At 47.6% G+C, this 142,786-nt stretch overlaps 22 non-coding genes across 22 annotated transcripts; 9 read left to right on the top strand and 13 right to left on the bottom strand.

Annotated features, from left to right (window-relative positions):
* Positions 1–10,131: 10,131 nt before the first annotated feature.
* On the bottom strand, positions 10,132–10,213 carry TRNAS-GCU. Its single transcript has one exon. It is a non-coding gene; the product is annotated as a tRNA-Ser (tRNA).
* Positions 10,214–19,733: 9,520 nt separating this feature from the next.
* Positions 19,734–19,805, top strand: TRNAA-AGC. Its single transcript has one exon. It is a non-coding gene; the product is annotated as a tRNA-Ala (tRNA).
* An 8,926-nt stretch (positions 19,806–28,731) lies between these two features.
* Positions 28,732–28,803, bottom strand: TRNAA-UGC. Its single transcript has one exon. It is a non-coding gene; the product is annotated as a tRNA-Ala (tRNA).
* Positions 28,804–32,919: 4,116 nt separating this feature from the next.
* Positions 32,920–32,991, top strand: TRNAA-UGC. The gene has a single exon. It is a non-coding gene; the product is annotated as a tRNA-Ala (tRNA).
* Positions 32,992–44,530: 11,539 nt separating this feature from the next.
* Positions 44,531–44,604, bottom strand: TRNAT-CGU. Its single transcript has one exon. It is a non-coding gene; the product is annotated as a tRNA-Thr (tRNA).
* An 8,212-nt stretch (positions 44,605–52,816) lies between these two features.
* TRNAA-AGC lies at positions 52,817–52,888 on the bottom strand. Its single transcript has one exon. It is a non-coding gene; the product is annotated as a tRNA-Ala (tRNA).
* Positions 52,889–62,874: 9,986 nt separating this feature from the next.
* TRNAA-CGC lies at positions 62,875–62,946 on the bottom strand. Its single transcript has one exon. It is a non-coding gene; the product is annotated as a tRNA-Ala (tRNA).
* Positions 62,947–83,182: 20,236 nt separating this feature from the next.
* On the bottom strand, positions 83,183–83,255 carry TRNAK-UUU. The gene has a single exon. It is a non-coding gene; the product is annotated as a tRNA-Lys (tRNA).
* Positions 83,256–87,692: 4,437 nt separating this feature from the next.
* TRNAA-CGC lies at positions 87,693–87,764 on the bottom strand. The gene has a single exon. It is a non-coding gene; the product is annotated as a tRNA-Ala (tRNA).
* Positions 87,765–94,312: 6,548 nt separating this feature from the next.
* TRNAA-AGC lies at positions 94,313–94,384 on the top strand. The gene has a single exon. It is a non-coding gene; the product is annotated as a tRNA-Ala (tRNA).
* A 438-nt stretch (positions 94,385–94,822) lies between these two features.
* Positions 94,823–94,894, bottom strand: TRNAA-AGC. The gene has a single exon. It is a non-coding gene; the product is annotated as a tRNA-Ala (tRNA).
* A 1,431-nt stretch (positions 94,895–96,325) lies between these two features.
* Positions 96,326–96,397, top strand: TRNAA-AGC. Its single transcript has one exon. It is a non-coding gene; the product is annotated as a tRNA-Ala (tRNA).
* Positions 96,398–105,885: 9,488 nt separating this feature from the next.
* Positions 105,886–105,958, top strand: TRNAF-GAA. Its single transcript has one exon. It is a non-coding gene; the product is annotated as a tRNA-Phe (tRNA).
* A 521-nt stretch (positions 105,959–106,479) lies between these two features.
* On the bottom strand, positions 106,480–106,552 carry TRNAF-GAA. The gene has a single exon. It is a non-coding gene; the product is annotated as a tRNA-Phe (tRNA).
* A 1,125-nt stretch (positions 106,553–107,677) lies between these two features.
* Positions 107,678–107,751, top strand: TRNAT-AGU. Its single transcript has one exon. It is a non-coding gene; the product is annotated as a tRNA-Thr (tRNA).
* A 1,260-nt stretch (positions 107,752–109,011) lies between these two features.
* TRNAF-GAA lies at positions 109,012–109,084 on the bottom strand. Its single transcript has one exon. It is a non-coding gene; the product is annotated as a tRNA-Phe (tRNA).
* Positions 109,085–111,266: 2,182 nt separating this feature from the next.
* TRNAA-UGC lies at positions 111,267–111,338 on the top strand. The gene has a single exon. It is a non-coding gene; the product is annotated as a tRNA-Ala (tRNA).
* A 2,536-nt stretch (positions 111,339–113,874) lies between these two features.
* On the top strand, positions 113,875–113,946 carry TRNAA-CGC. The gene has a single exon. It is a non-coding gene; the product is annotated as a tRNA-Ala (tRNA).
* Positions 113,947–117,045: 3,099 nt separating this feature from the next.
* TRNAA-AGC lies at positions 117,046–117,117 on the bottom strand. The gene has a single exon. It is a non-coding gene; the product is annotated as a tRNA-Ala (tRNA).
* A 14,578-nt stretch (positions 117,118–131,695) lies between these two features.
* Positions 131,696–131,768, bottom strand: TRNAR-CCG. The gene has a single exon. It is a non-coding gene; the product is annotated as a tRNA-Arg (tRNA).
* Positions 131,769–134,355: 2,587 nt separating this feature from the next.
* Positions 134,356–134,428, top strand: TRNAK-UUU. The gene has a single exon. It is a non-coding gene; the product is annotated as a tRNA-Lys (tRNA).
* Positions 134,429–138,623: 4,195 nt separating this feature from the next.
* TRNAA-UGC lies at positions 138,624–138,695 on the bottom strand. Its single transcript has one exon. It is a non-coding gene; the product is annotated as a tRNA-Ala (tRNA).
* Between the last annotated feature and the right edge of the window lie 4,091 nt (positions 138,696–142,786).

The raw sequence follows: 142,786 nt of genomic DNA, 5'->3' as shown, positions 1-142,786 counted from the left end.
TTCTTTCCACCTCCTTGATGCTAGTATGATGAGGCCTCCCCCAAAGCGTCTGCTCTCTTCTGAAATGGCCTGAGTTCTCCCCTGTCTGGAAAGCCTGCACCTGCAGCCCTTCCTCCAACCAGCACGACCTCTGGCCCGTGGTTCTCTCAGCCATGCAGCACTGACATCCGCACCAAACCCAACTCGGTACCACAAGCAGACTTCCAGCTGTCCTCCTGGAACTTTAGGAAGTGACAGTAGCAGAAGGAAGAAATACGGCTTAAATACTGAAAGAGAATCTAATGATATAATTATTATGGTCATATTCGACATCAAGGACCCATTTGTCTTCACTCAAATCCATGAATTCAGACTTTATTCCAATCCTCTAAATTAAGGCAATGGAAAAGGCCTTGGTGGAGGAATGTCTGCACTCAAGGGACCCAAGCCTGGGGAGGCGGCCATGGACCAGGTGCCATAGGGAGGCAGAACCAGCCCAACATGAACGGGGCTGGGAGGGCACACACATACTTCTGCTGGTTCCCCCACATGCTCCGTGGCTCTCCTGTGCCTTTATGAAGCTGGGGGACTCTCTGAGGGTGTTGACAAGGACTCCCTCCTCCACCAAACAAGTAAGGCTCTTCTGAGCCTTCTTCTGAGCAAGGCTCTGTCCTTGGCCTGTCAAGCCCAGTGTAATAAGGAACCCCATTGGGTCCAGTTTGGGCGAGAGTCTGCTAAGCCAGTTTAGGTGGGAAACCCCTACCCTTGATATCAAATCAAGTCCCTTCTACTTCACTAAATATTTAATCGAGGGTTTTTTTGTGTATGTTTTTGGTTTTGTTTTTTAGCAAGTTTCCATCCAGTGGCTCTCTTTCCCTGCCCATTGGCTGTACATCCCTAGCTGCCCCAGTTGTATTCCAAGTTGAGTTCAAGCTCTGTCTTGTATTGCAATAGTCTTAACGTAAGCCTCTTTAACTCTATGTGCTACAATTTTTCTTTGATGGTTCCTTCAAAGAACTTACAGACACATCCTGGGAAAATGTCTTTTCCAGAGAAGAGACCTAACTCAGAATTTGAGGAGGCAATCAGCTAGGTACAGAAGGTGTACCCAGAGTAGAGTGAAGGAATTAATGGTAGCCTATTATCTGAGGATATGAAAACAGCTTTCACAATCTGTACAAAATAGGAGAGATGTGGCTGGGAAGACTGAAGACAGGAGGAGCTTTCCTGGGCTGACAATTTACCGAAATAGAATTCTGGGTGGTTAGATGTAACATGTGGATACCTAAGCCAGGTACAAGGCTTTAAGGTCAACAGAAGAAACACCTGAATGCTTATTAAATCACAGATTTGAAAGCAGAGTCCCTGAGGTCATAATTTAATAGCTCAAGAGTGAGGCCCAGAATTCTTCATTCACAACAAGCACTTGAAGCTGCCCAGAGATCATACTTCCAATCTTCAAATATTGCTCTCAGCTCAAAAGCAAAACAAAACAAAAAACAAACAAGAAAACAAAGTTCAGATAAATTAAAAACAATTCTATATATATATTTTTTATAAATGTAAGAGGTATTCTGTTGGAAATGGAAGTTATATTGTACTGTAATTTCACTTCACCCACTAAATGAACAGAGAACTGAGCCAACATCAGAATTTCCGGGAAAAGCCTCTGGAGGTAAGATCCTGTCTGTCTGTCTGTCTGTCTGTCTGGTTGTGGAGCTCCAGAGAGATGGCCCACTGGGGAGAAACTGGACACAGTATTGCTCCCCAGGGCTGGAGTGGATGCGGGGACACCCCATCTCCACTGGTGGATCACGAGGGGGTTAGAGTCCCCCTAGGCAGTCACCAGGGGTTAGAGTCCCCCGCCGTTTCAGGGGTTCAAGCCCCCTGCCATTCCAGGGGGTTAGAGTCCCCCTAAGAGGTCACAGGGCATTCATGGACCCCCAAGGCAGCCAGGGGGTTCGAGTCCCCCTAGGCGGTCAGGTGCCTTGTTTTTGTTGTCAGTTGTGCTGTTTGTTAAATGTATGGGAATTTTGTCTGTTGTGCTGGTTGTTAAGTTTATGGGGATTTTTGGAAGAGGCATCCCTTACCGCCGCCTGGAGGACAGGGTCCTCACCTGTGAGGAGAGCCCGCTGCCGTTGCAATCGATTCTCCCTTAACTTCCTTTCAGTTCTGTCTTCGCAGTGCTTCCTGCACCACGGCTCCTTCTCTGTCAAGGAGCAAGAAGAGCAGCCCCTGGACCCAACACCCCCCCCCACTCCAGAACTTCCCACCCGTGTCTCAGGTAAACATTCAAAGTGAAGTGGGCCCAGGTGGAACATAAATCAGTATTTAAACTAAGTTAAGTTTGTTGGTTTAATTAAGATAGACATGTCTTTAAAGTTACAGTAGTAAATGTGAAGCTTTTATTCTGTCAAGGTTTATTGAAGGTCAGATAACCTCATGTTATTTGTTAAAATCTGTTAGCAAAAGATGACTGACATAATGGTTAATTATTTGTCTCAAAGTTTTAATGGGTAATTCTTAAAGTACATTTCAAAGTCTTTAGTAACCTGAAAGTTTAAAGTTTTGGATGACAAATGGAATTAAATTATGAACATCTAGGTCTTAACCAAATGGGATAAAATGCTAAAGCATTGAGTACTTGATATAGGTTTGTGCCTTTGACTTCTTACTGCAAAGAAACTAAGAATAAACATGTTTTATGCTTAACTGTTTCATAATTTGCCTTCTAAAGAATTCTGTTGTAACAGTTCACAATTGGTTTATATTTAGTCTTCACTGGAGATTAAGATGTTTCTAAGAGTACAAAATTCTTTTAACTGTAAGGCTGATGGAAATGAGAAAAGCAACCCTGGATGCAGGAAAATAGGAGATATGTAAGAAAGATTTAGGGAATGAGAACACATTTTGTTGAAGGTAAGAGAAGGTAATTTTGTCCTAAATGAGATGGTTGTTTGGAAGGAAATGACTTGGGACAAAACCTGAACGCAAAAGCAAGTTGTGGAAGGTTCGTGAGGGGAATCTTCAGAAAGGAATTTTAGGTATGGTCAGGACGGACTAAGATTAACTGTACACACAAAAAAAGAATGAGTAGTTTTGTCTTAAAATGAAAATATCTGGTTGCACCAGAACATAAAAGGAGATAAACTTGAGGGTATGAAGTAAGTCATAGAAGGCTTGGGGAAAGTGACTTATATTTGCCTTGGTTTATAAGTTTGAAAGGATACAATGAAATGTGTTGAAAATTTGACCATATTAGATCAGTTTTGGTGAATTTATTCACAAGAGGAGAAAAAAGACTAATGAATCTTTTCCTGTAAAATGTTTCTGTTCAAATGAGGCATAGTGTTTAAGAAAGAAAGACTAAAGCCCTGTGTCACGGCAAATCTATATTGATGATCCACTCGAGTACAAAGCTTTCCTGGATTAATTAATCTGCTGTTAAAAAGAAAATGTAAATACTTTTGTTTTTGCCTACCCAGTTTCTATGTTTTGTTTTATTCTCTTAGAAAATAAGTTTTGTCATAAAGGAGATTCATATAAAGAACTTTCAGGACAAATACAGGTATTTAATAAGTTAAAAATCCTGGGACTGAAATGGGTAAAAATTTCCAGGAGTAAAAGCTGCATTCAAACTAAACCAGAATTAGTAACATGGAACTAAACGAACTAAAAGATGATAATGTTGTGTCTCTTGATGTTTTGCCTCATTTTAAACAATTACTGGTTCTCTAATGTTTGTTCTTCCAAACTAGGAAAACTTTTTCTTAAGTTATCTGTAACTTAGAGGAATGGAAAAATATTCATTTGTAAACAAATCAAAACATTCAACTTTTCTCTCTATCTGAACCCTCTAAAACTCAAAAGGTCTCAGTAAGTATTCTTTCCTCCAAGGCAATCAGTCATTTGCATAAGTTCAATAAGAATCTGTTCTCCTTGTAACAGGACACTATAGAAACACGGGTTATTTTACCAAGGCTTTGACTGGGATGTCATATTTTAAAAAGACTCAGATATGACCAGACAGTTTAAAGGAACTAAGGTTGACTTTATAAAAGCTGGAGTCGTAAAGCCCCTTGGAACTGTTGGCCTGATACCTTGCTTACAGAGTTCCCAGCAGCCTCACCAGGTGAGTAAAGAATGTCACTTCCTGGCAGGTACTTTGGGGACCTCAGGAAGAGGAATTCACCCAAATTGACAGATATTGCAGGCATGTCTGATGGCAAGTACTTGGCTTGGCTTTTGGCCTGGAGAGGCTACTAAAAAGTTCAACCTAGAGATTACTTAAGAAAATTCCAGCAAAACAGAGTCTCAAAAACCTATATGATCACTCATTGTTCTTGCTGAGCTTATGTAAATAATTAGGCCAAGTTTATTAAAACTGGAACTGTTTTTCAAATAAATTGGTCCTGATTTGGCTATCTCTGAAAATGAGGGTTATTTTGGAGAAAAATTATGTTCAGTAACACACCTTTATGGATGTTAAATTCTAAATTTTATTGTCTCTAAATGTTTTTTTACCTAAGCTAGACTACTTGAGATAAACTTCAGAGAAGTTGCACCACAGCTTGTTTAGACGATCTTACTTTTGCCAGTCAGTCAGCCCCAGATATAAGGAGGAAACTTCAAAAAAACTGAAGGATATAAAAGGAAGACTCTAACTGAGTTACTGGGAATAGTAGAAATAGCCGCTGAGGACTACGGGTCATGCTTGCGGGGAACAAGAGCTCTTACAGACTCTGCAGGGAAAGGGGTGTCAGGTGTCAGCAAAGAAAGCACAGCTTTGTCAGAGCCACGCCACTTATTTAGGCTTTGATCTCCATGTGGAAATTCTTGGGACAGTGGACTACTGCAGGCTGTGGATACCACGGTTCGCAGAGATTACCTGACCTCTCTACGAACTGACTAAGGGAGGACTCACTATGGTAGAATGGACAGCTGAGGCAGAAGGAGCATTTCGGGAATTACAAACAGCCTTACTGTGTGCCCCAGCATTGGTCATCCCAGATGTTACCAAGCCCGTCCACTTGTATGTGGACAAAAAGACAAAGGTGACTGAAGGAGTTTTGACTCAGACTCTGGGGCCTTGGCAAAGGCCCGTAACCTATCTTAGCAAGAAACTAGATCCAGCAGCGGCTGGGTTCCCCCCTTGCCTCTGCATAATTGCTGCCACGGCCCTCCTGGTCAAGGATGCAAGTATATTTACAGAAATGGACTAAATTAGATTATAAAGGGGATTGGGCTAAGACTAAAACAGGGAAGTTAATTCTTCCTCAAAGACTAGAAGAAATTAGTAAGCCAAATAGATCAGGGCACTCATTTGGGGACACGCAAACTTGAAGAGCTTATGGGCAAGCAGTCCCAGGTTTCTAAATTAGAGCGTTTGGCTCAGGATGTGGTTGATAAATGTGCTCAATGTCAGGTGGTAAATGCGGGAGGAACTAAAATGGAAAGAGGGAAAAGAAAAAGAGGTAAGGAACCAGGAATTCTTTTTGGGAAATAGATTTTACAGAGATGAAACCGGGAAAATATGGACACAAGTATATGTTAGTTTTTGTGGATTCCTTTTCAGGCTGGGTAGAGGCTTTTTCCACCAAACATAAAAAGACAGAAGTGGTAGCCAAAAGCTATCGCTGTCCAGCAGCGATAATAACGACTCTCCATCCGGTTGGGTTTCAAAAAAGCGGGCTTTTATTTCATATCGCCATCGCCTATATAGGGGAGCTGAGCCAATCAGCATAGACAGCGATATGCATCCACCAATCTTAAGCTTGTTACCAAGTACCCACAGCATAGCAATAGTTCAACAGCCAATAGGTAGTACTTCCTGTTTACGGTCACTCTAGACACACCTTCTGGCAAATCGCCAGGTGCCATTTTGCAAAGCTCTGCGGTTGACAGATCTCCGGGCCCCTGGAGCATCCACCCTCGACAGTTCCCCCTTTTTGTTTTATGGTAGAAGGAAAGACTTAGCAGGGGTCGTGCCTGTCTTAGGTTGTCGCAAGGCCAAGAATATCCTTACCCGTCATTGGATCATGATGCTTATAGGATCATGTCCTGTCTTAAGTTGGTCTATTCCACCTACGATCTTACCCATCTGTCTTTGACTACCGATCCAGCATACTGAGCCATACCCGGGGCGACTGTCTGGACTCAATGGATAACAGAGCTTGTTTGATGACAATGGTGTCTCTTTTACGAATGCACCATAAGCAACACACCACAGGGAATATCAGCAATCCATCCATGGATATGAACCCAAACCATTGCTTCCCCCATTCTACAACATTTTTCATAAAGGCAACAAATTGATTGATGACAATGGTGTCTCTTTTATGAATCCTCATCATGGGGCAAAAGCACCATAAGCAACACACCACAGCAAATATCAGCAATCCACCCATGGATATGAACCCAAACCACTGCTTCCCCCATCCTACAACATTTTTTATAAAGGCAACAAATTGAGATACTGAAGCTACTTCTACCTTACTGGCATTAACGTTAACAATATTAGCACGAAGCTGTATTGTCAGATTCTCGAATCTGGCATTCCAGTAGCCTGTAAGCATCTTGGATAGTTTCCTGGAATAATTAGGTACTCGAGTGAGGTTATCATATGCAACTGGAGTAATGCAGAATCCAGTATCTGAGCGAAGGCATCCTATAGTCAGTAGTTGTATTACAATGTCCATTTGTTCTTGTAGCAAGTCAATCCGCTGATTAGCAAAAGGAATACCCACACCGAGATGACCATTAATTTTACTCTGGGTTTGTAGAGCTTCTGCGGTATTCGTAGACAGTTGATTAATCTCCTTGGCTGCAGGAATAGCAACGGCAAGTGCAGTAGCAGCGATGGCAGCAGCGGAGGCGGCAACAGCTGTCACCACGGCAGCGGTGATACCAAAGTCTCTTCTATGTCTCAGCAAAACTGGAAGGTCTCCCTCTGGGACAGAGACGGGCATAGGCAAAAACACTGGAATACGCATTATCATAGCAAATGAAAAGCCTGTAGCATTCCAACATTGTGTAAGGAAGCAAGTGTTCAACGTACAGTTCAACTTATTAGAAATGGTTGTACTGTTACTGACAAGAAACATAAAAGGAGGCGAATACAAACAGGAGTACAACAAGTTTGCACTTCAACACTCGTTTCAAACGTTTGGGAAAGGTTGTGCTTTTAAGAGGAGTTACATAATAAATTAGTAGTTAAGAGTGCGGGGTAAGTAGCAGCTGGATAACTTTTGACAATTGACCCTGTAAATCACCTGTGCCTTGTATGGTTTTCCACGCCGTAGCGTCAGCAGTAGCAGTTTGCAAATACACTGCAGGTGGAAAATTGATCTGATTTTGATTTCCCAAAAACTGTCCTGTACCAGTCAGCATTTCTAAATTCCAAGCTCCATTCCCAGCTCCCGCACCACAGCGAGCAGCCCCCGCATAGCCATCCTGATCTGCCATCCTCCACAGAAGATATTGCCCTCCAGACAAGCAAGCTCGCGCCAGACCACTCCAGTCCAAAGGCGCCAGGCCTTGCCCCGCGACCCCACGGCGCGCAAGAACGCCTGAGCAGCCCCCATTCCCAAAGGAGCTCCACCCGCCTCCAGCAACTCCCGCAGACCTCCGAGACCTCCGAACCCACAGTATATCAGAAATAAATAGTCAAGAAGCAAAGAAAAGACTAGTCTGCTATCGTCACTAAAACAGTGAGCTTTCTGAAGATCGTCACTAACACCAGTGAGCTTACGTTGCAATCGTCATTATAATCAGCGAACTTTCCTAAACTTCTCTGGCCAGAATTTTCTTCTAAACAAATTCGTCACTAACTTCAGTGCACTGTTAGAAACGGAGAAAGGGGGGTTCCCCGAACGGGCCACCATTTATCGCCGTCCAGCAGCGATAATAACAACCCTCAGTCCGGTTGGGTTTCAAAAAAGTGGGCTGCTTTTATTGCATATGGCCATCGCCTATATAGGGGAGCTGAGCCAATCAGCATAGACAGCGATATGCATCCACCAATCTTAAGCTTGTTACCAAGTGCCCACAGCATAGCAATAGTTCAACAGCCAATAGGTAGTACTTCCTGTTTACGATGGGTCACTCTAGACACACCTTCTGGCAAATCGCCAGGTGCCATTTTGCAAAGCTCTGCGGTTGACGGATCTCCGGGCCCCTGGAGCATCCACCCTCGACAAAAAGCTACTAAACAATAATTCCTAGGTTTGGATTACCTCTCATGATCAGGTCAGACAACGGCCCTGCATTTGTGAGTTCAGTCTCACAAACACTGGCCAAGGCCTTGGGCACTAACTGAAAACTACACTGTGCCTACTGGTCTCAAAACTCCAGATAAGTAAAAAAAAAATAAAATAAATAAACCAGACTCTTAAAGAGACCTTGACAAAGTTAATTATGGAGACTGGCAATGGATGGATAAATCTCCTTTTCAGGCTTCTCATTCTTACAGCCTTATTAATTTTAATATGTTGTTTTGTTCAATGTTTCTCTACTCGGTGCTAAGACTTCATTACTGCAATGACTTCATGACGACAGATGATCCTTACCACGCACAGAGACACTTCTTCACTGTAGCGTTGGATTCAGCTGCCTCCATCTTTTGTAACTCCCCTACGAACTCCTCAACTGATCAATGTTGACCCAAATAGGTAGGGACAACTCTATGCCCCTACTCATCAGGAAGAAATTACAGAAGATGAGACCTTCCACCTTCAACTACCTTAAAGATTTAAGGGTCAAAATTGTTCAGGGGAAAATAATAAGGGAACAAAAGACTGGCTGAAAAGTCAAAGATTTGACTAATCTCCAAAGAAAAGGGGGGAATGTAAGGACCTATTTAGCCAGAGCGACTCCATCTTGGTTAAAAGCCATTTTTTTGTTTGTGCAGTAAAACTTAAACTGACCCTTCCCCCCTCCCTGCAGAGGAACTTACTTAGAAGCAAGTCTGGGAAACCAGTAAAATATGGTCATCCAGTTCCTAATAACAGAGCCCAGAATACAAGGACAAGTCGGGCCAGGTGGAGACATCCAATCAGTAAGAAACACACATATTTTTTCCTAACCACCAAAGACTATAAACTTGAGCACCAATTCTTTCTTTTCTTTTCTTTTCTTTTTTTTTAAGCACCAATTCTGACCAGAGTAATAGGTTGGGTCAAACAACTACTATAGGGTAAATTGTAATTCAATTGGCCACCTAGTGTGACCTAACATGACTACAATCTCATTGGCCACCCATGTGTGGCCAGGCTTTTGCTCTATAAAAGGTCGTCTAAGATGGGGAGGGGTTGCCCTCTTTGGAGGCGGCCCTGACTGGTCAGTCAGTCAATTCTTGAGTCTGTAGCTGGAGGTGGTCGCTCTCCTGGGAGAAGGCCCTGGCGGGTCAGTCTGACTTCTAATGCTTAGCACAGAATAGAGCTTTGCATAACTTTCACCTTGTCTCAGTCTTGGTCCCCTGGCCAGTCTGATTTCTAATACTTATCATAAAGTAAAGCTTTAAATAACTTTCACTTTGTCTCAGTCTCCTTACGTTTAATAACGGACCTAACAAGAACCGAAAGTTGGCAACATACCATATTGGGGAGTGAGGGCAGGAGGACTTCAGTCACTTTGGGTGGGGAGTGTAGACGAATAAAATTCCCCTGGTGGGAAATTTGGCACTATGTTTAAATATTTCAAACGCATATATCCTGGGACGCAGCAAACTCATTTCTAAAACTGTATGTTACAGTTTTACAGATGAACACTTTGAAAATTACATGCTGAGAGGAAGGGAACACTTTAAATTAACAAACATGAGGGAAATCGCAGTACAGTTAAAACCCGGGTGAAAATATTGTGCAAACTACAATCTAAACAATTTATTTACCAACATCTGGGGATGATTTTATCATTTAAGTTAGGCAATGTTTTTCTGTATCCCTCAATTAACTATTCAACTGCTTCTTCAAAAGACCTGAAGACTCCCGGGGGTGAGTATAAACAGGTTTCCTGCCCTCAAGAAGGTTCTCCTCTCAGGACCAGGGTCGGGCCCTTCTGCTGCTGGACTCCTGCTGCCAACAGCTGAGGATGGGGAGCGGGGAGCCGGATACCGAGGCAGGGGGCTCACCACAGAGTCCGAGGAAAACCTCACGACGAGGGTGGGATTCGAACCCACGCGTGCAGAGCACAATGGATTAGCAGTCCATCGCCTTCACCACTCGGCCACCTCGTCGGGTGTGGTGCTCGCGCGGTCAGACTCTTCACCCCGCAGTCGGAGCAGCGATGATCCGCGAAGCGTCTCCTCGGACCTCCCGCTGACTCGACCCTCACGCCCGCCCCCCAGGCAGGCATTTTCGGGTCCCTGCAGGACGACGCATCCTGGACGGACGAGTACACCCAGCAGGCTCGGGGGGGGGGGGGGTCCTGCGCGCGCACCTGCTGGCCGCCCCTGCGCCCCGAGCGCCCGGGACCCCCATGCGCCCGCCGCTCCCGGGAAAGGCAGGGACCCCCTGGATTGGCCCCTGGAACGCGTCCGACTGCTGGGCCGCGCCCCCCGTCCCTCCTGTTCGCTGCGGCGTGGCGCTTCCCGCGACTCCGGAGAGCCTGGCCGGAACGAGAGCGGAGCGCAAGCGCCCGGACGAGACGGCGTAGGCGCCGGAGGAACCTGGGGTCTCAGCGGGGCCGCCTCCACCCTGGGGACTGCCCCGTGCGGAGCCCCAGGGCGCGGGGGCCGGCGGGGGCCGGCGGGTCGGGGGTCCATCCCGCTCACCGGGGCGCTTGGGACCGGCCACCTCGCCAGCTCCGCCTCCAGCCCTCCCCGCCGGCGTGATGTTGACTCCCCGGCGGAAGCCGAACTTAACAACTTCGGTAAACCCAGGATCGAGGGCCCTTCACTGACAGGCTTCTGTGCTTTTCTACAGTTAGTGCAGGATTCTGGAGACAAACGGAAAGACAAGAGATTCTTACCTGCCAAGATGCTTTTTCCTTCCTAGGAAACCTCTGCCCCTATTCCCAGCTTTGGCACGGCACACCCTCTTCCGTCCCTGACATGTTCCTTTACTGAATTTTCAAAAACTCACCGCCAGCACAAACTACCCATCATGGGAAACTCCCCTCAATCCATGGGCTAGAGGACGAAAGATTTATCCATTTAGTGAAAATTTAGTCATTTAGTCAAAAATCCATATTACCAGTTATGGTTTTCCTTAAGCCTTGAGTTGGGACGCCCATTTTGTTCAAATCACTTACATTCACTTATGTGTCCCTCTCCACAGGTCCAAGGAAACCTCATTTCTACCGGTGACTTCAGAACTACTTCTCAATACAAATTCTGAGTCGGAAATTTCCCTGTTAGATTAACAGGATTTTTTTTTTTTTTAACTGTTTTCCCTCCAGTGCTCCCCGGAGAGCAGGGATATTTCATTATTCATCACATGACAGGCAACAGGTAGTCAGTAATAGGCGCACAAGTTACTCCTGAGTGAATGAATGCAACAATTCTGTATTTTAATAGAACTACTAAACACCGAAAAGCAAGGTACACAGAGAGACTCTTTTTAATTATTTCAGTTTGTTGGGCTCATAAGCAACACTGCAGGGCTGTTGTGAGGACTGAATGAAAGTGCAAAGTGCTTTAAAATACCTGACGCTTGGAATCACCATTGACTGACAAAGCTTTGCATTATCATTATTATCCCTAAGAAAAGAGAACCAGCAGAGGGGAAAAAATGAACCAGTAATATGTGCAGGCAACCCACAGAAGTAGGAAAAAAATCAGACAATAAACGTCTTAAAAGAAGCTTCACTTCATGTATATTTAAACATATGCTAATTAAAATAGTAATAAATTTTCCCTTCCATCAGATTGACAAATATTTCTAAAATTAATAATAACAAATCTGGGCCAGATGTTGGAAAGCCTGATTTGAAATACTGTGGTGGTGATGTAAATGGGCAGAAACACATTAAAAGATAATTAATTAAGTCCTATTAAAATTTAAAGACTTACATTCTTATTCCCTTCCTAAAACCCAACTATCCAGTGGGGGTGGGAGGGATGCAAGTTCGAGTGTAGTACGTACAGTCTTGTTATTATTATCATTTTAAACACCTATGAAGGTAGGTCCATAAAGAGTTTTAGGTAATATCAGTTTCATGAAGGCTCAAATTCAGACTTTTCTTGATCCCTCCAAAGTACATTATACATACAATTATCATATATTTATTTGGTGTTAACAGAGTTCATCTTTCAGTATAATTATTTCAAATATATCCCAATGTTTAGAATCTTCATATTGTATTTATTTCGATGTGCTGTAAGACTAAAAAAAGTGGAAATTGCCCTGGGCCTTTTACAACCTGTGAAAAACCATGATGGGCACTGACATCAAAAATATCTGCAAGAAATGACATATCAGATAAAGGGCTAGCATCCAAGATCTATAAAGAACTTAATCAAACTCAACATCCAAAGAACAAATGATCCAGCCAAGACATGAGTGGAAGACATGAACAGACATTTCTGCAAAGAAGACATCTAAATGGCCAACAGACACATGAAAAAATGTTCAACATCACTCAGCATCAGGGAAATACAAATCAAAACCAAAGTGAGATCCCACCTCACACCAGTCAGAATGGCTAAAATGAACAAGTCAGGAAATCACAGATGTTAGCAAAGATGCAGAGAAAGGGGAACCCCCTACACTGTTGGTGGGAATGCAAGTTGGTGCAGCCACTCTGGAAAAGAGCATGGAAAAAGTTGAAAATAGAGCTACCCTACGACCCAGCAATCACACTGCTGGGTATTTACCCTAAAGATACAAACGTAGGGATCTGAAGGGGCATGTGCACCCCAATGTTCATAGCAGCAATGTCCACAACAGAGGAACTGTGGAAACTTAAACTTGGCTTGATGTCTACTGACAGATGAACAGATAAAGATGTGGTATATAAAATGGAATATTACTCGGCCATCAGAAAAGATGAATACTTACCATTACAGCCATGTGGATGGAACTGGAGGGGATTATGCTAAGCAAAATAAGTCAATCAGAGAAAGACAATTACCATATGATCTCACTCATATGTGGAATTTAAGAAACAATATGAGGATCAAAGGGGAAGGGAAGGAAAAATAAAATAAGATGAAAACAGAGGGAGGCAAACCCTCAGAGACTCTTATTCCCAGGAAACAAACTGAAGGTTGCGGTGATGGGGGGTAACCAGGTGACAGGCGACAGGCATTAAGGAGGGCACGTGATGCAATGATACTGAGCACTGGGTCTTATATATAACTGATGAATCACTGAACTCTATTTCTGAAACTAATACACTATAATTAATAGAATTTAGACAAAAAACAAAAATCTGCAAGAAGTACATCATTTAGAAGTCATTTTATTTTTTTTAAACTGAATTTCTTTTTTTTTTTGTAAGATTTTATTTATTTATTTGACAGAGAGAGATCACAAGTAGGCAGAGAGGCAGGCAGAGAGAGAGGAGGAAGCAGGCTCCCTGCTGAGCAGAGAGCCCGATGTGGGGCTCGATTCCAGGACCCTGGGATCATGACCTGAGCCAAAGGCATAGGCTTTAACCCACTGAGCCACCCAGGTGCCCCTAGAAGTCATTTTAGTAATTAACCTATCATTTACCTTATCTTTGTAAAGATATCCAATAAAAGATTAAGAAAAGTTACCATTTGTAGAATATTTACAGATAAAAATGCAAAAGAAGTGTTTGAAAAATCATCATTTTACAACTGTTAGGGCACAGTGAATGCAGGCAGTAGTAATCAGGGGTTGAGAAACTGCTAGACAGAAGGCAAAGGGGCAGAGTAGCTGATACTATCTGAACCCAGGGAACAATCTTAGCCTAATTAGAAGTGGAAAAACCCAAGTTATATACCACCTGCTGTGATGCTACAGGAAATAAATAGTGAAACTTTTTTTTTTTTAAGATTTTGTTTATTTATTTGAGAGAGAGCGAGCATGGGAGGGCGGCGGGGGGGGGGGCAGGAGGAGAAGCAGACCCCCCGCTGAGCAGGGAGCAGGACACTGAGATCATGACCTGAGCCCAGGACTCCTGGTCATGACTCAAGCCAAGTTTGGCTGACTAGGCCACCCAGGCACCCCTTACACAGTGAAACTTATAATACATTGTAGCCTGGAACAACTGAATGTGAATCCAACAAAATTTCCATGCCTAATGGCCAGTTTACAAGAGATACAGAGAATAAGAAAACACATTAAGTGATACCACAGGGAAAACATCAACCAAACTTAGGACATAAGAAATTCTACAGGACAGATCACTGAGTTACATAAACAAGCAAATGGTATTAAAAAAAAAAAAAAAAAGGTACTGTTACACGGTGAGAATTTTAAGAGATTTTATCAAACAAAAGCAATGTGTGGACCTTGTTTGGGTTATGAATCAAACAAATCAACTATAAAAAAGCATTTTTACAAAACTGAGAAAACTGAACTTGGACTGGATATCAGTATTAAGAATTTTAGTTAAGGGCGCCTGCTGGCTCAGCTGGTTAAGTGTCAGACTCTTAATTTTGGCTCAGGTCATGATCTCAGGGTTGTGAGATCGAGCTCCACGTTGGGCTCTGAGCTGGGTCTGGTGTCTGCCTGACATTCTCTCTCCCTCTGCCTCTCCCCACACCTCTGTACAAGAAACATTAGGGGATAAATTTAGTTAATTAGAATTAGAATTAGAATTGTGGTTAAATTTTTTAGATGTGATAAAGTTATTGAAATTATTTTTAATGTCTTTATCTATTAGAGGTATATACTGAGATATTTAAAGATCAAACTGCATGATGCTTGAAAATCGCTTGAAATACCTCAGAAAATAAGGAGGGAATGAATGAAATAAGAGAAGCCTGTGTTAATCATTGCTGAACCAGGCTGAGGCGGACGTGGACACTCATTATACTATTCTAACTTTATGCCAGTTTGAATGTTTTAATAACCCAAGTTAAAAGATTTTGTTTGATGCAGGTCTCTTAGTTGTAAACTCCTAGTTTTTTTTTTTTTTAAAAAAGATCTTATTTCTTTACTTGACAGACCGAGATCCCAAATAGGCAGAGAAGCAGGCAAAGAGAGAGGAGGGAGCAGGCTCCCTGCTGAGCAGAAAACCCGATGTGGGGCTCGATCCCAGGACCCCAGGACCATGACCTGAGTGGAAGGCAGAGGCTTTAACCCACTGAGCCACCCAGGCACCCCTCTAGTTTTTATTTGTAAACAGTGGTCAGGGCACCTGGTAGCTCCGTTGCTTTAGCATAAACTCTTGATTTAGGCTCAGGTTGTGTTCTCAGGATTGTGAGATCAAGCCCCGCATGCCCTGGCTCTGTTTGCTCAGAGTGGCGTCTGCTTGGGGTTCTCTCCCTTCCCCTGCTCCCTCTCTTAAATAAATCAATCTTTATATGCAAACGGTGGTAAAAAAGCTCCCATTCTTAAAAGCTTAGTTTGATGAGTACACAACTCTAGATTGACAATGACTTTATTTCAATACTTCTAACATAGATTTTCTTTTTCCTAGATGGTATCATGGAATTAAGGTTGTTAACATTCTAACTGTTCCTCCTTTGCAGGAGACCTGTCCGTGTTCTCTGATTTCAGACCTCCTCTTTCAGTAGGAGGTGTGAAGTTATAGTTGTTCACTTGACCTTCCTTGTGATGCACTGTGCTTTCTGAATCTTTTATGCATGAAAATTCCTCTCCAGTTCTGGGAAATTCTCAGCTATTATGTTTTCAAATATTACCTCACCTACATTTTTCTTTTATTCCTGGTTGTAATTATTATATACTTCAGAATTTATTACCTGAGCCTACATCTCTACTGTGTTCTTTTATCTACCTTCTGTGGCTCTGTTATAAACTACCCCGAAACTCAGGGGTTTAAAACAACACCCACTTATTATTTTCTCACAGTTCTATGAGGTGGCAATGTAGGGAGAGCTCCAGTGGGCTATATCATCCCTTCTCTTTGTGGGGTCAGCTGGACTAATTTCTATGTGGCCAAGGGGCAGGTCAGCCAGAGACTGTTCTTGGATGGCCTCAAGAACATATCCGACAGGAACGGTTTCTGGGAGTTGATAGATTTCCTTCATGTGATCTTTCTAGCAGGATGGTCCAGCCTTTTTTTTTTTTTTTTTTTTTTTAACAATGATAGCTGTCTTCCAGGAAAGTGAGGGTTGGTATGACAAGGTTTCTCTAGATCAGGCCTGGAAGTGGCACAACATCACAACTCCACTGGTCAGAGCAGCTCAGAGTCAAGGTTTAGAGGAGTCAGTTAGACTCCACCCCCTGATGGGAGGAGGTGCAAATGACCCGTGGTCAGTTTCATCTGTCACAGCTTGCTTCGCATGTTCCACGTTAACTACTTTTGTTGTATTCTGGATCAGCGTTTTGGCTTTATCTCTCAGTGTAGTAATTCTTTCTTTGGTTGCAGCTAATATGCTGTTTAATCTTACCTATTAGAAATTTTTCATTTCAATTATTATTATCTTTATTTCTAAGTTCTAAATTTTATATCATTCTATTCATTCTTCTTGCATACTCTGTATCCTTAATTTATTGATACATATCCCACATAGCTATTCTTTGTCTTGTATCTTAAAATTTCAACATCTGCAGTTGTTTAGGTCTATATATGTCACGTTTTTTATCTTCTAAACTATAGGCATAATGGTTTATCTTCCTGCGTGTGTGGTCATCCTTATTGTTGAGCTGGTTATATGATCTTAATACGAATGAATCTTGCAGGCGCAACCTGGGGAAGTCTTCTGTCAAAGGGGATATGTTTCTACTTCTTCCTGAACTGGAGACAAAGCTGACTCTGAGCCGCCTGTGTCCCACTACAGTGGGACAGAATGGGACTGAAACAAGTGTCAGGCTCTGCTCTTCCACCTCCCCACTCTTATGATATGAAAACATTCATCCCTACAGTGGTGTCGGCACCTGGCTTCATGATTCCCTGCTCCTGGACTGACCTAGATGAGTTTCCTGTACTGCTTGCTCCCAGCCTCTCTGACTCCCAGGCCCTCTGGGCAGGGCTCCCACATCTCACCCTTGCATCACTAATTGTCCTGACCTGGGTTCCAGGTGCCCCTGAATTACTGTAGAGCCAGGTAATATTTATTGGTTTTGAGTGACCCCCTAGAGAATTCCCCAACTCTTTGTGAGACTAGAAAAGTCACAAAGGGGGTATATTCAAGGACTAATGGTTGGGAAGTAGGACCTTCTACAAAGTCGTAAATGGTGAAGATAAAAAAAAAAGAACCAAAAGGCACAAATCACTGAAAATGGACAGTCCTGTCACAAAAAGTGATGGTTTTCAATCCATAAAGATGCCACGGATGAAATTCATGGACATGTAACAGACTGGAAGGAGATTTTCGCAACAACTAAGACTGACCAGAAATCAATATATACTAAATAAAAAGACCCCTTGCAAAAGAGGAATTAAAAAACAAAAATTTAAAAATACCAACAGAGGGGCATCTGGCTGGCTCAGTTGGTAGAGCACCTGACTTTTGATCTCAGGGTTGTTAAGTTCGAGGCTCACGTTGGCTGCAGAGATTGCTTAAAAAAAAAAAAAAAATCTTATGAAAAAAATGAAATACCATCAGAAAAAGAGGCAACACAAAAGAAAAAGAGGACAAGGAAATAAATAATTCAGAAAAGTAATGCCTAAATGACTTCCAGTATTAAGAGATGTTGAACCTCACTAGAAATCAGAGGAAGGCAAATCACGAAGAATCCCGGCTAGGGAGGAATGGCGCGGATCATGAAGGTTATGGCAGGTGTTGTTAAATATGCTGGGGATGGAAACTTCTGTGTGCTTCTGGCAGGAGAGAAGTCAGCACAGCTGTCCTCCAACGCCACCTTGCACAACGCACTGCGATCAAGCACCCCATGTCTGCTGGAACAGACCCAAGGGCCCCAAACTCTGGGTGGCTGACAGCAACACACATTCTCTTCCACTGTCAGAGGTGTTTGCGGGCCGCACTCCTCGCAGAGGCTGCAGGGGAGACTCTGTTTGCTTCCATTTTCCGGCTGTTAGAGCTGCACTGTCTTCATTTCTCCTTTGCCTTCCCCTCATGGAAGGACAGGGTGACTACCTTCAGGGCCCATCCGGACGGCCCAGGATGGCTTTCCCCGTGCAGAGCCCTACCACCACCACATCCGCCCTCTCTCCGCCTGCGGTAACAGTCCCAGCTGAGACCTGAAGGCCTTCAAGGGCCATGTGGTCAAGTTTACCACCGGCATGTGTATTTTTGGACCCTGTGTGTATCTCCCAGCGAAATTCTCCGGCAAATCTTCAGAGGAAGCTTAAAGATGCTTTCGGCAAACAGGCACAACATCTAATTTCAAGCCTTAACTGTGCTCTTTACCCCTCTTCTTTCTTCGTCTCTGCTCTTTTCATTGTAAAGACGATGAACGAGAGAGTTCTCCCGCTAAACTCCAGAGTATTTGGGCGTGGTGCCGTCACCCATCCGCGGGAGGCCGTCTCCGGATGGAGCTTTACAACACCAGCTGCCTTGTACTGCCGTGGGAAAGGCATGGCCTGAATCTACCACTCAAAACTACAGGCAGACCCAAAGTGGAAAACGTTCTACTGGGGGAGGAGGGGGGCTGTGGGAATGTTCCAGATTAAAGAAAACTAAAAAGACAGGCCAACTAAATGCAATGCCTGACCCCAGACTAGACGCTGTACCAGAGGGGAAATCGGGTCAGATGGTCAAACGGGCGGGCGGACTGTAGTGGAAACAGGGCTACTGGGTCAGAGTCAAACTAGCCAAGTTTGTGAGCGACTCAGGGCGGGGGGGGGGGGGGCCTGCAACTTAATCTCAAAGGAGAGATAGAGGAAGCAAACGTTGAAGAAAGGGAATACTATTAACAATAGCTAAAACTGGGTAAAAGGCAGACAGGTATTTTTATGCTATTTTTATTTTTTTCAGCTTTCTAATAAGTTTGAAGGTGTTTCAGGGAATGCACGGGAGGCTCCAGAGAAATCAAGGGCTGGGAATTTGGGCTGGACCGCGCCAACTCTCTAAAATAGAAGCTTTACCCCCAAACCATCCAAGGAACCAAAGATTCTTCGTGGCTCCGGGGGTCCCCGCGGGCTGGTCGTGAGCAGCCGGAGCCAGGGCACCCCGGCCCGCTCACCTGACACCGAAGCAACATTGCCACGCACCCCCCACGAGCCCCGCAGAGCGGGGGCCGCCAGGGCTTTGCGGACGGGGACACCTGTCGCCCCGGCTCGGGTTCCCAGCTTGTCCTTGCGATCGGTGCAGGACATCGCGAGCCTGCGGGACGCCCCCTGCCACCAGCATCGAGTGTTCAGGGGCTGTTTCCGGCTGCCGGAAACCGAGATGGTGGGAGGGTCCTGGGGAGGGGCGCGGAGGGCCCGGAGCCAACACCCCCCACCCTCCCGCCTCCGCCGCACCGCCCCCTGCTGCGCGCCCCGCCTCGCCTGCGCCGCGCCGCGCCGCCCCCTGCTGCGGCCTCCCCCGGCTCCTCGGCCGCAGGCGGCACAGGTGGCTGCAGAGCGCGAGACCGCGCGGGCTCCGCCGCCTCCTCCCGCGGAACCCCGCCGGGGCGTTTCGGACGCCGCACGCGGCCGGCCCGCACGTGAGATGTCTGCGCCCCCGTTTTCTCCGCGTCTTCTTTAAGACTTTCGGAGGCGAAAAGTGATAATAAATCACGAAAGGAATCCGCAGCACCGCGCCCGCAGTCGGGGGTGTAGCTCAGTGGTAGAGCGCGTGCTTAGCATGTACGAGGTCCCGGGTTCAATCCCCGGCACCTCCACCAGTTTTGGGGGAATGCGCCTGGGATCGGGGCGCGTCTGCCCCGCTAACCCGCCGCCTGCTCTCCTTCCGTTTTCTACCCGCCCGGGGTGCGGCAGTGACACCGACTTCCTACTGAGAACAAAGGTCCTGGGCCCTGCGCACCAGGAACGCGCAGAGCCTCGGTCTCATCCGCTTTCTTTGGAATTCTGCAAAGTTCTTGGGACAAAGAACACACTGGAGGTGGAACAGCATAAAAAGATGGTTTTTTTTTTTTTTTTTTCCCTTCTGAACTTGCAAACTACTTTACCCTTTTTTGTGTCACCAGACACGGACCCAGGGGGGCCCAGTTCCAGCTGCGGGCTTTCCAAGGCACGTGAGGGGCCATGAAGAGCTGTCGGTCCGAGCCTAGACGGGGTGACGCAGACCGAATGAAGGCTGGTTGGTGGCAGGGGCCCAGGACGCCTGCCTCTCTGCGGACACGGTGTGGGACCAAGCAGCTAAATATTTCTTAAGTCAAAATAAATGACGCGTCAGGCTCATTTTAGAAATGACTAGAGAGGAAACTTATCACTGCCCCCAAACCAAGGAGCATCCCACAAGTAACACCTGCGTATCCTAGCCGATGCATAATCAAAGCCGATGTGCTAGTCTGAAGTATGAGTTGAATACACACCTTGGGAGAGGGAGCCCTCAGTTTTAAATTTGTTAACTTCTAGGGATTATTTGGTATTCTGGAAGATAATTCTATGTAATATATATTATTAGGAGACTTTTATATTCTGTACTACCTATTTAAGTTTCTTTAAAGTATTTTGTGTCAAACATTAAAAAATTTTTTATGACAAGACAAGGATGTCTATTATCTTCACTACTATTTAATGCTGTGATGGAGGTATTTCTTTTTCTCCTTCCTTCCTTCCTTCCTTCCTTCCTTTCTTCTTCTTCTTCTTCTTCTTCTTCTTCTTCTTCTTCTTCTTCTTCTTTTTTTTTAAAGAGAGAGAGAGGTGAGGAGAAGAGCCAAGGGACAGGGAGAGAGAGACTTAAGCACGCTCCACACCCAGTGCTGAGCCAAATGTGGGGTCCATGCCTGTCTCAATCTCATGACCCCGAGATCATGACCTAAACTGAAAACAATAGTCCGGCCGTTAACCAAATGAGCCACCCAGGTAGGTGCCACTCTGATGGAGGTATTAACCAAGGCATTCAGATATGAAGAAACAGAGGGTTAAGTATCGGATAGTAAGTGATAAAGCTATCTCTATATAGCTTGGTAGGATTATACGTCTGGAAATTGCCCTTCAAAGTGGAAAAGCTACTAGAGCACCTACTTGTAAAACCAACACAGACTCACACGTAATAGTCTATATCTAACCTTTGGAGGCTTTCGGATAGCATCTCATTATTTTGAAAGTTGACCAATGAAGGAAATGAATCAAGTATTTATCCTATATGAATAATATGGATTTTTTAAAAAAGATTTTATTGATTTATTTGACAGGGAGAGATAGTGGGGGGCGGGCGGGACAGAGGGAGAAGGAGAAATATATCCCTTCTGAGCAGGAAGCTGGACGGGGTGCTTGATCCCGGAACCCTAGGACCACAACCCAAGCTGAAGGCTGACGCCTAACTGACTGGGCCACCCAGGCACCCCTGGGATGTTTTTTAAGATAAACATGCTGTTGATAAGGGAAAGATTTTCTCCATAGAAGAATCACAGCTGATAAATGCAGGAGGAATGATTAAAATTAGAATCAACATTTTACAACAGATCTAATGCATCCAGGTCACAATCATCAATGGCTGCTACAGCCCTGAGGAGAAATCAGACAGAATCCTAGAATGGACAGAATCGCTGACATCCCCTAAAAGCAACAACTGATTCCATGGCACTAAAACTGAGAGGACTACACATCCTGTGTGTCTGGGTGCAGTGAAACAGAACATTCCCAACCCCACCAACAAAATACTTGAGTTAAGAAATTAATGGTTTAGGGGTGCCTGGTTCGCTCAGTGAGTTAAGACGCTGCCTTCGGCTCAGGTCATGATCTCAGGGTCCTGGGATTGAGCCCTGCATCGGGCTCTCTGCTCAGCGGGGAGCCTGCTTCCTCCTCTTTCTGCCTGCCTCTCTGCCTGCTTGTGATCTCTCTCTGTCAAATAAATAAATAAAATCTTAAAAAAAAAAAAAAGAATCTGTTTAATAACACAGGCAATCGGCCAGATCCAGAATGTGAAAAAATTCTCCTGGGCCAACTGACCCTCAGAAGGTAAGTGACATGGCAGCGGTAGGGGTGGGGAGAAGGAGACAGATATGATACAGATGAAATGACATACAAGGAGATTAAATGCAACACATTTGGATCTGGACTCAAACAAAATAATTGGAAAATGAAACAACTGAACATGGACTGAGCATTAAACGACATTAAGAAGTTTCTTTAATTTTGCTGGTTGTGATATTATTATGGTAATGTTTTTAAAAGTTTATAACTATTAGTTATTCATGTGAAAATATTTATGGTTGAAGTTAATACAATATTTGAAATTTTATTTGTTTTCCAGGGGGCACCAAAAATAGAACCTGAAAGTTGGTAAAAATTGAACAAGAACAACGAAGTGATCGTTAAATGCTCAGTGTGTGACTGAAGGAAGCTATATTCATTAGAGTATAAGCTCTATTTTAAAATGTCTGAATCTGGGTGGCTCAGTGGGTTAAGCCTCTGCCTTTGGCTCAGGTCATGATCCCAGGGTCCTAGGATCATGACTAGGATCGAGCCCCACATTGGGCTCTCTGCTCAGCAGGGAGTCTGCTTCCTCCCCCCTGCCCTGCCGTGATCTCTGTCTGTCAAATAAATAATTTTTTTAAAAAAATGTCTGAAACAGAGTAGCCTGACTGGCTCAGTTGGTGGAGAATGGGACTTGTGGTCTTGGGATTGTGAGTTCAAGCCCTCACACTGGGCATAGAGATTATTTAAAAAAAAAAAAAAATTGTAAAAATAAAATAAAATGTCCAAAACAGAAGGTTAAAAATGTTTTCATTCAATATTTATCTTACTGACTTTATATTACATATTTAAATATATTTTTAATTTAATTTTCATTTTTCTCCAAGAAATGGGTAGAAGACATAACACACATTTCTGCAAAGAAGACATCCAAATGGCCAACAGACACATGAAAAAGTGTTCACATCACTCGGCATCAGGGAAATACAAATCAAAACCACAATGAGATCCCACCTCACACCAATCAGAATGGCTAAAATTAACCAGTCAGGAAACGAGAGGTGTTGGCCAGGATATGAAGAAAGGGGAACCCTCCTACACTACAGGTGGGAATGCAAGCTGGTGCAGCCACTCTGGAAACAGTACAAAGGTTCCTTAAGAAGTTGAAAATAGAGCTACCCTACAAGCCAGTAATTGCACTACTGGGTATTTACCCCAAAGATACAAATGTAGTGAAAAGAAGTGGCACATGCACCCCAATGTTCATAGCAGCAATAGCCAAATGTGGCAGGAGCGAAGATGTCCCTTGAAGAAGATGTGGACCATATATACAATGCAGTATTCCTCAGCCATCAGAAAGGGTGAATACCTACCGTCTGTATTGATGTGGATGGAACTAGATGATACATGCTGAGTGAACTAAGTCAATCAGAGGAAGACAATTATCATACAGTTTCACTCATTTGTGGAATATAAGAAATATCATAGAGGACCATAAGGGAAGAGAGGGAAAAATGAAACAAGGTGAAACCAGAGAGGGGGAAAATTTATACGACTCTTAGTCATAGGAAAGAAACTGAGGGTTGCTAGAGGGGAGAGTGTAGGGGATGGGGCAACAGGGTGACAGGCATTAAGGAGGGCACGTGATGGGTGAGCGCTGGCTGTTGTGTAAGACTGATGAGCCACAGACCTGTAACAAATAATACATTGTATGTTAATTAAAATTTTTTTTAAAAAGTAAAAAAAGGAAATGTCCAAAACAGGAAGTTTAAAAGGTTTACATTTAATATTTGTTATTTATATTATATATTTAAATGTATTTTAAATTTAACTTTCATTTTTCTCAAAGAATGGCTTCTGTTTCTTGAAAATCATTGCAGTGGATAGTTTTTTAATTAGGCATAATGGACAAATAAAATTTTAATGTATTTAAAATGGGGGCACCTGGGTGGCTCGGTCAGTTGAGGAGCCCACTCTTGATTTTGACTCAGCTCATGACCTCAGGGTCGTGAGTTCAGGTTCCAGGCTCTGTAGGGAATCTGCTTGAGAGTCTGTCCTTCTCCCTCTGCCCTTACCCCACTCTCTCTCAAATAAGTAAATCATAAAAAAAAAAAAAACGTACAATGTGGTGATATATGTATAATGTAAATCGAAAAGTACAATGAGCTATCACGTCACACCTGGTAGGATGGCTATTATTTAAAAAAAAAAGATAACAAGTGTTGGTGAGGGTGTAGAGAGATTAGAACCCTCGCATACTGTTCGTGAGAATGTAAAATGGTGCAGCAGCTACACAAAACAGTATGGATGCGTCTCAGAAAAAGTAAAAATAAAACTCCGAAATGATCCAGCAATCCCACTTATGGCCGTATATATATCCAAAAGAACTGAAAACAGGATTTTGAAAAGACATCTGATGGTCAAGATACGGAAACAACCGAAGCATCCATCGACAGATGAACAGATAAAGAAACTCTGGCATATACACAAAAATATTATCCAGCCTTTAAAAATGTTGCCAGTTGTGACAGCAGGGATGGACCCGGAAGACGCTGTGCGAAATGAAATAAGCCAGCCAGAAGGATGATTACTGCATAATCCCACTCTGGCCAACAGTCAGACTCGTGGAAGCAGAGAATGTGATGGGGATCACCAGCACCCGCGGCGGGGAGGAAACAGAGAGCCGGGCTGGCTGAGGGTAAAGTTTCAGTTATGCAAGACAAACATGACAGAAATCTGCCTCCAGTTAGCAAGAAGGTATTGCACACTTCCGAGCTTAAGTGGGTAGGTCTCTCTCTGTCACATACACTCAAAAAGCAAAAGGACACAAGGAAACTTCGGGAGGTAGTGCATATGTTGTAACCTTGTTTGTGGTGACGGTATAATGAGGATTTGCTTATGTCCAAACTCATCAAACCATACCCATTGGGTATGTGTAGTTCTTTGTATATCAAGTATACCTCAGTACAGGTGTCCAATCTGAGTAATGCCAAGTGTTCACAGGCTTATTATTGTTTGCAGCTGTTCTCTGAATATTCTAGAAATTATCTCATTTTTAATAAAATCTTAATTATTGAAGTAACTTCTCATCTGTGTGGTGTAGTTTGATGGTCGGAGGGATGAAAGACAGAGATTCCAGTTCCAGACTGAACACCTGAGACCCGGAGCCCTGAAGGCAGGACATCAGTGTCCCAGCTCGGACATTCAATGTTGAAGGCAGAAGACCAGTGTCCCAGCTCCCACAGACAGGCAGAGAGGAGGTGATCCCAACCTTCTGCCTTTTTGTTCTATTCTGGCCTTCAACAGATTGGACGATACCCACGCCTATCAGGGAGGGCTCTCTGCGTTACTCAGTCTACCAATTCAAACAGTAGTCTCCTCTGGAAACAGCCACAGACATACCCAAAGATAATGTTTAATCAGACACGTGGACACTGATGGCCAGTGAAGCTGTCAGAAAGGTTAATCATCACATCACAGTCATTGATGTGTTAATTTTCCCAATATATCCTTTGTTTCTAAGGTATCCTAAATCTCCAACAATCCTTAGTTTCCTTATAACTAAAGAATGCAATTACAATAAATATTCCATTCTGATGCATTATAATTTATCTATCACTTCTTTTAACCTCCTGAACTGTGCTTGTTGAGTCTTGTGTGTGGACACGATCTGATCATGAAATAATGGTGGTGGCACACGTGATGACGGTGGCAGCGAATTTACTGTGTACTGAACAGTACACAGGGAAGAAAGAGGTTTGGGATTGCTGTTATTAAAACTGGGTCATGTTCACAATTATTCTGAAAAACAAACAAACACACAAATAAATAAATAAATAAATACCAGCCATTAAAACATACAGTGACTCCTGTGCCTACTGGAAGGGCAACCAGAGGGGCGCTAACATGATACAACTAACTGTACCTTTTTTTTTTAAGATTTTATTTATTTATTTGACAGGGAGAGACAGTAAGAGAGGGAACACAAGAAGGGGGAGTGGGAGTGGGAGAGGGAGAAGTAGGCTTCCCGAGGAGCAGGGAGCCCTATGCGGGGCTCCATCCCAGGCCCCTGGGATCGTGACCTGAGCCTAAGGCAGATGCTTAACCCACTGAGCCACCCAGATGCCCCACTATCTGTACTTCTACTTCAGAGTTGCCAAGAGCACAAAGCCAAAACCCTTGTTTTGTTTACAGAATTCAGGTCAGGGGGTGCCTGGGTGACTCAGTGGGTTAAAGCCTCTGCCTTCGGCTTGGGTCATGATCCTGGGGTCCTGGGATCGAGCCCCCATTGGGCTCTCTGCTCGGTGGGGAGCCTGCTTCCTCCTCTCTCTCTCTCTCTGCGTCTCTGCCTACTTGTGATCTCTGTCTGTCAAATGAATAAATAAAATCTTAAAAAAAAAGAATTCAGGTCAATGGAAAAAGGAACACTGGGTTCCTGTCCAATTTGGGTCCTCTAAGATGATGCCTTCACTCCAAGACCAACCACATCCCCTTGATAGGTATTACTGAATCTTCTGATGTTGACCAAAAATGCCACCAAAATGTTATCTTTCTATAGCTTCTTAGAGATAAACTCTGCCAGGAAGTGGGAAGGAAGCCTGAAAGTGAAAACTAGCAGGGGCATGACAAGGAGAAGGAAAACACACAGAGGAGCACGTAGACGTTTTGCTGGGCCTTGTCCCTTGGTGGGGGAGACAGAAGGTAGAGACAAGAGGGATAGAACCAGGAACCCATCCGTGCACATTTTAAACTCTCCAACCTATTATATCCTCTCAACTATGCCTGTTCTCTCTCCAATCTTTGGTCAAAGAAAAAATAGTTTTAACCTGATTTGCATAGCTCCTTGTTCAAGGTTGTGTCTTATTCAGTAAGCAGTTGAAAATTTGGCTTACAACAGGTTGTATGCATGATGGCCAAAAAATGTAGCATATTGGTAAAAGACCAGCATAAAAAGAAAACAGTTTTTGTAAAGATTTTATTTGTTTGACCAAATGAGAGAGAGAGAGACAGACAGACAGACAGTAAGGTCGCACAAGCAGGGGGAGTGGGGGAGGGGAAGCAAGCTCCTCACTGCACAAGGAACCCTGGGACCATGACCCAAGCTTATTAAGGCAGATGCTCAACCGCCTGAGCCACCCAGGGGCCTGCCTCAAAAAGAAAACATATGTTAAAGTAAGTTTCTCAGACAATTCTTGATATAAAGTTCAAAGTCTAACTATTAAAAGAGGATGATCCAAATAGGCAAGAAAAGAGGGTAGGCTCGTCTTCATTGGTACGGCAGATAGTTTTTTTTTTTTTTAAGATTTTATTTATTTGAGAGAGAGTGAGCATGAGTGGGGGAAGTAGGGTTGGGGAGAGGGAGACGGAAAAGGGTCTTGATCCCACAACACTGAGGTCATGACCTGAGCTGAAGGCAAATGCCTAACCAGCGGAGCCACCCGGTGCCTAGTACTGCAGAGAATTCTCTTTCGGGTCAGGAGTCATCACCTTCGGTCACCTGATGTCTGTCTCTATGTAAACTCCATTCAGGGATTTATTTTAGAGGAAGGTTTTATAAACATTTTGCTCATCTGTGATGAGACTTAAAGATGTTGTAAAGTATCTTTTTATGATTCTATTTTTTAATTTTTAATTTAAATTTAGTTTATTAACAGGATGTATTATCGGCTTCAGAGCCAGAGGTCAATGATTCATCAGTCCCATATAACACGCCTGCTCACTACATCACGTGCCCTCCTTAACGCACATCACCCAATTACCCCCACCCGCCGGCAGCCCTCAGTTTGTTTCCTATGATTAAGAGTCTCTTGCAGTTTGTGTCTCTCTCTGGTTTCATTTTGTTTTATTTTTTCCTCTCTTCCCCATGATCCTGTTTTGTTTCTTAAATTCCATATGCGTGAGATCATAGGATAATTGTCTTTCTCTGATTGACTGATTTCACCCAGCATAATCGCCTGGAGTTCCATCCATGTGGCTGCAAATGGCCAGAGTTCATTTGGACAGCTGAGTAGTACTCCATGCTCTAAAGTATTTACATGATTGTGATATATGAGCTTTATAATCTCAATTAAGTGGAGGAATTTGGCAATATTCAAACTTCCCAGTAATGTACTACACCTAACTTTGTCCCCAATGGCTTATTTCTTTAAGTACTGTAGGGACCCAGGGCAGTCTGTTCCACAATGGCATGGTAATTGTCTTGAATGGAAGCTACTCTGGAAACAGCAGATGCAAGGACATGACACCCCCCTCTGCCCCCCCCCCCCAAAGCAGGAAACGAATCTCCCCTATTCAAGGGACCCTCCTTGTGGTAAGAAGGAAAAGACATCCTTATCACCAGAGATAGGAAATTTAAAATTGAGACAGCTGTAGAAATAAAGCTTGTTACTTTATTACTAGATCTACCTCAGCCCAAATTCCACTTAAAATCTCTTATTAATTAAAGTTCCCAAGCCTCTGTCTTCTTCATCCTGTCAAGTCCTCACAAATCTATTTTCTTTGTTCAAAATAGGTCTCGGCTTCATTATTAGTGCCCTGTGCACAGGTAATAAAGCTCCCTTAGCTAGCCCTGTTAATCTGTCTCAAGTCAATTTAATTCTGAGCCCAGTAAGAACTTTGGCTGGAGGAAAATTCTTCTTTGTCGGTAACTTTAATAATTGAAGAAGGGCCTGCTAAGGGTTAAATAAGATATAAACCAGGACTCCTATTCCGGGTTTAGGAAAGTGGAGACGCCGGGGATCGAACCCGGGACCTCATACATGCAAAGCATGCGCTCTACCACTGAGCTACATCCCCACGAGGAAGTTGCTCCTTTTCCCCCTCAATTGTCGACCAGGGGTTCTGCCTTACCCGTGAGGCCTGCGCCTGGGCTTCGGCGGGTTTCTTCAATCCGCATGCACAGGAGGACGGTCAGTCAGCCGACTGAACAAATGCATACGAATTACACCTCCCCCTTCAACGTCGTTTAGCGCAGTTTCTATTTGCAGATTTATGCTGCTGGATCGCATTTGCTTCATTCTCGACTGGGCCGATTTTAGAGCGCGGAGGCAGCGCCTGCGTCCCGCCTCGCCCCAGCCCGCGCCGGCAGCGCAGAGCCGGCCGCAGCAGCCGCTCCGGAGAGAGCAGGGAGGGTCCGCTGGCTCCGCTAAGACCGCGCGGGGAATCTTGCAACGAGGGCTGTGGGGCAGCCGGGCTGAGAAACACATTAGCAGCTTCAACGCGTGCCTCGCTCTGCCTCAGTTTCTCGCCTTCCCTCCGGCTGGAGTCCGTGGCCTCGCCGGCTTTCCCTCCCCGCGGAGGCCGCTCCTCCGGCTGGGACGAGCCAGGCTCTGCTGCCCGGCCGGCGGCGCCCCGCGCCCCGGAAGCCCTGCGCGCCCGCAGAAATGCCCAGCGCAGCGACAGCACCCTGCGCGTCCCGAAGACTCCCCGGGCCCTGCCGTGTCGGGAGAGGGTCCGGACCGCAGACTCCCAACAGGACAACAAAAGGCCAACGCTAAGGGGAGGCACTTGGGACCGAGTCCGGGAGACACGAAACTAAACATAATGCCTACAAAATAGGCAACAAAGCCACTGGTTTCATCCTCCCGGCGACTGGCGAAGGTGGACGTCTCACCGAAAGCCCCCCTGTGAGCGGGGGCGAGCACACCCGGATCAAGGGGCGCAAACCCCCCATCACCCTACTCGCTGCCGCGTGAGGTCGGTGCAAGCGCACAGCGGCCCCGCGCTCTCGCGACAGCAGTCCCCGCGAGGCTCCAGGTCCCTGCCGGGGGCACGGGCCCACTCACCTCCTGCCGCCTGCCCCGCCGCGCGAAACCGTCCCGACGGAGGGGAGCCCCGCGGGCCTGACCCGGCGCGCCAGCCCCAGGCGATGGCCGAAGGACGCGCTGGTCACCTAGTGGTCCCGGTGACCCCGAGGACATCGGTCGCCGTCTACCGCGAAGGCCTGTGTGTTGCGGAGTGAACGTGCCGGGTCCCGCGGTGGCCCAGTGGGCAGTCGCCGCAGGGCAGCAAGCTAGCAAGCAGACGGGCAGACTCGCGTGGGGTGTGCGCTCCTGAGCCGGCGGGGTGCGCTCCGCGGGGAGGGTGGGCCCCGGCCAGGCCACGGCTGCCACTTCGCCCTCGCCCCAGTTCCCTCCTCTCTCTCCGGTCGGGGCAGAGCACACATTACAGACACCTAGGAGTGAAGGAGACTCCGGTCCCCGTGTAGTCGCTTTTCTCCGGCGATGCGAAGGGCACCTGCGGACACGGGGTGTGCCTTGGGAGTGCACTCTTTCGTCTGTGCAGCCACCGCCTCCCTCCCTGGTTCTCCTCCTCCTCAGTCCCCGTCCCCGCCTGGTCCCTGCACCAAGTCGCCGGCCAGTCTGCACGGAGGTGTCCAGGGGTCGCGGGCTCGAGGTCTCTGGGCTCAGGTGTGGGGCAGCGGCTGGGCTTGGGAAGTGTTGCGAGCACTCGCCCAACCAGCGAGGTTTGGGCTGGCGTTTGAGCGCGGGACTCCTCGCCGCCACTCGGCCGGGAGGATCCCTCTGCAGCCCCAGGGCTGAGGCCGCCTCTTGGGGCCGTGCGTCTGCGGAGGTGCCAAACGTTCTCCCCGCGCCTTCGTCCGTGGGGTCCCTCTGATCCCGAGCCAACTGCCGCGCGTGGCCCCTCCCCTTGCACCTGCCAGTGGGAGTCCTCACCTGGTTCGTTCTGGGGCACAGGCTTGTCTCTGAGACGCCGCCTGCACAGCTAGGGATGCCTCCTTTCCTACTCAGATCGCTGCATTCGTTCCCAAACTAAAATCTCCTGACGGTGGTGCGAGCGGCCGAGGCGGCGAGCGTCGCCGCCGCTGTCTGGGGTCCCTGTCTGTGTCTGCAGAGGAAACCCGCTTGCCGGGAAGCCCGGAGCTGAGGAGCGGTTCGCGCGTACCTGCGGCTCCCGAGACCCCGGGACGCCCCCGGCACCGCTCCCCTTACGCAGTTGCGTCGGTGACATTTTAGGCGTCGCGAAGGCCGGATGCTGGAGCAGAAGCCGGGGACACCGGCCGCCGCCTGTAGGCGGGCGGCGGGCGCGCGTAAGGCCCGCAACGACCCGCGCAGGGCTGCGGCGCAGGGAGCCAGCGGGGCCGCACGCGCTCGGGAAGCTCTCCCGGGCAAAACGAGCGCCGCGGGGGCAGTTCTCAGGGGTGGGGCGGGCGCTTCGGCGGCCCGGGGTGAGGAACGAGCCTCTGCCGCGATCCCCCAACCCGCCAAATCACCAAATTCTTTTTTTTTCCTATTATTTTTTAATGATTTTATTTATTTATTTGAGAGAGAGAGAGAGAGAGAATGAGAGGACAGAGGTCAGTGGGAGGAGAGACTGCTCGGCAGGGAGTCTGATGCGGGACTCGATCCCAGGACTCATGACTTGAGCCGAAGGCAGTCGCTCAACCCACTGAGCCACCCAGGCGCCCCAAATTCTTAAGAGAATCCACCTGCGGGGTCTGAGCCGCGCGGGGTCTAGGAGCCGCTGGACGCTCGGCCCACGGACACACCGTCCAACTAGTCTTTGCTGCCCTGAATCCCGTTCGTGACGGGGCTCGGGGTTGCAACTGTTGCCCACGAACGACGAATTTTTTGTGATTTTGTTTCCAGACCTCCGTAGACCTGGGCCGCTGTGCGAGCTGCCGCTAGGGCCGGATGGTTGCGGAGTGAAGTCCTAGCCCGGCGGCCCCTCCTCCCTCCCCACCTCGCGCCCCCAGCGCACGGGGTCCTCGGCACGTCCAGCTGTGTCCAGCGGCAGGATCCGAAGCTGCAGATGTGCTTTATTTCGGGGATTTGCTCTTCTTAATCTGTTTTTACTCATCTTTATCTTCCTCTTCTAATGGCTCGTGGATAGAACATCTAATGTTCAAGGGCGTTTGGATATCGAGAGCTGTATCTGCTGCTGTTCCCGCGTTCGTGTACGATTAAGTTTTTAAAACTAACTTTCTAAATATCCATATCCTATTCTCACAGTATACTAAAAAATTAAACTCAAAAATTAGATTTCCCTCACGCACTTAAATATCTAGAAAAATTCAGACGTAATCTGTTAAATGATTTTATCTTTAATCACTGGAAACACCTTAGTCTCGTACTATCGTTAGAAAATGATGTAGTCATGTGCTGGCCTACACCAGCCATTCCTGAGTCTTACTTCCGCAGCACGGCTGGTCCTATGGGAACACAGATGGCTGGACCCCACGTCCCAGTTCCCGACTCACCACCACGGTGGGGCCTGAGAATCTGTATTTTTAGCAGGCTCCCAGGTGATGCTGATGCTGGGTGGACCAAAGACCACACTTGGAGAACCAATGCCTGAGGCTAAAACCTGTTTCTAAACTGTAAAAACCTGGATTTATATCTGAACCTTCAGCATTTTTCTTACACTTGTTATTCCACAGGATACAGGTTTACTACCCAGTCTAGGGAGTGGGCTCTTCCTTCTTCCGCCAGGCTGAGACTGTGGACAAGGCCATGCCTGGAATCCGAGTCAGAATGCATCTTGCAAGGCGAGTCCCGCCTGTCCCCTACTCCGCTGGAGTGACTCCTGCTTACCCCTGGATTTTGTGCTACACATGGTTCCTTTTTTCCAGGGCTTCGCTGTGGCCACCCACGGGTCTATTTTTTCTGATGCTGGCCTGTCGGAGAGGCTGCTGATCTTAATGCCTTATATGCATGGTAGTTGCTAGGATAAAGTCCAGTTCTCCCCCCTGCTTGGTCTGAGGTGGGCCTGGGCTTATTTCAAACGACTCTAAAGCCTTTAGTGATATTGGTTTACAATCACCTTCTTTCTGACATTCAAGACCTATAAAATCCACATTATTCTTGACATCAAAGTATAGCAAAATATATTTTAGGGAAAAGTTGATGTGTATTCCTAAAATTTTTTTTACCACATAATCCCTGCAGCTCTGGGGGTGTAGCTCAGCAGCAGAGCACATGCTTTGCATGTATGAGGCCCCAGGTTCAATCCCTGGCATCTCCAGGCTGTTGCTGTCTACTGTGTGCCTTTTTGAAATGCTGCTTCTTGAACCAGATGTACTTGGTTTTTAGCACTTTTGTTATTTCTAAGCAATTTAAACTTTAAACAAGTAAATGAGATTTCATTCCAGTTATAAAGTCAAATATGCTGCTGAAAAAAAAACAACACACTGTGCTTCCCCTGCCAGGGGTACTCAGACTGGTGCTCTACCCCTCCCTTGGAGGAGAGTTAAGAGAGATTAGGCAGAGACCCTGGACTGGTTTGTTTCTACTCCTGCAACTTCGCCTTTTCAACCATTCTGTGACCATGGTCACAAGTGCTTCTACATTATTTTTTAAATATTTTAAAATACTTTTTCTCATTCCTTCTATTTTAGAAGATCTCATATTTGGAGTCAATGGCTGAACAGAAAGTGCCCTGCTGGCATAAATGGTAAGAGCGTGACTAATCCCTAATTAGTTGGCTGCTGGAAGCTAGAGTGAGGCTGGGAGAAATTGTCTTCAGGTATGAGAGGGAAGAGGGTGCTGGCTAGACATCTAGGCAGAGAGGGAGGGGGTTACTAGCTTCTCCTTGGTTCTTTTTGTGAACTACACAAAACTGCTCTTATCAGTTGTCCTCAGGGACACAAGCTAAGCAAGTGTTCTCTAAAAACATAGGCTGAGAAAGTTTGTTCTTGGAAATCATATCGTAGGAACAGAGTACCAGTTACCTGAGTGATGTGGCTCAAGTGACCAAGGCTTTGAAAAACTTGGCTATGATCTGACACAGAATCTCAGACTCGACTTCCAGCCACTTTCCAGAGTTACAGTAAGGACTCAGGAACATCTTTTAAAATTGCTCAAAACTCTGTAGTTTTAAGAAAATGTGATGCCACCAATTTACTCACAGTCCACTTTGCGTTGATTCTACAAAACGCTGCTTCAATTAAACTGAATCAAGTTATATTAAATCAAAAAGTTAAACTTCATGCTCCCCCCACCCCCAAATTCTGGAACAACTCTGCCCCTTACTTTGTTTGGTCAAAGTCTATACTTCTACTTGCATTTCCCCCCTTGCCTGAGCAAAGATGAAATTCATCTTTTATGTGTTAAGATTGAGCAATGTTAATTTTTTAATACAGAAGCTAAAAATAGGTACTTTGAGGTTAAGTAACAGAAATTGGTCTCTCATTAAAATTGAAAGGAAAGTTCTGGAACGCTAGGGATTATGCTCGGTGAAATAAGCCAAAGAGAAAGACAATTATCATGTGGCTTCACTCATCTGTTAAACACAGAAGACCACAGGGGAAGAGAAGGGAAAATGAAAGGGGAGAAATCAGAGGGCAGACAACCTTTAGAGCCTATGCACTGGGGGAAACAAACAGGGTTTCAGAGGGGAGGTGGGTGAGGGATGGGGTAGCTGGGTGATGGGTATTCAGGAGGGCATGTGTGATGAGCACTGGGTGTTATATACAACTAATGAATCACTGAACACTACATCAAAAATTAACGATGTACTGTATGGTGACTAGCATAATAAACTAAATAATAAGGTTCCTGAACTTTCCATAGAGAAATCCTACTAAAGACACACACACACACACACACACACACACACCAAAAAACCCTACATAAACAAAAAAAAAAAATGATTCACTTGCCTGGATCAAGTTTAAGTGAACCTTGTGAGAAACTGATAAGCCAGGGATAACTCAAATTTTAAGTATATTTACATACGCTAAGTATGATGAAAATTGTTGTTAAACCTAAGTAAGAAAATTGTATAAATCAATTTCTAAAGGAAACCAATTCGAAAACAAGCAAATTTATTCTTTATATACCCAACAACTGGGACAAAGGTAGAACTTGAATAAGGCAGCCTTGACTGATGACTACGCGAACCCACGAGGACATCCATAACGGGGTGTGTGTGCCAGACAGTGCTTCCATCTAAAATGAACTGCAAGTGCCATTTCTTTTAACAATATTTTGAAGAGATGTTAATATCTTGTCTGAAACCCTCATTAACCAATGAGCACTTGTTTTGAATTCAGACAAATTAAATTAATAAGTTTGTATCTCTAGTTAAAGACAGATGGAAGGAAGGAAGGAAGAAGTCTCAAACCTCAGGTGCACAGACGTTCTTTCTCTGAGTCTGTCAGGCTCCCTGCTCTGCAGCAGGAGTTCTATAGCCAGTGTTTGACTCTATCTTGCCCACCATGAACTACAAGGAACACATTAGTCCCCCTCTTGGGTTTCTCCACTGCTCTTACAGAACAATCACACTCAACACTTCTGACACCAGGTGTGGGTGGGGGTTTCCCCGTATGAAGTAATTCTGTGACACCAGTGGATGTCCTACAATTTAGCTCAATTCTGACACTACCTGGAGATAGTGTTAGATTCCACAAGGGCTCAGTCCCATGAGGCTGTCTCCTATGCAGAAGCCAGGTGCAAAAAATATGGGTCCCCAGGCTATAACCACAGCTTGTCTGACCTGGCTACAAAAGCACAGGTTTCCATGCCATCCTGATTATTAGCTCACAGAACTCAGGGAAACACACTGACCAGTTTAAGGTATGATAAAGGACAAAGATGAACAGCCACATGAGATACACAGGGAGAACCCTGAGCATGGGAGCTTCTGTCCCCATAGAGTTTGGGTGTCGCCCTCCAAGTGGATGTGTTCATCAGCCTGGAAATGCCCAAACCCCATATTTTGAGGATTTTATGGAGGCCTCCTCATGTAGGTATGATTATTAACTCAACTTCCAGCCCCTCTGTCCTGTCTGGAGAATGGGAGGTGGGAGGCAGGGCTGCAGAAAATCCCGAGCTTCTAATCTAAGTTTAGTCTTTCTGGTGACAAGGTCCCATCCACGAGCCATCCAGAGCCCCCTCATTAGACCAAAAGATGCTCCTAGTGCTCTTATTACTTAAAAATTTATAAGGGGGTAGTGTCTGGGTGGATCAGTCAGTTAAGCATCCAACTCGTTTTCAGCTGAAGTCATCATGATTTTAGGGTCATGGAATCAAGCCCTGCGTTGGGCTCTGCATTCACACTAACTTTCTAAAACAAACAAATCTTTAGGGGAGAAAAAGGATAAAAGAAACAAAATATTTTTTAAGGGTTTTAGGAACTCTGTGCCAGGAATAGGGATGAGGATTAAATATATATTTCTTATGATTCACAATATCACAGAAACTCCAAGTGATGTTCCATTCCGTCACTGACGCTTTCTTAAGCTGTGCACTGAAACATAACTCTACCTTTCTGGTTTGCTAATATTTTACTGGAATTTTTGGACATTTTAGCTCAAATCCCTATTGGAAGGGTAAATAAGACAGCAAATGAACAAATGAAAAAAACTTGAAGAAAATTCCACATGTGCTTAATCCTTGTTATGGGCTAAATTGTGTCCCTCCAAAATGCAAATGTTGAAGTCCTAACCTCCAGTACTTCAGAGTATGACTGTCCTTAGAAATAGGCTCGTTAAAGATGTAATTAGGTTAAAGTTAGCTCATGAGGGTGGGCCTTAATCCAATGTAACTGGTGTCCTTATAAGAGATGACCACACAGACACCCTAAGGAAAGACCATAGGCAGACCGCGGAAGAGGCTGGCCATCCACGAGCCAAGGAGCCAAACCGTAGCAATGACCCAGCCCAGACCTGACTGCAGACTACAGAGCTCAAGAGTTGTGGTGAGAAAACACATTTCTGCTGTTTCAGCCATCCCTTCTGGGGGACTTTGTTATGGCAGCCCAAGAAAGCTGATGCAATTTTAGACCCTATCCAGGAGGCAATTTTCTCTTGATTTGACAGACAGACATGGAGCAAGAGAGGAAACACAAGCAGAGGGAGAAGGGGAAGCGGGCTCCCTGCTCAGCAAGCATGTGGGGCTCGAGCCCCCAGGAAGCAATTTCTAAAAAATAACCCATGTTATTGTTACCTCTCTCTTCACATGCCAGGGTAAGAGTTTACATTTCTTGGACATGTATGGGAGTCGCACCAGTTCCCACTTTCTTCTGGCTGACATTCTGCACTGAGGGCTTGGAAAGCTGCAAGCGTGTTTCCCAGAACCCCTTTTACCTAAGGCTCTTGATACAAAGGGTATTCAAACATTTACTAAACACACTGCTAATAGATTTACAAAACAGGGTATTATCCTGCGGATGCTGGCAATTCCCTGTTGGAGTAGCAAGACTATGGCCATCAGCTTTCTGCAGCAGCTCCGGGTCAGCACTCCCCGGCCCAGACAGCCGGATGCAAGAGGACTCCCGGCTGCTGGGAAAGAGACGAGAAGGCAGGGGGGTCCACGCTCAGAGACCTACACCAGCAGCTCTTCTTTGCTCCTGCTTTTACTGGTCCTTCCCGAGAGTCACAGATCCTCATCACTTTCTCAAGCGAGGATGTGGGATAAGGGGTCTTATTGGACTAGGAGGATCTGCTTACAGGAAACACCATACGCTGATCAGCCAGTTCTAAGAGCTCTGCTGAGCACAGCCTCGGGGCAATGCGAGGGCAGCTGTTCCGGCTAAGAAGGCTCCCGAGGGCAACTCCGCGCAGCATTCCAAAGCCCCCCCTCCTCGGAAACCTTCCCCCGCCCCCAGCGGCCTCCCCCGTTACTTTTTAGCGAGCCAGGTATTGTGGCGGAGCTTAACGCTCTGCATTAACCCCAGCATGCCCGTGTGGCCGGCTCCCTCTGTAAATAGGAGGGAGTTGGAGAAAGCAGTCTGCCAAGCTCACCCTCGCGTCCCCCAGACTACAGGGACGGGGCGCGCCGGGCACCCCGCAGCGGCACTGCCAAACCCCCTTGCAGATCGCTTGTCGCACCGTATGTTTTAGATCCGGGACAGCGCGAACACGGGCCGACAGACACTGTCTGGAGTTGGAGTTACACTTGAAGGTCTGGGTTAAAGTCTGTTTCTCAATCACTTCTGACTTCCTACTAACCCACTGACTGTTTTTATATCCTTCCCGCTTAAATATTCCAAGCGCTTCCTGTTTCCTACACGGAACTCAGAATTGTGCTTCAGATTAAGAAACACCAAAATAAATGCTGACAGTAATGAGTTTAACCTACTGAATACAAAAACAACCAATCAATGAGTCCATACAAAGAAACCAGTCATGGGGCGCCTGGGTGGCTCAGTGGGTTAAGCGTCTGCCTTCCAGTCACGTCGTGGTGTCCAGCCCGGCATCAGGCTCCCTGTTCAGCGGAGAACCTACTTCCCCCTCTCCCTCTGCCTGCTGCTCTGCCTACTTGTGCTCTCTCTATCTCTGACAAATCGATAAATAAAATCTTTAAAACAAACAAACAAAAAAGAAACAAGTGAACGAAGAAGAAAGATATTCTTCTTATAATAAAAAGTCAAATGATAAATGTAGAAAGAATGATATTTAGAAAATCACCACTTGGAAATCACTAAATTAATAATTGATTTAAGCAAGGATCATCAATGAATGGTGAATAGGTAAATGTTGAATGAGAAGAGGATATTTACATAGTCTCAAGGTATCTCCTCACAAGATACTTATTAACTACAATAATAATAAAGGAATTATGAAGAAACCTGGCAGACATCATCATAAGCAAATGATCAAAATTAACATCATCAGTAATGGGACAACTGACATTGTATGTCTACTGAGATGATGCACTGAAAAAGCACAGTGACAGTTGTTTTGTATTCCCACCCAAAATACATAGCCTGAATTAACTGTGAGTAGATAGCAGACTAAGCCAAATTATGGAATATTTTACAAAATAACTGGTCTGTACTCTTCAAAAATGCCAATGTCATAAAAAGAAAGCCCATGGATGCAAGGAGATGAAAGAGAATGACAGTTGAATTCAGCACACAGTCAAAGATTTTCTTTTGCTAAAAAGGCACTGTAGGCAGAAGAGAGAACTCTGACATAGACCCTCACCTCTATGGTTAACTAATCTTCAACAAAGCAGAAAAGAATGTCCAATGGAAAAAAGTCTCTTCAACAAATGGTGTTGGGAAAATTGGACAGCCACATGCAGGAAAGAGAAACTGGACCATTTCCTTACACCGCACACGAAAAGAGACTCAAAATGGATATAGGACCTCAATGCGAGAAAGGAATCCATCAAAATCCTTGAGGAGAACACAGGCAGCAACCTCTTCTACCTCAGCCGCAGCAGCTTTTTCCTGGAAACATCGCCAAAGGCAAGGGAAGCAAAGGCAAAAATGAACTACTGGGACTTCACCAGGATCAAAAGCTCTTGCACAGCAAAGGAAAGTAAAAAAAAAAAAAAAAAAAAAAAAGAGAGAGAGAGAGAGAGAGAGAAAACAGATTGGGAGAAGATATTTGCAAATAACATATCAGATAAAGCTCTAGTACCCCAAATCTGTAAAGAACTTATCAAACTCAACATCCAAAGAACAAAAAATCCAATCAAGAAATGCGCAGAAGACATGAACAGACAATTCTGCAAAGAAGACATCCAGATGGCCAACAGACACATGAAAAATTGCTCCACATCACTCGGCATCAGGGAAATACAAAGCAAAACCACGATGAGATACCACCTCACACCAGTCAGAATGGCTAAAATTAACAAGTCAGGAAATGACAGATGCTGGCGAGGCTGCAGAGAAAGGGGAACCATCCTATGCTGTTGGTGGGAATGCAAGATGGTGCAGCCACTCTGGAAAACAGTATGGAGGTTCCTCAAAAAGTTGAAAACAGAGCTACCCTATGACCCAGCAATCAAACTACTGGGTATTTACTTTTTTTTTTTTTTAATTTTATTTATTTATTTGTCAGAGAGAGAGAGAGTACAGGCAGACAGAATGGTAGGCAGAGGGAGAAGCAGGCTCCCTGCTGAGCAAGGAGCCCGATGCGGGATCATGACCTGAGCCGAAGGCAGCTGCTTAACCAACTGAGCCACCCAGGCGTCCCTGGGTATTTACTTTAAAGATACAAATGTAGGGATCCAAAGGGGCACATGCACCCGAATCTTTATAGCAGCAATGTCCACAATAGCCAAACCATGGAAAGAAACTAGATGTCCGTCAACAGATGAATGGATAAAGAAGATGTATAAACAATGTATATACATATATGTATGTATATACAATGTATATACATGTATGTGTATATATATATAATGTATATACATGTATGTATATATATACACAATGGAATGTATATACAATGGAATACTACGCAGCCATCAAAAACCCCCAAAATCTTGCCATTTGCAACAACGTGGATGGAACCAGAGGATGTTATTCTAAGCGAAATCAGTTGATCAGAGAAAGATAATTATCAAATGATCTCACTGATAAGAGGAATTTGAGAAACAAGACAGAGGATCATGGGGTTAGGGAGTGAAAAATGAAAGAAGATGAAACCAGAAAGGAAGACAAGCCATAAGAGACTCTTAATGTCAGGAAACAAACTGAGGGCTGCTGAAGGGGAGCGGGGTAGGAAGGATGGAGTGGCTTTGTGATGGACATTGGGGAGGGTGTGTGCTATGGTGAGTGCTGTTAAGTGTGTAGTATTGATGAGTCACTGACCTGAAACAATAATAAATTATATGTTAATTTAAAAAAAAAGAAACTGATAGAACTTTTGGTTGAGTTTGAGGAGATGGCAAATCTCCATTAAGGCACCTTAGATAAACCCTCTTGGAACTCAAAAACTAAAACAAAACAAAATAAAACAAAACTTAGAAAAGTTAACTTCTAAATTCTTTTACATCAATAGTTAGGAAGATCCAAGAAGAAACAGAATGGAGAGTTTAAATTTCCAAACAGAACTTCCCATTAGCACAAATGAATGTTCAGGACTACATCAGTGAGTTCACCCATTTAAGCAGAGAGAGAAAGAGAAAAGGATAATTGTTATATATATATATATATAGTTATATATATATATATATATAGTTATATATATATAATTGTTATAATAGGATTGTTATAATTAAGCAGAGGGAATGGATCTATCTACTGATTTTTCTGCCAAAGATCACTCTAACAACATCTTGGGAAGGAGTCATTTTCAAGCAATACCTCCCTGGGAGCTATAGAAACAGGCTTTCTCAATCTAGGGAATTTTCTCCTTAAAACTTAATGCCAACTCCCCTTATTTCTTATACTTCTGCTTTCTGCACCTCTGTTATACTGCTTAAAATCTTTTTTAAAAAATATTTTTATTTACTTGTTTTTTAAAAGATTTTATTTGACAAAGAGAGACACAGTGAGAGAGGGAACACAAGCAGGGGGAGTAGGAGAGGGAGAATTAGGCTTCGAGTTGAGCAAGGAGCCTGATGCGGAGCTCAAACCCAGGACCCTGGGATCATGACCTGAGTTAAAGGCAGACATTTAACGACTGAGCAACCCAGGTGCCCCAATAAAATCTTTTTAAATTTTTAAATCTATTTTCCAAAAAGAAAACAATAAATAACTTAGGAAAATAAATCTGAAATTTCACATTTTTCAGAATGATTATGTGTTCATGTTGACTCACATACACTGTGATTGCTCTTAGTATAAAATTAAAACACCCCAACATGGCAGATAAAAGCCTCTCATGGGTTAACCGTATCCTTTTCCTGCCTCATTTCTCATCCTCCCTGTGTGCATCTTTTTTTAAAAAATTTTTCTAGAATTTACTTACTTATTGGACAGGGACTGAGAGAGCGAGAGGTGAAATACAAGCAGGGGGAGGGGGAGAGGGAGAAGCTGACTCCCCGCTGAGCAGAGGGCTCCATGTGAGGCTCGATGTGGGGCTTGATCCCAGGGTTCTGGGATCAGGGGCTTGAGCCGAAGGCAGACACTTAACGACTGGGCCCCCCAGGCGCCCCAGCCTGTGTGCATCTTTTCTGCTCTAGCTGTGCTGGCTTTCCTTCAGTCCTATGCACTTTGCCTGGTTTCCTCTGCCTGGATGACTCTATGCTTTACCTCTCTTTCCTACATAATTCTTCGTTTACTTTCCAACTCAAGTCTCCTTCTCTGAATTCCCTGAGTAAATGACATCTCTTGCATATGTTCTCCTAAATCTTAGTCATTATTTTTGAAGCATTTATCATAGCTACATGATATTTTCTTTCTCTTAGTGATCATGTAATTGATTCCATCTCCTCCTCCTTCCCCACTATGCTCTTATCTCCTTAGAGATAGAAGATTTAATTTACATTTAATTCAAGGGTTCATAAGCACCCAAGAACTTAGGAGATCCGTGAACATCTTCTTTTTTTTTAAATTTCGATTCAATTAGTTAACATATAATGTATTATTTGTTTCAGGGGTACAGGTCTGTGACTCATCAGTCTTATACAATACCCAGTGCTCATTACAACAAATACCCTCCCCACGGCCATCCCCCAGTGACCCCATCCCTCCACCCCTCTCCCCTCCAGCAAACCTCAGTTTATTTCCTACAGTTCAGTCTCTTATGGTTTGTCTCCCTCTCTGGGTTCGTCTTGTTTTATTTTTTTTTTATTAAATTTATTTTTTAATAAACATATAATGTATTTTTATCCCCAGGGGTACAGGTCTGTGAATCGCCAGGTTTACACATTTCACAGCACTCACCATAGCACATACCTTCCCCAATGTCCATATCCCCACCATCCTCTCCAGGCCCCTCTCCCCGAAGCAACCCTCAGTCTGTTATTTGAGATTGAGTCTTTTATGGTTTGTCTCCCTCCCAATCCCACCTTCTTTGATTTTTTCTTTTAAAAAAAAATATATATATATTTTAAAATATATTTTATTTATTTGACAGAGAGCGAGAGATCACAAGTAGGCAGAGCAGCAGGCAGAGAGAAAGGGGGAAGCAGGCTCCCTGCCAAGCAGAGAGCTAGATGTGGGGCTCCATCCCAGGACCCTGGGCAGAGGCTTAACCCACTGAGCCACCCAGGCGCCCCAAAATATATATATATTTTTAAAGATTTTATTTATTTATTTGACAGAGAGAGATCACAAGCAGACGGAGAGGCAGGCAGAAAGGGAGATAGAGAAAAGCAGGCTCCCTGCTGAGCAGAGAGCCTGATGTGGGACTTGATCCCAGAACCCTGAGATCATGACCTGAGTGGAAGGCAGCGGCTTAATCCACTGAGCCACCCAGGTGCCCCATTTTTTCTTTTCCTACCCCCTAAACCCCCCCACATTGCATCTCCACTTCTTCATATCAGGAAGATCATATGATATTTGTCTTTCTCCAATTGACTTATTTTGCTAAGCATAATCCCCTCTAGTTCCATCCCGTCTTGTTTTATTTTTTCCTCTCTTCCCCATGATCTTCTGTTTTGTTTCTTAAATTCCACACTATCACTGAGATCCTATGATAATTCTTTCTCTGTTTAACTTATTTCACATAGCATTATACCCTCTAGTTCCATCCACATTATTGTAAATGGCAGTATTTCATTTTTATGGCTGAGTAATATTCCATTTTATATATATACCACATCTTCTTTGTCCACTCATCTGTCAATGAAGATCTGGGCTCTTTCCATACTTTGGCTATTGTGGACATTGCTGCTATGAACATTGGGGTGCAGGTGTCCCTTCGGATCCCTACATTTGTATCTTTAGGGTAAATACCCAGTAGTGAGATAGCTGGGTCGTAGGATAGCTCAATTTTCAACTTTTTGAGGAACCTCCATGCTGTTTTCCAGAGTGGCTGCACCAGTTTGCATTCCCAGGTCAGTGAACATCTTGAAAGAATATACAAAATTTATCCGTATGCCTGTTGGCTTTTTGCTTTTAGTGGTGGTTATAACCAAATTTTCATCAGATAATCTAATGAGTTCATGTGCCATACAATTTTAGGAACCATTATTCTAAACCATATGGATACTGTTTGATTTTATAAATAAAATTATTTGAAATGCAAGACCATGACTCTGAACTGAGAAATATTAGGTTAAGACCCTAGCTTGATTATTTGTTTACTAGCTGTGATTTGGGCAAGTTACTTCTCTTCTCTCTGATTCTCTTTTGTTATTCATAAAACGTGAATAATGCTTACTTTTATGGGTATTTCTTAGGGATTTTAAAGGTATGTGAGAAAAATACACAAAGTGAAAAATAGTGTTCAATAAACTGTAACCGTGCAGGAGGTAATAAGTAAAACGGCTTGGATTTGGATAACCAGCAGAATATATATATATAAAGACTTTATTTATTATTTATTTGACAGCGATAACAAGTAGGCAGAGAGAGAGGAAGGGAAGCAGGCTCGCCACCGAGCAGAGCCCGATGTGAGGCTCGATCCCAGGACCCCGGGACCACGACCCGAGTGGGAGGCAGAGGCTTTAACCCACTGAGCCACCCAGGTGCCCCCAGCAGAATATACTTTTAAATGGCTTGAATTAAAATTTTCCGTTTTATTTTAGAAATTCTGTCTACGACGGATCTTGAACACCCAAGTAGCTCAATCCACAGCAAAAACCTGCAAGTCACGTGGAGAGGCAGAGTCATGGCGAATGCAGGTGTCTGGAGAGGCTGCAGGGATCGACACTGAGATGGAAGCTGGTTTCGGACTAAAAAATGCGAATTGCCAGAACAAAACGACCTGGAAAGGCCCCGCTGGGAGTCGAACCCAGGATCTCCTGTTTACGAGACAGGCGCTTTAGCCAACTAAGCCACGGAGCCAGCCGCGCACACAGCGCAGGTGCTTTTCTGATCACTGTGTCCTCGATTAGGCGCACGGCCGCGCCGCCCCCGTGCGCATCCGCGCGAGCCCCTAGGCGTGGGCAGCCCGGCCGGAGCCGAAGGCGCGCGGAGGGGGCGCGGGAGCCTGAGGTCGGCGTGCACGGCAGGACGCATGCGTGCGCTCTCCGCCCCGGGCACCGCCTGCGCCCCCCGCGGAACGGGAAAGGGAGGAGCGGTGCTCGGGCGTTGTGCGCAGGCCCGGGCTTCTGCCGGGGACACCGCGCAGCTCTGGGACGCGCGCGCTGGCGGCGGCAACGGGCCGCTCTAGCGAAGGCTGTCCTTCCAGCTTTCCCCCAGGACGGCGCTTCGGGCTGCTGCAGGAGCGCGCACCTGTGCCCTGAATCCAAAGCCAACCCCAGCGCCCCAGACTCCTAGCGCCTTCCAGAAGGCTTGGCCTGAGGACGCAGCGGCGATAGCCGCAGAAGGCGGCTCGCTCCGGGGTCACTGACCCGCCCGGTGCTTCGGCCTCCAGGTCCTGGTCACCCCCTGGGACCAGGACCACGGTGCACAGGTGGACGCACGGCTCGCGGCGGCGGCCGAGCAGATGCCTCGCTCTCCACTTAGTGTTGCTGTTTGCACAGGCTGCTCTCCCGCATTCCTCCCGGGGAGCCTCAACTTGGAGAGCTACATACAATCACCTGACTGTCCAGTCCCTACACGAAGCATTCATTCTTCAGTGATCGCACCCTGGGTTTCCGCCTTTGATTAGGACAAGGGCCTCACCGTCTACCGGGCTCCCATCGCCCAGAGAAATTTGGTGCTGACACTAGCAAAGCCAGAAGCAGCTCTGGGATGCCGAGACCTTGGAATCGCTGTCTTTTTAACTCCTTCCTGAGCCAAGGGTTCTGGCGCTGCTGTTTTCCGTCCACCCAGAATGCCTTGCAGTGAGGAGAAACTTAGTTTCTTGCAAACCAGGATGGCCACTTTTAAAAATTTAATTTATGTTAGCAAACTTCTGTGACTAGGGACTAGGGAGACATTACTACTCCATTTTCTGTGTATTTACCGAGTGTGAAAACAGCACGCCCAAACCATAGTGAACCAGGGATCATGGCGTTACTGAATTCTAACTGGCCACACCGTTTAAGGTAAAGACTGAGTAAGTTTCCATCACAGAAGTGCAGCTGAGGAGCCAACATGTGCAGTGAACCGCTGCCCAACATGAGCCGCAGCCTGGAGAGCCTACTGTGTGTCAGAGCTAACAGTTTGAGGCATACAACTAGGTTCAAGACGGCCACAGATGACAGAAACAAATGTTCATACAGTTTTTAAGTAGGGTGCCCGGTGGCTGTTTAACCGCTGCCTTCTGCTCAGGTCATGATGGCAAAGCCCTGTGATCAAGCCCCCATTGGGTTCCCTGCTCAGCAGAGAACCTGCTCTTCCCTATCCCTCTGCCTGCTGCTCTGCCTACTTACGCACGCGCTGTCAAATAAATAAATAAAATCTAAAAAAAAAAATAAAAGAAATACAAGACAATAGATGAGCAGTTAATATGGGCTGGTAATACAGACTGGTAATACAGCCCATAGTACAGTACTCTGTACTGTGTCCATAGCTCAGTACATTTGGGGGGCATTTCCCTTTATTAGAGTTTTTCTAGCAAAATGTCATATATTATAAATTATACAAGTAGCACTTGAAAACATCTTTAATACTTTCAAGTTAGTTCCAGTTATTTAACCAAAACAGGAATCTGTGCCAAGCTGTAATGAAATAAATCTGACCATGGCCCAAGAATCTGACCATGGCCCAAGAGTAGGAAGGTGTGGAAGGTGCTCTAAAAAAAGGCAGAGCCCATGGAACCCATTCCAGTGAGGACCTGCCAGAAACAGACTTGCCGGAAAGGAATGTGTAAGGAGCTGAAACAGCGAATAACCTGGGGGGGGGGGTGGAATCTGATCTAAAACTGCTTGATTAACATGAGACCAAAATAGTGAAAGGAGAGGCCTGAGTGTGGATACAGGAACGCGATTTTTCACAACTGACCCTCAGTGAACGCTTCCTCTGTTGAGAATAAGGCGAGTCAACATACTAGAGCTGACAGGTGTTATCAGTTGAATTCTGTCCTCCCAAACATTTGTATGTTGACGGCCTGACCCCTGGGATAAGTAGTTTAAGATCGAGTCATCCTGGAGCAGGGGGGCCGGGGGGGGGGGGGGGGCCTCGAGCAGAGGGAACATCCTGCCTAGCCTCGACCCGGGTCTGTAGTCTCCAGAACTGTGAGATAACACACTCCCGTTCCTGATGCCTTGTAGTTTGCCCTATTTGGTTATGACCATCCTAGCCATCAGCCTCTGAAGAAGTAAGTTTTTCCCCCCTACATTTTGCCCCAAACGTAACCGAAATAAATTTATTTTAAAAGGGAACTAGTGAACAGAGGGTGATGGGAGGAACGTGTGAAAGGTTTCTATGCCCTAGGTAAAAAGCTGAACAAAAACTAAAGTTCAAAGGCGAAAGAATAGGAAAGTAGGAAAGTGACGGAAGAAGGAAGAAAGGGAGGGAGGGCGGGAGAAAGCACAGGTGCAGGTCTCATCAGCCATCCGGTCCGGCGCTCCTGGAAACCGGAGGCCGGGAGAGCGTGGGAATAAACAGGGCCACTGAGAACGGAAATACTGACACACATATGGGAGGAAGACGGCTACAGCCTGGGAAGGAAAAATTACGAACGGGGTAGCGTGGAAGCCGGAAGGCAGGAGAATCAAACAGGAAGAACGGGGTGAGGGGCCATCACTGGGGGAGTTAAAGCAAAGGCTGAGCCAGGAGCACACAGCGGCCCGAGCCTCGGGGGGCTGAAGACGGGGAGGTGAGAGAATGGGGCAAGCGGGTGAGTGAGACGGAGACTGAGGCGGCAGTTACTTCTGCACTGGGGGCTGAGGGCGGCCGCGGGTGGGGGGGTGGGGGGCACGCTGCAGAGGGATGCAGCCCGGGCTGGTGCGGCTGGTGGCCTCAGGGACTGAGTGCGCTCAGTTATTGGGTCAGTACACACAGACTTCTAGTACAGGAAGGCCGTGACAGATTTCTCCCCCCCCCCATTTCTATTTACTGACAAATGCTAGCCTCTTATAAACTTTGGTCCTACTTCATGGGAGAATCTTATAATTCTGACCTTATTTTTTCCAGATTTAAGACGAGTGACTTTATGAAAACAGAAATCGGATGATTTACACTTAGAGTGGGTTTCCCATCAATACCACTAGAAACTAAGAGAGCAACAACAGACAAATGATGGAATAATATGATTACAGTGCTGAGGGAAGATAACTCTGAGATTAAAATTCTTTATCCAGCTAAATTATTCAAGAATAAGGATTAAATAAAGACCTTTAAAATGTGTTATTAACTAAGATCTTAGTTGAGATCAATGTGAAGTAATTAATTCGAGGGAAAAGGGAATTGAGCAAGTAGTAGTGAGATGTGAAAAGCAGTGGTGAACTAAATAGACAGGAAGTTTGTAGCTAGACTTTTTTTATTTTTTTTAGGTTATTTATTTATTTATTTGACAGAGATCACAAGTAGGCAGGCATGCAAGCACAGAGAGAGAGGAGGAAGCAGGCTCCCCACTGAGCAGAGAGCCCGATGTGGGGCTCAATCCCAGGATCCTGGGGGCCATGACCTGAGCTGAAGGCAAAGGCTTTAACCCACTGAGCCACCCAGATGCCCCTGTAGCTAGACTTTTTTAAAGATTTTATTTGACAGAGAGAGAGAGAGAGAGACAATGGGAGAGGGAACACAAGCAGGGGGAGAGGGAGAGGGAGAAGCAGACTCCCACTGAGCTGGGAGCCCTGTGTGGTGCAGGATCCCAAGACCCTGGGATCATGACCTAAGTGGAAGGCAGAGGAGTCACCCAGCTGCCCAGCACTTAAAAAGAAGCATTTATTTGCATTATAAAACTAAGTAACATTTGGATGGCTTTAGGAAGAACAAGGTATCTCTGTGAGAGCTGGGTTGCACCCTGACCTACAAAACTATAAGATAATAAATTTGTGGTGTGTTAAGATTAAAGCAAAACAAAAAAGAACAAGGTAGAACCAAACTGTTAGCAACAATGTCCGGGAAATTGGTAGGACAATACTCATAGCTACAAGATTTTCAAGTCCTTGCATGGCTCAAGAAGAGAAGTGTATGATGTATCTCTTGCGAGTGAGCCCCAGGGAGACACCAGCACTCACCAGGCTGAGGACCAACCGAGGGGCCACTCTGTGTCTACAGGCACCTTCAGGTGGTAGAGCATAGCGCAATTCAAGACTAAGAAGCAACCATCACTTAGCAAACTAATGAGCCACAGTGTAAATACAGAAGGTGACAATCAGTAGAAACTTGGATAAAGGATATAAAGACTCCGCTCCCAGAAGAAGAAACATAAAAGGCCAACAAATATGTGAAGTATGCTGAACCTCACCAGTAATCTGACAAATGCAGATTTGAAGAATACTTTTACCTTCATCTACTGGCAAAACATTTCAAGTTCAACAATGCCAAGGATTGGTAGAGTGCGGCAGACACAATCATTGGTTTCTAGGAATACAAATTTTGCACCAGCAGTACGGAGACCATTTTGGCAATATCTAGAAAAGCCGGAGATAGCCTCACTTTAAGATTCAACAATCCCGCTTCCAGATAAAGGATTTAGCAACTCCTCACAAACTGTCCAAGGAGCCACGTACAGTGATGTCCTTTGTGGCACTGCTGGGGAAGCAAATATTGGACATATATGTTCTTCAACAGGTTACCTACATAACAATTAAAGTTTATCTGTGTCTCCTTCTGTCACAGGGAATGTGTGTGAAGTAGAAAACAGTGAACAAAAAAACGTAATAAATACGGGCTGTGGGACAGAGAAATAGTGCAAATTTTTATAGATATACACACATGTGGTAAAAAATTAAAATGCACACTAGAAGGGTACGCATTGAGAGAGGAAGAGAAATGAAAACTGAGGGGTAAATTATTTTCTTAGAAAGATTTGGATAATGGGTTGGATAATGGGTTTATGAGGTCTGTTGTATTCTCTGTATTTATAGTTTAAATATCTCATCATGAAGTTTAATTTTAATAAAAGAAAGTGTTTAGCATAAACGCTCACATTATCACAGTAAAAAAATAATGCAGAAGTAAAGCAAGAGTCCAGGGCACTTGCAAAACTCCAAGTATGAGCCCATTTGCCCCACATACCGTCGAGTCTCACCCACTCATCAGACATTGCCAGAATTTCTCAACTTTCAAAGCTCTGAATTAAATGCCTGAGGGAAATCACAAAGGGAAGAGAAACAGTGTTTGTCCTTAAGTGGCTAAAATGTTAACGGACAAAGCAAAATGCATCTACAGGTAATGATACTGGAAATTTCCCTAGAACACGTTCTGTTCCTTCTTAAAGTGATTCTTACATCTTCGTAAATGCAGGGATCGTTGCTTCTCTAGAGAACCGGCAGTTTTTGTTGGATGAAAATTTACACAAGAGAATTGCAGGATCTAAGAACAAAGTGTGACAGTTAAATGTAACGTGTCAACTCGGCTAGCTCTCTGCCCAGTCTTTTGGTCAAAAACCAGTCTAGTTGTTGCTGCAAATGTATTTTGATTAGACGTGATTAACATTTAAATCAGTTGACTTTGTGTGAAGCAGTCGACCCTCCATAACGCGGGGAGGTTTCATCCCATCAGCGGAAAGCCTTAAGAGAATATCCAAGTTCCCCCAAGGAAGAAGAAATCCTGCTTCCAGATTACCTCTGGATCAAGACTACAACACCACCCCTTGCCAGACTTGGCAGCCTGCCCTACACATTTCAGACTGTTGTGTGAGCCAATTTCTTAAAATAGATCTCTCCCTTTCTCTATCTGTGTCTCTTTCAACACAGACACACACACACACATACACTCCCTCTCTCTCTCTCTCCTGGTGTGTTTCTCTAGAGAACCCTGACTAGCTCACAAAGTGAACCGATGTTCAGTTGCTGAGAGAAAAACACCCGCTGTAACCCCCAGGAGACCAGCACAAACGGAGGGCTCAGGGAACTCCTAGACCCCTAACCCTTCCGCAGTTCTCAACATCATTCTCTCCTCATCAGGCCCCTATATGACCTACAGAACTTAGGAACTTCGCTGATTCAATAATCCAGCAACACAGGTTGAAGCTACAGCTGGTAGCTTCACAATGTTCCTTTACTGTGGTCACAGAAAGCCTGAGGCTTCCCTCGATGCTTTGAGCAGACCATTAATATACTTAGGAACATTTTTTCCATTAACACATTCAATGCATAAAGTATAACCATCCCTCTTGTTTCTCACTCACCTTTCACACTGCTGTAGGGGAGAGCACCTCAGTCCCCAGAGTCTTCCCCTCAGTAGGCTGTTCATTTCAGGCGACCAGAGGTGGCAACTTCCTTCAAGTTTCAGAGATTTTCACCAAGTACAGTCAGATTTCCTTCCATGCCGATTTGGACTCTCCCAGAGTTGATGCATTTTGCTGAGATCCTAGGGCTTGGAATGGACTCTGGTCATAGGTAAATGTCTTTGTGAGAGGTGTGATTGGCTTTTTCTGATTGGATCTGTCCTCTCTTTGTACCTGAAGACCCAATACAGAAAGAAGAGACATTTTAGCATTGTATGCTATCTACATACCTGGACATATTTTATTGTAAATCACCAAGACATCAGTGGTCACAATTTCAAATTAAACAGTATGAGGATGGCCCCATACTACAATATAGGTCTACTATGTCTCATTCTCCTTGAAGTGAAAAGAATAAGGTGTATATTTTCACAGAATAACCTAGGTTGACCTCTAATTTTCTCTAGCTAGAAGGCTTTGTGGAAACTACTAAATGCAGCCAAACTCAGTATCGGCTCAGAGAAGTTTCACTGTTGCTAAATAAAAGAAGTCTTTAGCCTTTTCTTCAAGGCTAGGGAAATCGTGATCAGCAAGAATTTCCCCCTGATGTCAGCTCTCTGCTTACTTCTATGTTCTTAGAAAATAGCCTCTTTTCTTTCTACCTTTGCTCCTCATAATATTCTTTGGGCAGAAAAAAATACAGAAAATGAGATCTGGCTTTATCAAATGAAAATAGCCATCTCTTGAAATATTATTAAAAACACTATTAATTTTCTATCAGGGAGCCAAAATCACATGATACATTAAAATAAGCCCTCCCTGATGAAGACTTAGCCCCAAGTTACCCGTATCAACTCCCCTTTTCTAGGAGGGGTTTCCGTAGTGTAGTGGTTATCACGTTCGCCTAACAACTCCCCTTTTCTAGGTGATAATTTTATTTCAGGAAATCTGTAAGTTTAGGTCAGAGTCTCTCAGTTCACTGAGTGATACCTCCAAATTTAACTCTGGGGGAGCAGGATTTAGGGTATATCCCTTCTGTCCCAGAAGGCCCTGAATTATTAAACGATCTACCTTCTTCCCAATGACCAGCTGTGCGAACTAGGGATGGGGGGGCGCGAGAAGGGAGGTGGGAGGGAGAGAGGGAGAGGGAGAGGCCTGGGGAGAGAGGGAGCGCGCACTTTGCAAACCAGCTCCCACCGGGAGGCGGAGGGGTAGAGGGAGCCGGGGAGGGGGAGCAAGGGAGGGAGGGAGGGAGGAGCGGGAGGGAGGCGGATGGGGAGGGAGCGAGCGAGTCCACACTTCGCAAACCTCCCCCTGCCTCCCCCGGGAACCCAGCGCCGAGCTCACTCCCGGCCGAGCGCGCCTGCGGCGCTGCACCGGCCGGACCTCGGGGTGAAGGTCACGTTCGGGAAGGGGGAGGGGGCTGGGGGCGCGGGTGATGCACCCAGCGCGTCCGCGGAAGAAACCCTCCTCGCTCGAGCTGAGCCTCAGCCCGGGAAAGCTCGGGCGGGCTCCCAGCCCTGCGCCCCGGCCCGGCAGCTAAGCGAAGACGGGAGCCGGTGCCCAAACCTCCCAGCTCAGGGCTGACGCGGGCGAACGCCAAGTGCGTTCTTCCCGGACGCGGGAGGGACCGAAGCCGCTCGCGATCCGCCCGGTGCGCGAGCACAGGCCGGGGCTGCGGGCGCGCGCAGGGGTCCAGCCGCGAGGCTCTGCGCACGCCCCCGCCGACCGCCAGCGCGCGGGAGCAGGAGGCTGACCTTTCGGAGCCTGCGGGAACCCGCTGCGGCAGCAAGAAAAAAGCGATTTCCCCGCCGGCGAGAAAAGGAATGGAGATGCTGGGGATCGAACCCGGGACCTCATGCATGCTAAGCATGCGCTCTACCACTGAGCTACATCCCCACTGCACAAAACAGGGCTTTTCTAAGCTGCCTTCATGAAATGGAGCCAATTCACCCCCTTCCGCGTCTCAAACGAACCTGTCCCGCTCTCGGTGACGGAGAGCTGGAATTTCCACTCTTCCCCGGGAAGGCGCCCGGACCAACCCGCATCCGCCGGCTCCGGGACGCGGAGAACGCGCCGGGCGGGGATCCCGCCGAGAAACACCAGTCGAGCACTCTTCTCTTTTCCCCCCAAAGGTCTGTGGACCAAAGGAAGGATGCTTCCAGGGAAGAGAAAAACGCGTTCCCAATGACTGTCTTTAACTAAGGAAGACACCAGAGTACCCCGAGTCCGCGCATTCCTGCACCCCGTTCCCGGGCTCCGGACGCCGCCGGGCGCCCTCTGCTAGATAACTGGGAGCCGGGGCAGGGATTGTTACGGAGCAACCTTGCACCGCGAACAGCTGGAGGGCTGAAGGCGAGAGATGCTGGACTGCTGCCTGCGGCCTACTGACCCCCATTTTATGCAAAAATGCCAGCCCAATCCAGAGACTGAATCCTCAGACCCCGCTCCGATGCAAAGAAGGGAGAAACGCGGTACTTCCGAGACGGAGCTGAAACGTCCGCCTCCCCGGTGCCTCACGCGCTGCGGAAGGAGTGGGTCTCCCGCGGTCCCGGCCCCTTCCTCCCCCGGGGGCGCGCCCCGAGAATGCAGGGCCCGGGCCCGGCGACCTGTGAGCCAGTCTGCAAGGATGGAGGGTATGCCAGGGAGAAAGGAGGGGAGCTGAGGCTGACGCTTGCAGGGGCGCCGGCGTGCGTGTGGCTCGGGGCAGCGGCACTGGGGGACCGGGGCGGGGGCGGGAGGAGGAGCCCCGGCCGCGGGCGCCGGCGCGGTCCCAGGGCTCCAGCACACCTCCTCCTGGCACCTGGCCGATGGAGCCTGAAGTGTGGTCCAGCGGCAGGGATGGGGGCCCCACACGGTTTGCGCAAATCGTGAGTTATCTGAAATAATTAGGGCCCAACCCTTTCTGTTGCCCATGATTGCTTCAGTGGCAGGTATGCGACCCTCTGGTGGCTGACACACTAGCCAGCCAGGGTTTTGTCAGCATCAAAAGGGAAACGGGAGAAGAACAGTGACACTGCTTTTCAGCCTTCCAAGTTGATTTGCAAGGAGTATTGGTTCTGATAATAGTCAGGTATCTTGAGAGAAACAGATAACAATTATTTTTGTAAATAATGATTATTTGCCAAAGAACATTTTTTAAAGTTTTGCTGTGAATATTAGTTATCTATTGCTGAGTAGTACTCCAAATTTTAATGGGTTAAGGAAATAAATGTTTATAATCTGGATTGTGTGGGTCAGAACTCCAGAGCAGCTTGGCTGGGTTCTGGCCCCAGGTGTCCTGTGAAGCAGAGCTCAGGTGTCCACAGGGCCTGCGGCCAGGAGGTTTGACTCTGTCTGCAAAACGCTTTCAAGATGTTGGGAGGAGGCCTCAGTCCCTGCTCAGCTAGGACTCCACCCACTGATTTACGCAGGAGGGAACTCCCCAAAGGTGTTAATCAGGAGGGAAGGGTCTCAGCCAGGCTTCTTGAACGCTAGCTAAGACACTGTGTCATCCTTAACTGTGCCTCACTGCTGACCACAGCAACTGGCATAAGTAAATATTGAATCATTTTTTAGAAAGAGTGAAAGAGTGACTGGATATTGTATACATGAATAAACAGAATGTTTTCTGTTAGGAGATTTTAAATGAAAAGGCGACCTACTAACAGCGGGGCGGGGGGAATTTTGCAAATCATCTATCTGGTTAGTTAGCTGATAAGGGATTAATATCCAAAATATATAAAGAACCCATACAATTCAATAGCAAAATTGAACAAATGATCCAATTTAAAAATAGGCAGAGGAACTGAACATTTTCCCAAAGATATACAAATGGCCAAAAGGTATGTGAAAAAGTGTTCAACATTACTCATCATCAGAGAAATAAAATAAAAGCCACAATGAGATCACCCCTCACACCTGTTCCAACGGCTGTCAGCAAAAAGACAAGACTGTGGAGAACAGGGAGCCCTTCTGCATTTGCACAGCCACTAGGGAAAAAAGTACAGAGCTTCCTCAAAAAACACGGAACTACTATGGATCCAGCAATTCTACTTCTGGGGGTCTACTGACGTGGGAAGGATGTTAGGATTCGAAGCCAACGGCCAGGAAAGAATTCTTGAGATGTCTTTATGTAAGAAGGTGGTTTTATTAGACCCCGGGGACAGGACCTGTGGGCTGGAAGAGCTGCGCCGGGTTCATGAGGAGTGGCCCGTCACACAGTTTCAAGTTGGGTCGGGGTCAGGGACAGCACAAACATCCAAGGTTTTATCACCTCTCGATTTCCGTACTTTCATCCTCTGGTAACCACTTTTCTGCTGTTTTTATGAGTTTGACTTTTTGCCCCTCCTTCCCCATGGAAGTGGTACCATGCAGTTTGTCTTTCTCTGACTTACTTCACTTAACATAATGCCCTGAAGGTCCTTGGATGCTGTCACAAATGGCAGCGTCTCCCTCCTTCTAGTGGTGGCAATGATGAGGGAGCAGGAGGCTGGCTGAGGATGGAGCAGGGGCTGGCACCTTGCACCCCCTCTTCACCCACTCCCCTTGGTAACATGTGTGACATTCCTCAGGCACCCCTGACTGCCCTAAAAGAAGAACAAATAGTTAACTTGCAGAGATCACAGTCCTGAAAGGCAGGAGTCTCTCTTGGTTTACAAATGTCCTTGAGATTTACAACAAAGAAGTTGCCTTATCAATAGCCCAATTTCCAAAGACACATAACTCAGTTCCTCAAGCCCTAACATCACCCTCCTCTCCATAAAAAACTGAAGGAGACGGATGTAGAAGGAAAAGTAAATAAAGTTAAATTTCTTTTAAGACCTAAATCTCACTAACAAGGACGTTTGATAGCAGGAATGTAACATTCCACCAGGAGACTCCCAATTGTCTTTATGTTAGTGCCTCATTAGAGGGAAAGTGGCCTTGGCTTGATAGTAACCAGGCCTTCAATATCCTGACAGTCTTCTTTACCCCAATAGCCCTTCTGAACACCCCTTTGTCCTCACCTACCCAACTCCTGTGTATATAACCAGCCACTCCTCACAACCCGGGGCAGCCGCATCTCTGCCTGCCCACGGGTCCTGTCCCCGTGCTCTAATAAACCACCTTTTTGCACCAGAGACGTCTTAAGAATTCTTTCTTTAGCCGTCGGCTCCGAACCTCACCCCACCGAACCTCACCTAGGTTCAAGAACTTCATCAGTAATAGTGCACTGAATACATAGACCACATCTTCTTTATCCATTCATCTCTTGATGGACGCCATGTGTTGCTACTGTGATCAATGCTACAGTGAACGTGGGAGTATGGGTATCTTTGATATCTGCTTTAATTTCCTTTGAGTATTGAAGGGTGGTGGTTCTAGTCACCAAATTCCACTGTGTGTGTGCAGGCAGCTTTCCCACACCAGTAAGCAATGCTCTGTATATCAGCCAAGTGTCCAGTCATTCGGCTGAATTCTGACACTATTTTCTGGAGGCCTAATGAGATCCCATAGATTAAGGGCTCGATCCAGCAAAGAACGGTTTCTCTTCCCACTCACTGTCCCTCCTTCAGACACCAGCACTGTACTTCTCACTGACTGGCTAGAAATCAGAGGTTTCCATGACCCACTCTTCTTGGGTTTGATAAATTTTCTAGAACAGCTCACATTATTCAGAGAAACATTTTACTTACTCAGTTAAAAGGATATAATTCAGAAACAGCCAGATGGCAGAGATGCTCAGGAAAAGGGCATGGCGCTTCTGTGCCCACCAAGTGCACGGCTCACATCAGATATCTACGTGATCGCAGACCCAGAAGCCCTCCAAGTCCTCTTCTCTGAGGTTTTTATGTGGAGAAGTCTCCACGCCTAGGTAATGGCAGGACTGATTAAATCATTGCCCGCTGCCGATTGATTGATCTTCCGGCCCTTCTGTCCCTGAAGGTCAGAGAGGTAAGACGGAGAGCTCCAACCTTTAATCTCAGAGCTGGTCTCCTGGCAACCAGCCTCCCACTCTTGGTGCAACCACTATTAACATAACAAAAGTCACCTTTGTTGCTGTAAGGATGTAGGAAATTCTATAGGCTTTAGGAGCTCGGAGCAGAAAGCAGAATACGTATTTCCTAGTACAAACCACAATATCACAGATATACATGATGTGGGAAACAAAAGCAAGAGAAAAATTAAATTTCCTTAGTACTTAAGCCCATTCACAACTCCTTAAAACAGGCAGAGTGACCTTCCTCCAGAAACTTCACTGCCTGGATGTTGACACTTTGCTAAGGGCAAAAGGCAGTCACCGGCCAGATTCCCAGGACCTTTAAGTCTGCTTTAACAAATAAAAATTCTTTTGGAAATTTCTATCTCTACCACCCTTGCCCAAGATATATGCTGGCAATCATGCCCCAAGCCTGTGGCCCCGGATATACCTTTGAAGCTCTTCCTGCCCACAGGTCCTGTCCCCGGGGTCTAATAAAACCACCTTCTTACATAAAGACATCTCAAGAACTCTTTCCTGGCCGTTGGCTTCGAATCCTAACATCCTTCCCACGTCAGTAGATCCCCAGAAGTAGAATTGCTGGATCCATAGTAGTTCCGTGTTTTTTGAGGAAGCTCTGGACTTTTTTCCCTAGTGGCTGTGCAAATGCAGAAGGGCTCCCTGTTCTCCACAGTCTTGTCTTTTTGCTGACAGCCGTTGGAACAGGTGTGAGGGGAGCCAACGGAGAAGGAGAGCAGGGTCCCTATGAATGCAGGACATGATGGCTTGAGCACCACTGGAGGACTAGTCCTGGGGAGGGGGGTAAGTTCTTGCCACGAAAAGTGTCTTCTGGAGCCCAGCAGCACTGACTTGGCCTGGGAGCTGGTTTTAAAACAGAGACTCTAAGGCCTCTCCCAGAACCACGCAGGTTTCATTTTAGCAAAATTCCCAGGTGATTTTGTATGGACTTTCCAGCAGTATAGCACTGACAAGGGATGTTTGTTTCATTTTAGCAGACAGCAACGCACACACATACCGGCACATTGTTTAAGCAGGCAGGACACTCAGAGAAGACGCGATGTTGGCCTTCATCTGCTTGCATTTTATGTCTAAAGTAGGAAGCAAGTTAGCTGAACGGACAAAGTAGGATGAGGTGTTTCAAAGAAGCGAAGAGTTCTTTACGTAGCTACTGTAATCTTGTTAGGGAAACGGAGGGAGAGAGGTATCAGCAAAAGGTCAACCGAGAACTCGCCCCCACCTCTGTTCTTCTCTTGCCTCAAAGATGAACTTTGGACTGAAGGTGCCCAAAGTCCTTTTCAGACGCACAGGGACAAAAGTCATAATGACGCCACTGGTCTCGCTCCTCCTCTCGTCTCTGAAGTGACACTAACTCGAATCCCAACACAGGAGGAGACGGAGATGGGCCAGGTCTCCTTGCTTTTACTCTGAGTGGGTGACGGGGATGCACAGCCCTGAGCTTCCCAGACCTTAGGCCGGGTGGGGACACCAGAGACCAGCGTGAAGGCCGGCTCACTGCCCAGAGCAGCTGGCAGGGGGATTCTCCGGCAGGACGCAGCAGTCTTTGATACGAAGTGGCAATTGGAACCATCTACAGCCAGACATCTGAGGGAGCCCGCTCAGTATGAAAGGAGCCTGCGCACACTGTCAAAATGTGGTCGAAGGGAAGGATCAAGGAACCTGAGCTGGATCCGTGGTGCGGCGTGTACAGGCTTCTCTAACAATACCACCGACCCTCTGCTTTATAAACAACGGAAATGTACTTCTCATCATCCTAGAGGCTGTCAAGTCCAAGGTCAGCACACAGGCAGATCTGGTGTCTCATGAGAACAGGCTTCCTGAATCACGTGTGTCCTCACAGTGTGGAAGGGGCATGAGAGCTCTCTGAGGTCTCCTTTATTTATTTTTTTTAAGATTTATTCATATTTTTTAAAGATTTTTATTTATTTATTTGACAGAGAGATCACAAGTAGGCAGAGAGGCAGGCAGAAAGAGGAGGAAGCAGGCTCCCCACCAAGCAGAGAGCCCGATGCGGGGCCCGATCCCATGACCCTGGGACCATTACCCCAGCTGAAGACAGAGGCTTTAACCCACTGAGCCACCCAGGAGCCCCATGATTTATTCATTTTTACTTGAGAGAGAGAGAGCATACAAGCGGGGTGGGTGTCAGGGGGAGAGGGAGACAAGTAGACTCCCCGCTGAGCAGGGAGCCTGGCATGGGCCTGGGTGTCATCACAGACCCAAGATCATGACCTGAGATCATGACCTGAGCCAAAACCAAGAGTCAAACACTCAACCGACTGGACCACCCTGATGCCCCTGAATTCTCCTTTATAAGGGCACTAATCCTATCACGAAGACCCCACCGCCATGACCTACTGACCCCCCAAAGGCTGACCTCCAAACACTATCACACCGAGGATTAGGTTTCAATCTGTGAACTCTGGGAGGTCACAAACATTCAGTCTACAGCAATGGAAAGAAGAACGTGTAGGAACTGAAGAGTCACAGGGAGAGAAATTCAGTAGAAAAACAGAAGTTTTGGAAGTGCCTGGACGAAACTGCAAAGACAGACAGATTAGAATGGGTGTGGTACATAGAATAATGGCCCCCAAGGACATCCATGTCCTAATTCCCAAACCTGCAAATGTTACCCTATACAGTAATTGGGATTTCGAAGATCAACAAACTTGAAAATCTTGAGATGGAGAGATTATTCTGGATTATTCATGTGGGCCCAGTGTAATCCAAAGGGATCCTTGCAAGGGAAAGAGTGAGCAGAAGAAGTCAATCAGAGAAACGCAAAGCCAGATGATTTCATTCACATGTGGAATTTAAGAAACAAAACATGAACACAGGGTAAGGGACGGAAAAAGAAAATAGTATGAAAACAGAAGGAGACAAACCATAGGAGACTCTTAACCATAAGAAAAGAAGAGTTGCTGGAAGGGAGGTGGGATGGGCGATGGGGTCACTGGGGGACGGGCACGAGGGAGGGCACCTGCTGTGGTGAGCACTGGGTGTTCTCCGAGACGGATGAATCACTGAATTCTAACCCCGAAACTAATACACTGTATGTTAACTAAATTAAATTTAAATTTAAAAAATTTTAAATTACTGTATATCGCATGGACTTAATATTTCAGCGCAAGACAGATTCATGCTAATATGGAGAAGATAGCCATGGATGTGAGCAGCTAAACCAGCATGGAAGTTAGGGTTTTGGGGGAAACAGAGATTGGAGCAGCCAGAGGCTGAGGTCCTCAGTGACCTGTCTACACGGGTGCTGATGCCACCAAACTGGGTGCAAGAAGAGAGACACCAGTCTCCATTCATCTAGGACGAAGACTCTTTCTTTCCTTTCTTTTCTTTTCTTCTTTTATTTCTTCTTTCTTTTTAAGATTTTATTTATTTATTTATTTATTTATTTTTGACGAGAGGAGATCACAAGTAGGCAGAGCAGCAGGCAGAGGGAAAGGGAGAAGTGGGCTCCGTCCTAAGCAGAGAGTCTGATGCTGGACCTCATCCTAGGACTCAGAGATCGTGACCTGAGCCAAAAGCAGTTGATAAACCAGCTGAGCCACCCAGGCGCCCCTCATATATATATTTTTTTAATGCAGATACAAATTAATGGTTTGGAAATTGGAATGTGGTCTCACGAAGGTGCCTCCTGACTCCAAGACTGAAGACTGTGCTGATTCAACCTGAAACAGGCATGTCATTGGGAAGAGGCAGTTGAAGTTAAACCAAGAGAGTTCGTCTAGGAGGCCTGTCCAACAAGGAACCGTGAATTACAGAGAGCGGAGCTGAAGCACCCAGGTGAGATGGAATACACCTCTAAGGCCTCAAAATGGAAGGACGGGGGTGGGGGGGCGTGTACATTATGCAAGGTACCAGACAGGGTAGAGCACTGGAGGGCTCACGTCTGCAGTGGTGAACTGGGATAGTAAGAAAGAAACAGAGGGCTTAGCTGGTCAAACGGTTTCCAAGTAAATTAACCATCTTCTGTAGCCCAAAAGATCGCAATGGAAGTGGAAAAATGGGTGAGAAGGAGTGATTAAGAAATTAAGACTGAAATGCTCTCAAAATTTAGCTATATTCCAGAGATGGATCCTCTGTTGGACCTTAATCTCTTCCAAAAAAAAAAAAAAAAATGAGCTCTGCCTACTGTCCAGGTCCTTAGGAGCATTCAAGCCTCTGACTCCCTTACTTTGGGGTTCATAAGGAATGGTCTTAGCACAGGTCTTGATGTCCTGACGCTCACTCCTCAGAGGAGGTCCCCAACACAGCTCTTGGGACTCCTGCAGTAATGACCAAATACATCTTGTTTTCATCTTCTTTTACCACCATTCCTAATCCATTTCTCACACTGTTTACAGAATAATCTGACTGTAGCAATGTCTTGTCTATAATGCTTCAGTGTCTCCTCACTGCTGACTGGGTCCTCTGGGAAAGCAGCCACAGGGATATTGTCATCGGAAATGTGTGTGTGTGTGTGTGTGTGTGTGTGTTTCTTTATTACGTTTAGGGAATCTGACAGTTTCAGAGTCAGACACTTACTGTCAAGGCTACTAGCATTGATCTAAACCCGGCCAAGTAGATATTCTTTTCCACTTAAGTTAACCATACTCAGTGTTTGCTTTTTGCAACCAAGAACACTGATAAAGCCCCAAATCCTTGATAAGCCATACAGTCCTCCATCTCCTACATTTCCCTATAGCATCCTGTGATTCAGGCATGTGTAACTATCTAAATTTTCCCATGTTCTGTGTCATGTCTTCATGCCATGTCCATGATTATTATGACCAGAATCACACCATGATCCTCATTTCCAGCTGCAAACCTCCCACTTACTCACTGGTATCTTCGTTTGTGAGGATTTTCCTGAGCTGCCTCCTCAAGAACTGACCCTACCCTCTGCTCTGTCCCAGCGTATCTCCTACAAACCTCCAAAATGCTAATTATAACAGAGATGCAAATATGGTTTATAAATTGCCTCTCTTCCTTTCAGTTGTTAACTCCTGATTGAGCAGCTACACAGTAATACTGAAAAACCACCCAACAAAGGTTTATTAATTACTGGATTTCCTTTAAATAAGGGTAGACAAATACATGGTGCCATTTTACTGTATTTTTAAATGTGAATAGAAACAGTAAATTATTGGTATTACATTATCACTATTTCAAAGCGCTCATTTGGATCAAGGCATGAATGTATGTGCCATTAGAAACCATCTGATGAGAGATGGCCAGAATGCTGCCTCATTAGGATCTCCAGTGTTGTCCCAGTCACCTGCGGGTTTCTAACCGACTCCAGTTTACGCTATTTCTAACCTTTTCCCAGACCTTCTGCGCTGGACAGGACCAGCTCTCCTGCACAGAATCCTAAGTAAAGCCAAAGCGGCAGTGAGAAATGAAATGGTAACTAGGTTAGTAACTATGGTCTAGGAAGAAATTCCCCTAATGGTCTTCGGGTGGACCCCTGAATATTGATATGCAACTACTACCTCAATACCCAAAACCCTATCCTAGCAGCCCCTAAAAAATTACTAAAAGGTATTTTACTGTCACTGATTATTTTCCAGCAGAAAGTGAGAATGGATGGAACCTCATGTAACTGAGCTAAATCATTCTGTGCTACCAGCTGTTCTCCCTCTTCCTGGATGCTTTCATAGGAGGAATTTCTTCCCAATTGTCCCTCTGGCTTTGTACCTCTCACTGCATGATAAAACACCCCAGGGAGATTTCCAGAGAGCAGGGAATATGCGGTGGTTAATGAAATGCTAGAGAGGGAAACATACCGACGGGAAATAGCTCTATTTAACCGGGACGAGAACGGTTAAAGGTGAGAAAGGGCTAAAACGTTTCACCTGGAACTTCTAGAGCAGAGGCCGAGCCGTCGGCAAAGGGAATAAAAGAGCCGGCGTGGAGATGCCGGGGATCGAACCCGGGGCCTCATACATGCGAAGCATGCGCTCTACCACTGAGCTACATCCCCTGGCGAGGGGCGCCGGCTGGGCAGCCTTCCTGTCCTGTTAAATGCGCGCGACGCTTCGGCGCTGGTTGGTCTCCGACCTGAGCGCGGCGGTGCGGGAGGGACAACCCCGCAGCCTCGCCCGACGCGTCCGCGCCGCCCCCGGCCCGACCCGGCCACGGCCACGGCCCCCGGCGCCCGCGGACGCGCAGGGCAGAGCCGCCACGGCCGCCCCGGGCCCGACCCGGCGCCCGCAGGAAGCGCGCAGGGGAGTTCCAGGATGCTCGGACGCACGTCCTGCCGCCAGAGGCTCCCGGAAAATGCCCGCCCAGGCCGGCCGCCGAGTCGGCCGAGAGCCGCGCGGATCTCGGGGGCGCCCGGCGCGACCCCGCTCGGGAACAACCTGCGCGGACCCGCGGACCCGCGCAAATCCTGCCCGACCGTGCGTCCCCGAGGCACCGGCTCGGACGCACTGACCTCCGCGCGCGGACCCTGCAGCGCCCACCCGGGAACCCGGGCTCCGGGAGGATCAAGAAGCCCGAGATCAGGAAGCCCGCTTTCCTCCAGCCACGCGCCGGCTTCTCTTCGCTCGCGACCGCCCGAGCCCCCGCGAGGCCGCCCCCCGGGGAGCCCGCACCGCCCACCCGAGCCCCCCGACAGCCGCCATCCACTAAAAGACCCCTGGGACCCCCCCGCCCCTCGTTTTCTCTCACTTACGAAGTCATACAGGAGAGAAAAGCGGCTGTTCAAAACTAAAAATGACATTTTTAAAAAGTCGTTGGTAAGTGGAACTTCATTAAAATTAAAAAACTTCTGCTCTGAGAAAGACACTCTCAAGACAAGAAGACGACAAGCCATAGACTGGGAGAAATACTTGAAAGACACAGACATGGTACCAGAATGGTATCCAAAGTATAAAAAGAACTCTTAAAACTCAACAATAAGGAAACAACTGATTTTGAAAACAGACAGAATACCTTACCAGATTCTCACCAAAGATACACAGATGCCAAACAGGCATATGGAAAGATGGACCGCACCAAAAGTCATCAGGGAAATGCAAATTAAAACAATAATGAGGTATCAGGACACACCTATTGGGACGGCCAAACCACACCAAGAGCACCAAGTAGTGGGGAGAGTGTGGAAAGATGGAAACTCTGGTTTGTTGCTGGCAATAAGCCACAAGCTGTGATACTGTTACTGCTGGACCCATGCGTTGATACATTTGTCGGAACCCACAAAACGTGCAACACTGAAGCGAACGTGAGGTCGCCCATGACTTCTGCGTGATAATGAGCTCTCCATGCAGGTGTTCATTCCTCCTGTGTACCCTGGATCTCTCTCTTGTCTTATTACATCAGCTAGTACTTCCAATGATGTGGAGAAAGTAATGCGAGGGGACATCCTTGCTTTACTCCTGGTCTTCGCTAGAAGCTTTCCATTTCTCACCACTAGCTGTCAGCTACAGGATTTTTGTAGATACGTATTCTTTATCAAGCTGAGGACATTCCCTTTTATTCTGAGTTTGCTGAGAGTTTTCATCAAAAACGAGAGTTGGATTTTGTCAAATGCTTTTCTGCATCTACTGATATGGTCATATGATTTCTCGTTAGTCTGTTGATACGATGGATCACATCAACTGAGTTTCAAATGTTGACCTAGCCTCGCCTACCTGCAGTAAATCCTACTTGGGCATGATGTAGAATTTTTTTTTTATATACATTGTTGGATTTGATTTGCTATTTTTTGAGAATTTTTTGCATTTATGTTCATGAGAGATACTGGTCTCTAGTTTCCTTTATTGGGAATGACTTTGATTTTGGTGTTAGGCTAAAGCTGGCCTCATACAATGATTAAGTAAGTATTCCTGATGTTTCTTTCTACTGGAAAAGACTGTTGAGAATTGGTGTAATTTCTTCCTTAAATGTTCGGTAGATTCCCCAGTGAATGCATCTGGTCTTGGAGCTTTCTGTTTCAGAAGGTTATTGCTTATTGATTCAATTTCTTTAACATGTGTAGATTTATTCAGATTTTTATTTCTTTTTGTGTGAATTAGTCAGTGTAATTTTCCCTTTTCTTTTTTATTACAGAACATCTTAACATACATGAGAACAAAAAAGAATATTGTAATGAATTTCCACATATCTATTCTTAGTTTTAGTATCAACTCATAACCAATTTGCCTCATAATCAGAGAAGCTTTGATGTTCAATTCTGTTCCTATGAATGAGTTCCAGCATCTTTTCATATATTTCATATATTCAAGACCCATTTTTTAAGGACCCATTTCTATTTTCCTTCTGTGAACAATCTTTTCATATTCTTTGCCAAAATTTTCTGGTAAATATTTGATATTTTTCTGATTGATTTGTTAGCTCCTTTTATATGTAGAGGAGCACAGTAATTGGTATTTTCCCAAATATATACATGTTCTGAACATGCTTTTCTGCTCCCTTGAAGTTAGGTGTGACCATTTCTTTCCACCCCAAAGGCATGTGGCTTCTCACTTAAACTTTAAAAGGCGAATGAGAAACAGATGCAAAAAAGAAGCTTTCCCAAAACGTCCTCTAAGTAAAAGCAGAAACTTCTGAGAAATGAGGACTGTCACAAATTCCCTCTCCTGGGAGCTTTTATGGCCATGAAAAAGTGAAAAGTTGGTGCTGAGATGGATTCCCGCAGGTAAGACTTATTCCATTGGCTTCCCCCCTAGATTTGCCTTCCCACAGTTTGCTGCCCTTGAAAGTCCAAAGCCCTTGTCCTTTATTTTGTCACTTCTCTACAAATGTATTGTTCTTTGCTAAGATGCTCTATAAGCCCAAGTTTGAGCTACCCCTCTTAGTTACTCAGCATGAAGAGCTCCCATGTGACACAGGCTGCATGTATCAGGAAACCTGTGTTCAGTTTCTGCCTGTTAATCTGGTTTTTGTCAGTTTAATTTGCAGGGCCCCCGGCAATGAATTTATACTGGGTAGAAGAACTAGATTTTTTTCCTCCCCTACACTACTTTATCATCATAAATCCCAGATTGAGCACACTGGGGAGGAAAGTCATCAACCAACCAAAGAGGGAAAAAAATATCATATGCTAAGAATAAGCTTTTATTATTAAGTCGCTGAGATCTTGTGGCTAGTTTCCTCTTACTCTCCAATCAAGCCTATGCTGAGTGACACGGGGAATCCTTTTGGTGATATGAATAGCAATTCTCTTTTCCTAGCCTAAGATTTCTCTTTGAATTTGCTTGTGGAATTTTACTCTGTCATACAGGATGTTTTGTTTTACTCCATGATTATTCTAATAATACATATTTATTGCACAAAATTTGGAAAGTAGGAGAAGGGTAAATATACTAAGGAAAAATTCACTACACTCTTACCACTCTTTCAGAAGCTCTCTTGAAATAAAATTTGTCAGTATTTTCCTTCAAATAATCATCAGTTTTAAAAAGATTTTATTTATTAGAGAGAGAGAGAGAATGAATGCGCAAGCAGGGGGAGGACCAGTGTGAGAGGGAAAATCCCAAGTAGAGTTTGGAGTCCTATCATGGGGCTCGATCCCAAGACCCTGAGATCATTATCTGAACTAAAATCAAGAGTCAGATTCTTGCTGGAGAGAGCTACCCAAGCACCCCTAGTCTTAAATTTTTAAATCACAGTTGGAAACACCATCTGGCATTCATCCTGCTTTATATTGTGGAATATGGAATCATTTTTTTTCTTCCTAGGAAACTACCCAGATTTTGCTACTTCAATTATTAAACAGCCTATCTTTACCCAGAATGGAAGACTGTAACTCACTAGGCTTGTAGTTATAAATCTAGCAGACAGAAATAAAGTATGGATATAGAAGAGCTGAGCCTAGATAACTAGTTAACGACAATTAGCTCGTTTGACTGAACAGATATATACAGAACTCCTGAGAACAAAGTTCTCTCATGATCAAAATAACATTATACCAACTGCAGAGTCTAAACCCCAACTAAAAATTATTTGTTTTACTTTCTCACCTCTTTTTTTTTTTTTTAAAGATTTTACTTATTTATTTGACAGAGAGAGATCACAAGTAGGCAGAGAGGCAGGCAAAGAGAGAGAGGAGGAAGCAGGCTGCCTGCTGAGCAAAGAGCCCAATGCGGGACTCGATCCTAGGACCCTGAGATCATGACCTGAGCCGAAGGGAGTGGCTTAACCCACTGAGCCACCCAGGTACCCTTCCTCACCTCATTTTGTTCCCCTGAAAGATACTGTGACTTGCTATCTCTTCAAACGTATACCTGAGTTTCCTTTCAGATGTGAATTTTAGCTCGTTTATGATAATTTCCTTTGTTGCAAATATGTATATCTGAATCTCTTTTCAAATATGTATCTTAGCTTTTTACTGTTACACATTCTGTTTTTAAAGAATATACATACTGGAATAGCTTTACAAGTATATTATCAACATTTTTAAGATGATTTTTGTGTGTGTGAGCACAAGAATTTCTCTCCCCAGTGGATCACAAAGTAATTTCTGGAACATTAAGGGATTCAGAGCGCTTTGGAAAAAGTACCACAGACTTGGAAAATTTAAATATGGCTTTCTGCCTGCAGGAAGTGATGGAGGGAATATCCACGGACAGAGAGTCAGATGGCTCTTTTGTTTCAGATCCATTCATTTTCTGAATCCATTTTGTGAATGGATGATCTGGTTAAAAGACAGTCTTCTGTCACTCACAGAAAAAATACCTTAGTCTTTAGGTACCAGAAAGAAAGAACATGGTAAAAGAATATGAAATATGAAGCACTTTATCAGGAAGAATTCAGATAACTCTTCCCCCCCCCCAAGATTTTGTCCACATATGTCCAAAATCTTTTCCAAGATTTTGTTCCAGGTAACTCTGAACAGTGGCAATTTACCAGTGCGTCAGGACCGCCTCACAGAAGGATTGAGAGTCTGCATACAAACAGACAAATGGGGTTTGCATACAGATCTTGAATGTGAGCTACGGGCTGCCTTCATGCTGCGCACTCTCACTTTTATAGATTTTCTTCTGCCTGTTCCAATGCGTTCGATCTCAGAACTGTGCTGTCCACTATGATAGCCCGGCACGGGGAACTTCTGCCCCTTGAGTTGCGACCAGGCTGCCTCGAGATGTGTCGTCAGCAGAAAATATACACCCGTTTCAGAGTCTGTATGAAAAAAGGAATGTAGAACCAACACCGAGACAATGTGTTTATATGGATTACTCATTGAAAAGATATTCTGTATACCCTGAACTAAATAAAATGTTATTCATTTCAGCTGTTTTTTCTCTTTTCAGTGTGACGACTAGAAAATTTTAAATTCTAGGGGAAGGGGTCCAGATGGCGGAGGCGCAGCGCCAGAGATGAGCTCAGGTCGCAGGCGTCCAGCGAGAAGTCCTCAAACCATCCGAACCCCTGCGGACCCCGCAGGAGCTGGAGGAGGAGCGCGGCAGTTCTAGAGCAGGAACGCGACCGCTCTCGGGAAGGCGGGACGCGCGGAGGCGAGAACCCGAAGCCACCGGAGACGGAGGCTGGGGGCAGGGGCCGGCCCCGCCAGCAGCGGAGCCGCCGAGCGCGCAATGGGAACTTGTCGAGTCGGCTCCACGGAGGACGTCGCTCCAGAGGCTCAGTGGGGGCGGCCCTCGCGGGGACAGTGCGGTCGCAGGTCCCGCGGTCGCAGCAGGATCGGGTGCCTGAGTGTCGCCGAGCTCGCAGGTACTAGAGCGGGAAGCCGGCTACAGAGGCGGAGCTGAGGCGTGAGCTCTCAGCTTGGGGTTACCTTCAACGGAGGTCCACGGCACAGTGAGGCCACTGCTCCCGGAGCACGGACCCCACAAGTGGCAGGTCTGGGGACAGCCCCTGGAAGAGCGGCAGGGATCGGCTGGGTTTGGAGACTCCAAACGGGGCGTGTGTCCCCGATGGAAACGCTCCTCACAGGCGGCGCGAGCGCAGAGCGCAGCGGGAGACCAGGGGACCGGAGGGATTCCGCGCTCTCACGCGGGGGCGCACTGAGGGACAAATGCTCCCCACCACAGCGGCTTACTTCGCCCGGCCCCTGGCAAGGGCGGTGCAGTTCCGCCTCCGACAGGACACGTGAGAATCACGACAACAGGCCCCGCCCCCAGAAGGTCAGCAGGAACATCCAACCGAGGCGAGCTCACCCATCAAGGACTACAGCAGAATTCCAGAGGAGAAAGCAAAGCACGGAATTCATGCCTTTCTCCCCATGATTCTTTTAGTCTTGCAAAGTTAATTAATTTTTTATTTTCTTTTTTGTCTTATTCTAATTTTTTTAACTTTTGCTTTCTTCCTTTAACGTTTTTTAATTAGTTTATCTTAACAATACCTTTCATAAAAAAATCTTTTTCAACCTTCATTATTATAGTCATATTTTATCTTTCATTGTATCTAACTTTATTTCTTGTATACACAGAAGGTTTTTTCCTTCTAAAAAATTTTGGGGTACAACATCTTCTAATAGATCAAAATACACCCTAAATCTAGCACAGGGCTTTGTTCTAGTCTCCAGTCTGAGCAAATTCTCTCCACTTTCTTTTTCTTTCTTTTCCCCACCAATTATCAACAACGTTTTTAGAATTTTTTTTAATTTTTCATCTTTACAGTCATATTCTATCCCTTCATTGTGTTTATCCTTACTTTTGTGTGTATATATATCTGTGTATATATATATATATATATATATACCTAGATATATATATAAGTTTTTCTGTCTTTAAAATTTTGGGAGGTAGTTTCTTCTAAGAGACCAAAATACTCCCGAAATTAAGTGACTGGCTCTGTTCTATTCACCAGTGTGTGCACGTGCATGTATACATATATATACACACATATATATGTGTGTGTTATATGTGTGTGTATATATAGATACTCTTTTTAAAAAAATTTTTTTAAAGATATTATTTATTTATTTGACAGACAGAGATCCCATGTAGGCAGAGAGGCAGGAGGAGAGAGAGAGGAAGGATTCCTGCTGAGCAGAAAGCCCCATCCTGGGCTCAATCCCAAGATCCTGGGATCACGACCTGAGCTGAAGGCAGAGGCTTTAACCCACTGAGCCACGCAGGTGTCCCTTAAAAAAATTTTTTTTGAACTTCTTTTTACCTCTCTTCTTCCCCCAACGATTTGGGGTCTCTTCAGATTTGGTTAATGCACATTTTTCTGGGGTCTTTGCCATCCTTTTAGTATTTTCTTTAGTATTTAGCATTTTAGTATTTTTTTCTCTCCTTCATATTCTTATCTGGATAAAATGACAAGGTGGAAAAACGCAACACACACACACAAAAAAAAAAAAAAAAAAAAAGAACAAGAGGCAGTACCGAAGGCTAGGGACCTAATCAATACAGACATTGGTAATATGTCAGATCTAGAGTTCAGAATGATTCTCAAGTTGCTAGCTGGGCTCAAAAAAGGCATGGAAGATATTAGAGAAATGCTGTCTGGGGAACTAAAAGCCCTTTCTGGAGAAATAAAAGAACTAAAATTTAACCAAGCTGAAATTTAAAAAGCTATTAATGAGGTTCAATAAAAAATGGAGGCTTTGGGGTGCCTGGGTGGCTTAGTGGGTTAAGACTCTGCCTTCAGCGCAGGCCATGATCCCAGGGTCCTGGGATCAAGCCCCACATCGGGCTCTCTGCTCAGTAGGGAGCCTGCTTCCCTTCCTCTCTCTCTGCCTGCCTCTCTGCCTACTTGTGATCTCTGTCAAATAAATAAATAAAATCTTTTTTTTTTTAATGGAGGCTCTTACTGATAGGATAAATGAGGCAGAAGAGAGAATTAGTGATATAGAAGACCAAATGACGGAGAATAAAGAAGGTGAGCAAAATAGAGACAAACAACTACTGGACCACGAGGGGAGAATTCAAGAGAGAAGTGATACCATAACATGAAACATTAGAATAATTGGAATTCCAGAATAAGAAGAAAGAGAGAGGGGAGCAGAAGGTATATTGGAGCGAATTATTGTAGAGAATTTCCCTAATATGGTAAAGGGAACGAGCATCAAAATCCGGGAGGCACAGAGAACCCACCTGAGTAATAAGAATAGGTACCGATCCCATCACCTAACAAAGTCCTATTGACAAAGAGAAAATCCTGAAAGCAGCCTGGGACAAGAAGTCTGTAACATACAATGGTAAGAATATTAGATTGGCAGCTGACTTATCCACAGAGACCTGGAAGGCCAGAAAGAACTGGCATGCTATATTCAGAACACTAAACAAGAACATGCAGCCAAGAATACTATATCCAGCTAGGCTATCATTGAAAATAGAAAAAGAGATAAAAAGCTTCCAGGACAGGGGCGCCTCAGTGGCTCAGTGGGGTAAAGCCTCTGCCTTTGGCTCAGGCCATGATCCCAGGGTCCTGGGATTGAGCCCCGCATTGGGCTCTCTGCTCAGTACGGAGTCTGCTTCCCCCTCTCTCTCTGCCTGCCTCTCTGCCTACTTGTGATCTCTCTCTGTCAAATAAATAAATAAAATCTTTGAAAAAAATAAAAGATTCCAGGACAAACAAAAACTAAAAGAATTTGTAAACACCAAACCAGCTCTACAGGAAATATTGAAAAGGGTCCTCTAAGCAAAGAGAGAACCTAAAAGTAGTAGACCAGAAAGGAACAGAGACAATATACAGTAACAGTCACCTTACAGGAAATACAATGGCACTAAATTCATATCTCTCAATAGTTACCTTGAATGTAAATGGAATAAATGCCCCAATCAAAAGACACAGGGTATCAGAATGGATAAAAAAACAAAACCCATCAATATGCTGTCTACAAAAAACTCATTTTAGACCCAAAGACACCTCCATATTTAAAGTGAAGGGGTGGAAAACCATTTACCATGCTAATGGACATCAAAAGAAAGCTGGGGTGGCAATCCTTATATCAGATCACTTAGATTTTAAGCCAAAGACTATAATAAGAGATGAGGAAAGACACTGTATCATCCTCTAAGGGTCTGTCTAACAACAAGATCTAACAGTTTTAAATATCCATGCCCTTAATATGGGAGCAGCCAATTATATAAACTAATTCATAACAAAATCAAAGAAACACATCGACGATAATACAGTAATAGTAGGGGACTTTAACACCCCCCTCACTGAAATGGACAGATCATCCAAGCAAAAGATCAACAAGGAAATAAAGGCCTTAAATGACACATTGGACATCACAGATATATTCAGAACATTCCATCCCAAAGAAACAGAATACACATTCTTCTCTAGTGCATATGGAACATTCTTCAGAATAGATCACATCCTGGGTCACGTATCAGGTCTCAACTGGTACCAAAAGATTGGGATCATTCCCTGCATATTTTCAGACCACAATACTCTGAAGCTAGAACCCAATCACAAGAGGAAATCTGGAAGGAACCCAAATATATGGAGGCTACAGAGCATCCTAGTAAAGAATGAATGGGTCAATGCAACTGCCCCTCAGAACAATGTATTACTTAAAATATAACCCATGGGAAATTTTACTAGTTACCAAGCACATTTAGATATAGCCTTAAGAAAAACACATACTGGCAACAGGTCTTTGGGGGAGAGGATGACATACGGCCTTGAAGCTGAGCAGCCGGGATGCCCGGCTAATTCAGGGTGGAATGCCGCCTGCTTCATTTTTCCGTTATCTTCCCCTTCTCCCCCCAAAAGCACCTGTGGCTAGTTAGATAAGTCCTTTGAATGTTCTTATTCAACTATAAACTTTATATTGCTTGGACAGACATATTTTGCCCTCCTTCTTGTTTATCTACAAGGCCTATGACTAATGTTTGGCCTTCTTCAGCTCTTCTGTTGGTTACTGTTTCTATATAAGAAAAGCAAGACTGAGGAGTTGTTCGGGGCAACAGTCTTTTCTACTGTTGTCCCCTGCTCCCTTTCTCTTGCAGCTGACTTGTTTGTGCCTCATTCTTCTCCTGTTCGCCAACAGGAAGTGGCAGGTCAACCAGGAAATTAAATAAGAATTGAAAAAATTCATGGAAACAAATGATAATGAAAACACAATGGTTCAAAATCTGTGGGACACAGCAAAGGCAGTCCTGAGAGGAAAATATATCGTGATATAGCCTTTCTCAAGAAACATGAAAGGTCTCAAATACACAACCAACGCTACACCTAAAGGAGCTAGAGAAAGAACAACAAAGAAAGCCTACACCTAGCAGAAGAACAGAAATAATAAAGATCAGAGCAGAAATCAATGAAACAGAAACCAAAAAACAAAACAGAACAAAACAAAATAAAACCCAACCAAAAAAAAAAAAAAAAAACCAAAAAACAAAACCAGAACAAATCAACAAAACTAGGAGCTGGTTCTTTGAAAGAATTAGTAAGATTGATAAACCCCTGGCCAGACTTATCAAAACGAAGAGAAAGGACCCAAATAAGTGAAATCATGAATGAAAGAGGAGATATCACAACCAACACCAAAGAAATACAAACAATTATAAGAACATATTATGAGCAACTATATGCCAGCAAATTTGGCAATCTGGAAGAAATTGATGCATTCCTAGAGACATATAAACCACAACTGAACTAAGAAGAAAGAGAAAACCTGAACAGACCCATAACCAGTAAGGAGATTGAAGAAGTCATCAAAAATCTCCAAACAAGAGCCCAGGGCAAGATGGCTTCCCGGAGGAATTCTACCAAACATTTTAAAAAAAGTATTAATTCCTATTCTCCTGAAACTGTTCCAAAAAATAGAAATGGAAGGACAATTTCCAAACTCATTTTATGAGGGCAGCATAACCTTGATCCCAAAACCAGACAAAGATCCCATCAATAAAGAGAATTATAGACCAATATCCTTGATGAACACAAATATGAAAATTCTCAACAAAATACTAGCCAATAGGATCCAACAGTACATTAAAAGGATTATTCACCACAACCAAGTGGGATGTATTTCAGGGCTGAAAGGTTGATTCAACATCCACAAATCAATGTGATACAATACATTAATAAAAGAAAGAACAAGAAGCATATCATACTCTCAATAGATGCTGAAAAAGCATTTGACAAAGTAAAACATCCTTTCTTGATCAAAACTCTTCAAAGTGTAGGGATAGAGGGTACATACCGCAATATCATCAAAGCCATCTATGGGAAACCCACAGCAAATACCGTTCTCAATGGGGAAAAACTGAAAGCTTTTCTCCTAAGGTCAGGAACATGGCAGGGCTGTCCACTATCACCACTGCTATTCAACATAGTATTAGAAGTCCTAGTCTCAGCAATCAGACAACAAAAAGAAATTAAATGCATCCAAATTGGCAAAGAAGAATTAAAACTATCACTCTTTGCAGATGATATGATACTATATGCGGAAAACCCAAAAGACTCCACTCCAAATCTGCTAGAACTTGTACAGGAATTCAGTAAAGTGTCAGGATATAAAATCAATGCAAAGAAATCAGTTGCATTTCTTTACACCAACAAGAAGACAGAAGAAAGAGAAATTAAGGAGTCAATCCCATTTACAATTGCACCCAAAACCATAAGATACCTAGGAATAAACCTAACCAAAGAGACACAGAATCTATACTCAGAAAACTATAAAGTACTCATGAAAGAAATTGAGGAAGACACAAAGAAATGGAAAAATGTTCCATGCTCATGGGTTGGAAATTCCATTGTGAAAATGTTATGCTACCTAAAGCAATCTACATTTTAATGCAATCCCTATCAAAATCCCATCCAATTTTTTCAAAGAAATGTAACAAATAATCCTAAAATTTGTATGGAACCAGAAAAGACCTCGAATAGCCAAAGGAATGTTGAAAAAGAAAGCCAAAGTTGGTGGCATCACAATTCCAGACTTCAAGCTCTATTACAAAGTTGTCATCATTAAGACAGCATGGTACTGGCACAAAAACAGACATGTAGATCAATGGAACAGAACAGAGCCCAGAAATGGACTCTCAACTCTATGGTCAACTAATCTTTGACAAAGCAGGAAAGAATGTCCAATGGAAAAAAGACAGTCTCTTCAGCAAGTGGTGGGGGGAAATTGGCCAGCCACGCGTGCAGAAGAATGAAACTGGACCATTTCCTTATACCATACACAAAAATAGACTCAAAATGGATGAAAGACCTCAATGTGAGAAAGGAATCCATCAAAATTCTTGAGGAGAACACAGGCAGCAACCTCTTCGACCTCAGCCGCAGCAACTTCTTCCTAGGAACATCTCCAAAGGCAAGGGAAGCAAGGGCGAAAATGAACTACTGGGACTTCATCAAGATCAAAAGCTTCTGCACAGCAAAGGAAAAAGTCAACAAAACCAAAATACAACTGACAGAATGGGAGAAGATATTTGCAAACAAACATCAGATAAAGGGCTAGTATACAAAATCTATAAAGAACTTATCAAATTTAACACCCAAAGAACAAATAATCCAATCAAGAAATAGACAGAAGGCATAAACAGACATTTCTGCAAAGAAGACATCCAGATGGCCAACAGACACATGAAAAAGTGCTCCATATCACTCGGCATCAGGGAAATACAAATCAAACCACAGTGAAATACCAACTCACACCAGTCAGAATGGCTAAAATTAACAAGTCAGGAAACCACAGATGTTGGCAAGGATGCAGAGACAGGGGAACCCTCCTACACTGTTGGTGGGAATGCAAGTTGGTGCAGCCACTTTGGAAAAGAGCATGGAAGTTCCTCAAAAAGTTGAAAATATAGCTACCTATGACCCAGCAATCAAACTACTGGGTATTTACTCTAAAGATACAAATGTAGGGATCTGAAGAGGCACATGCACCTGAATGTTTATAGCAGCAATGTCCACAATAGCCAAACTATGGAAAGAACCTAGATGTCCATCAACAGATGAATGGATAAAGAAGATGTGATATATATATATATGTGTATGTATATATATATATATATATATATATACATTCTTTGTGTATATATATATATATATACATATATATGATAGAATACTATGCAGCCATCAAAAGAAATGAAATCTTGCCATTTGCAACGACATGGATGGAATTAGAGAGTATTATGCTTAGCAAAGTAAGTCAATCAGAGAAAGATAATTACATATGATCTCTCTGATATGAGGAAATTGAGAGGCAATGTGGGGGGTTTGGGGGGTAGGAAAGGATTAAATGAAACAAGATGGGATCGGGAGGGAGACAAACCATAAGTGACTCTTAATCTCACAAAACAAACTGAGGGTTGCTGGGGGGAATGGGGTTGTGAGAGGGGGGTGGGGTTATGGACATTGGGGAGGGTATGTGCTATGGTGAGTGCTGTGAAGTGTGTAAGCCTGGCGATTCATAGACCTGTACCCCTGGGGCTAATAATACATTATATGTTACTTAAAAATTAAAATTTTTTTAAAAAAAGAAAAAAATTTAAATTCTATATGTGGTTGGCATTTGTGGCCCATTGTATTGGGCAGTGCCTCCCAAGAACACTGCCATGCTTTGGCTTAATGTATTGTCCAAGGTGACAGAGCAAGGTATGTTTTATAATCTTTAACATTCAATTTTGCAAATCAGTGATTAATCACATGAACTCTAGGAGATACCGTATTCTCCAGACTGCTCCCTCTTAGCCCTGCTCTGGGCCTGTCACACTGTGCTGTGAGACTTGGTTTCCTGTTGCTTTCCTTTCAGAAGACTAACTCCTCGTAGTGACTGGCAAGGGACCAAACAAATTTTGTGAGTTCTAGAAAGATTTGATTTCAGGATAACTTTTACAGTTTTTATTCCCCCTTATTTTAGAAGAAATACATGTTCTTTGCAAAAAAATATGGCAAAATACAAATAAGCAAGAAGGTTGAAATAAAAATCAGGACAGATTCTACTACTTCAAATCTGTTAACATTTTGTTTATGGGATTCCAGTATTTTCCCATTCTCTTTAGTTTTAGTAATAAGCTGGAAATATACTGTCATATATATTTTCAAATGTATCTAGGTAGGGCGCCTGGGTGGCTTAGTTGGTTAAGGGACTGCCTTTGGCTCAGATCAGGATCAAGTCCCGCATCTGGTTCCCTGCTTAGAGGGGTGTCTGCTTCTCCCTCTGACCTTCCCCTCTCTCCTGCTCTCTCTCTCTCTCTCTCAAATACATAAAATCTTTAAAAAAATATATCTAGGTACAGCCCCACAAACCTGTGGGTTCCTTCATGCTGGGAACTGTATCTTATTCACCTCCGTATCTTCAATGTCTAGAATGTCATTTTCAGTAATTGTATAAAATTTATCTCTCCTGCAGTAAACAAATACAGTAGGAGTACAATACAGCAAAATAAAAGCAAGAGGTTTAAATGGCTTAAATGACTGGGGGAAAAAAAACAAAATAGTCATTGTTTACAGACAAAAACAGCCAAGGAGAATAAACTCAAAAAAGACCCCCAGTGAACACAGAAAACAATGTGAATGATCGCTATCACTGGAAAATCTTTTTTTTTTTTTTTAAGATTTTATTTATTTGACAGAGATCACAAGTAAGCAGAGAGGCAGGCAGAGAGAGGAGGAAGCAGGCTCCCCGCTGAGCAGAGAGCCAGATGCGGGGCTTGATCCCAGGATCTTGATCCCAGGACAGGATCCTGGGATCACAACCCGAGCCGAAGGCAGAGGCTTTAACCCATTGAGCCACCCAGGTGCCCCTGGAAAATCTCTGAATAGGAATTTTCTTTAAGTAACACAACTGAATGGCTTCTCAACAGTCCCTGCTGCCTGAGCGTTCCTGTTTCACAGTGCAAGCTGGAGCGCATATCCTTGCCACAAGGGCTACACTGCCTCCCCCAAAATTAAAAATTTTCATTTGAAACACTCGGCACTACAGAACTTGCACAGTGACAACTGCTCACTATCTCTTCGTACTGATCAATAAACGACTCTGATGGAAGTACTCACACGCCGCACAGCTGCCGGGACCAACAGTGTGAGGATGGAAGACCTCACGGTCTGGTAGAGAGCTGCCCAGAGTTGGTTGGCTATGTCCAGTAAGAGAGTTTGGTGGTGGGTCTTCAAACTTTCATAGTTCCAACTCACGATGGATGTAAACCACATCTGTGATTTCTCTTGATGACAAAACCACAGATGCTGCCCACACTTCTGAGGCCTGCTGCCTATACTCATCAAAGTAATAATATATTATGGTTAAAGATTAGTAAATATAAATTTGTAATTTTTCCCCTTCTAAGTTCTTAAACCCCTGAAATCTACCCATAGACTCCATGGGGGATCATTGGGCTCTGGGTTTAGAATCTTTGTATTATTTTATCCTTATATTATCTTATTTAACCTTCATAAAGATTTTATGCAGTACAGTAGATAACTATTATTATCCTAATTTAACTGCCCAGAAAATGAGAGATCAAATATTTCCTCTGAAGTCATATGACTAGTAAATGACAGAGCTGGGATTTGAACCCAAGATAATGGACTCCAGCATGTCTGTCTTATTTTTTTATTTTATATTTTTAAAAATATTTATTTGAGAGAGAGCAGAGCAAGAGAAAGCGTGAGTAGAGGGGAGAGGGAGAGCGAGAGGGAGAAGCAGGCTCCACACTGAGCAGGGAGACCCTTGCTGGCACCCCTTATTTTTTATTTTAAATCTCTTAAGAGTTTATGTATATTTAGTCTCATTACTTTTAGCAATATCACTGATCTTTCTGTCTATTCCTGACTCATTTCCATTTTGGTTTAATTACTATAGATTTATAGTATGTTTTATATCCACTAAGACAAACTTCTCTTACCATTCTGAGATTTTTTTCAATATCGAAACTAATATACAGTTGTATATCTAAGGAAAATTTTTTCATTTATATGCTAATACGGGGAGAACTGATATTTGAAAATACTAAGCATTCTGAACTAGGAACAGGATATTCTCCCCATGCACTAGAATAGATATATAAGCCCCTCATTAAGATAATGTTGCTTTGGGGGGCACCTGGGTGGCTCAGTCAGTTAAGCATCTTTTCTTTTTTTTAAAAGATTATTTATTTATTTATTTGACACAGAGAGAGAGAGAGAGAGAGCATGCCACAGAGGGAACACAAGCCAGGGGAGAGGGAGGAGGAGAAGCAGGCTTCCCACCCAGCAGGGAGGCCAATGCGGGGCTGGATCCCAGGACTGTGGGATCATGACCTGAGCTGAAGGCAGACACTTAACGACTGAGCCACCCAGGAGCCCCTAAGGTTCTGACTCTTGATTTCAGCTCAGGTTGTGATCTCAGGGTCCTGGGATGGAGCCCCACTGGTTGTGGAGCCTGCTTAAGATTCTATCTGCTCCTCCCCTCCTTCCCCCACTTAAAAAAAATAAAAAAATTTTTTTCTTTATATAATTGGTGTACTTTTAGCTTAATTTGTTATGAATTTATATTTTATTATGATTACAAATATCTATTTGTCCTATATTTCCTTCTAATTGATTATTGCCTGTCATGGTGTTTTAAGAATGTATACAAAATAGGGGCATCTGGGTGGCTCAGTGGGTTAAGGCCTCTGCCTTCAGCTCAGGTCATGATCCCAGGGTCCTGGGATCTAGCCCTGCTTGGAGGGGGTGGGGGGGGTCTCTGCTTAGCAGGGGGCCTGCTTCCTCCTCTCTCTCTGCCTGCCTCTCTGCCTACTTGTGATCTCTATCTGATAACTTCTCTCTTTAAGAAGAGGAAACTAATTTCCCTTCCCTTGAATATAGACTGGACTTAATGGTTCTCTTCTAATTATTAGAATGAGGCAGAAGAATTGCACAATTTGAGGGACCAATCATAAAAGATGGGGTAATTTCTTATGCAACAACAGGTAACTAATACACTGGTAGATATTTATTTCCTGCTTAGCCTTTGTATAAACTTACTCTTACATGGGTTTTTAGCTGCTTCTATCTTTTGATAGAGCAAATTGGATCATCAGAACATAAATGTAACATAAATGTAATTGTATTATCAGAACGCAACGTAATGTATTTTTTTTTTAAAGATTTATTTATTTATTTATTTATCAGAGAGAGAGAAGGGGGCAGAGAGCGAGCACAGGCAGACAGAGAGGCAGGCAGAGGCAGAGGGAGAAGCCAGCTCCCTGCCGAGCAAGGAGCCCGATGTGGGACTCGATCCCAGGACGCCGGGACCATGACCCGAGCCGAAGGCAGCCGCTCAACCAACTGAGCCACCCAGGCGTCCCGTAATGTATTTTTTTAAGATTTTATTTATTTATTTGACAGACAGAAATCACGAGTAGGAAGAGAGGCAGGCAGAGAGAAAGGAAGGGAAGCAGGCTCCCTGCTGAGCAGAGAGCCCGATGCGGGACTCGATCCCAGGACCCTGAGATCATGACCTGAGCCGAAGGCAGAGGCTTAACCCACTGAACCACCCAGATGCCCCACAATATAATATTTTTTGATATGCTGCCTCTTTTTTTTCCCTACGTCATTCCTGTTGCTCCTGACTTTAGCCAGGTAGATGATTCTTTGAAGTAAGAATAACTACGGCTTTTATTTTTTTATGGCTATAGTTTTTAAGGCATATATTTTACCTCACTAAACATTTTTCCTCCCTTGCTATTGGCATGTGTAACAACGGCATGCGTAACAACGGCATGTGTAACAACGGCAATGAAGCTCAATTTTAAGAAGTGAATTTTAGCTTCCAGGATAGCATTATAAAGTACTAGATCATATAGTCTGTAAAGTAAAACAATCTTATTTCAATCGTGAGTTCAGCATTTACTCCTGACCACTGTGAAAATCAGGTACTCTGGGGCACCTGGGTGGCTCAGTGGGCTAAAGCCTCTGCCTTCGGTCAGGTCATGATCTCGGGGTCCTGAGATCGAGCCCCACATCGGGCTCTCTGCTCAGCAGGGAGCCTGTTTCTCCCTCTCTCTCTGCCTGCCTCTCTGCCTACTTGTGATCTCTGTCTGTAATAAAAAAAAAATCAGGTACTCCACGGACAGGCAGCCTGCGAATGAACGATGGGTGACCAGGCATGCGCATGTGTGTGCAGACCCCTCTTCCTGTAACATGTGCTGTGATATATGTCCTTTCCTCTAACTCGGAAGTAAGGAGGAGCAGATTCTTAAATATTTTCCTAAATAAGGCCATTGAGAAAGTAATCCTTGAGTTAATGCCCATGAGGAAGACAAACAAATGTGACTTCTCATGAGGCATTAGTTCCTCCCTCGGGTTTCCCCACCCGCAGCCTCATCTTCACAACCACCGATTTAGGCAACAGCAACCTGAAGAACCGTATCACCTCTGTCCTCTCCCAGGTCGCTACTTGTATGAACTAGTTTCCAGGTTTCCCCTGTATGTCCTTCTAACTATTGAAGCGTTTTATTTCAGGGCACCTGGATGGCTCAGTAGGTTGGGCCTCTTGCCTTCCGCTCAGGTCATGATCATGATCTCAGGGTCATGGGAAGGAGCGAGCCTGGAGTCTGCTTCCCTTTCTCTCTCTGCCTGCTGCTCCGCATACTTGTGATCTCTCTCTACCAAATAAATAAATAAAATCTTTAAAGTGTTTTAGTTCTTCCTTTAATATTGAAAATGTTTTGTATCTTCCCTTTAATATTGCTGTATTATAAGGGATCCCTGAGAAACTGGGTTGGATAGGCAAGTAACAGAGTTCTTCTTTCATTCCCCTGCTGTAAGAGGGACAGGACGACCACATGTCCTGACTGAAAAGGCCTTGTGCTCCTCTACTTCAGTCCCTCATGATCACTCTGTTCTGTTCTTTCTGGTACATCCTTACTCCAAATTGCAGACATGAAAAAAATCACTTGATTTAACTTCTGACAACTGACCTATGATGTCAGAGTGGGGATTTGCCAAAGATCCTAATGGAAAGTGGGAGCATCATTAAACGAACATTTGAATGCCTTCAATGGGCCTGGAGTCCTTCCAAAAAGGCACAGAAGGCTTCTGTTTTCCCTCACGGCATAGATGGGTTAGACATACACTTCATGTTTGGGGGTTTTCTTTATGAAGACTTTATTTATTTTAGAGAGAGACAGCAAGAACAGGAGGGGTAGAGGGAGACAGAGAGAGACAAGCTCAAGAAGACTCCATGCTGAGCACAGAGCCCAGTGTGGGGCTCAATGCCAAGACCGAAGGATCATGACCAGAGCTGAAACCAAGGCTTAGACACTTCATTGGTTTCCCCACCTCAGTGGCCCACATTTGGGCATTTTCCGAAGAGAGTATGTTGATCATGGGTGTGTTCTGTCTACTGATTAAAATGAGTTCCTCAGTTTCTCAAAAAATTCTGTAACTAAAGAATTAATCCCACAGCCTTCCTTTGGAGACAGACGTTTCGGTAACATTGGCAAAGAATGACTGGCCACAAAAATTCAGGGAAAATTTTGGAGGTATAGCTGGAAGTAAATGGAAAAGAACCCCTCCATGTCAGGAATGTACAACAGCCCACGCGGGGACCAGCCTGCTCCAGCTGCGGGGCAGAGTGATGACTTAGAGGAGTGCTGGGCAGAAGCCTCGCTGCTCTCTGTGCCAGGACACAGAACCAAGTGGAAGCAGCCCGTTTCCCCAGCTCACACACCTCTCTTCCTCAGAGTCTCGCAGCGGGATGACATATCTGAGAGACAGACAAAACAAGATCCTGGGACGTTCACAATTGATTGCAGGGGATTTCTGGGAACAGGAACGAGGGTCTCTTGCAGAAGGCAAAGAGGAGATAGCAATAACCTCGCCTCAATTTCTAAGCACTTCCTGGGGTTTCTAAGGAAGTTCCAGAAGCCTTATGCTATCTGGAATGAATCCAGAGCCCAAGATCACTCTGGCTCTCTATGTGGTTTTCCATGAATACCATCAATGCGTTCCCAATCTTCAAGTCAGTATGAACCCTTCTCAATTCTCACTCTACGTATGGTCCTCCTCCTCTGTAGCTACATAATAATAATAATTTTTAAAGAAAATCTTAGAGATTTCTACAGAATAGCAGTTTTCAGGGATTGCTGTGGTTGTCAAATATTTTCACAAGACTGTATCTTAAATATGTAGATATCTTAAAATAATCAGGTTCAAATCCAAGTTCCTCTCCCCTTCTGGAAGAAACAGAGCGACCTTATCGATAACCAGGACAGCGCTCTTTTCATATAGCTTGATAAAGGCTCCTCCCCCTACACAAGCGAAGACCGAACACCCACTCCCCAAGCCAGGATCCAATCCCCTCGACCAGGGACGGAAGGACCGCTAACACTTCTTCGGAGGTGAGAATACAAGGGAAAGAAAAAGAACTTTCCCGCCCGAACAGGGACTTGAACCCTGGACCCTCAGATTAAAAGTCTGATGCTCTGCCAACTGAGCTATCCGGGCTCATGTGCCCAGTCTCCTCTGCCAGCCCAGTAAAGGGAAGTGTGTTGGGCGACCGGGGACTTTGGTCCACCTGCTCGGACGTGCAGACAGCAACCCTGTGCGCCCGGAGCTCACACGCTCGGAGCAGCCGGCGCCCCCGCACCCCTCGCACTAAGCGCCCCGCACAGCGGGCTCCGGCCGGGAACAACCCGTCTTTCCCCCAGAAACGCAGGGAGAGGTCGTGCTCCAAAGGGCTCGAGTCTGCAGAGTCCCCGCGACGCTCTCGAGTGCCGCCGCTTGGGTCAAAGTGAGTGGGACCCTCCCGCGGGACAGAGGTCTTGGTCTCACCGGCCCGAGAACACGCCGGACTCCGGTGCTTCCCGGCCCGTAGAGGCCGCGGAGAACAGGCGCGGGCGGATCCTGCCCACCCACCCACCCACACCCTCGCCGCGTTTAAAGACCCACGTCCAGCCCTCGTCTCCCTACGTTGTTAGTCGGGTCGGAGCAGGCACTTACCGCGGCTCTCGCGGCAGGCCCGGAGGCCAGCCAGGAGGAGGCGCGGCCGGCCGTGGGGAAGGTCGGGGCCGTCCGGGCAGCGTCCGCGGGAAGCCGGATCCCACCGGGAGGCCCAAGATGGAGGCGCCACGACCCGAAACCCCCGGGCCGGTGGGGGGACCCTGCTTCAGGCCCCGGGGAGTGACGACCCCGCCGTAAGCAAACAGCTGTGGGTCAGAGGCAGAAGCCGAACCCCCAGGGCCGCGTCTCCGCGTGTCTCCCTGCGCTCGGGGGACGAGGTGTCCTGTCCCGCTCGCGTCGCTCACCCCGCCGCGGCGCGTCTGCTCCGGAATGCCTTCTCCGAGACCCAGACCCTTCCCGACATCTCCGCGTCGGGCTGGGGGAGGCCCAGGGCCAGGGTCTTCGCAGTTCGCCCGGCGGCAGCCCCAGCGGGCCACCTCGCTCGCCCCATCCGCCCACGCCTCCGCCTACAGGAGGCCTTCCCAGCTACGCCGTCCAAACCACCAGGTCCTGCGTTCCCAGCTCTCGAGGTCTGGGCTTCCGGGACCTGCCCGATTTTCAACCCGGGGAGCCTCTCGGCGCTATAAATTTCCGTGCGGCCCCGCGTGAGTGCGACGCAAGGTGGCCCGAGGCGGAGCGCGTGGCCGTCGGCGCCCCGGGTCTGGCTGCAGACGCGCTCCGGACGCGCCCCCGGCGGCGGACGGGAACGGGGCGCACGGCGCACCCGAATGCGGCCGCGGTACCGGCCCGCCCGGCGTCCTCGCGCGCTCCTCACTCGGGCAGTCCCCTCCGAACGCCGTTCCGGGTCCGACGGGAGCGCTCTCCTCCACCGCCCCGCTCCGTCCGCCCGAACAGACGCGCCGCGGGCCGGGTCGGCGGGGGCACTCACCGTCGCGCCGTCCGTCCCGCCGGGTTCCGCGACGTCCGCCGCGCCGCCGCCTCCGCGGAAGGACCCGAGTCCGGCCCCGCCGCCCGGCACAGGCCTGGTCCCGGTATCCTCCGCAGGACCCCCGCGGGCCTTTCCGAGGCTCAAAGGCAGAGAAGTCCGGGGAGAGGAGGAGTTCGAAGACGCAGGGAAACGTCCCGGTGCTGAGACTTGTCCCCGGTGAGATGGAAATGCTTTCCTGAGAATTAGGGGGGGACCTTGGAGCAAGCTGAGGAGCAGGAAGATCCCTGAAGCACAGAGGACGAAGCCCAGGGTCCAAAATCAGTCTCAAGGCAGCCTTTCGTTTGTTTTCCAGAAATACGAACCAAGGATTCCTAACTCTCCTTTTCCAACCGGACTCTCTGGGCCCTCAAAAAGTCACAAGACCGTCTTCTCTTTGATGACCACGTGAAATTCCAGCTCCCGAGGCAAGCTCTCAGCAGAGTTCCGCTCGGGGTGACCGAGCTGGCCAGACGTTGTCATCGTCCTCAGGAAGATGCTTCATTGATATTCAGATATTCAGATTCATTCTGTCCGGACAGTGCCAGAACAGGGATCGGAGCGGACTCTTCCACTTTTCCTTGAGTAGCTGAAGATTTTCTGTCTTCTCTTTCCGTCTGGCCCTAGATTTCCAGTTGTCTTTTCTTTGTGCCCACTCCTCTGCATTTGCCCACAGGTCTCTGGTACCGAGGAGCAGTGGACCCTGCGGTGATGCTGTGGGAAACCCATGCCACCACGGAGATTGGCCAGACAAGGACAGATCTGCAGGTCCGAGCTCAGGGTCACTTGACCCCTGTGGCCATGTGGGGCCAAAGGTGAGGTTTCGGTGCCCTAGGTATAGTAGCTGTTTCCCTTCCCTGGAAAGGGTGCCCAGCATCTGGATTCCCCTGGAGACCACAGCAGCCAGACTCCCAGTGTGCTCTCCAGACTTTCTTCGTGGGTCTGCCCCACTGCTGTACTTGAGGCCATGGAGAGGCTTCATATTTAATCCAGTGAGAATAAGAAAAAGAAGACGAAAAGGACACTCTGGTGCTCCTGGAAGGGAAAACTATCAAGCACAACCTTTTGTTCTCTGCCTAGAGTTACCAGAAGGAAAATTCGAGAGAACAGCTAATTCACCCAAAAAGGAATTTAAAAGCAGTGTTTACTTGGCATCTGCCCTGAAATAGCCACGGATTCCTAAAAGCAGATCTCAGCCTGGAGAGTCTAAAAGCAACACCCTGGACGCGGGTACCTTGGGTGGTCACAGCACAGGCTGTATAAATGGCATCCTGCGTGGAGTCCGGAGACTTCTCTGTTCCATTTTCCTGCGTGAATGGCCGATCCCACCCCTTCTGGCCCAATTACCTTTGAGGAGGGAGCTCTTCTGTGTGCACACATGACTCAGGCCTTGCTCTGTCTCTTGAAACTCAGCATTTACAGTCTCTGCACCGTTGATAGACAAACTGGCATCCAAAAGGAAATGAAAATAGAACTCGTTTTGATACATCCACCCAGCCTAGACTCATCTTTAGAAAAAAGCAGTCCTATAGTGTTCTGGCTCCTCCTGTGTAAGACAGTGTTTGTTTTAGGAAACACAAGAAACTCACACATCTGTCTACCCTTACCCCTCCCCCTACCCCCACCACACACACACACACACACACACACATACACAGCCCCTTTGGGTTGCATCTCTCTCTGGGATCTCTGGTCTGGCGATAACTCGTGGATTCCACTTTACGACTTTCCTTAAAATTCCAAAAACAAGTGTTAAAAATGATTGCAGAAGACAGCTGAGGTGATGCAGACTTCCTTTAACACTTCATGATGTGGACAGTCAGAGAACTGCAAAATGGGGTAGAAGGCAGGAATCTTTTATAGGAGAAAGAATTTTTAAAAAAGAATAAAGAACAAGGAAGTGACAAACAGAAGATTTCTGATTCAGTCTTGTTCGGGGCAGGGAGGCCCCAGTTGGCCAGGCGTTTGGGGGATGGGCGGATATTTTGCAGGTCTGGCCAAGCTGGTCATCCGCAGGGACGTAGAAACCTAACTCTAGGTTTGCTGACGTGTCACCCGCCCCCACCCCCCAGAAGCTGCTCCGTCTTGGCCCTGGAAAATATTTCAAACACAAGAAACTAGAATTCAGTGCACAGAAGTCAGACGTGTGGGAGGGAAAGAACTGTGCTCCTCGCTCGCCGGTAACACCCTCGCGATCTTATTTCAGTGGCGTGTGTGCACAGATTTGGATGCTTTCTATCACGTGGCATGTGGAACTCTCCAGTGAGACTCAATTTGCCATTTACAAGAACAACCGTTCTCCCCAAATCCGGTGTCGAGCAAAATGCCTTTAATACCTTACGCCTAATTTCCCAAGCTTTTCCTGAGGTCTGAGAGCGTCCAACCTCAAAGCTTCCGATTGTCTTTTCAACGTTCGCGCTGGCAGTGTCCATGTCCCGAAGCGCCGCTGTTTGGGGTGGAACAGTCGCTGATGTGCACAGTCGCTCGGGGGAAGGCTTAGGATCCCCCTGCTCCCCGCCCCGGCACCCCAGCTGCGCGCCGGCCGTGATTGGCGGTGGTTGCGCGCACAGGGGACGCGCGCGGGGCGCGCGGAGAGGGGACCAGACCCCCAGGCCTTGGGGGAGCAGCTGAGCTCCTCCTGCCAGACACCCAGGTCGGAGGAGCACACCTGACCGCTCAGAGAACTGACACGGAGGGAGGGCGTCGATTTCTGTTTCCCTCCAGTCCGTCCGGTTGAACTGACACGGAGGGAGGGCGTCGATTTCTGTTTCCCTCCAGTCCGTCCGGTTTCTGTCCCGCCCTTTCTGGTTAGACCCAATAAAACCCACTTAGAACGTGCGGGTTGGCCTGGCTTCGGAAGGAGGAGCTTCCTGTGGGCTCGGTCCCTTCTTTCGAGCCTCCTCCCCTTTGTCTTCCTTGTGCAGCTGCGGAAGCCGGGAGCCCTCAACCGCAGGGGAGAAACGCGAAAACAAGAAAAGTGATCCAGTAGAGTTTCTAATCCTGGAGAAAATGGGCCGTGGAGGTGCCGGGGATTGAACCCGGGGCCTCGTACATGCGAAGCACGCGCTCTCCCACTGAGCTACACCCCCTCGCTTCCCTGGGTCTCTCCTGTTTGGTCAAATATTACTTGTTTTCCCATTTATCAAACTATTAGAATTGGTCTGCAGAATGTCTACCGGGTTAAATGTTGCTCTTTTTGAAATTCCTACACTGGGTAGTAAGTACAGGCTTCGCCGGGTAACCAGATTGTAAGCCGAATCTCAGCCTCCGCACTCGGGTGACCTGCTCCAGGGCCCGCTCACCGGCGGAGTGCTGAGGGACAGCTACTTGCCTCCACTAGGGAAGTTCAAGAACGTCTCCTGCACAGACCGCAGCGGTAACGGTTCAGCTCCACGCGCCTCTGGACCCCAGACGGCCAGCCGGGCCTCAGGGGGACCAGTCACTAAACTTGGCACCTGCTGGCTCTGGCGTCCCCCTCTCAGCGCTGGGCCTCAGTCCGCTTCCACTCTCCCTCTCTGTCCCTCTCTGGACGATTGTGTCCACAAAGGGTTTTACAAACAAGACTCTCTCGAAGTGACTCCTCCCCTTCCCCCGCCTGGCCGACAGACGGGAGGAATGAACAGGCGCGGGGCGAGGGGGCAGGTACAGGGCAGCGAGCAAAGCTGGGGGACCCAGCGAGGCCGGCAAACTCCCTTCGCTCTGAACCCACGGACACAGCGAGAAGCCCCGATCAATGCGTGTATTTGAAAGAATGAAGTCGAAGAGCCTGGACGCCTCCACGTGGTGTCGTGGGTGGCTGGAAAACTCGGGGAGTCCTGGACACCTCAAAACAAGTAGGAATGGCTGGTCTAGGAAAGACAGAGGAAAGGTCATTTGTTCTGGAAAGCTGGCTTTCAGCTTAGCGTGTCCATCAAACATCTCACTGACTTCAAGACCTAAGGCTCTTCATCTAAGAGTCTCCCATAATACTGACGAACGTGTTTCTGGCGGGTTTTCATTTAGAGACTAAAAAACGTTAAGCGTTTGCTAGTGAAGGCAGGGAAGACAGAAGGTGGCCAGCTCTGATTCTCCTCCCTGGGTCCTCTGGCAGATTGACTGGGGACCGTGATCGCAGAGGAGGTCTGCCGTCAGCTGACACGCTGTGGGAAGAATTCCTTGATGGCACCTGTGAACCTTCCAAACTGGGGATCTGGGGCTGGTGGACCTTTTAGTCTACAGCTTTCCTGACTTGTTTCCACCACACCTGGGACTTCCGGCACTAACCGTTTCCCCAGCATTCGGGTCGGAAAGCACCGCATTCCTGTGGGCTTGGTCCCTTTCCCTTGCTTCCTCCCTCGGAAGTTGGTATTGACATCCTGCCACATTTCGTGATTATTCTGGCTTACTGAAGTGTCTGTCTGTCTGTCTGTCTCTCTCTCCCTCTCCCTGTGTGTGTGTGTGTGCATAAGGACAGTGAGGGCAGAGGAAAATCAATGGTTTTCTGCTCCTCAGCCTTCACACAGGTTCTACTGAGGATACAAAAAAGAACATCTAACAGACATTGCACAACGGCTGCATTTCTTTCCGTTGCCCTTTCTTTTCTTTCTTTTTAAAAAAGATACTATTTTTAAGTAATGTGTCCCCCCCATGAGGCTGGAACACACAACTCCAAGAGCGAGACCTGCATAGTCCACAGACAGAGCCAGCCAGCTGCCCCTCCTCTCTCCTTCCCGTTCCTGTCCCTTGGTGAACTGTGACGCCGAGGAAAGCAGCAGGAGCTGACTCATGGGGCCATAACACGCTTATTGGTCTCCTTCCCCGAGATCCTACGTGAGCACGACCTTTCGTTCTCTCACTCCTTCTTGTCTTCCTTCTGCTGATGAAACTTAGATACAGCTTGGAATGGGAGGGAGAAAGGCTGTATTGAAGGAATCCAGGCCTAAATGGGGTCTCTCTGCACACCTGCATAGACCCTAGAATACAGGAAATCCCAACAACAGAGCCTTGAGCTGATTTCTGCACTGTTACAGGATCAAACAGTTGGTAGAACAAGGCTTACTGCATTTAACGTCCCTATTCCACAAAATCCTAGCCCAAAACTTTTTTTATGTCATAAAACTTTTTTTTTATGTCATCTGAATGCTAGACCAGAGAGCGTTTCTGCCACTAAGAGCCCCCCAGTCTGCTCACCAGAAGTCTACCAGAGCACGGGCTCTAGTTCTGCACCACGGAGCATCCCAGCTGGGAAGTGCACATCTGACTCCAATTTCCTTTTCTCTCAACTTCTGTGTGACTACAAGGCAAGGAAGACCCTGTTAAAATTAAGTACAAAACCCAGACCACACTGGAAAATTGCCTGAGCAGACAAAACAATCTCAGCCACATAAGCCAAACTAAATCTAGCTTATCTCACAGACACAAAGGAAACTTAGGTTACTTTATGTAAACACCTCTAATAAAAGAAACAAGCCATCTTCCTAAAACCGGTGTAAAACAATCACTCTTAAGCAATCCCTTGCCATCCTGAACCCCCCACTGCAATAACCATTACCATAAGAACCAAATAGCTTCCTCCTTTTCACATTATAAGCCATTCCCGTGATGTCATGCCCTGAGCTTCACTTCGGCTTTAAATGTGAAAGCTCCCAGTTCATGAGCCGTTATTATACACACAATAAATGCTGACTAGCTACTCTTTTATTGATTACGTGGTTTTAATTTTGCTATTCTGATTTTCGATAACCCATAAGATCATGCAGATTTATAGAAGGTTCGCAGCACGTCACCTCGGGGAACTTCGGTCCACGTGGGAGAAAAAGGAAAGAAGTGGAATAAAGTAATAATGTTGGTGAGAAAGAAGATCGGTGACACGGTGCTGGTCTGGAAATTTAGGCTAAGGGAGGGGGGATTTGACAGAAGAGGAGTGAACTGATCGCAAAACTTGGTCATGCATGAAGAATGGGGTGTTTTACCATCACTGCTCTGGTAATCCCTGGTGTAGCCCCAGCTAGCGGATGCTTTGGCTCTGGGCTCTGGAGACTCCTTACAGAGAAGAGGGCAGAGAAAAGGAAGGAAAAGCTACAGTTCATTATAGAGCTTTGTTCGGACAGAATCCTCCCCTAAAGAAAGCAAGCTCAAAGAGGCAATACGTGAGCTGGGACACTAGGTTTTGTAAAGCCTTCGCAAAGTTCTAAGACCTTATAAAACCCCTGTAGGCCTAGAGAAGTCCTCAACTGCATCACGTAAGATGCTAAGAGTAGCTCTGAGTTTGGCCAATGTTTTGTGGGACCGTCAACTCCCACAGGAACCTTGTTATTGTTGTTGTTGTTTTTAAGGTTTATTTTGAGCAGAAAGGGAGTGGCGAAGTGGGGATTGAGGGAGGGATGCAGAGAGACTGCAGGAGACTCACTACTGAGTGCCGAGCCCCACATGGGGGGGTGGTGCTCAAGACAGGGTTCCCAGCGGGGGGCCCCCCAACCCCTGACCTTGAGATCATGACCTGAGCTGAAATCTGGAGAAGAATCAGTCAATAATTTCTATGAATTTAAAGTCTCCCAGGTGGTTCTGTTAATCAACCAGTCTGAGAGCCACTAGCCTGGAAAAACCAAGCACCCCAAGACTGCAGTGATTTATCGGCAGATTTATTGGTAGATATAACTCCTTTTGGAGATATATTATATCTATAGATATAATATATCTATGGATATAATTCTCCCCATCTTCTGAACACACACACACACACACACACACACAATGGACAAGGTTCCCCTTCTTGAGAAAGAGAAGGCCCCGAAGACCTTTGTCCCACAGGAAGATCAGACGTGCCTAGTCCGCAGCTGCCCCGGCGGCTCTCCGTGCTGCTAGTGCACAAGGCGAACACGTGCGGGGGGGTCTGGGGCCCCCTGTTAACAGGCAGCTCCCACACGAACGCGGGAAGCCAACTCTTCTGAAACCCTGTGTGTAGTTATGTGGGGAGCAGTGTTGCGTACTTGATTCCAGCTTGACCATCTCAGGTATAAGTGGGAGCAAAGTCGGTGTGGAAACCTGGAATAAGGAGAAAGTACGAGGCAAAACTCCACTCGGTTAGATTTCCACGATGTCCTTGCCTAGGGAGCGGCAGAGCCCAGTCGGTGACGGTTTCATGTCCCAGCGTGAGTTCAGAACTCCAGCTGCTGTTAAAGCCAGGCTTTCCTTTCCCCTACTAGTTCTTGTTCTTAGTCAGAGGCTAATCAAGCCGGGCTTTCTCTTACAGGTGCGCCTCCTCCCGCACAGTTTCCCAGTTCGTCATCTGGCCCCTGAAACCAAGACTCTTGCAGGAGCGAGGCCAGAGCCACAGCGAGCGAGAGAACCCTTGGTGGAACACGGGCAGCCCAGCGCGTCTTGTATCCAGCCCCCACTGCAGGCAGGAAGGCAACTTCAGGGACCTTTAGGAGGCTGAGGGTGGTGAACACATGAAAACGGGAAGACAGATTTGAGGATACAAGAAAAATGCAAACTGAGGATTTCTTCTGAATTTTTGTTGTTTTTAGGTCAATTTACTTCTGTATTAGAAGCAAGGAACAGAAAATTCCTGCCACCATTATGTGGTTTTAGGCTCTGTGTTAGTATTGAGACATGAATTAACAATGAAGGTTAATACAGTAACAATAAAACATCTCATTCCCCGCCAGAAGATTAAGAGCTCACAATTGAACACCCTAAAACCTCCTTATCTTCTGATATCAATGGGCAATTTTTAAATTTTATTTATTTATTTGACAGAGAGATCACACGTAGGCAGAGAGGCAGGCAGAGAGAGAGAGGAGGAAGCAGGCTCCCTGCTGAGTAGAGAGCCCCGACATGGGGCGTGATCTCAGGACCCTGAGATCATGACCTGAGCCGAAGGCAGAGGCTTAACCCTCTGAGCTACCCAAGTGCCCCTCAATGGGCAATTTTGAGCTCTTCCCACTACCCATTCTCCAAGCCTCTCCTCTCCATAGCTTCATGAAAATGCAAAACTGAGGATGATGCTTCCTGACTCAGAGTTTGGAGCTTTCTGAAACCTCCCTACATTGCTTCTTAGATGTAATAGACTAAAACGAAAGGAAGCTTCCTGGTTCTTGCCGGTCATGCCCACCTCGGTCACGAATAATGACGACTGGACTTGGGGTAGAGAAAAGTCTGCAACGAAGGTCGCACAGACGAAAACAGAGAGTAACAGCAAGGACAGAAAGGGACTTCAGAAGTGGGCAGCATATGTCTTTGCACGGGCTTTTTTTTTTTTCCTTTTCTCATTTTCATCTTCCTTTCTCTTCAATAATTGCAAAATGGTAGCTCGGGTGAAAAAGCTGATTGATCCAGTGGCTACTTGTGGCTCATTTCTCTCTTACGCGGCCCCATCCCCCTGGGTAGGGCAGTCCACGGTTGTCAAGGAGCAGAAAATAGCAAGAAGGAGGTGAAGCGAGACCAAGACCATTCCGTATCACCAGAGTCATGGGAAGACCAAGGAACCCAACTGTCTTGCACAGCCTCCAGCACCACAATAACGTCCGCTGCTAGCACCATCGTAATCAAGAATGCCATAGACCACTGCGCCCCTTCACGGATTAACTAGACCCCCAGGCCAGGCAGAAACCTCAGGGTCAGCTTCTGGACCAGAGTCCGCCTTCTCCCCTGGGGCCAGCCTCCTGAATAAAGGTCATATCTCTTTCCAGTCACAACTCATCTGTGAACTTGGTTTTCAGCCATGCTCTCCCCGAAGCTTCCCTGTACTTTAATCTCTGTGACCCTACCACACTGACGCTGAAGGGGGGTTTGTTTGGGTTTTGTTTCTGTTTTGGTATCATTACGTTTTGACGAAGGTCAGCCCTGTTTCTTAAATAATGTTGCAGCTTATTTGACACCTCACATGCCTCTTTAAATCGTATTTAACGTGCCCTGTTACTCAAATCCCAGACAGAGAAAGAACTGCGAGGAACACATCTCATGCTGTAGGGGTAGCTGCGCTGGGTGGACGGTGCCCTCCCTCCAAATGTATGGGCTTCCTGGAACCTCGGGATGTCACTTGATTTGGAAATGGGTCTTTGCAGATGTCATCAAGCGCAGCTGAGGCCCTGAGGGCAGGTCCTACTGCCGGCTGACTGGCGTCCTTGCGGGGAGAGGGAATCTGGGCAGACACACACAGGGAGACGGCGCGCGAACACAGAAGCAGGGTTTGGAGTCGCGCAGCTGCAAACCCGGGAAGCCGGGAGAGGCGGGCGTCCGGCCCTCACAGAGCCTGAGTCTGCCCGGACCGGCCTCTCCAGCGCCCCGCCGACCCGCGTTCCACATCCCCGTCCCATCATCAAGCCCTGCGGCGGGCGGGTTCTTACCTGGCCGGGGGAGTCAGACCTCCCCTGCCCAGAGTTTGGCTGCCGAGCGGGTCGTTATCCTTCTCATTGACTTTCAGGGCAAACCCGAGACTGTGAAAGGCGTCCCCCCCACCCCCGGGAATCTCCGCGGCTTCCGCGCGTATTCCTTTGTAACCCCGTCGCGCTGGGATGCAACGTCTCTTCTCTGGGGGGTTTCCCAACAGCAGGGTTGTTGCACCGGGCGGACCCTGACCCTTTCGCTCCGATCTCGTGCACCTGGAGACCATCCCCGCAACCAGCAGGGTGGGGCCCGCCGGCACCGCAGCGGAGGGGGTGTAGCTCAGTGGTAGAGCGCGTGCTTAGCATGCACGAGGCCCCGGGTTCAATCCCCGGCACCTCCAGTGAGGGCCCCTGGGGGTGTCTCTATTTTTACGGGAACTCGGTGGCTTGGACTCCTTTCGCCCTGGCAGGACCCGGCTGTCTGGGCGCACGCGAGTCGGGAGGAGATCTGAATGCCTCGGGGACTATCGCTGCGGGGTTGGAGGAACCAAGGCCCTCGGAATTGCAATGAATGAGCGTTAAGTTTGCAGGAACAGGAAAGACAAAGAGCAATGGAAAGACAAAAAGACTGAGAAACCCTCGGACCAAATCCGCTGGACTCCTTCCTTTTTCTGCGCGCTATTCTGTCAATAGAGAAGAAAACTTGCAGTTTCTTCCCCTAGTCTCTGCTCTGCCCTATCCGCCCACACATGCCCGGCATGAAAAGAGAACACCGTCTTGAAGCAACCACGTCGGGAAGAGTCGAGGCCACAGGACCCACAGGGAACCCCGGACGCGCGTGGAGGTGCCGGGGATCGAACCCGGGGCCTCGTGCATGCTAAGCACGCGCTCTACCACTGAGCTACACCCCCTCCCGCGCACGGCCTGCGGGCCCTACCGTGCTGGCTGCGGAGAGCGTCGGCAGGTGCGGGACTCGGCGGAGGGGCCAGGGTCCGCTCGGCGCGACGCTCCTGCTTCCGCAACGCGCCCGGGAAGACACGGGCGCTCCCAGCTCGCCGCCCGCCGCCTGCCCCCCTAGGGCGGTCTCAGGCTCCAGTGTCCTCCTGGTCCTCCGCGTCCTTCTCCGATCTGCGGCGCGCTTAGAAATCTGTGAGACGCGGCGCTGGGCGTGCAAAGACCCGCACCTGCGCGGGACCCAGAGGAAAGGGGGGGGGCGCTGAAGGGGGAGGGAGGGAGGCGGGCACCACCCGCGGTGCCCAGGACATCCCGGTCCAGGTGCGGAGAGGCGGCCGCGGTGAACTGCTCCACAGCCCGGGTGTGAAATGGCAAGGAGTGCGACAGCCCCTCCTCTCCGAAACCGCTGCGCCCCACGTCCTTGGAGAGGGCGTCCTCACGGTCCCGCGCGCGCTCCTCGGGTCCTGAGAGCCGGAGGCGGGGAGGGGATTAGGAAACAAGCTCCTGTGGACAGTGCCCCTCTTCCAGAAGAAGTTATTTCCGAGGGGAACTTGAAGGAAGGGAAAGAAACGCATCTGATCTTTGTAAGCGCATTCCTCGCGCAAAACACTAAAAATCCGTCCCTCCCAACCGTCCTGACGTAGGTGTAGGTGCGTCTTTGTTTTGAACTCAGGTTCCTTCCACCGAAGAGGAGACTCGGTCGTCCAACACTAAACTTCTCCCTCATCAGAGGACTCAGACGTTCAATTCGTGTGTTTATTTCTGTTCGAGGGAGCTCCGCCCTCCACCCAGCGCGGCCCCGGGATCCAGCGCCGGATGCTGAACGGAGACACCCAGGCGCCCCTGTCTTTGGTTAATGTTAATCCTCAGTGCCTCCAAGATTTATCCAGTGGTTCGTGTGTCCTAAGCTAACCTTCACCTGTAGAGCACTTGCTTATCTTCTGGCAGGGAGAGACGGTCCAGGCTTCTCTTGTGATTTCCCTGCCCAACCCGGGGACCGCAAGTTCTTCCTGCAGCCTTGGTTCCTTGTGGGGATCGGTATTAGGAAATTAAGGAGGGGAGTAGCTGTCCCACACTGTTTCCACGCTGCTCCAGCAGACAGAGCTGGGACCAGGCTCTTCTCTTAAAACTTTGTGTGGCCCCGGCTTCAGGGTGGGCTGACCAGCATGAATGGGTCTCCGGCAGGTGCCTTTCTGTCCAGCGTCATTGCCTTTCTCTTCATGCGGCTGGGAAGAGAATGCAATCTAGGGCCTTCCGGAATAAGGGAGCTGTATATGAAGAGTCTTGTTGTTAGCAGCTTCAGGTCCTCGGGACTCTGGGGGAGGTAGAGGGCTGTGATTAAAACACTTCTAAAAAAAGAAAAAACAGAAAACTAGAGACAGCGCGTTGGGGGTGTAGCTCAGTGGTAGAGCGCGTGCTTAGCATGCACGAGGCCCTGGGTTCGATCCCCAGTACCTCCATTTCTCGGTTTCCAAGACATCTTCTGGTGCAGACACACCTTTTGATCTTCGTAAAAAAAAAACTCCAGGTTTCTGTCTGCAGTGCTCCCGTTGTTGGGAGGGACATGCTCTCTCTGTGAACTCCCTAGATAAACATTTTGGAATACAAAGTGGTAGTTGATGCTCATTTGCTCAAAGTCGGTGTTTTTATTTTCCATCCACCCGGAGCAACCGCTGCTGTGTTCTATAAAGTCTCACACTCCACAAAAACTGCGCTGTGGGGGAAAATGTGTGTTAGGAGAGCCAGAACCTCTCTGACCTGGAAGGGCAGCTCCTGACACAGTCGACCCACACCCACCTCACCCTCCGGGCGCCCCAAACTCGCATCTGGAACCAGGTCAAGAGGGTCTCTCTTGGGGGTGAGGGAAAGTTTAAAATTAAAGGCCTAGGAAATCTGAAAAAGTCAGCCTGCTCGAGTGCTTCCTGGAAAGACGGTTTCTCCTCTGGAACGGAGAACACAGGATTGCCCAGCAAGGAGCAGTGGCACTAGTGAGCTGCATAATTTGCTGGTCCTGAGCCCTGCGAACCGCGCAGGTGACAGGTCTGGAGACAGGTGTGACAGGTCGGGGACAGTCCATCCCGGGCAAAGAAGCAGGCCGCCCTCTGTTCCCTCGCCATCTCCGGGAAGACGGAGAGGTGCTCAAGGACGTGGGTGTGAGCTGAGAAGGCGGACGCTGCTCCCTGCCACACGCCCTGTTTGGATTCCAAAATTAAAGAAGTGACCAGAGTGTAGGGAAAGTTCCCCATCCCACTGGCCCTGAGCCCAGATTCTGGTGTTGATGTCAAAACACTGCCTCTTGGAAAGGCCACAAAAGATGCAGAGCAGGTGTTCTAGGAACTTAGGGGAGCATCAGAGAACGAAGATGCACCTTGTTCCCAACGTGGACAATCGCGTTGTGCTTGTGGGACAATCCTACCTTCTTCCCCAGGGAGTTTTAAATCCACAGTCCCCATAAAAATGATAACTTTGAGGAGTCCTCGTGAATTTGATCATGCCACCCAGTTCGTCAGGTAAAACAGTTTTGATGGCTGACCTAAACCAGAAGAAAATATTGCACAGGGAGGCCTGAGGGCAAAGCAAGAGATCTGAGCGAAGGAGAATGGCTATTGTCGCTCACAAAAGAGGTGACTTGTCTGGTTTGTGTTAATTCAGTGTTTGTGGCAAATAATGCGCCCCTTTCAGGAAACCAGACCGCCACGTTAATCAAGAGGCTCTGTGAAGGCTTTGCTTCAGGAGTTTCGGAACCGTGCTTCTCTCCCACCCCGTAAATGTGGGCGACATTGCAAGTCATGCCCAATCACCGGTTGTCCCAGGAATTAACTTATAAACTCTAGGGGGTGCGCTCCTCCCAAAGTAAATGTTCATTTCCAAGCAGTTCCGTGCCTCTGGGTTTCATGCAGTCACTGGCCCAGGAAGACACACCTTCCACTCTCCCCTCTCCCCTGGTGATTCCGCCAAACATGTTCCAAGAAGATCACACTCTTTCATTTTTCCTCCAAATATCTTTACTCCTTAATTTAAATTCTGTACATATTGTAAATACGTAGTTATTCATAAGAGAGAAACGTTTTTATATTACACTACAACCTGTAAACAGTGTGGGTTTTTCAATTTGTTAGGAGTGTTAGGAGGAATCCTAAAGAAAATTCTACATCACTCAAGGTCTGTATCTATTGCAGAGTCCCGAGAAGATAATTTCCTGAGGGCAGTGATTCCTCAACTTTAGTAAGATCATGTTCTTGAAATCCACACTACACCTGGGTTGTAGGAAAGACAGTTTTCTCTTCTAACGAAGATGTCGGTTGGTCAGTTACATGTGTAGGTTCTTCCAGGAGCATCATTCCTCAGACCTTCACGTCTTCCCAATATCCCACGCCTGGCTCTCTCCCCCAGCCTGTCCTCTCTTTTGGCATTTTCTCCACCTTCATGGCAGAAGTCAGCCTCCGGCTCAGGCTTCTCCACCCCAGACGCTTGAACGTGTACTACACACGTAACCATAATCACAGGAGTACCTCAAAACCAACTGGTCCTTCTGACTTTGTAATCTATCCCCCTTTCTGATAAAGAGCTCGGTACCCAAACTGCACCATCCAAACGGGGCTATCACACATCCATCAACTGCGCTAGCTGATCTGTTCTGGTTGTGAGTCCATTTAAATTTTTAAAAATAAAATCTGAAGGTTTTTTTCAAAAGATTTTATTTATTTCTTGTTTATTTGCCTATTTATTTGAGAGTGAGCACAGTAGTGCGCATATGCATGAGGTAGAGGGGCGAACCCAGGGAGTGGGAGAGAGAATCTCAAGCAGACTCTGAGCTGAGCGCAGAGCCCAAGCTGGGGCTTGATCTTATGACCCTGAGCTCACAAACCTCAGCCAAAATCAGGAATCAGACACCCAACTGAATGAACCACCCAGGCTCCTCTAAAAATCCAAAGTTTAATTGGAAAAATGTAAAGAAGTTGGAGGGCAACACACATTGTCTTTTGTTTTTTGTTTTTTAAGATTTCTTTATCTGTCAGAAAAAGAGAAAGAGCACAACCAGGAAGCAGCAGGCGGAGGGAGAAGCAGGGTCCGCACTGAGCAAGGACCCCAGTGTGGGACAGGAGGCTGGGATCATGACCTGAGCCAAAGGTAGAGGCTTAACTGACTGAGTCACCCAGGCGTTCCTGCAACACACTCTTTAATTCATTTCTACCTTGACGTTTTGTCTGTGTGTGCATGTAGGGTGAGGGTCAGTCAAAAGACACCTGAAATAGCCCAGAAAAGAATCTCTATTGCGTCTGCGTGTGTGGATGTGCTGCGCGTGTTCTTAAGATGACACTGGGCCATCTTGATTTCTCTGGTGACATGGAGAAAATTATAAAACATCTCTGGTCATTTTAGCTGAGCCTTTTCATTTTTCCTACTGCCAAACAGCCTTGCAGATGACATACCATCACTGGTAGAGTTTTGCCCTTGCCTGGAATGTCTAAATGTTAAGGGTTCCAGGAAAGAACAACGTTTAACATTCTTAAATGAAGGGTAAGTCCACTACTGAGATTAGAATACTAAAAAAACTGAAAGCAGACAAAAACTAAGGTCATAAAAATTCAGCTATGAAAACCCAACTTCATCAATAACTTCTTTCTTGGTATTCTTTGGTATGGATACTAAATCACTTTGCTTTATTTTATTTTGCCATATGTTCATTCACCACTTCTAGGACATCTTTGATGCAACCTTTGGCTAATGTCGTGGCAATCACAGTTTTTAATAAAGTACGATTTTGTAACAGCCTGCATCACTAAATGTTATTATGTAAAATATTGTGCAAAATATTGTAAAACAATGTTATTATGTAAAATTATTATGTAAAATGTAAAAAATATGTAAAATTTTAAAAGTTGTGTAAAATAAAATATTATGGGGGTGCCTGGGTGGCTCATTGGGTTAAGCCTCTGCCTTCAGCTCAGGTCATGATCTCAGGGTCCTGGGATCAAGCCCTGCATCAGGCTCTCTGCTCGGTGGGGAGCCTGCTTCCCCCCCACCCCCCACTTGAGATCTCTGTCAAATAAATAAAGAAAATCTTTTTTAAAGTAATAATAAATAAAATATTACATAAATAGTAAACATCTGATCTTGGATTCAATCTTCCTTTCAAAATATTCCATTAGTTTTGAATATATTTCATGTTTTGGTGTTAACGTAACTTATTTTAATGACTTTGTTGCTTGATTAGCCAACGCTTTTCTGCAAATACCCCCGAGTGCACTTCAATGAATGCACATCAATGAAGACTGGAAAGCCAAATTTAACCTATGAAAGACCACATTTCCACCTAAAACCAGCAGGCCCAATTTTGGTCTTCATTTTTTGCAATCATTTCTATTCTCATCATATTGAGATACTACTGCTTTTTGACAAAAAAAAAAAAAAAGTCAAAAAGAATTTAGTTTAGTCTTCAATAAACTAGGTTGAAAAATAAATTACATAGGGGTGCCTGGATGTCTCAGTCAGTTAAGCATCTAATTTCCACTCAGGTCATGATCCTGGGGTCCTGAGATCCAGCCCTGAGTTAGGCTCCCTGCTGAGTGGGGAGCCTGCTTCTCCCTCTCTCTCTGGGGTCCCCCTGCTTGTGCTCTCTCCCTCCTTCTCTCTCTCAAGCAAAATAAATAAAATCCTTAATAAATACATTCTTTAATAAATAAATGATATAATTTTTTGAATTTTCTTTTTTTAAATCTAAATTCAGGGCGCCTGGGTGGCTCAGCAGGTTAAAGCCTCTGTCTTCAGCTCCGTCACGATCCCAGGATCCTGGGATGGAGCCCCACATTGGGCTCTCTGCTCAGCAGGAAGCCTGCTCCCTCCCCCATCCTGCCTGCTTGTCTGTCTGGCAAATAAATAAATAAAATCTTTTAAAAAAAAATCTAAATTCAATTAACATATACTGTATGATCAGTCTCAGAGGTAGAGTTCTGTGATTCATCAGTTGCATGTAACACCCGGTGCTCATTACATAAAGTGCCCTCCCTAATGTCCATCACCCGGTTACCCTGTCCCAACACCCACCTCCCCTCCAGCAGCCTCAGTTTGTTTCCCGAGATTACAAGTCTCTTTCTGTTTGTCTCCCTCTGTGGTTTTGTCTTGTTTTATTTTTTCCTCTCTTCCCCTATGATCCTCTGTTTTGTTTCTTAAATTCCATGTATGAGTGAAACCGTACAATAGTTGTCTTTCTCTGATGGACTTATTTCGCTCAGCATAACACCCTCTAGTTCCATCCACGTCATTGCAGATGGCAAGATTTCATTTTCTGATGGCTGCATAGTATTCCATTGTGTATATATACCACATCGTCTTGATCCATTCATCTGTTGATGGACATCTAGGTTCTTTCCATAGTTTGGCTATTGTGGACGTTGCTGCTATAAACATTCGGGTGCACGTGCCCCTTTGGATCACTACGTTTGTATCTTTAGGGTAAATACCCAGTAGTGCGATTGCTGGGTCATAGGGTAGCTCTATTTTCAACTTCTTGAAGAACCTCCATGCTGTTTTCCAGAGCGGCTGCACCAGCTTGCATTCCCACCAGCAGTGTAGGAGGGTTCCCCTTTCTCCGCATCCTCGCCAGCATCTGTCGTTTCCTGACTTGTTAATTTTAGCCATTCTGAAAGGTGTGAGGTGGTATCTCATTCTGGTTTTGCTCTGGTTTTTCTGGTTTTGCTTTGTATTTCCCTGATGCCGAGTGATGTGGAGCACTTTTTCATGTGTCTGTTGGCCATCTGGATGCCCCGCCATCCCTGCCCTGCCCTTCAGTCTCTCAAACCAGCTCAGACAAACCTTTCTCACTTTCCTCTCTCCCTATCAGTTTACTCACTTTCCCCTGCTCTTATCAAAGCTAGATCCGTGCCCTCCGTGGACTGCCTCTGCCCCGGACCCATTTCAACGCCACGGGCCCCATCATTACCAGCGAGGCCCATCTTCCGAGGAAGATCAGAGTGAAGGAAACGGAACAGGGAGCTCTGGCTGGTGCAGGGTCTCCTGAACCCGAGGCCACAGGCACGGCAGCGTTAGATCATGCGTGAAGACACTCGTCCACTGGCGATATACGGAGGCCACGAAAGGAAAAGAGCAGGGAGAGGAAGAAACAGGAAGAGTCTCAGTCCGTTGTCTCTGAAACCGGTTTGCTCTTGCAACTGCACCAGCTCAGTGCCACAGCTGTGGCCGAGAAGCAAACCGGCCTGGTGTCGATCCCGCCCCACCGCCCACCCCCACCCCCATCCAGTCACCAGACAGAGTGAGTCATGCACGGGCTCTTCCTGAGCAAGGTGACCGGGTGCCCCACAGGAGAGAACTAATCACTCTTTCTATCGACTTGGTGCTTCCCAGGTTGAGAAACGGGCAGGTGGAAGTCGGGGCTTAGTGAACCCACACCGTCCCGGCGCCACAACAGGTCCCCCAGTCTCACCCGATGAGGGAAAGGTACTCAGCTCTCGTCATAAAGAACTGCCATCCCTCCACGACAGGCCACATCCTCCCCACCAGCTCCTGCAGGGATTTCATGGCTTCAAGTCGTCCCTGGCACCCCGTCGGACGCCGGCTCCCCGGCTGCATGAAACTGTGCTGTCACACAGCAGCTCCGATCACAGAGAGCACTAGAGGACACACGTAAAGGCTTTGGAGTCCAGCGAAGGTTAGCAGGGCCACCAACCAAGAGCATGATGTTCCCGAGGCCATCAGCTCCACAGCAGGACTGAGGCCCATTTCCTCCCTCTGATTCCTGCACCCCTGAGTCCTGATGACAGAGTTACAGCGCCATAAACCGGTCCCTGGTTCAGAGCAGTTCCCACCTCTCCGATGTCTTACCCTCGCTTGCGGGGAGGCAGTCTGTGCACTGGTACCACACCCCGTGTTTGAAAGGTTGTTCCCACGTCCAGTCCGGCCAGTTGCTCGCTTCAGAGTGATGGCAACACGGCAAGACCAGCAAACTCCGGAATATTAGCGCACTGCCACACTTCCTTTGCTGTAAAATGGTTTTATTATCTCAGAAGCAATGCTGTGGGATGCCGTGGAACAGAAGACATTCCGTAAACTCGTGGGTGGTGGTTTTGAGGGAGCATTGCAAGGGGTAGAGGCAAATTGATACCAGGGTAAGTATCTATTTGGGTGAAAATACACACGGTCTGACCCTCTGATATGGTCGTGGCCAAACGTCGTGAATCTGACGCGGGGGTGTCGCTGGCTCCCTGTGGAATGACGGCATATGCAGACTTGGGGTTTGCGACAGTTGTACGGAATGCTGGACAGAATGTTGTCGTGGGCTCCAGAAATCTGTCGTCTCGCATCTCACAATAGCATGTACAAGCTTTTAGAGAATGTGTACACGTGTTCAGAATGTGTTTCCCCCACAGCTCTGGTGCTTTCCGACTTGGGACTCGGTCTTCCCAGCCTGAGAATCTGGCGAGGTGGCCAGTTCCAATTCTGGACCATCCTTGAGGATGGCCGTGTCGCGTTGTTGACTGGAGACCTTCCACAGAGACAGCTGCTCGGATTTCCTATTTCTGCCCTGTGACGAGTGCTGCTCTGCATGGCCCGTGTTAAGGCTCGGATTAGGCAAGACCGCGCCACGCCTGGAAGCCCAGCGCTCACTATGACTTGGCGACTTGTGCTCTCCCACAGCCAGCAACAAGCCAGAAACTAGTTTTTAAAGAGCATAATAATTTGCAGAGGACGTCATAGTTCGCCCCCAAATCCCAAGGGTCTGTCCTGTGATTCACTTGCAGAAGAATGCTAGAACTCCAAATGCTTCTTGGCCCTGCTGACCAAAGACGAGCCCTGTGTGACGCCTGTGTGGCTCTGCTACCACGACTGCCGGAGCAAAACACCAGACATTCCATGGCTTAACCACCAGAAGTCATTTTCTCACAGTTCTACAGGCTCCAAGTCCAAGATCAGGATGTCAGCAGGTCTGGTCTCTGCAGGCGTCTCTCCTTGAGGCAGCCTTGCTGTGCCGTCACGTCTCTCCTCGGTCTGCACGTTGTCTGTGCTCTTGCCCCCCTTCCTACAGGCATGACGTCCTTGCAGAAGTCACCCTGGATTAGGGCCCACCCATATGACCTCATTTTTACCTTAATCATCTCTTTAAAGGTCCCATCTCTAAATACAGTCCCAGGCTGAGATCCTGTGGGTTGGGACCTCAATATACAATTTTGGAGAGACAGAATTCAGCCCCAAACAGTGCCCAGTTTCTAGCTGTGTAAAGAGCGAACTATGTTTTACAGCAAAAGCTGTGCCTGAAGCAGCAGCGACCCACCGATTTGTCCCAGCGATGGAACTGTCACTGGGACGGCAGCCGGAACCAAAATCACCGCTTCCCTAAATTCACAATGACTCTCTGCCACGCTCCGTGACGCTCTGTCTTCTGCACAGACCGGCAGGCAAGCTGAGTGGACATGTGGTAAGAACCACGTCCCTGTCCAGCTTTCATGTCCTTGCTGATGGCACTTGTCTTGAGAATTCTTCCAGAACCGCAATGTCCTTTGTGTCTATTATTTTGGCACCTAGAGGACTCATGGCTTCCAGCTGGCCTTTCCCCACTTCGTACCTCGCGGGCAGGAATCCAGTCCAGGCCTCCTTGAATGAAGAGGAGCCTGGCTCCATGTGAGAAGGGAACTTGGTACACAATGAAAAACGTATACGGCGAACACTTCTGCTCCAGCCTTCCCCAAAGAAAGTCCACTCACCGAGGCAACTGCTGGAGACAGAATGTGTGGAGACTACTGAACACGACTCTGAGCTGACATTAATCCTGGAACACAGGATGCCACTGTGGTCTCCCGGTCGGAGAGGTGGTTTATACACGTCGTGTGACGGATAGATTCAGGCTTACCTTACTGCACATCTATTTGAATCCCTGAATCTGCCCCATAGGTACTTCCCAGGACCCAGGACCCCCGGTTGGAATAGATACACCCAGCCCCTCCCGCATCCCATCACCACAACGGGATTCAGGGAGTCATTTTTACCATAGCACCTACATCGGCCACTCCTGCACAGCAGAGCATGGCCACTGCAGGGACTTTTCGGGAAGAGGCTGTTCTCTCCTCACCAACACAAGGACTCCAAGAAGATAGTCCGCTGGAGCAGGAGTTTCAGCGAACTTTTTCAGTAAATGGCCAAAAAGTAAATATTTTAGAATTTGCAGGTCACATGGCAAAATCAAGGATATAGGTACTTCTATGAAACAGAGAAACAATTTCCACTTTTAAAAATGAAATTAGGGCGCCTGGGTGGCTCAGTGGTTAAGCCGCTGCCTTCGGCTCAGGTCATGATCTCAGGGTCCTGGGATCGAGTCCCATATCGGGCTCTCTGCTCAGCAGGGAGCCTGCTTCCTCCTCTCTCTCTCTCTGCCTGCCTCTCTGCCTACTTGTGATTTCTCTCTGTCAAATAAATAAATAAAATCTTTAAAAAAAAATGAAATTAAAGTATAAATAGTTGAGTCCAGTAATTATTACGACTAATAATTAGAAGAATGGAAATATCTTTGGGGATAACATTTGCTCAGTTGGGGTTCAAAGTTACTGTTCCCCCTCATCAAAATTTCTCAGCATTTTTGGAGATAAGGAAAGACAAAGGAACAAAAAGACGAGAAAAATGACGAACCTCAAGAAGTCTTTCCTTGGGTTTCCTTTGTTGTCCGAGCGGTGCGTGGGTCGGCTCACAGGATGCGGAGGAGAGAAAGGCTGCTGGGCTGGACCTCACCGCCGCGCCCCCCGCCCCCTCCCCACCTGCCACCCCCCGCCGGGAACTGGACCGACCTGCGCCCCCGGGGCCTCCGAGCCTGTCCGGGTCGGCACACATACCGCCCAGCGGGACGGTCACACTTAGGGCATCCAGAACCCCGAGCGAAGGCTGAACCCGGTCCGCGGAGTGCAGGGGTGGGGGAGAGGCAGGGAGAAAGCGTGCGGGGGCGGCCGGAATAGCTCAGTTGGGAGAGCGTCAGACTGAAGATCTGAAGGTCCCTGGTTCGATCCCGGGTGCCGGCAGGCGGGCGTTTTGGCCCCGGGCCGGTGACAATGTCCATGGACGCAGCCATCCTACAGCGCTGACTGCGCGGCCCCTGACCGAGGGACTGGCGGTGGCAGCCCACTTTTGTTCCTCCCCCGTGTCGTGGAAGCCCCGGGGGGAAGGAAAGCAGCAGACGCTCCGGGCGGACACGCACCGGACCCTGATGACGTTGGGGACCCGTCGCTGTCGCCGCGGCAAGTGGCGCGCGCGAGGCGGTGCGGAGGGAGCGCCACAGGCCGTGTCCGAGCAGCGCGGGGCTGCAGCCCGCAAGCAGCGGGGCAACGTGCGCCGGGTGTGAGTGCGGCCCAAGCCGGCGACAGTGATTACTCCAAAACTGTAAAAACCGTGTAAAACTGTGTAAAAACAGAGCCTATTGTGAGAGGCGGAATTTATGAAATTCGGACTTCACTGTGTATCTATTAAGTCTTGTTGGCCCGCAGGCATGTCCCTTCGTTTAGTGCTGGGCGCGACCACCCGGGCAGCTGCCAAAACGCCCGCCTGCCGGCACCCGGGATCGAACCAGGGACCTTCAGATCTTCAGTCTGACGCTCTCCCAACTGAGCTATTCCGGCCGCCCCCGCACGCCTTCTCCCTGCCTCTCCCCCACCCCTGCACTCCGCGGACCGGGTTCAGCCTTCGCTCGGGGTTCTGGATGCCCTAAGTGTGACCGTCCCGCTGGGCGGTATGTGTGCCGACCCGGACAGGCTCGGAGGCCCCGGGGGCGCAGGTCGGTCCAGTTCCCGGCGCCGGGGGTGGCAGGTGGAGGAGGGGGCGGGGGGCGCGGCGGTGAGGTCCAGCCCCGCAGCCTTTCTCTCCTCCGCGGACCCACGCACCGCTCGGACAACAAAGGAAACCCAAGGAAAGACTTCTTGAGGTTCATTTTTCTCGTCTTTTCGTCTCATTATCTCCCAAAATGCCGAGAAACGGAATCCAAGGACGGCGCCCATTCGCCGCAGGAAAACGATCTACATGAACACGGCCAGGCGAGTCACTCGTCACCCAAGCCCCCGGAGAGCAGCTGCCCCCGGAGTGGGAACAGACAAGGTGGCAGCGCCCGTCGCAGCCGAACTTCGCGGGAGAGGAGGCGGCAGGAGCAGGACACGCGCCCGCCACTCCCCGCCTGCGGTCTCATCTGGTAGACGGCCCCGCGCAACGGCCGAGGATGACGGGGAGGGTCTCCTCTGGGCTTTTCAACACCAGGGGGTAGACGCCCCGCTGCCGGGCTCCAACCACCCTGCGGGGCCGAAAGAAGACCGTGGTACTGGCCCCCGCCCGTCTCCGTTTAGCTCCGGGTGGTCTGGGGCCCTGGGTCCGGGGCAACTCGCGTCCTCGCCGCCCTGCCGAGCGCGGGTGGCGGCGGCTCGGACCCCGGGAGCAGAGGAGGAGCCCCGCGCCACGACGCAGGACGCCGGGAGGCGCAGGACCTGGTCCGCAGGGGCGCCGCGGGGCCTGGGGACTCGCCGCCCACCTCTGGCCTCCCTCTGCGCGCGCTTCCTGGGGGCCGCATCGAGAATCCGAGCCCACTGCCACGAGGTTGTGCAGCGCAAGGCGAGAAGACCACTGGGCGGGTGTGCGGGCCACGGTTGCTCCCGTCCGGGTTGCTCTGGACAGAAGGCCAAGAAGGGGCGGGTCAGCTCAGAAACAGCTGCGCGGCAAAAGCCACCTCGGATGCGGGAATCCCAGCATCCTTCCGACGTGGCTCCGTGGCTTAGCTGGTTAAAGCGCCTGTCTAGTAAACAGGAGATCCTGGGTTCGAATCCCAGTGGGGCCTGGGCAGCTACGGGTACGTGCTTCTTGCTAATCAAAGAGGCGTTTTGCCGGTTTTCTTAAAACTTGGACTTGTTGGTTCCATTTCGACCTCAACCGTCACCCCTCCAGCCCCGACTTTGGACGTAACAGGTAGTATCCCAACATCTTGCACGCAAAATGGCACTGATTCTGGTATAGCCGCACAAAGCAAGACTGCCGCGAAAGCGGGGAGCAGTAAGGGGACACTAGCATGCTACTCTGTTTTCTTGATGCGTCTTTTTGTAAACACGAACCACGAGTTCCCTTGGGATTTTCCCGGCAATGTTATCTCCGGTATTCCAACCCCGAGTTCAGAGGGGAACTGCGGACATGACTTTAACAAGATACTTGCCAGTGCTCAGATCATAACTCAGCTGCAGGTGTGTGCAGACCCTGGGGTGGCCATGGGGTAGATATACTGAATCCAAGAGATGTATATGTTGATGGCTGGTGATCTGCACCGGTTACATCGGGCACACAGTGCCAAAGGAAAATGGAAGGTCCCTCATTCTAAACAGCACAGAAGTCTGTGGCCCACCGTCCGCTTGGCCCTGCGTGGGTCTTGGCCACCCGCTGCACCCTGCATCAGACTTGGCCTTCCCTCCGCGGGTGTAAAATCGGGCCTGACCCCGGCGGAGCACTAACGGGAAATCCAGAATCTGCTGCGATGGGCCAAGGCCTCACTTAGATTCTTGTGCAGTAAGAATCTGAGGTATAATGCGGTGGCTCTTGGGGGCACATGTAAACAGGTTTGTGGCTTTCACTGCGACATCGACTCTCCTCTCCCTGTGACCCAGCAAACGAACGAATGAATGGATGTATGAATTTATTTTTAAAGGAGAGGGAAAGTGCCCTTAAAAGTGGTAATAAAATATAAAGTTTTTTCCCCTTTCTTGGTCTCTCTCGACCTGTTAGTTATTTTTCACTTGCTGATTTAATGTCATTCTCATTAAGTGGACTCCACTTGTAAATTATCAGCAGGAATGTTACTGTTCACCTTCATTTCACACCTCAAGATTCACGGGGCCAGGCGACCGCTGTCTGGAGAAGGAAAAGCAGCGAAAGCCGGAGGCGCATACTGCCCGTCCTTTCCTTTGTCCAGATGCCTGTCCGGCTGTCCCCTTGAACAGCGATTACAAAACACAGATTCAAGGTGTAATTATTGTCGAGTTTCAAGATGGCAAAAATAGGTCTGGGGGTGGCAGGCTGGCTGTCTCTGAGGTGGACAAAAAGTTACTCAGCCTGCCGAAACCCGGGATCGAACCAGGGACCTTTAGATCTTCAGTCTAACGCTCTCCCAACTGAGCTATTTCGGCTGCTTGGAAGCACTCCTTTCTGATATTTGTTTTTCAATACGTGGGATTGTTTTCATCTTCGATTTTAGGGGATTCCAGATTCTTTAAATGCTGCTGTTGAAACGACCAGTACGTCATCCACTCAGAAACTGGGGGGCATCTATTATCATATCTTCCATCCATAGAGCTTGGACCCAGTTCCTGGCTGCGGGGGATGGTAGGTGGAGGAGTAAGACACAAGAGAGGTAACAGGGTTCCAAAACATAAAGCCTTTCCTCTCTTCCTCATCCTGCCAGTTAACCCAGATACATCTCAGAAAATTAAGGAAACCAAAGAAAAAATTTCACGGGGTCCCATGCACAGGAGAAAATCTTTGTGATCTTGGGTCAGACAAATACTTTGTAGATATGACAACGAACACATAAAATTATATAAATTTAACCTCATCAAAAAATGTTAAATCCTGCTCTGTGCAAAGCATGTTTAAAAGAACAGAAAGGCAAGTCATAGACTGGGAGACAACCTTTGCAGACCATATATCTGATAGAGGATTTACAGCTAGAATATATAAAGGGCTCTTAATTGTCAACAATAAGAAAACCTGATTTAAGATACCCAAATAGGGATGCCTGAGTGGCTCAGTCAGTTAGGCTGCTGCCTTTGGCCCAGGTCATGATCCCAGAGTCCTGGGGTTGAGTCCCATATTGGGATTCCTGCTCTTTCTCTGCCCCTGCCTGTTTGTGCACTCTCTCTCTCTCTCTCTCTCTCTCTGACAAATAAACGAATAAAATTCTTTATAATAAAATAAAATATCAGAATATTTAAGCAGGGGATGTCAATGAAGATAAAAGGATGGCAAAGAAACAAAAGACACACAACATCAGTCATTAAGGAAATACAAATTAAGCCCATAATGATAGACCATTGCAGTTATAAGAGTTGTTAAAATTTTAAAAATGCCAGCCATACCAAATGTTGGTAAGAATGCAGAGGAAATGAAACTCTCATACATCATCAGCAGAAATGAAGAGGAGGACTTTGAAACAGTTTGACAGTTTCTTAAAAAGTTGTAGGTGTACCAACCCCATGATCCAGCCGTGCAAATTCTAAGTATGTATCCAATGGAAAAGAAGTAAAACTGTTACGTGCATACAAATTCTTGTATACAAATATTCACATCAGTTTTTTTTTTTTTTTTTTGTAATCACCAACAACTGGAACAACCCAAAGGCTTACCATAAGTGGGTGAACGGATAAACCAGTTGTGGTCTGTCCATGCCACGGAGTACTACTCAGCACAAAATGGAATGAACCACTGATACATTAAACATGGGTGATCTCAAGACAATTATAATGAGTGAAAGAAGTAAAACCAAAAAAGTAAATATGATATGGTTCTACTTGTATAAAACGTCAGAAAATGCAAACTAAACTACAGTGACAGGGAATTAGGTCAGTGGTTGCTTGGGAATGGAGAGGCAGGGAGAGGGAAGGAAATTGAACGTAAACATTTTCTTCCTCTCTACTTCTCTCCCTCCCCCTTCCTTTTTCTTTTCTAGATTTGCCAGCCATCTTCAGGGTGAAGACTATTTCTCAAGATACGGAATGAGGGACACAACACAGTTGGAAATAAGCAATAGTCATTTTCATTCTGCACATAGGCTGTCAAGGTGCTTCCTTGGTTTTCTGGAGAAGATATCCTGGTGTTGAAGAGGGCTGGTGAGCAAGGCAAGGTTCAGTGTAGAAAGTGAAGGAAGAGAGTAATCACAGACCAATGACACTTGAAGAGGTGGGTACAGACAAGACGGTCAATGCAGATTAGGTAGAGTGATCTGTGGAGGAGAAAGACACCACAGAGAAAAGGAATGAACACAAGTGAAACTCCCAACCTGAGACTCTCCGGAGAATAGTAGTCAAAAACAAAACAAGACAAAATACAGGCATTAGGATAGTAAGAAGCTCTTAGAGAAGACTGACCCCAGCTGGGAAGAACCTGCAAGCTGGAATGGTATCAATTTGAATTTAGAATTTACTATACTTGAGTCTAGAAAAAAAAAAATTCCATTTAGAAATTGTAGAACTAGTACCATTAAGAGAATAAATGTTCTCTCTTTCTCTCTCTCTCTCTCACACACAGCCTTGCCAAAGAATACAAAAGAGAGTCATATTTCTTAATATATCACAGAAGAAGCAGCCTTTACCTGGGGGTGTAGCTCAGTGGTAGAGTGCATGCTTTGCATGCATGAGGCCCTGGGTTCGATGCCCAGCACCTCCAAAGGCACTTTCTTTTTCCTATCACCAATGTGCTCCACATCCGTACAGTCCTTCAGGGATGCCATATCTTCTTTTCCGTTTTTGTTTTTTGCTAATTCTTTGTTCAAAAGTGATTGGTGTGACATAAGAAGGAAGAAAGGAGAAGGAAAGGCTTATTCGACATCTGAAAATGCAACCAGCCGTGTCACCCAGACCACCAGTTTACAATAGGACTTAAGGACGAGCCACAGTAAGAGGGAGAGAGAGGGAGAGAGGAGGGATGCGTGGAGGAGAGAAGGGGAGGGAAGAGGAGGAAGAGGGGAGAGAGAGAGGGAGACCAGAGCGATTTCTTTAAGCTAATCCTAAAGACAAGGGCATGAGAAAAATCAGGTGATGTGAGAGTCCACTTGTGTCTGGAAAGCACTTTGGACTGCAAGCTGAATGCCTCGGACAAATGACTCTCCGGATCCTTTATTACATACCAGAAACAGAACACATGAATTCAAACATGGACTTTTGTTTTTCCCGTAAGAACCTGAAAAATGACAAAGTAAGGAAAATCCCATCATCGGTCTGCTTTAATTTTGGAGACAAATTAATGTTCGTCCCCCACAGTAGAGAACGCTTCGCTTGCAGATAAATCCACAGAATGGACAGGTCTTGGCTTCTGAAAGTCAGCCAGCTCCTGTTCCCTTCCATTCACTGTCCCTGAAAATGTTGAGAACAGCTGTTCTGCACTCCCAGTGTGCTGGAGGCAGGAGACCCTCCCTATGGACAGTATTTCTGCTCAAAGGCGGTCCTCTGGGGACGAGAGGAACCGATGTGGTTTCCTCGAACAGATGCTGTAAGTGCAGTTTCTGCTTTGGTTTCTCTTGAAATAGCCCCTCTTCCGAAGGCGCTCTGTGGGGAGTCTGACTGCAGTGAGATCCCCAGGCTAGGAGAAAGCCCGAGCTAGAACGGGGATCAGCAAAGGGACCGGGAAGCCACACAGGGTAGCTCCGATACCCCGCACGGAGGTTCTTCGGACCTTCTGACCTTCGAGTCCAGTCCTGCTACCAGCTCCGCGAAGGGCAGTGAGCAGCCCCAACTCCAAAGGGCAGGGGAGGCCCAGCCAAACTTTCTGCCCCTGGGAATTATGAGCAAATGTAATTGATGGCTATTTAAAGTCACTCGGTTTTGAGAAGTTTGGTACGTAGCATTCTGTAACTAAATAGTCATAGATTGGCAACGAGGGGCAAAGCAGAGATGATCACCTCATCTGGAAGCTGATGGTATGAAACGGGACTTTGGTGTTCCAAGGGAAATTTAAGACCACAACAAGGAATATAAATCTTTTTTTTAAGTGAGATCAGTCTAGAAGCAGTCTCATTTTTATTAATTTTTTGAAGATTTTATTTATTTGTCACAAAGAGAGAGAGCACAGGCAGGCAGAGGTAGAAGCAGGCTCCCTGCAGAGCAAGGAGCCCCATGTGGGACTCAATTCCACCATGCTGGGACCATGACCTGAACCGAAGGCCCCCACTTAACCAACTGAGCCACCAAGGCACTCGCTCTCTCTCTCTTTTTTAATAAAGAACCATTTATTTAAGGCACTCTCATTAAAAAAAAAAATTAATAAGTTCCTTATCTACCAGTTTTGATGGAGAACTTTAAGCCCTTGCTCCAGGCACTTCTAACATGCCCTCTCCTCCCAGGCACGTGCATGTCGGAAATTCAGGTTCAGAAATATCTGCAGGGTTCCAGACTCCGACTGTAATGGCCTCCGCAGACGTCCTGGGGGGGCTATGGTGCAGACACGTAAGTTATGTCCTGTCCAAACCCAAACTATACATTCCCCCCTTATTGCTTCACCTACGCTCCCAAAGCAAAAACAAATCAACCAACCAGTAAGGCCGTCAGCCGAGCAGAACTCTGACCCTTCCTCCCTATCTACTATTCTTTGCAAAAGTCATCACCGTCGGTGCAATCCAACCTGCGGGTCTTCCTAAGTACTAAGTGTCAGACTCCAAGGAGAGCCCAAACCCCGTGTCAGTCTACCTTGTTCCTCAAATTTCTCCCGTGCCCTTTCACTGTTAAATTCAGCGTCTTATGGATCTAGTAGATCCCTGAAAGAGCCTCCGAAGCCGGCTGCTTAGACTAGGACAGAGAGAGACAATCGGGGCACTGTGCACAGGTAAGGCTCTCTCCTGCGGCAGCCCGGGCTCGCCTCCCCCAGCCCCGCTTCCCAGGGGCCAGCGGAGCCCGCAGCAGGCGGCGGGGTGTGCGGGAGCACACACTAACGCGCTCTGGGGAGAGCTCCCGGCGGCTTCCATGGAGGCGCTGGAAATACGGGACAGGAAAAAGGAAACCATGAGTCAACAGGCCTTGAACTGATGAAACTCAAACCTCACATGAAGAGGCTCAGACTCCACGACCGACCTGTCCCACCTGACTACGGAAGGGCTTCCCGAAACCTAGTCGCGCTGGACACGTTTGGTTTCTCCAGCAGAAACAGGACGCGAGCCACACACACGACTTCAAATTTATGGAGGATCCCCTGGGCCCCCCCCCGAGCAGGCGGGGGTGTAGCTCAGTGGTAGAGCGCGTGCTTCGCATGTACGAGGCCCCGGGTTCGACCCCCGGCTCCTCCATCCGAGCTTTTTGCGTGCGGGTTACCGCGTTTCTTTCAATACTGTGTCATTTCTACTCCGTGGGAGCTGGGGCCCCCCAAGACGCGGACATTCACGGAAGAGGTGAGAAAAGCAAGACGGCGGCACTCCTCAGCCTCCCCGCCGCCCCAAACACCAAGCTGCAGCCGCACCCACAGACCGCGCACTTTCCGTCTCGCTCGGCGGAATCCCCCAACAGAAAAGAGGGGAAAAAAGTCTCCTAGGTGGTGCGGGGACTGCGCGGTCCAAGGCGGGACTCCCCCGCACCTCCCCACCCCTGCCCCGGGGAGCGCGCCGGGAGCCCGGCCTCCGCGGGGCGGGGAGCGGGGCGCGGCCCTCGAGCGTGCGGCGACCCTGACCCAGCCTCGCGCGCGTCCGGAGCATCCTCTGGGAGCCGGAGACCGCTGGCTGCCTCGCACGAGCGAGCGCGCCCCGACCGCAAAGTAGAGACCCTGGAATCCGGAGCACGGTTCCGCGGACTCCCTACTAAACTGATGTTCACAAGAAGTTGACACAAAACGTTCACGGAGCACCGCGCTGAAGCCCCGTCTCAGAAAACGGCAGACGACGGTTTTAGATTCCTTACCTTCCACGCGTCCTCGTGAACTCTTTGTTCCCAGATCTTTAACTGAATTAACACCTCGTGCAGCACCACAGGGAATGTCCTGGAGGAAGATGCGGCCAAAGCTGTTTGGGTGGGAATAAGGGCAAATGTATAAGTTGCTTGTATTTAAACAAGCAAGTAAACATCACTTGTTAAAGAGACGGCGGCACCAACTCCGGAATATGGACTATCAGCGATCTCCGCACGTCGTATGTTGGGTGAATGCGCCAGAATCGTCCATTTTCCTTTGCAAAGCCTTTACATGCTACCTTCTGTATTAGAAAGGGATGCTTTAAAATGCGAAGTCCAAATTTAAAAGATGACATCTAAATTCCCTCCTGTGGAGAAGCTAAAAGCACGTTCCTCCTAGTTCCTCTGAGATCAGGAGAGGGAACAGGGATCCATCACAAGCTCCATCTCCTTGAGGACTCAAGCCCCAGACAGCCCGTTCGCCAGCGGGCCATCTCCGGCTACCCACGTCCAGGTGTGTTGTAGTCACGCTGCTGCCTAAATTACTTCAGCGCAAAAGCTAAGGGAATGAGCTTTCCTTCTCTCTGATTCTCACTCTCTTGCCTCCTGACTGGGACACAGAGTCATCAGCAGTGGGAAACAGCTTGGACCCCCCTCTTCCATTTTGGCAAGCACCCATTCTCCAGCGTGATCTTCCCCCTGGCTCTTTGCGGCCTCGGGGTATGTCACATGGAGCCCTGAAGAATCTCTCAGAGACTCTCCCAAGCAGCTGTTAAAAGCAATGAGAGATAGGAGGTCTCCATAAAGCAATGGAACTCTGGCCACATAACTGGCTAGGGCACCCACAAGTGGGATACGTTTCTCCAAGGGAAGGGAGTTGCTGAGCCCTAGACCCTCAGAGCCTCAACCAGGGGTATGCATGGCCCACCGTGACTCAGGGGGCTGCAGGCTGGGGCTCTGAATGTGTCGCTCCTTCTAGAACTAGTGGTGCGGTATCACGGGTTTCCTACATCATTCCACGGGGGTCTCTGCTCCTCCAGCCCTTCTGGCTGTCGTCTCCAGCAGGAAATGCTAGAAGAAGGGCCTGAAAAAACAGAACCAGAAAGGTTGCCTCTGGGAAGTTAGATCCAGATGGGAAAAGGAAACATCCCAAATAAAAAACAGTAATTGTGTGTCGTCAGTGGTTGCTATAGCAGAGTCTGGAGCCCAGCAGAGTCTGGAGCCCAGCAGCATGCTCCGAAACCGGGCAGTGGTTTCGCCTGGAGGACTCTACCTTCTGTCTCCAGGACCCACAAAGAAGTACAGGGCGGCCTTCTGGAGGCAGAGCAAGAAGCGGTTCCCAGAAGCACTTTCCATTTATAACAACCTCCGCACCCCAACCCCGGCTGGCAGGCGCGCCTCCAAGCTCAGCCATCACCGGGGCGCAAAGAATAGAGCTTCCCTCATGTTGGCAAAATTGGTAGTGACCAAATATGAGAGTGTGTGTGGGGGGTGGGGGGGGGGGTAACCATAAACGATTGTATTGTCTCAGTTTCCACTCGGATACTTTTCTCCCGGTGCGAAACCTGTACCCTCCCGACTACCCCAGTAAGTTCTCGATCACCTACCTCTCCGGGTCCCCAGTCGTCTCCCCTCCTCTCCCTCACCGGGCGAGGCTCAGTTGGCGTCGGGAGGGAGAGGAGGGGAGTGGAGGGGGCGACACAGGGGTGGTGAAGAAGGGAGCAGAAGAGGAGGAGCCGGCGGGAGCCGCGAGGAAGGCGCGCGGGGCCCCCGCGGATCCTCACCCGCGCGGAAACTTCCCGCAATTCGGGCGGGCGTTTCTCTGGCTCCGGTTCCACCGGGGGGTTAGGAGACCAGAAGGTTCTCCTCCTACGGAAAGGGGGCTTCAAAGCGTTCGTCCCACGGGAAGGCGCAGCGCCCCCGCGCTCCTGGGGACTGCTGAAACCTGCGGGGCTGGGCTCTGAGGGCCGCCCGCTGCTCCGGCTCCTCTGGAAATCTGAGTTTGGACAAGGGGCCTTGGAAGCCTCCGAGTGGCACGGCGAGCGCTTGGGCGGGACGCTGACACCTCTTCCCAGGAAGCAGCCGGGACCGCAGCGCTCCGGCCGGGTGAGTGCGCGGGGACGGAGACGGGGTGCAGGGGCGAGTGCTGGCGGGACGAGGTCTCCGGAGCAGCAGGCAGGGCACCGACCCCGGCGCAGCCAAGGGACAGGGGTGGAGGATCTAAAGGAATTTTCCCGAGGGCCTCCTCCCGCCGCCCCCTTCGCCTGGTCCTTCCCCACTTCTCGGTAGAAGGCGCCGCGAAGCAGAACCGGCGGTCCCCGGACGGTGCGTCAGGGGAGCGAGCTCTTTCTGGCTTCGCTGTGCGGGGCAGCGGGTGGGGAGATCCGAGGCGCGGCAGGGCCACGGTGTTAAGTGGTTCAGCGCCAGACCGCCAGCAACTTAAAGGAAAAGCGCAAGGCCGGACCGCACCCTTTTCACCCGCCACCCGGGGCGAGGCCGCGTGGCGGTGGAGGTGCCGGGGATCGAAACCGGGGCCTCGTGCATGCTAAGCACGCGCTCTCCCACTGAGCTACACCCCCGCGGACAGGGGCACCCGGGACGTGCCGCCCGGAATTTATCCAGAGCCCCGTCCGGGGCGGTGGTGCTAGCCCCAACCCCGAAGTCTGCGCCCACCGGATCTCCCAGGGGCGCCGGGAGAGGCGGGAGTGCGCCCCGCGCTCGGCTCTTCCCATCCCGGGCTGCCTTCCGCCCAGCTCCCGCCGCCAGGAGCGGGGAACCCGGTGTCGGTCCTCGGGTCCTCGCTTCTCAGAAACGCCCCGCTCCGCCCACGCAGCTGCTCGCACAGCCCAAGGTAGTGCCGGGCGCGGGGGGCGCCAAGACGCGCCCGCTGAGCGCCGCGGAGCCGCGCGACGGGACGTACTTAACTCGCGGTCCGGGGCCCGAAACGAGCCGCACGCGCGTGTCCCGGAGGCCGCTCTGGCGCCCGGGGTGGGGGACGCGACCGCGGCCAGTTCGGGCGGCCGCTCGGCTTCGGAGGACAGTAGCCGCGAGGCGGACGACGGCGACAAACGCGGACGCCCCCGTGGCTACAGCGCCTGTCTCAGACCGAGCTGCTCGTGCACCGGGGGAAGCACAGCGCCGCTGGGAGCAGTGTCCCCGGCACCGGCCCGCAGAGGTCATCAGGTCCCGAGGCGCAAAGTCGCCACTTCCCACCTCCAGGCAAGACTGGGTGCAGCTGTGAACCTACATAGGAATTTTGGAGAAAATTCTAAGCCTTGCCGCAGGAGAGGAACCGGAGAGGAGAGGGCGGGGGGCCTGCGTCGGGAAAGGCAAGTCCCTGGAAAAAGAGGGAGCGAGGAGGGGCGAGCGGGGACGGCTGGAGAAGGGACAGGGGCCGGGCGCCCGCGGGACACACGTGAAGCTGACGGAGGAGAGAAGAGACAGCGAGGGGCAAGGACAGGAGAGGAGGGATTTGGGGTCGGATCTCAGAGCCCAGGTAGGATGGGGACAGGACTGAAGGTAGAGAGTGGCCGCGCCCGCGTTCCTGCCGCACGGTCTCCAGGCCCTCGGAAGACCGGGTAAGGGCTTTGAAGGGTGCTTCCCACAGATGCCTCTGGTTCGGCGGAGGATGGTGTGACTCTGAGTGACTCCTGTCCCAGCCCGAGGCGGCTGAGCGCTTTCGGCTGGGCAGCTGCGGTCCAGCATCTGGAGCAGCCGCCCGCCGCGTTGGCAGTTTGGGAAGGGCGGGGTGGTGTGTACCCCGGGTGGGAGCATCGCCCGGTTCAGAAACACTGTAACCCTCGTTTTCTGCTTGGGCATTTCACTGACGGGACTGTTACCTGTTAGGGTTCAAAATGCAAGGGAAAGAATGAGGGGGCGAGGTGAAGCATGACAAAGGTCTTTGGTGTGAAGTCCCACCGAAACCCTGGTGCTCCGAGGTGGCTCTGCCGACCTGAGGCGGGCGGGGGTCTGAGGATTCACCCCCCCACCCCCCGCTGGTGGTAGTTCTTTCCTCTTCCCCTGAAGCAGCTGGCCCGCGGAACAATGTATCACTTAAACTAGAACCCCTGGGAGATTTTACTAGTTACATTGAGATACAGCTTCAAGAAAACCACAGACTGGCAGCAGGCCTTTGGGGGAGGGGACGTGGCACGACCTTGAAGCTGAGCAGCTGGAAACGCCCGCGCTCAGGGCGACCCCCGGCGGCACCTGCTTCCCTTTTCCGTTATCGCTCCTTTCTCCTCCCCAAAGCGCCGGTTAAGTTAGAGGAGTCCTTTGACTGTGCTTGGTTAACTATAAACGTTACCGGCTCCTTGTTTGTCCACAAGACCTGTGACTAACTTCATCGCTCTTCTGTGGGCTATTGTTTCTATCTAATAAAAGCAAGACTGAGGAGTCGCGGGTGGCAGCAGTTTTTCAGACTGTCTCTCCTGCTCCCTTTCTCTTGCAGCTGGCTTGTTTGTGCCTAATTCTTCTCCCACTGGAAGCGGCAAGTGGTGCCCCATCAGGGACTTGAAACAGGAGAAGCCGCCCCAATGTGAGTTTTTGCCCGGCTGTGCCTTCTTCCCCGCTGGTGAGTTGTGGGTACTTACCGCAGGGTGTGGGTAGTTTAGAGAGTAGGAACGATTATCGCCCTTATATTTGCTTACTGAGAAGGCTCCTAAAGGCGGGGGGAGCAAAAGTCAGCGACGGACAACTCATGGAGCTTTTAAAGGTAATTAAAGAACATTGCTCCTGGTTCCCTATATTAGGGACTTTAGATGTGCAAACATGGGGAAAAGTAGATTATGAGTTAAAACTTTTGCATACCAGGGATGCCTGGGTGGCTCAGTTGGTCAAGCAACTGCCTTTGGCTCGGGTCATGATCTAGCATCCTAGGATCGAGTCCCACATGGGGCTCCTTGCTCAGCAGGAAGTCTGCTTCTCTTTCTACCTCTGCCTGCCATTCTGTCTGCCTGTGCTCGCTCTCCCTCTCTCTCTGACAAATAAATAAAATCTAAGACAAATCCTGAATACTTAAAAAGAAAAAACTTTTGCATACCAAAGGAAAACCAATTCTAATTACTATATGCCCTACTTGGACCCTCATTCGCTTCTTACAAACCCTGATTCAGAGAGCAATAATGAATGTTCAGGAGAAACAAAAAAAAAAAAAAGAGGAACCTGAACATGCCATTCAGTATGAGAAAGAAATTACTAAGGCCGTCAGAAAGGAATATATAAAGAGGAATCTCCTCCTTCTCCTCCAATAACAGAACAAGAGGTGCCAATGGCACTGTTGCCATCGGCTCCACTGTCCTTTAAGAAGGCACCATTTAGTGAAAAAGAGGAAAAATACATGCTATCAGCTATTCAGAAAGGCCTCCTTGAAGCACAGCGAGCGGGAGACCTTGATGACTTCATCTTAATTTCCCGGTGGTTATTACAGGACATATTGCTCCAGGACATGATCCTAACAACCCTCATGGTGTCTATGAGCCCAAACATGAGCCACTTCCCTTCAAATTATTGAAGGAACTAAAACAAGAAGTACAGAACTATGGAGTTAATTCTCCATTTACAACGGGAGTCAATTCAAGGTATCACAGAAGGCAGTCGACTTATTCCGATTGATTGGTCATTGTTAGCAAGAACAGTTCTTTCTCCAAGTGAGTTCTTAACAATTTAAAACATGGTGGCAGGATCATGCAGAAATGCAGCTGTCAGGTGCCTGGGGGGCTCACTGTGTTAAGACCTCTGCCTTTGGCTCAGGTCATGATCTCAGGGTCCTGGGATGGAGCCCCACTTGGGACTCCCTGCTCAGCAGGAAGCCTGCTCCCCCCATCCCCCCCCACCCTGCCTCCCCTCTCTCTGCCTGCCTCTCTGTCAAATAAATAAATTAAATCTTCAAAAAACCCAAAAAACAGGGGCGCCTGGGTGGCTCAGTGGGTTGAGCCGCTGCCTTCGGCTCAGGTCATGATCTCAGGGTCCTGGGATCGAGTCCCGCATGGGGCTCTCTGCTCAGCAGGGAGCCTGCTTCCTCCTCTCTCTCTGCCTGCCTCTCCGACTACTTGTGATTTCTCTCTGTCAAATAAATAAATAAAATCTTAAAAAAAAAACCCAAAAAACAAAACAGCAGGTGCCCATAAACAGAGTTCGTTGTGTTCCTGTTTCCATGGAACAGCTCATGGGTGTTGGGCTGTGGACCCGGATGCAAGACCAGGTACTAATGAATGATCAAGCTATTGAGCAGCTCCAGCGTTGCTGTTTAGAGCCTGGGAGAGAATAGAATCCCAAGGAGAGAAGTGCTCTTCTTTTCAAAAGGTGATACAAGGTCCAAAAGAAACCTATACTGATTTTACTGCAAGAGTACAAGAGGCTGTCAAAAGACAGATAAATAACTTTAGGCTGCGGATACCATTCTTCAGCTGTTGGCTTATGAGAATGCTAACACTGATTGTAAGAAACTGATACCATCCTTTAAAGGCAAGGGAACATTGACAGATTATATTAAGCTATGCCAAGGAGTAGGAACAGAGACCTATAAAGCTGATTTGTTAGCTCAAGCAATGGCTGCTCTGACCACAGGAAAATTTAAAGACAGTGTTTCAAATGTGGGCAAGTGGGGCATACTAAAGCTCAATGTAGGCAAAAAGGAACATTCCCTCTGCAAAATGCAAAAAATAAAACACCTGGTCTCTGTCCCAAATGTAAAATGGGAAATCATTGGGCAAGTCAATGTCCTTCCAAAGTTAGCAAGGATGGATTCCCCCTTCAGGGAAACTTACTTCAGGGCAAGCTCTCAGCCCTGAAAAAATAAGAGGGCCAATTCACCCAGCTTTCAGACAAGTGTACCATTTTAAATTTATTACATGCCACAACTGGTAGTGCTGGATTAGATAGCCCCATTCCCAAAAATGATCTTTTAATGCCTACCAAGCTTTCCATTAAAATTCCAACTAATATTAATGGCCCTTTACCAAAGGGGACCACTGGGTTACTTTTGGGGAGATCTAACCTTCAAAGGGAGTACTAGTTCATACTGGCATTATTGATTCAGATTATGCTGGTGAAATTTCAGTGACGTTAACGACCATGGTTCCATACCATTTTCAAGAAGGAGACTGCATTGCCCAGTGGTTACTTTTACCCTATCTCCAGGGTCAATCTAAAAATAAAGAAACTCCAATGGGTTTGGAAGTACTGGAAAAACTGGAGCATGTTCAACTGAGAAAATTTATCAAGATAGACCAATTTGTCATCTTAAAATACAAGGAAAGGAATTTTCAGGTCTAACTGATACTGGAGCTGATGTCTCTATCATAAGCTCATTACATTGACCTAAAAAATGGCCATATAATTCCTCTTCTGTTACTATTACAGGATTAGGCCAGGCTGGCAATGTGCATCAAAGCTCCAATATTCTTTTCTGTGAAGGACCTGAGGGTCAGAAGGGTTACTTATAGCCATATATTGTAGACTTACCCATTAACCTTTGGGGGTGAGATTTACTAAGCCAGTGGGAAGCCTGTCTGGTTATACCTTCCCCTAAGGAAGATCCCCAGATTTTTCACTGAGGGCCGCTGCTCCTGAACTCACTAAGTTAAATTGGAAGAAGGACAACCCCATTTGGGTGCAGCAGTGTCCCTTAACACAAGAGAAATTACTACTTTGCAAACCTTAGTGGAGGAACAGATAAAAAAGGGACATATTGAAGAATCTCACAGTCCTTGGAATTTGCCAGGGTTTGTTTTTTTTTTTTTAAGATTTTATTTATTTATTTGACAGAGATCACAAGCAGGCAGAGAGGCAGGCAGAGAGAGAGGAGGAAGCAGGCTCCCTGCCAAGCAGGGAGCACGATGTGGGGCTTGATCCCAGGACCCCAAGATCATGACCTCCGCTGAAGGCAGCAGCCGAAGGCAGCGGCCCAACCCACCAAGCCACTGCCAGTTTTTGTTATTAAGGAGCCACTGCCAGTTTTTGTTATTAAGAAAAAATCAGGAATGGGGCGCCTGGGTGGCTCAGTGGGTTAAAGTCCCTGCCTTGGCTCAGGTCATGATCCCATCGGGCTCTCTGCTCTGCGGGGAGCCTGCTTCCTCCTCTCTCTCTCTCTCTCTCTCTGCCTGCCTCTCTGCCTACTTGAGATCTTCGTCTGTCAAATAAATAAAAGCTTCAGGGGGAAAAAAAAAACCAGCCAAACGGTATCAGTGGAAGGTTCTTCCACAAGGAATGTTAAATAGCCCCACTATCTGTCAGGAGTATGTGGCAAAAATGACACAGCCAGTTAGAAATCAGTTTCCACAAGTTTATCTTACCCGTTATATGGATGATATATTATAGGCAGCCTCTGACACCATGCAGTTACAGGATGCATTCAGAATGCTTCCATTGCAATTTGAGAAATGCAAACTAATTATAGCTCTGAAAAAAAAATACAAGTCACCACACCTTTCTCATATTTTGGGGTCATTATGGACAGGACCTCAGTTAAACCACAAAAAGTCCAAATCCATAGAGATAAAATTACAACCTTGAATTATTGGCAAAAATTATTGGGAGACATTAATTGGATAAAACCTAAAACTGGAATGCCCACTATGCTTTACAGCATCTTTTTGCTTCTTTAAAGGGAGATCCTAGTTTAAACAGCCCTAGGACCCTATCAGAAGAGGCTTTAAAGTTACGGTTTGTTGAAAGCCAGATTCATTCAATGCAAACGGATAGAGTCCGACCTGCGATACTGTCAGACCTCATTTCCCATACCCCACATACACCCACTGGATTACTTATCCAGGAAAAACCATAGAATGGATTTTTCTCCCGAATAATACTGTTAAAACGCTACCTATATAGACCATATTGGCTGTATTATCCCAATTAGGAAGAAAAAGAACTCACCAAATACAGGGGTATGCATGCTCTGCAGGTTATTGCTCTGCCTTTAAATAAGACACAAATTGAAATGGCGTTCTAAAATAATTTAAATTGGCAGATTGCCCTTAGTGGCTTTACTTTATCCCTCTTTACATGTTGTTTCCTTTTGAAAACATACTGTTTTTTTCCTCCCTAAAATTACTTCTAAAAATCCAGTGACAGATGCCCCTACTTTCTTCATAGCTCTGTCAAAGGTAAAGCTTGTTATTATGGCCCTACTTCAAAGGTCGTATCAAAAATCAGAATTAACACTGGTTATTGCGTTGTTTCAAGACGTTTCTTATGCATTTAATCTGATACTGATTCTTTGTATACAGTGTAAGTTTTACAGCATATTGAAACTGCTACTATTTCCACTACTGATGTCTCCCTCCACTCATTATCTCACCATTGACAATCCCTGATTCATCAGTGTTCTGCCCCTTTCTCTGCTACTCAAATCAGAAGTCACACCGGCCTTCCTGGGCCATGAACTAAAGGTAATGAAATAGCTGATTCTCTTGTTTTCTCAGCTTTTCAGGAAGTCTCCAATTTTCACTCTGTTACACATGTTAACCAAAAAGGACTTGGCACAAATCCCTATGACTAAGGAAACAAGCAAATTCTGTTGTCCACTCCTGCCCTTCTTCTTTTATTATTATTATTATTATTTATCTGACAGAAATCACAAGTAGATGGAGAGGCAGGCAGAGAGAGAGAGGGAAGCAGGCTCCCTGCGCCCCTACCCCTGCCCTTCTTATGCTGCTATCAATCTGCTTACACAGCCAGCAGGTATCAACCCACGAGGCATTGCAGCCAATGAGATATGGCAGATGGAAGTTATTCACACCCCTTCATTTGGGGAACAATCTTTTGTTCATGTCACTATAGACACACATTCTCACTTCCCTTGGGCTATAGTGCAAACAGTTGGAGAAACTGCTGCGCGTGTTATCAGACATCTCCACGCTGCCTTTGCAGTCATGGGAATGCTTAAAGCTGTAAAAACTGATAATGCACCTGCTTATGTTCCCAATAAGTTACAGTCCTTTGTTAATCTATGGAATACAGGGGCGCCTGGGTGGCTCAGTGGTTTGGGCTGCTGCCTTCGGCTCGGGCCCTGATCTCAGGGTCCTGGGAAGCCTGCTTCCCTCTCTCTCTCTCTCTCTCTCTCTCTCTGCCTGCCTCTCTGCCTACTTGTGATCTCTGTCTGTCAAATAAATAAATAAAATCTTTTAAAAAAAATCTATGGAATACAAAACATCCTACTGGCATCCCGTATAATCCTCAATGTCAAGGAATTGGAGAATGGACTAATCAAATATTAAAATTACAGCTTCATAAAAAGAGTTACAAGGTCCTCCTCAAGAGGTATTAGCACAACTTTTATTTACTCTTAATTTTTGAATCGTGACAATAAAAACACTTCAGCGATAGAAAGACATTTTAGTAAACAAAAACAAGACAAAATTTATCCTCCCAATCTGGTGGAAAAATAGTACTTCTGATCAATGGCTCCCTGGTAACTTAGTTACCTGGGGAAAGGGATATGCATGTGTACTACCCAATGAGGCCATTAAGCCCATATGGTGCCCTCTTGTTTCATAAAGGTTCGTCATGAGCGAGAGGAAAAGATTTGGATTCGAACCGTACCCACCACTGATAATCAGCTTTGAGGGTCTCACCTTAAAAAGCACTCGAGTCATGCCACCTGAGACAGACAGAGCAAAGATTCCAACTTGGGACCAGATAAAGGAGCTGACCAAGAAAGCAGAGGAAGTTCTGGAGAGTGAGCACCGTCCTCTGACCCCTAACAACCTGGCGGTAACTATGATGGCGTTCATCACTGTAGCCGTAAGTCCTCCTGGATGTTATGCACAAATACATAATTTGACTTACTGGGCTTATATACCCAATCCTCCCCTGCTCCGTCCAATAGAGTGGGGAGAAGATAGAATACCAATTTATTTAAATGCCTCAAAATGGGTACCTGAAATTTTGGATCCTAGATTGCCACTATTACCCTTAGAGGAGGGTACAAATACTAATCTTACCTTAGGATATCAAAATCGACCAAGATGTATCGGCAATCATTCCAGTTGTCTTATCCCTGATGATCAAAGATGGTTGGTGGACTTTCCTACTGATAATTATCTCACTACAGATCAGTTACATTTACTCTCCACTCAGGGATTCCTAGCCCATGAATATCGGGGTCCTGGCTATAACACAGCAGCACCCCCTATTCCCGAATGCAAACTAACACAAACGTGGTCGGATGAGGGAATTCACCCTTGATGGGAGGATTGTCAAGGTTCTCATCCCAGTATTGTTATTAATGATTCCTATGGAATTGTATGGGACTGGACCCCTAAGGGGATGGCAGTCACCGTTGCTCTGGGAGAGCCTGCTCCTCTCATAGAAATTTAAAATGGCAAGTTTTTGATGATCCCATTTTACCACAAACCTTAACCTCAGGAGATGCACCTCTGGTCTGGCTTGGACAAGGATTTTCTATGCCATCTCCTTTTGTTAATTATCATAAAAGACAAAAGAATTTATGGAAGGTCACCACAGCTTTAAATCACGTAAGAGTTTGGAATGCTCTTAAATTCATCAGTCTAATGACTATGCATTTTCTTTTTTCCTAATGGATAAAGAATGGGTAAAAGCTTGTGTTAGAGATCCCTGTGTTTACTGGAAAAATGACTTTGGATCATTGCAATAGAGAAATAAGCTGTCTCAAATGTAAAATGTTCATCTGTGTAGATGAGAATGTTTATACAGACAGACCTGTCATTCTTTTTTTTTTTTTAATATTTTATTTATTTATTTGATAGAGATCACAAGTAGGCAGAGAGGCAGGCAGAGAGAGAGGGAGGAAGCAGGCTCCCGGACGAGCAGAGAGCCCAATGCAGGGCTTGATCCCAGGACCCCGAGATCATGACCTGAGCCGAAGGCAGAGGCTTTAACCCACTGAGCCACCCAGGCGCCCCCAAACCTGTCATTCTAATAGAAGAAGAATAGGCATTTGATTACTGGTGAAACATCACCGTGTTTGGGAAAGCTCTCCAGATGTATACAATACTTTTACAGTTTTGAAGGACTAGGTCCATAGCACAAAAAGATTTGTTGGGTTGCTCATAACAGCTATTCTAGGAATTACAGCCATTACTGCTACAGCTACTACTGCAGGAATAGTCTTGCATCAAACTGTACAAACCACAAAATTTGTACAAAAGTGGCACGAGAATGCTAGCAAGGCCTGGAATCAACAAACGATTGTAGATCAAAAATTAGATGAAAGTATCTCTGATTTAGAAGCAGCCATGATATACATAGGAGATGATATACAAAATATAAAGCTTAGACTTCACATTTTATGTGACTGGAATGTTTCTTCTTTATTACTCCCCATGCTTATAATGAATCAGAAATATCTTGGAGCAAAATTCGCCGGCATATTACTAACCACTATGGTGATAATCTAACCTTAGATATTAAACAACTTCAAGATAGGATTCTAAGTATTACTCACTGGTCATTACAATCAGTTCCAGGAGTGAGTTTTACTCAGAATTAATGAAACTCTATCTAACTTAAACCGTTTTACTTGGATCAGACAAACGGGTCTCGGCGTTATAGGTGGAGTGCGGATGATTCTTACTGCTGTAATCTTTTTATGCTTAGTCCTCAGATGCAGGCGAAAATCCCTCTGAGGACTGAAGAATCAAGAAGCTGCAAAATCAACTTTTCTACTTCTTCACAAACAAAAAGGGGGAAATGCAACTGCCCCTCAGAACAATGTGTGACTTTAACTAGACCCCCTGGAAGATTTTACTAGTTTACCAAGCACATTTAGATACAGCTTTAAGAAAAACACAGACTGGCCGCAGGCCCGTAGGGGAGAGGGCGACACAGGACCTTGAAGCCCAGCAGCTGGGAGCGCCGCCTGCTTCCCTGGTCCGGTTACCGCTCCTTTCTCCTCCCACAAGCACCTGTTCTTTGTTAGATGAGGCCTTTGACTGTGCTTGGTTAACTGTAAACTTGACCCTCGTAGTTTGTCCGCGAGAGGCGTGACTAACCTTTGCCCTTCAGGGCTCCTCTGTGGGCTATTGTTTCTACCTAATAAAAGTGGGACTGGGGAGTTGCCCGCGGCAGCCGTCTCTTTGACTGTCATCCCCTGCTCCCTCTCTTGCAGCTGACTTGTTTGTGCCTAGTTTTTCTCCCTTTCGCCGACTGGAAGCGGCACCCTGACCTCTTTTAAACGCGTACGCAAAGGGTTAATGGAGCTCCCTTTGGGAACATCCGCAGGGTACTTTACTGTTCACGTGGTTACGATTTTGTTTTATCTCGTGTTGAATGTGACAAGGACGCCTCCATAGACACCGGTGGCAGAGGCGCTCGAATTCCCCGTCATGTCCAGTGTGAGCGCTGATGGGTCCAGGAGCTGTGTAAGAAATGCACGGACCCAGTCGCAGCATCTTGACTCTGAAATACTTCTCTTGCCTAAAAGATCATTTTTGTTTTATAAATACAGCTTAACTTGGGAACAGTAACAAATTTGCAGGGATCATTTTCTTAATACCCTGCCTGCAGTTTCTCCTGTTAGTATCTAATGTTGAGAGGATACCTTTAGGGACATCTGGGTGGCTCAGTCGGTCATGACCCCAGGGTCCTGGGATTCAGCCCCGCCTCAGACCCCCTGCTCAGTGGGGAGTCTGCTGCTCCCTCTGCCCGACCCCCTTCATGCTTTCTTTCAAAATTTTTAAAAGATGATAGTTAAACTAATAAACCAAAATTTATACATTTTTATTTTTTTAAAGATTCTATTTTTGAGAAAATCTCTATACCCAGCGTGGGGCGCAAACAATCCTGGAGAACATGAGTCACACGCCCCACCGACTGAGCCCACCAGGAGCCCCACACATTTTTATCAACTATATTCCATAGTCTGTTCAGATTTCCTGGGTTTTTAGCCTGGAACCCTTTGCCTGTTTCCCAATACATGGTAATTTAGTTGTCACGTGGCTTTAGGCTTCTTGTTGTTGTTGCGGCAACAACAACAACAACAAAAAACCAAAACAGAAGAGACTAACAGTTTCTTAGATTTTTCTTGTTTTGATGACTGTATTAGTCAAAGGTTCTCCAGAAAGACAAAACCAATAGGGTATAAAGAGATTGTTAAAAATCCTTAAGATTTTATTTATTTGACAGAGCTCACAAGCAGAGACGCAGAGCCAAGAGAGAGGAGGAAGTAGGCTCCCTGCTGAGCAGAGAGCCCGATGCTGGGCTCAATCCCGGGACACTGGGATGATGACAGGAGCGGAAGGCAGAGGCTTGAACCCACTGAGCCACCCAGGTGCCCCAATAAATAAAATCTTAAAAAAAAAAATCCAAAAGCAGTAAAAATTAAAGCCACTTCAGTGAAATAGTATCGACAAAGGGTTTACTGTGCAAAAAAGGACAGTTTCTGAACCAGAAACTGGTTACAAAACTGGTATGAAGCGTGGGGGCATGACGTCACAAGACCGCTTGTAAAGTGAAAAAGAGGAAACTGTTTAACCGTTAACAGTGATTGGTTATTACAGTGGAGGTTTCAAGACAGCAGGGATGGTTGAGAGTGATTATCTTAACACCACTTTAGAAAGATGAATTAAGTTTCTTTTATGATTATTAAAGACATTTGCAAGCAGTAACTTTAGTTTTCACCTGTATTCATAAAAGCTAGATTTGCTTATGTGGTTAAGTCTGGTTGGGGGATTTTCAAGCAAATTCTCCATTTTATTTTTTTGTAACAAGTTACGTTGAAGAATCAAACGCTAACCTCTTCACTCTCACAGACACACCCAGAAATAATGTTTTACCAGGTATCTGGGCACCCCTTAGTCCAGTCAAGCTGACACAAAATTAGCAATCACAAGGACTATGATAGTTGAGAGGAATTCTGGTTGGTATGTTGTAGGATGCCCCTCTACTGGAACTCAACGGTTCTTTTTGTCATGATTAGGCTGGGGCTATGAGTTTTTGGGAAGAAGACCGGAGATAAATATATTTTATATACTTACATTATATATATATATAAATCTATGTACAGATCATATATATTTTTTCATCACATATTAAGGGTACATAGGATCTGCATGACTTACCATTGTTGATTTTAACTTTTAAAAAAATTGTCTTTGGAGGTCTTCCAAGTAACTGTTGGACTACACCAAATATTTTCCCAGCTCTTTGTAGAAAAAGAGACCAAAAGTAATGAGCTGTATTTGCTGTGTTCCACATCTTGAATGAGCTCAAAAAAAAAAAAACTGTAATGGGGGCGCATGGGTGGCTCAGCAGTTAAAGCCTTTGCCTTTGGCTCAGGTCGTAATCTCAGGGTCCTGGGATGGAGCCCTGCATCAGGCTCTCTGTTCAGGGGGGAGCCTGCTTCCCCCCTCTCTCTGCCTGCCTCTCTGCCTATTTGTGATCTCTTTCTGTCAAATAAATAAAATGAAAAATCTTTTCTAAAAATTGTGATGCTTTCTGTTACAGTTCAGAAAAAGAGAAAACTTACCTACTTTGGTTAATTACACAAATAGTTACATAAATGACTAATTATTGCATGTAATGGGTAAACAGGTTAAATTCACAGACTTCCTTTTTAAGCAGGCTCCACACCCAGTGTGGGGCTTGAACTCACAACCCCTGAGATTCAGAGCTGCAGGCTCTGCCCCTTCGGCCAGGCACCCCTTAGTGCATTAAGTTTAAATATGCTTCAGCTACTGTGTACCAATTTCAGATCGGAGTGGGACGTTTCTTGAATCAGAAATGCCAAGAGAGGCTCTAGCTCAATGATTTCAAAGTTAGTGGACTTTCCCTTTCAACTGTTAGGTTTTCTTTAAAACCATCCAATCCAAAAATGACCCTGGTATTTTATGAAGAATGTGTAGCAGAAGCTGACTTTTCTGTCCTTCGGGACTGATGTGCAAGGTCTTGAGTACAAGCCCCTGTATCTCTGCATGTGTAACCAAACCGCTCCTGTACTTTTCAATCATTCTCTCTTGCCTTCCCTGCCTACATGACAAGAAATGCAATGATCCAGTGCATTGTCTTTGCTGCTGCCGGGTCCTACCCCACGGTCTTCAGTGCCACGCAGGATGGCTGCTTTGGCAAAAGGAAGACAAGAAAGTGCAGGAGAACCCAGTTTACCCTAAATTTTCTTCAAGAAACATGCTAACCACAGTAGTTAAAAGTTCACCTTGAGTTCTATTTTTCAGTAACATCGAAGAGCAGAACAGGGGGAAAAAAATGGAAGAGGAGGAAAAATAAAGAACCTGACAGACGTCTTTGTTGAGTCTTTTCACTCTTGAGTTGGGAAACAGGAAACAGAGAAGCAGAGTCGTTTCCACGGAACCCGCACCCTCTTCTTCTGGCTTCCACCGCACACCATCCATGGAGCACCCAGAAAACTGGATCCCAAATCTTGACTGGTGAGTCTAAGTGGGTGGGTGGACGGTAGAAAATGGTGATACTTAAGGAACATGAACTCTTCCAAGAGTGAAAGTTAAAAACAACTGAAGAAGCAGTTGAAATATTAATCCGCCCGAGTGGTCTGGAATAGTTCAGATGGGAGAGCCTGGAGCTGACTTGATCCCTGCTTCAGAACCAAGTTTGGGTAAGATGATCGGATGTTTTGGCCAACATTCAGTCATCCTTCGGAAGCTTTTCCGTGAATCATGGGATGGACAATGCCAACGCCCTGTGCTCACAGTGAAGCCAAACAGTGGAAAGATGAGAGAATAACGGACTTACTAGCTTTTAGTACATTGTCTGGAGAAGTTGGATCCCTGAGCCGGGATAGTTCAATCTGATAAGCAACAGACCCCATAGGTGGGGGGGGGGGGGTTCGGATTTCGTGTCTGTTCTGGGCTCAGTATTCCCCACCCCCTCCAAACTCCTATTTCTAACTTTTAAACAGAAGCCCTTAGAACCCTGCTTTCCAGAGAAACGACTGTAGTTCGCTTTTCTACCCTTCTCCTCCTCCTCTTGGCCACAATCTTCAGTGGGTCTTGTAGCCAGAAATCCAGGCTTGACACACTGCTGACAACCGCTCGGCACCGCTTTTCCAGTCTCACTTAGTGACTAGAAGCCAAGGACAAAACGTAAGTTATTAGTAGCTCGGCGGCACCCAGGCTTTCAACTCATTTCAGGCTTCCAAAGACCACTCCAGAGTCCGCAGGTGGACGTCAAATGAAAGTTTCTTGTTTGGCAAGAAAGGAGCGACCACGAAGGGACTCGAACCCTCAATCTTCTGATCCGGAATCAGACGCCTTATCCATTAGGCCACGCGGCCAGCTGGTGAAGCCATATTTTTCCAAACCTGGAAGCTGAGATGAAATAGGTTTCTGCTTTCAAAGTTTTAAGTTTGCAGCTGGAAGAGGATTTAATTATCAGTATTAAAAAAAGGAGGGGGGGTGTAGACTAGAACTCCATCCGGCCTCCCTAACAATCACTTAAAACTAGTGCACGGTGAGATCGCGAAAGTATTTTACTGTAATTCCTTCATGCCGGAGGCTGTAACAACTTGACTCTCCACCAGGCAATGAGAAGAATCACCCCACGCGGGCGGGGCAGTGGGTCCGCCACCTCCCGCGGAGAATGGAGCACTCTGTCCCCACGTCTGAGGTGCATGTGGTGACTTCCAAACTAGGCCCAGCTGGGGAGGAGGGGCGGGCGACGGTGGCTTGGGCTGCCTCACCCGCTCCTTAAGGCCCCAAGCAGTTTGCCTAAAGGTGCTCTGCTCCCTGCGGCCCTTGGATTCATCCCCAACAACCCAGGGCCGCGTGTGCCCGAGTCCAGCGGACCCTCAGACTCGCTCACGTGCTGAGACTGTCCTCAGTTGTGGTGGATTTTGTGCTGGAGGAATAACAGACTAAAACCTCAAAATGCCACAAAATTTTTTTAAACTGGTATTTTTTTGTTCGGTCTGAGAGAGGAAAAAATTCACGGGCAGGCGTAACGCTGCAGAGTAAGGTTGGTGGACTGGGCACAAGCAGCGGCATTTCTTCCTTCCAGAGACGGCTGTGGTATGACGGCAAAGACTGGCACCGAGATTTAAAAACTGATACTACACAACTAACAAACAGCTTTTGAAAACCACATAAACCTTTCCTTACACAGATGACACCATTCCCTCCGGAGCCATCCACGGCTTCTTTCCCTGAGATTTTTATCGGATGTGCTCCAAGGAACATTTCTTTAAAATTTTAAATGTTTTGAACAAAATATTTTGTGAGGAAGCCAAGAAAGATTGGAAAGCGCAGAACTCCTGCTCTTGCCGCCTCTGTCTGAGATATTTTCCTTGAGGAATTGGGTGGTGGAGGGTGTCCATAGTCAGAAGAGACTCGTGTCGTGGAGTTTTGAAAAAGAGCCCCCCCCCCATTTCCTTAGACGATTTGCCAAACCATGGATCAAATCTCACACTCACACCTTTAGTGCAAGAATCTCCCAAGGGGTTATGTCAGCCAGTTCATCTAGGACCCTAGGAATTACCTTAATTCTTGAATGTGGGACGTGCAGCACAGCCCGTGTCCTGTGTGTCTCACTGACGCAGACGCAGAGGACAGGGAGAGGAAGTGGTCTGCGGTCAGCTTTTCTGATGTCTTTTCTTTCTGTTCTTCTTTCTCGCTCTTTAATGACGCCAGGATTGGAACCGGAGTGGGGTGCCAGCTCGTGTGCAATGACCGCCTCCCGCGGGACGTCCGAGGAAGCGATGCCTCCGTTGTTTCCTGAACGCAGGGACTCCCCAAGCCGGCTCGGTCGCAGCCCCGTGGTGCCCCGGCCCGCGGAAACCCTGTCACTTGCGACCTGCAGAAGGAAGAGGTGGTGAATCTGGCGGGGAAGTGGGGGGTGGGAATGAGAAGGAACGTTGAAGGGAGGGAGCGCGGCGGACAGTTCCAGCTTGAAGCAAAGTGGGGAGACTGACCTAGGCCGGCCTGCTGACACTCCCTCTTCCCCTCCGTGCACTGCCCTGGATTCATTACTGCCACTGTCTGTATTTGGAGAAGGAACAGTTGACAGAATAAGGCTGTGTTTAACACTGCTATTTCTCTTTCTTTCTTTCTTTCTTTCTTTTTTTTTTTTTTTTTTAAGATTTGTTTATTTATTTGACAGAGAGCCCGGACACACACAGGCAAGCAGGGGGAGTGGGAGAGGGAGAAGCAGACTCCTGCTGAGCAGGGAGCCGGAGGCGGGTGGATCCCAGGACCCTGCGATTGATTGTGGCCTGAGCCAAAGGCAGACGTTTAACCAACTGAGCCCACCAGGCGCCCCCAGCACGACTATTTCTAAAATCTTTGGGGCAAGATCACCCCAGGGAAGAGCCTGCATGCCAGGCTGACCCTGCCCCATGCACCGCCCTGCGTGGCTGTCCCTGTCCTGGCTCAGTCCCTGGGTCTGCTGGCTTGGGGGGGGGGGGCGGCTGGCGAGGCAGTCCCACCCGCCAGCCGAGAGGGGCCCCTTGTGGAACATTGTCCTACATCTTTAGGTTCTTCCTCCTTCACTGGCTCCCCCCCTGACTACAAACGCTGCAAGACAACGCAGAAGGATACGGACAGAACAGAAGCGGGGAGCAGCCTGAGTGCTAACTTGGGAGACTTAGGGGCAGGTGCTCAACCAGAAGTGGGATCCTCTGTGTCTCCAGTGTGGCCTGAAACGGCTCTAGCTGGGAGACGTTGCATGGGGGGGGGGGGGGCGGGGGAGACAAGGAAGGGAGAAAGAAGAGACGGGCTCCCCAGAGACTGCAACATCGCTCTCAAAGAGTGCTTCTTCAGTGTGAGTAGAATTCAAGGTATATCGTTTAAGAACTAGGACATGAAGCTTAGGACTGGCCAAATAATCAAGCCTAGATTGGATACCCATGGAAAGAGTGTGTTACAAGAGCCTGGGTAGCTCAGTCGGCAGAGCATCAGACTTTTAATCTGAGGGTCCAGGGTTCAAGTCCCTGTTCAGGCGCACCTTCTCCCATTTTACCCTAATTTCCAATAAGTACACCAGGGGTCTGTCAGTGAATGGGTCCACGTGTACCTTGACTGGAGCCTTGTTTACACAGACACGACCTCTGTAAAGATTGCTGACCTGGAGATTTGTATTTTTATGTGGTTTTTAGAGAAGAGTCATCAGTTGGCCAGTAAATGGAGAGCAATCAAAATTTCTGAACTTTAAAAACAAGAAAAAAAATTGAAACCAGAAAAACAATTTTAGGGGCGCCTGGGTGGCTCAGTGGGTTAAGGCCTCTGCCTTCAGCTCAGGATATGGTCCCAGGGTCCTGGGGCTCTCTGCTCAGAGGGGAGCCTGCTTCCTCCTCTCTCTCTCTGCCTGCCTCTCTGCCTACTTGTGATCTCTGTATGTCAGATAAATAAATAAAATCTTTTAAAAAATTTATTTAACACAGTGTCTTTTTTTTTTAAAGATTTTATTTATTTATTTGACAGAGATCACAAGTACACAGAGAGGCAGGCAGAGAAAGAGGGGGAAGCAGGCTCCCCGCTGAGCAGAGAGCCCAACACGGGGCTCAATCCCAGGACCGCAGGATCATAACCCGAGCCGAAGGCAGAGGGTCCAACCCACTGAGCCACCCAGGCGCCCCTTAACATGGTGTCTTTAAGGTCCATCCATGTGGTCAAAAATGGCAGGATGTCCTTATTTGTTACGGCTGAATGGTGTTCGTGTGTGTGTGTGTGTGTGTGTGTGTGTGTGTGTACCACACCTTCTTTATCCAGGCTTCCCGGGGAACACCGGGGCTGTTGCCAGGTCTCGGATACGTCCACAGCGCTGCGGTGAACCGAGGGCCGCAGATACCTCTTCGACAACGCTTTCGGCTCCTTCAGATACATTCCCAGAAGTGAGGTTGCTGGGTCATGTGGTAGTTTTTTATTTCCAGTGTTTTGAGGCGCCCCCACACCGGTGTCCACAGTGGCGGCGGCAGCTTGCATTCCCGCCAACAGCGGAAACCAGGGTCCCTTTCCTGCTCACTCTCCCCAGCACTTGTTATTTCTTGTCTCTTGGTACCGGCCACTCCCACCGGCGTGAGACAAGCCCTCACCGCCGGTTTGACTTGCATGTTCCCGGTGGTCAGTGATACTGAGCATCTTTTCGCGCGCCTCTTAGCCATTCCTGTGTCTCCTTTGGGAGAATGTCCACTCGAGTTCTTTGCTTGTGTTTCATCGGATTATCTGAGGCTTTCTGCCATCCGTTTTGTGAGCTGCTTCTGTACTTTGGACGTTAACCCTTATCAGATATACCGTATGCAAAAACATTACCCGCGAGGAAGCGGGAAAGAACCGAAGCCACAGCCCCTGGCGCTCCTTGAAGACCCGTGCGGCGGGGGGGCGGGGGGGGCAGTCACCGGCGGTCCCCACCGTGGCCGTCGCGGGGGCCAGCGCGGCGGGGGCAGATGCGGCCGCGGGTTCGGCTCGGAGACGCGCGGAGGCAGAGGCGGGGAACGCGCCGCCGGCCGTGCGCTCTTGGAGCCCGTGGTCCCCAGCAGACGCTTCCGGCCCTCGGAAGGGGTTCTACCCGCCGCGACCCCGGCTCCGGACCCGGGACTCCCGCCCGCCGCTCCCGCGCCCCGGGATCCCCCCCGCCCCGCCTCCGCGCCGTCGGAGCTCACCAGACCGCGCACCGGCGCGCGCCCTCTGGCACCTGCTCGCTCTGCTCCCCGCCGCACGCGCCGCGCTCCCGGTGCCCGCTTCCCCGGGAGCCCGCCCGGGGCCCACGTCCTCCGCCGCTCGACCCACCTAGCGCGGGGTCGCTAGGCCTCCCGCGGCCAAACCCGCCGGTTTCCAGAACCCCGCGCGCGGCTCTTGAACGCGGGCGCCTCCTGGTTCACCCAGTCCCTGGAGATTTCGGATTTCCTCGCACACTCCGCAGGACCCGGACCCTGAGCTGAGGGGAGGGCCGGGCAGAGGGGAGGGGAGGAGGGTGCGCAGGAGCAGGATGGAGGACTGGGAGGAGCGGCCTGGGAGCCACCAAGGCTCCGTCCCCGGCACGAGCCTGACTTGACCCAAGACGTTTTCATCACGAGTCCCTCGATTCTAGTTTTCAGCGCTTTGATCCTAGACGAGAAAACCGGCCACAGGACTAGGTCTGGACAAATAGGGCCACTTGCACTGCTGCGGGGAGGGGCTGGAGTCGTCCAAGGTTGGGTTTCTAATTGAGAGACCCAAATAGCGTTTTTTAAAAAAATATTTTATTCATTTATTTTACAGAGAGAGAGAGAGAGCGCAGGAACACAAGCAAGGGGAGTGGGAGATGGAGAAGCAGCTTCCCGTGGAGCAGGGAGTCTGATGGGGGGTCGATCCCAAGACCCTGGGATCATGACCTGAGCCTGGGATCCCGACTGAGCCACCCAGGCCCCCAAGAGAGACCCAAATAGCTTGATCTGACCCCAGGCATTTTGGTAAAGTCTTCTGGCGCCCATTTGAATTCATCCAGAGAAAACTCTGGGGGTCTTTGGTGTGACCACAACGTCACCTCAACTATCGCTCTGGGGTTGGACCTGGATTTTGGAAGTTGACAGCACTCTAATTGCACACGATCGCCCACTTTAATGTCCTTTCTAACACCTCACACACTATTTACTTAAACGCCTACAGAAAACACACATAATAGAAAATACGTGAAATGACTACATTATCTCCCTCCGAAAGATGTAACCTAGAACAAATAGTCAGCCACAGGGCACAGGGCCAGTCTGCAGCCAAGCCGATTTCTGAAGGCGGTCGCCTTTTCACCAGAGGACACGGGATCTGGAATTGAGAACACCCCAGCCAGGTGGAGGGCGACAGTCACCAACTGGAAACAAATTTCATTTCCTCCTGAAGACACTTTGAGCCAACAGGAAACAACTCCCCAGATAGCAGCAGTTTTGAGACCACAGATTTTGGAATTTCTGAAAAGGTGCTGTTATAGCCATGCCCGGTGGCTCAGTGGGTTAAGTGTCCCACTCTTGATTTCGACTCAGGACATGACTCAGGTCATGATCTCAGGGTCATGAAATTGAGCCCCTCATCAAGCTCCACTCCTCCCCTTGCTCGCTCGCTCGCTCTCTCTCTCTCTCTCTCAAAAAAAAAGTGCTATTAGGAACTGAATTATATTTGGACAAACTATATTTGTCCCCCCCACAAATACATATGTCACTGTCCCAGCCCCTATTGCGACAGTATTTGAAGTCAGGCCTTTAGGGGGGTAGTAAAGGTTAAATGAGATCCTACAGGTGGGGCCCTCCTCATAAGAAGAGGAAGAGACACCGGAGTGTGCACAGTGTGCACACAAAGGAAAGGCCGTGTGAGGCTACAGAACGCCGCGAGAAGGCAGCAGCCTGCAAGCCAGGTAGAAAGGCTTCATCAGAAACTCACCCTGCCTGCATCTCTTTTCCACTGCGACAGAAAAAACTTTTCCCACCTCTTCATATGAGCGCCTTCATTTGACATTAACTGAGGTCTGCAGGCCATGTTTGATTTAAAGATTTAAAACAATGGTGCAAACGCCTTGAGTGAAGAAATACAGGAAAATTAGTATTATGGAATATCGGTTGAGAATGCATTGATCCGTATTTATTTCTTTCGCATCCGGAAGGCTCCCGATTAGTTCCCTGACAATCCTTCCTCCCACGTCCAGCGTCCAGCGTCCTGTGGCTCCTTCACCCGCAAGGACTCGGGCACCCCCACCCATTGTGGGACTGAGCTGTTGGCGGCGCTCGCTCTCCACGCAGGTCCTGGGGGTCCTGATGGAGCCGTCGGTGGGGTCATGCCACCTTCCTTTTGTCTTTGCAGAAAACAAATAGAACGAAAGAAAACGGAGGTGAGGCAAGGCTGTTCTTCACTGTCTCTCCCTCTCTTTCATAGCAGTCTGGCACGGGAACCAAGGTGAGTCGCTCATTCACGGGCACGGCTTTGCTCCGGCGTAAGAGATGCTGTTCTAGGACTGGTTCTCCTCCCTCTTCCTTTTGTCTTCTGTCCCCGTCGCCGTAGGTGATATGGAGGTTCACAGCAAGAGATGAAGGAGAGTTCAAGGCCTTCTGTTAGGTTATGTCTTTTCATTCCGTATGTGCAGGAATGGAGCAAGAAAAAAGTGAGGAGTGCTAAATCAGTATGTTTTGAAGAATGGCTTTGAATGATGTTAGGAAAAAGTAAGGGGAAAAAAAGCCTGGAGGTGCCGGGGATCGAACCCGGGGCCTCATACATGCAAAGCATGCGCTCTACCACTGAGCTACACCCCCCTCTGAAACAGCCTTTTGCTAAGGTTTATCTGGAGATAAGGTGATTTTCTGAGGCCCCCGCTCTCCCTGAGCATCATGGTCTCAGAGCTAAGGGACATCAGCAGCTGCCCTGGGCAGGAGATCTTCAGGAACTAGAGATTCTTCAGAGTGTAGAGCTTGAAGTGGAAGGTTGGAAACATGTCAGATAATAACCCCAAAGTTTCCACTGTGGCTTTAAAATGTGGTTACAGTTTCCTTCCTTCTCCCATTCCTAGCAAGGAATCAATCAAGTCCCAATTTTCAGCTCTTTTGATCACCTGAGACACAAGACCATTGAAATTCAGCTTCTTCTTGCCTAGACTGTGTCAGAGTAGCTGTTTGCTCCATCAGAACGTTAGAGACCGGATTTGATGGAAAGACGCTATGACCCTGGAAGGAAACCCTAGAGCGGTGCATTCAGCATTTTGCTTAAAGGGTCGTTTCTCTCTGCATCTTGGCACGCAGGCAATGTAGGAGACCCTGACAACAGACCCAAAGAATTACCTGTTCTTCTTAACAAATAATTTTTTAATTTTTCTAAGATTGTATTTAGTTAGTTGGTTAGTTGACCGAGAGAGACAGAGAGACAGCAAGAGAGGGAACAGAAGCAGGGGAAGTGGGACCGGGATAAGCAGGCTTCCCACCGAGCAGGGAGCTGGGTGGGGGGCAGGTAACCCCAGAACCCGGGATCGACTGAGCCATCCAGGAGCCCCCTAAAAATAATTTCAAAAAACAAGTTGAGGAAAAATATGGGGTATTTGTCCCTGAGTTTTCATGATTTTACTGTCCGTTTACTTTGATTTTTCTGGGCTCTAAGCTCCCTTGTAATGTTGAACAGAATAATTCTTACTGCAATGCTTATTTTCATTCTTTCCTGAATACCAAAGCAGAAACAACTTACCATGTGCAAATTCTAGATGGGGATGCGAAGCTGAAAGGAGTGTCCCGTCAACAAGAAACCCCAGAATGTTTTCAGAACCTTTTCAAAGCTCAGTGATGCTCAAGAGTGTCCCTGATTCCAGCAGTTTCCTAACAGTGGACTCAAGATATAAGCCCAGATCTTCTGACTGCAGAATTGTCCTCGCATATACAACGGCCACATGCATCCGCACACCGCATTCCTCCGACGACGCACAGTGCCGGGGCTCCTTCTCTGGTTTTCAGCAGCCCCTTTGTTGTGATTAAAAACCACACACACACACACACACACACACACACACTCCATCAAAACAAAAATGAATCGTAGGTGGAACCGCATGTACCATATTGGAATTTCTGAGGTTTTAAAACTTTAAATGAAATTACTCACTGAGTCAGTTAACATCTCACGGAAAAGCTCGGTGAACAGAGACCAAGCGAGACGGACGACACGGCCGGATGGGCCTTGCAGCGAGCGGTGGAAGCTGGCGGTACAGACCCGCGGTTGGAACTGGGGCGCAACTCTGAAGGAGGGACCCCGACGCCAAAGCAACACCGGTGCGGAGACCCGGGACCGAACCCGGCACCCGCGGACCTTCCGTCCAGCGCGCTCCCCGCCGCGCTCCCTCGGCTGCGGCCGGCGCGTCCTCCCGTCGCTCCCCGGCGCGGTCTGCTCCGCACCTGCAGGCCCCGGCCCCGGCCCCGCCGCCCGACCCTGTTCCGTCCCCGCCCGCCGCCGCCTCGGCCGAAGCCACGCGCGGGAAGACCGCGGACGAGCAGCGCTGGCGGCGGGTCGGGGGACGCCGCCGGTCCGGAAGGTGCTTTCCGCGGGGCGCCCTGGGCCGCCGCACCCCCCAGCCGGCTCCGGCGCGGACTCGGCGCGGAACGACCCGCGGGTCTCCCGTGGCTCTGCGGGATGGCGCCGCCGGGAGCGGAGGACGCGCGGACCCCAGGGCGCGGCGACGCGCTCCTTGCCCGGGGCTGAGGACGTCGGCCCGGCCGCCCGCCTCCACCCCTGCGCTCCCGGGTCTGGCCCGCGCGGGGCCCCGGGCGCAGGGGCGCGGGCGTCGGGGACACCCCCCCGGACGGCGCGGTGCAGAGCGTGCGTGGACGCGGGGGGCGTGGGGACTCAGGGGACGTGCGGGGACTCGGGGTGTGGGGACCCCCCCCCCCGAGGAGAGGACGCACCGGCGCGAGCCGCACTGTCCCCACAGACGGGGCCCCGGAGGCGCGAGCCGGGTCTCTCCCACCGCGGGCAGGCACGGTCCGCGGCCTCCGCCCCGCTCCCTGCGGAGCCGCGCGGGCGGCGCCGGAGGACGGTCCGCCCGGGGACACGGGCGCAGCCCCACACACCGCTCTGCGTCTTTCTCCTGCAGAAGCACCAGGAAGGTGGTTAACCACCTGGTGGCTCGGTCGGTGGTTAAGCGCCTGCCTTGGGCTCAGGTCGTGACTGCAGGGTCCTCGGTGGGAGCCCCGCGCGGGGGCCCTCTCCGCGGGGTTTGTGCTCCCCGCGCGCACGCTGCTCCCTCCCACACCTGCTTTAAAACCAGTCCGTGAGTCTCGGTAACGACTCACCGGAAGGTCACCGCATGGAACTGTCCCCTGCGTCTCCAACGTCGCTCTCCTTGTCTGCTTCCTCCTCTTGGGAAGTTTGTCAAGCCTGCTCCTCCTTCAGAAAGTGAGATGAAAGTAAGTCAGTCAACAAGTCTTTATTTTTAAAAAGATTTTATTTATTTATTTATTTGTTTGTTTGTTTATTTATTTGACAGAGAGATCACAAGTAGGCAGAGAGAGAGGGGGAAGCAGGTTCCCCGCCGAGCAGAGAGCCTGATGCCGGGCTGGATCCCAGGACTCCGGGATCATGACCTGAGCCCAAGGCAGACGCTTAGCCCACTGAGCCACCCAGGTGCCCCGAAAAATAAATCTTTAAAAGCGGGGTGGGGGGACCTGGGTGGCTCAGTGGGTTAAGCCTCTGCCTTGGGCTCAGGTCATGATCCCAGGGTCCTGGTTCTGAGCCCCGCATCGGGCTCCCTGCTCAGTGGGGAGCCTGCTTGTCTTTCTCCTCCCTACTTGTGCTCCCTCTGGCTGTCTCTCTCTCAAATAAATCAATCTTTTTAAAAAGAAAGGCCAATGAGTCACACTCTGAGAAGATATGTCAACACTCTAAATTACAGCAGACTCTTATTTGGGATATGTGAAGAACTACAAAACTCCCAAGAAAAGATTAAAATCTCAAACAGAGCAAATGAACACACAAATCGGGAAAGTCACAGCCCAGATAACCACTAATTGGTGTAAAAGGTGCTCAACATCCTTTTGCTAAGAGGGAAATTCGAGTTTAAAATTACTGCTTTGAAAAAGATAAATAAAATAAAATAAAATCACTGCTTTGTACTTCTCACCAGCAACACCGGCAACTGAGGACAGACAGGGTGACGTCCTGCTGGCGGTGCAGCCACCGGGACTCTTGCTCACTGCTGACAGACTGCGAACGCACCGCGATGGGAGATCATTTGGAAATGTTTAAGATTTTATTTCCAAGTGATCTCTCACCCAACGTGGGGCTCAAACCACAACCGCAAGACTGAGAGCTGCAGGCTCCATCCTGTGTGCCTGACAGCCGCCCTGCAAATATTGACCGGAACTAAACAGACCTATAACCTCCGGCCCTGAGCCTCCACACTTACACCTGAGAGAAATGCAGGAGTGTTTCCCTTGTGAAGGGGAGTAGGGCGCACCACCCCAAAGTGATGAGGGAAGAGAAGGCTGGCTGAGGACAAAGCAAAAGCTGGTACCTTACACCACCCCCCCACCTCGGGGACATGTGTGACATTCCACCAGGAAACTCCCAACTATCTTCATGTTTAGAGGGAAAAACAGCCTTGACTTGACAATAACCAGGCCTCCACCATCCTGACAGTCTTCTTTACCGTGACAGCCCTTCTGAACACCCCCTTTGTCCTCACCGACCCAAGTCCTGTGAATATATCAGCCACTCCTCAGGGTATCAGGGCAGCAGCTCTCCTTGCCCACGGGTCCTGTCCCCGTGCTTTAGTAAACCAGCATTTTGCACCAAAGATGTCTCAAGAATTCTTTCTTGGTCATCGGCTCCAGACCTCACCCCACCGAACCTCACCTACGTTCTAGAACTTCAT

This window comes from Mustela putorius, unplaced genomic scaffold (genome assembly GCF_011764305.1).
Source record: "Mustela putorius furo isolate JIRA1106 unplaced genomic scaffold, ASM1176430v1.1 tig00537295_pilon_pilon_pilon, whole genome shotgun sequence".
Taxonomy (NCBI): Eukaryota; Metazoa; Chordata; class Mammalia; order Carnivora; family Mustelidae; genus Mustela; species Mustela putorius.
This window is presented reverse-complemented; position numbering and strand designations above follow the sequence as displayed.